The sequence below is a fragment of the Parambassis ranga genome, chromosome 3, assembly GCF_900634625.1.
Source record: "Parambassis ranga chromosome 3, fParRan2.1, whole genome shotgun sequence".
Classification (NCBI taxonomy): Eukaryota; Metazoa; Chordata; class Actinopteri; family Ambassidae; genus Parambassis; species Parambassis ranga.
This window is the reverse complement of record NC_041024.1, coordinates 9,108,494-9,245,107: the sequence shown is the minus strand read 5'-3', so window position 1 is coordinate 9,245,107 and position 136,614 is coordinate 9,108,494. Positions and strand designations below refer to the sequence as shown.

The 136,614-nt window shown below is 41.5% G+C and overlaps 15 protein-coding genes across 24 annotated transcripts in view; 9 read left to right on the top strand and 6 right to left on the bottom strand.

Annotated features, from left to right (window-relative positions):
• Positions 1 to 1,789, top strand: part of mettl21ca (methyltransferase 21C, AARS1 lysine a) — a 3,820-nt gene extending 2,031 nt beyond the window's left edge. For both annotated transcript variants that reach the window (XM_028402843.1, XM_028402844.1), the window contains exons 5-8: positions 1 to 426; positions 548 to 687; positions 766 to 883; positions 962 to 1,789. The exon at positions 1 to 426 is cut by the window's left edge and continues 252 nt beyond it. In XM_028402843.1, the coding sequence (XP_028258644.1) occupies positions 1 to 426; positions 548 to 687; positions 766 to 883; positions 962 to 1,347 (1,070 nt within the window). In that variant the 3' untranslated portion in view covers positions 1,348 to 1,789. The remainder of the gene's footprint in view (positions 427 to 547; positions 688 to 765; positions 884 to 961) is intronic.
• Positions 1,790 to 4,205: 2,416 nt separating this feature from the next.
• Positions 4,206 to 13,386, bottom strand: tpp2 (tripeptidyl peptidase 2). Of its 2 annotated transcripts, XM_028402839.1 has the most exons (29): positions 13,118 to 13,386; positions 12,164 to 12,292; positions 11,953 to 12,048; positions 11,731 to 11,835; positions 11,529 to 11,653; positions 11,268 to 11,431; positions 10,965 to 11,119; positions 10,792 to 10,868; positions 10,578 to 10,705; positions 10,247 to 10,495; positions 10,035 to 10,150; positions 9,719 to 9,890; positions 9,478 to 9,635; positions 9,309 to 9,385; positions 9,117 to 9,223; positions 8,777 to 8,931; positions 8,542 to 8,658; positions 8,338 to 8,438; positions 8,163 to 8,259; positions 7,942 to 8,079; positions 7,616 to 7,860; positions 7,338 to 7,416; positions 6,430 to 6,468; positions 5,856 to 6,007; positions 5,681 to 5,777; positions 5,459 to 5,589; positions 5,082 to 5,340; positions 4,827 to 4,946; positions 4,206 to 4,745 (listed from the first exon to the last, which is right to left on the bottom strand). In XM_028402839.1, exons 1-29 carry the CDS (start codon positions 13,280 to 13,282, stop codon positions 4,656 to 4,658), a joined length of 3,843 nt encoding a protein of 1,280 aa, XP_028258640.1. In that variant the 5' UTR covers positions 13,283 to 13,386; the 3' UTR covers positions 4,206 to 4,655. The 2 variants fall into 2 exon arrangements, with proteins under 2 accessions (XP_028258640.1, XP_028258642.1); XM_028402841.1 differs by lacking the exon at positions 6,430 to 6,468.
• Positions 13,387 to 19,912: 6,526 nt separating this feature from the next.
• rasa3 (RAS p21 protein activator 3) lies at positions 19,913 to 49,088 on the top strand. Of its 2 annotated transcripts, none has more exons than XM_028401845.1 (24): positions 19,913 to 20,188; positions 31,333 to 31,450; positions 32,768 to 32,871; positions 33,733 to 33,827; positions 35,820 to 35,896; positions 38,308 to 38,388; positions 38,471 to 38,543; positions 39,777 to 39,850; positions 39,934 to 40,038; positions 40,348 to 40,504; positions 40,613 to 40,761; positions 40,910 to 41,024; positions 41,163 to 41,237; positions 41,325 to 41,448; positions 41,859 to 41,965; positions 42,076 to 42,153; positions 42,268 to 42,345; positions 42,520 to 42,593; positions 44,634 to 44,740; positions 44,965 to 45,047; positions 45,152 to 45,360; positions 45,449 to 45,552; positions 45,632 to 45,815; positions 46,027 to 49,088. In XM_028401845.1, exons 1-24 carry the CDS (start codon positions 20,134 to 20,136, stop codon positions 46,100 to 46,102), a joined length of 2,502 nt encoding a protein of 833 aa, XP_028257646.1. In that variant the 5' UTR covers positions 19,913 to 20,133; the 3' UTR covers positions 46,103 to 49,088. The 2 variants fall into 2 exon arrangements, with proteins under 2 accessions (XP_028257646.1, XP_028257645.1); XM_028401844.1 differs by having other exon boundaries at positions 40,348 to 40,510.
• A 720-nt stretch (positions 49,089 to 49,808) lies between these two features.
• Positions 49,809 to 56,494, top strand: pros1 (protein S). Its single transcript, XM_028402639.1, has 14 exons — positions 49,809 to 50,032; positions 51,057 to 51,214; positions 51,548 to 51,572; positions 51,653 to 51,736; positions 51,834 to 51,956; positions 52,046 to 52,171; positions 52,874 to 53,002; positions 53,124 to 53,364; positions 53,606 to 53,792; positions 53,943 to 54,107; positions 54,189 to 54,357; positions 55,011 to 55,147; positions 55,244 to 55,472; positions 55,607 to 56,494. The coding sequence occupies exons 1-14, from the start codon at positions 49,954 to 49,956 to the stop codon at positions 55,792 to 55,794; spliced, it is 2,040 nt and encodes a 679-aa protein (XP_028258440.1). The 5' UTR covers positions 49,809 to 49,953; the 3' UTR covers positions 55,795 to 56,494.
• A 963-nt stretch (positions 56,495 to 57,457) lies between these two features.
• Positions 57,458 to 69,908, top strand: gas6 (growth arrest-specific 6). The gene is made up of 15 exons (XM_028401915.1): positions 57,458 to 57,908; positions 58,130 to 58,290; positions 60,326 to 60,350; positions 60,431 to 60,493; positions 63,038 to 63,160; positions 64,058 to 64,177; positions 64,877 to 64,999; positions 65,956 to 66,077; positions 66,305 to 66,423; positions 66,546 to 66,735; positions 66,822 to 66,986; positions 67,086 to 67,254; positions 67,432 to 67,583; positions 67,655 to 67,856; positions 67,986 to 69,908. The coding sequence occupies exons 1-15, from the start codon at positions 57,830 to 57,832 to the stop codon at positions 68,135 to 68,137; spliced, it is 1,965 nt and encodes a 654-aa protein (XP_028257716.1). The 5' UTR covers positions 57,458 to 57,829; the 3' UTR covers positions 68,138 to 69,908.
• Positions 69,909 to 71,251: 1,343 nt separating this feature from the next.
• On the bottom strand, positions 71,252 to 79,542 carry tmem255b (transmembrane protein 255B). The gene is made up of 9 exons (XM_028402419.1): positions 79,476 to 79,542; positions 79,177 to 79,319; positions 79,030 to 79,092; positions 74,084 to 74,173; positions 73,302 to 73,382; positions 72,900 to 72,985; positions 72,447 to 72,606; positions 71,829 to 71,975; positions 71,252 to 71,482 (listed from the first exon to the last, which is right to left on the bottom strand). The coding sequence occupies exons 1-9, from the start codon at positions 79,540 to 79,542 to the stop codon at positions 71,252 to 71,254; spliced, it is 1,068 nt and encodes a 355-aa protein (XP_028258220.1).
• A 1,140-nt stretch (positions 79,543 to 80,682) lies between these two features.
• Positions 80,683 to 84,050, bottom strand: grk1a (G protein-coupled receptor kinase 1 a). The gene is made up of 7 exons (XM_028401674.1): positions 83,349 to 84,050; positions 82,890 to 83,017; positions 82,598 to 82,755; positions 82,325 to 82,408; positions 82,023 to 82,147; positions 81,602 to 81,803; positions 80,683 to 81,215 (listed from the first exon to the last, which is right to left on the bottom strand). Exons 1-7 carry the CDS (start codon positions 84,048 to 84,050, stop codon positions 80,923 to 80,925), a joined length of 1,692 nt encoding a protein of 563 aa, XP_028257475.1. The 3' UTR covers positions 80,683 to 80,922.
• A 703-nt stretch (positions 84,051 to 84,753) lies between these two features.
• Positions 84,754 to 87,613, top strand: LOC114432958 (potassium-transporting ATPase subunit beta-like). The gene is made up of 7 exons (XM_028401098.1): positions 84,754 to 85,033; positions 85,827 to 85,955; positions 86,033 to 86,146; positions 86,222 to 86,427; positions 86,499 to 86,561; positions 86,678 to 86,770; positions 86,882 to 87,613. Exons 1-7 carry the CDS (start codon positions 84,922 to 84,924, stop codon positions 87,038 to 87,040), a joined length of 876 nt encoding a protein of 291 aa, XP_028256899.1. The 5' UTR covers positions 84,754 to 84,921; the 3' UTR covers positions 87,041 to 87,613.
• A 259-nt stretch (positions 87,614 to 87,872) lies between these two features.
• tmco3 (transmembrane and coiled-coil domains 3) lies at positions 87,873 to 93,668 on the bottom strand. Of its 2 annotated transcripts, none has more exons than XM_028401096.1 (15): positions 93,534 to 93,668; positions 92,886 to 93,053; positions 92,107 to 92,417; positions 91,798 to 91,965; positions 91,461 to 91,640; positions 91,188 to 91,388; positions 90,971 to 91,099; positions 90,794 to 90,886; positions 90,400 to 90,586; positions 90,207 to 90,324; positions 89,925 to 90,120; positions 89,697 to 89,847; positions 89,531 to 89,610; positions 89,299 to 89,448; positions 87,873 to 89,213 (listed from the first exon to the last, which is right to left on the bottom strand). In XM_028401096.1, the coding sequence occupies exons 3-15, from the start codon at positions 92,362 to 92,364 to the stop codon at positions 89,100 to 89,102; spliced, it is 2,025 nt and encodes a 674-aa protein (XP_028256897.1). In that variant the 5' UTR covers positions 92,365 to 92,417; positions 92,886 to 93,053; positions 93,534 to 93,668; the 3' UTR covers positions 87,873 to 89,099. The 2 variants fall into 2 exon arrangements, with proteins under 2 accessions (XP_028256897.1, XP_028256898.1); XM_028401097.1 differs by having other exon boundaries at positions 92,886 to 93,036; positions 93,534 to 93,611.
• Positions 93,658 to 98,366, top strand: dcun1d2b (DCN1, defective in cullin neddylation 1, domain containing 2b). Of its 2 annotated transcripts, none has more exons than XM_028401099.1 (7): positions 93,658 to 93,796; positions 95,371 to 95,587; positions 95,669 to 95,837; positions 95,916 to 96,046; positions 96,116 to 96,198; positions 96,417 to 96,513; positions 96,723 to 98,366. In XM_028401099.1, exons 2-7 carry the CDS (start codon positions 95,413 to 95,415, stop codon positions 96,800 to 96,802), a joined length of 735 nt encoding a protein of 244 aa, XP_028256900.1. In that variant the 5' UTR covers positions 93,658 to 93,796; positions 95,371 to 95,412; the 3' UTR covers positions 96,803 to 98,366. The 2 variants fall into 2 exon arrangements, with proteins under 2 accessions (XP_028256900.1, XP_028256901.1); XM_028401100.1 differs by lacking the exon at positions 93,658 to 93,796 and adding an exon at positions 93,999 to 94,087.
• Positions 98,367 to 99,738: 1,372 nt separating this feature from the next.
• On the top strand, positions 99,739 to 103,023 carry adprhl1 (ADP-ribosylhydrolase like 1). Its single transcript, XM_028402184.1, has 7 exons — positions 99,739 to 100,195; positions 101,216 to 101,380; positions 101,463 to 101,588; positions 101,752 to 101,892; positions 102,015 to 102,142; positions 102,217 to 102,349; positions 102,418 to 103,023. Exons 1-7 carry the CDS (start codon positions 99,982 to 99,984, stop codon positions 102,585 to 102,587), a joined length of 1,077 nt encoding a protein of 358 aa, XP_028257985.1. The 5' UTR covers positions 99,739 to 99,981; the 3' UTR covers positions 102,588 to 103,023.
• A 3,907-nt stretch (positions 103,024 to 106,930) lies between these two features.
• On the top strand, positions 106,931 to 112,188 carry grtp1a (growth hormone regulated TBC protein 1a). Its single transcript, XM_028401814.1, has 8 exons — positions 106,931 to 107,620; positions 108,869 to 109,020; positions 109,106 to 109,264; positions 109,516 to 109,640; positions 109,931 to 110,027; positions 110,202 to 110,374; positions 111,616 to 111,801; positions 111,936 to 112,188. The coding sequence occupies exons 1-8, from the start codon at positions 107,550 to 107,552 to the stop codon at positions 112,026 to 112,028; spliced, it is 1,056 nt and encodes a 351-aa protein (XP_028257615.1). The 5' UTR covers positions 106,931 to 107,549; the 3' UTR covers positions 112,029 to 112,188.
• A 364-nt stretch (positions 112,189 to 112,552) lies between these two features.
• lamp1a (lysosomal associated membrane protein 1a) lies at positions 112,553 to 118,334 on the bottom strand. Its single transcript, XM_028402556.1, has 9 exons — positions 117,897 to 118,334; positions 115,111 to 115,217; positions 114,810 to 115,029; positions 114,420 to 114,581; positions 114,123 to 114,334; positions 113,923 to 114,048; positions 113,782 to 113,848; positions 113,529 to 113,696; positions 112,553 to 113,424 (listed from the first exon to the last, which is right to left on the bottom strand). Exons 1-9 carry the CDS (start codon positions 117,949 to 117,951, stop codon positions 113,285 to 113,287), a joined length of 1,257 nt encoding a protein of 418 aa, XP_028258357.1. The 5' UTR covers positions 117,952 to 118,334; the 3' UTR covers positions 112,553 to 113,284.
• Positions 118,335 to 119,690: 1,356 nt separating this feature from the next.
• On the bottom strand, positions 119,691 to 126,587 carry cul4a (cullin 4A). 4 transcript variants are annotated; one of them, XM_028401635.1, is made up of 21 exons: positions 126,500 to 126,587; positions 125,894 to 126,190; positions 124,851 to 124,966; positions 124,631 to 124,734; positions 124,116 to 124,185; positions 123,955 to 124,028; positions 123,716 to 123,878; positions 123,541 to 123,630; positions 123,345 to 123,427; positions 123,076 to 123,143; positions 122,745 to 122,863; positions 122,460 to 122,652; positions 122,270 to 122,374; positions 122,071 to 122,181; positions 121,855 to 121,940; positions 121,632 to 121,739; positions 121,391 to 121,504; positions 121,190 to 121,295; positions 120,898 to 121,070; positions 120,658 to 120,810; positions 119,691 to 120,565 (listed from the first exon to the last, which is right to left on the bottom strand). In XM_028401635.1, exons 2-21 carry the CDS (start codon positions 126,033 to 126,035, stop codon positions 120,470 to 120,472), a joined length of 2,274 nt encoding a protein of 757 aa, XP_028257436.1. In that variant the 5' UTR covers positions 126,036 to 126,190; positions 126,500 to 126,587; the 3' UTR covers positions 119,691 to 120,469. The 4 variants fall into 4 exon arrangements, with proteins under 4 accessions (XP_028257436.1, XP_028257435.1, XP_028257433.1 ...); XM_028401634.1 differs by having other exon boundaries at positions 126,475 to 126,570; XM_028401632.1 differs by having other exon boundaries at positions 126,392 to 126,551.
• A 412-nt stretch (positions 126,588 to 126,999) lies between these two features.
• tgfbrap1 (transforming growth factor, beta receptor associated protein 1) lies at positions 127,000 to 134,653 on the top strand. Of its 2 annotated transcripts, none has more exons than XM_028401631.1 (13): positions 127,000 to 127,208; positions 128,265 to 128,975; positions 129,435 to 129,629; positions 129,806 to 129,960; positions 130,064 to 130,146; positions 130,276 to 130,456; positions 130,540 to 130,700; positions 131,056 to 131,113; positions 131,184 to 131,324; positions 131,481 to 131,624; positions 132,348 to 132,507; positions 132,698 to 133,155; positions 133,573 to 134,653. In XM_028401631.1, exons 2-13 carry the CDS (start codon positions 128,279 to 128,281, stop codon positions 133,759 to 133,761), a joined length of 2,622 nt encoding a protein of 873 aa, XP_028257432.1. In that variant the 5' UTR covers positions 127,000 to 127,208; positions 128,265 to 128,278; the 3' UTR covers positions 133,762 to 134,653. The 2 variants fall into 2 exon arrangements, with proteins under 2 accessions (XP_028257432.1, XP_028257431.1); XM_028401630.1 differs by having other exon boundaries at positions 128,260 to 128,975.
• The last annotated feature ends 1,961 nt before the right edge of the window (positions 134,654 to 136,614 follow it).

Genomic DNA, 136,614 nt, shown 5'->3' with positions numbered 1-136,614 from the left:
CTCTGATCTGGGCCAACAAGGTCAGGTTTTCGACTGATCTGACTTTTACTGAGAACTTTAAAAAGGCATTTCACACAAGTTTACTGGCTGAAGATGGAGAGCTGAAGATCTTCATGGCAACGAGTAGAGAGGAAGAGGGAACGGGTGAGGAGAAGCTGGAAATCCAAGATCTGCTGGAGGTGGGGAAGGAAGGACAGAGTGGGGAAGAGGAGGATGCGATGAGTGAAGAAGAGAACACGGAGCAAAAACACGACGAAAAGATTGAAGAAGAAGAGAATGATAATGACGAAGCATGGAAATCTGACATATTAGAGGATGAAACAGGAGAGGAGAAAAAGGAGGAGTCAGAGTGTGACACAGAGGAGAAGGTGGAAGATGATGACTATGAAGAAGAGGAAAAGGACACAAGTGATGAAGGCATTTCAGGCAACTTGCTTAATATAAACATCAAACATCAGAGTCTATTTTTGTGTTTGATCACCCAGCTGCAAAAAGCTGCTCTTAAAATTTCATTATTAATAAAGTTATTTTTTGTTTCCCTCCACAGGACAGAAGCAGACGGCTGTGCTGCAGCAGTGGGCGCCCTGCATCATTCAGCGCCTTGACAAAGACATCTACCACTATGCAGGACAGGACATCACCATTTATGCATCCATTGACTCTTTCGGAGCAGTGATGTGGCCAGCTGTGAGCATTTCTTTAAAATACTACAAATTTCACATATTTATTGTACAACTCACTGAATCCCATCTTCCTGTCCTGCAGGCGGTGGCTTTGTGCTCCTTCTTGGACAACAACAGGCACACGGTGAACCTGCAGGGGCAGAAGGTGCTGGAGCTCGGCGCAGGAACAGGACTGGTGGCCATTGTGGCCAGTCTGCTGGGTGAGCCATCACACAAGAGTGGCGGCTGTGTTACACACTGTGTTTATATTGACAGATGTTGTATCTCCGCATCTTTAGGGGCTTCAGTGAGAGCTACAGACTTACCTGATTTGCTGAGTAACCTCCGAGCCAACGTGATGAGGAACACCAGGGGCCGCTGCAGACACATACCTGAGGTGGCAACTCTGTCCTGGGGATATGACTTGGAGAGCACCTACCCTTCATCTGTTTACAGGTATGACTACGTGCTGGCAGCTGATGTGGTCTACCATCACGACTTCCTGGACGAGCTCCTGGCCACCATGAAACATTTCTGCAAACCAGGAACGACTCTGATCTGGGCCAACAAGGTCAGGTTTCCGACTGATCTGACTTTTACTGAGAACTTTAAAAAGGCATTTCACACAAGTTTACTGGCTGAAGATGGAGAGATGAAGATCTTCATGGGAAAGAGTAAAGAATGAGAAAAGACAGCATATTCTAACATATTCACACATGCTACAGTTTAAACAGAATCAACGATCTGACAGCACAGTGGTCTATATAGAGGACAATAATCTGTAAATGATCAGAGGTGCAAATATTTAGGTGCAGATTTCAGATTAAAGTTCCTAAACAACAATTAATCAGTAAACTTTTGCCAAAAATGCAATACATTCTGCTGCCAAGGATAAATGGTAGTAAGTATTTTTCCATTGTTCTGTAGTGTGACTTGATTCCGCCTTCTCTCCAGTGTGATGAAACTTGATGTGAATTTGTGGCATTCAAAGTGCTACAAATCACTGCCTCTACCCACAAACGAGGTCAATGCATTTACAAAACTTGTCTGGAAAAATCAAAATATTTGATTTAGGTGTTGTTTATCTGACCTCTGCAATATATTGGTTATGTAGAACTGCAGTTTCCAGTGAACCATAATGATAATGAACCAACTATGTTGACAACTTATGATCAGCTTCAGTTATTCAGTTCTTCTTTTTGTTATTGGACTATGAGAACATATGTTGTTTAACATATTTTGGCATGTGAATTGTATTTTTTATGTAAGTGATAAACAGTGCACACTTTGATTCTTCCAAATCATCTTTATTCAGTGTCATTTTTCTGGTTTGTGATTTAATTCCATGTGACCACAAAAAGAGTGCGACAGCGGCTCGGGTCGTTCCCATACATCGAGAAAGAATGGTTATAAAATAATACTAAGAGCATACAACCTTACTTCGTAACATTCTTTTAAAATATTGGCATTTACTAGATTTTTATGACTAAAAATATAAACACTCAACATCCATAAGAAGCATTTCTGAACTCTTTCCTGACACCCGACAGACTGAGAGCGACAGATACGAGACATCTGTTTGGTGCCGGAGTGGACGGTGAAGTCCTGTGGTGAAAAGTTAAGGCCATTTTCGGAGACTGTCATTGGCAACGTGTACTGTAGAGAGCTGAGCCCTAAATCGAACAACTGTCAGAACATAAACACACAAGAAAGAGGACAAAAAAGGGACAAAAACAGGAAAAAACTGCCCAAACCCTGCTAGAAGTGACTCCAGCAAACCACAGCGTGCTTGGAGAGGCCCTGTGCTGAGGCTGCTGCTGAAAGTGATACAAGTTACAGCTAAAAACAGAAACACAAGGAGCTCTTACTCCTGGGTAAACATGAGCTGTGACGACCAAATTTACTCTGAGAAAAGACTTTAACTCACATGATGACTAAGAGCCTTAAAAAGCAGCTGCTTTTACATTAAGTGAGGACTGTCCTCTTGTGAGAGGGCTGAAAACAACAATCAAGGACAGATGAAAACACAAGATAGAACCACCATACTTGTAGCAGACTTTATCACTTAAGTGTATGCAATGCTTTGATATGTCCTCTGACAAACCAGGAAAAATCCTCCTTCAGTTAAAGTGACACACAAATTCCCACTTCCTGTTTCATGGATTAAAAGATGAAAACAGTTGGGAAATCCTGAATATGAAAACATGGATTTCTGTTTCTCAAGTTCCCAAATGGTTTGTTACACAGAGCTGATGAGGGGGTCATCAAGTGAAACCGCTTCATGAAGCATCTGTCAGGTGTACTGTGGGCTGACGGAAACTATTGGTAGTTCCTCACCACATGCCAAGAGGTCCAACCTGCTGCTGTTCAGCACACCATGAAGCCCTGCACGCCTCTTCACAGAGTAAACATTAACTGCATTAACCAGCATTACACATCCTGATACCTAAACAGTCAGCAGCTGACTTTCATTGTGGTATCACAGTAAGTGCCATGTTGGCATCTTTACTGTATGCACCTCAAGGTCATGATATGGTAAAACATACACACCAATACTAATTTGTAGTAACAAATCCAATAATGTGACCCTTTAAAACAAACATGGTAGCTTAACAAACCTGATGCTTAAACATCTCTCTAAAGGTCTACTCTTTCAGTTGGGGAGAAAAAAAAGTTCATGTACACAAAATATGCTCACAAGTACACATGAAGTCACTCAAAACACACACACACACACACACACACACTCAAGAAAGTAACAACAGTGGATAATGTCAGCATCTTGCCTCAGATTAAAAATCTTTCCTTTGAAACGAACTAAAATTGGCTTCCACACAAAACTATTCTTCCTTACATCTTAGAAGACATGCATATATATGCAAAATACATCAATTAGAATAATATTTGTTATATATATACCTATTGCATCTTAATATTCTGTATGTTACGTGTGTATGTACATTATTTTATGACACTGTGTACAAGTGCAGCATTTTGAATGCTGCCATGAAATGTCCCTAATACTGTGAGAAGATATATCATAAACATGAATTCTGATCTGAACATCCTGCTGCTGCCCACAACTGCATCAATATGTTTAGTGAGGTTTGTTAAATGTGCTGCTCAGCTCACTGCAGCAATGCCAACAGGTAAGCGGAAGCCAGCTAGGTGTATGTATGTAGCTTCATGTTACCTGACGAGTCACTGATGGCCTGCATTCAGCGTGCACACGCTGCAGGCGTGAGCTTTAAAAAAACCACATTTGACACCAGAGGTTGACAGGTGAACTACAAGTGTGTTGACAGACACTAGTGATAGCTGTGGTCAAAAACCTCGCACTGTTTTACAGCCCATCAGAAAAAAAAAGCTAAGGTACATGTAGAAAGGCACCTCGACACTGTTTTGTGTTCCGAGACAGACAAGACCAATGTTAACCAACCCAGCCTGGCAGAAAACAATAAGAAAAGAAAGAAAAAGGAAGATTAAGTTCTGTCCACGACTCCCTTTTAAGTCAGGGATTAGGCAAATTCTCTGTGTGTTCTCAGGTCCGAACATTGTGCAGCAGCGAGTCCTCCTGTCGTCTCGCTGTAGCATCGTAATGATTCTTCTAAATGGGGTCACAGTTATTTATTTAAAGACTAGAGATTCATCCCTAGAGTCCACGCCGGCCCCTTTTTTTTTTTTTACAGTATTTACACAAGAGAATTTATATGTTATGGAGTCCTGTATTGAAGACGTGTGGTTGTGAAAGCCTCCAAATTTGTAGACGACAACAAAATAAAAGACAAGATCTGACTAAGATTTTCATTTGTTGTTTTGTGGTCAATAGCATTCAAATAACCACACTCGATATTGTCCTTTATTTTGGTAGTCACCTATAATAATATTAAAAAAAATGCCAGGAGGCAGCTGGTTGGTCAGATGCAATGCATAGACCATGTGACCCTGAGGGACACGATATTAAAGTTACTGAGTAACGATGTGTGTATGTGTCTAAAAGGGTGTGTAGTCTGCAGGGTACATGACTGGGAGCCAGTTCTCACTGAAGTTAGCACAGTGTGTCCATCCAAGATGACGCATTATCTGGAAAACAAGAAAAAGTTTTAACAAAAGAATTTTTCTTTTTTTTTGTGAGAGGAATATGAGCCGTTACTGCCGTCACACCTGGATGCAGTTCTTCATGTTCTCTTTGCTGGGCTTCTCTTCCACCATCTTTGAGGCGTATTTTAAGGCTCGGCCGTACATCTTGTTCACCAGAGCGTGCTTGTATGAAAACATTAATACCTAAAAACAGCAGATAAAAACCAAGGTCAAACCAAATACAATGAATCATTCCACCAAATTCACATGTCCATAAATAAAACGGGAGAACAGCACATTGGTTTTTGTGGAAGTTTAACTTAGAAACATTCTGTTCACCTTGGAGTCGGTTAGCTCTGCCCACTTCTGCACCTCCCAAAATGTATCCATCAGGGCTTTAGGCACGCTGTGCTGAGTGTCATCTGAACTGCTGGCCGCCTGCTCCTCAACCTCCTCTGCTGCTGCTGCTGTCGCTTGTCCCGTGACAACAGCAGCGGCGCCGTCCTGTGAGGCAGGGGGCAGCAGGAGCTGATCAGCCAGAGCGCAGCCCTTCCTGCACAGAGCATCCAGCAGAGACGACTTCTGCTTCTCCATGTCACTGAAACACAGAAGTGAGCAGGTGTAATATCCGGTTTATCAAGATCTTTATGGTTCATTCACATGATAAGATGCTTGAAATGATTCTACTATTAATGCTTTTCTTTTTTTTGACTTACGTCTTAATGGTTGCTGCATCCGGCCGAGGGTCTGTCTTCATGGTGAGGTAAACAGCCAAGGCTGTTTGGTCAACGTGGGAAATGATGATGTCCGCAGCTGACAACACCTCCTTCAGACGTTTTGCACGCTCCTTAACACAACCACAAATATGAGCAAAAATCCTACCACTACTGAAACACAACACACACTTCCTATGTCTCCTTCAATTCATGCTATTTTACCTTTTCTGAGTCCAGCTGATGCAGTCTCTGTACATGCAGTGGAAGATGATCCGAATAGTTTTCTATCAGTTCATCGTAGATGGAGCTGGAGTCCAATCTGAACAGATGAATTGAGTTTAGAGAAATGAAAGACTATGGGACTACATCGTGTGGCTTATTAGAAAGGGCTCCTTACTTTGTCATCCACTGAATCTTCAGATCTCTCATGGCTTCTGCGAACTCCTCCTTCACATCTTTCTCTTTGTCTGCTTCTTTGTCCTTCTCCTTCCCTCCATTCTTTGACTTGTTGGGAGCAGGAATTAAGTGGTAGATGACTGGAACAACATCCTGCATGAATACACACGCGGAGAAGTTGATTAAAACAATACCTTATACAATAAAATCCATCTATACCAGTATCCCAATTGCTCAGCCTCTTCTACTAATGTCATGTTCTGAGACACAACAATTGTCCTGGTTATCTTTCTTTAAAGAGTTAAAAAGTATTTGTAATACTGAAAATAGTGATCATTATTTAAATATATTAATAAATATGTATACATAAATAATTAATTGAACTGACCACCAGAAAACTAAAATAATTATTACAACTAGTCTATTGAAATTTTCAGTCCAGAAATGTTGACATGCTTCGAGATGATCAATGCAGATGTAAACAAATCCCATCATAGGGTAAGGAATATGCCATTTCCAGATGGTAGGAGAGCAGTGGACGCTCTGTTGTATGGTGTTTCTAGCTCATCCAGTACCTTTTTAAACTTTCCTTGTCGTTTTGCAGAGGCCTGCCCCTGGTGGTCAGAATAACACACAGTAAGGAAGAGACAATACAAACACACCAAAAAGGATTCTCTCTCTCTCTCTCTTCAGTCTATGTTTTATCCTCATTCAGAGATTCCAACCACCTACCTTTTGTTTCATTTATTGAGCAATTCTTGCTGATGATAAGCTCTGATTTCTACCTCGTGCAAACGAAATGTATAATCATTTAATATTTGACTCTGTATTATTATGTCTTGAGCAAAAGAAATTGCACTGGAGCCACAAAAACAAAATCAGCTCAAGAAAACACCAAAAAAAGGCTAAAAAAATTCAACATTTGCCATTGTAAAAGTATCCGAATTTAAATGTCTCATTTGTATTTTTGACTGATTTTTTATCTCTACAGACCAATGTAATAATGGAATAAACTGTGAAAGTTAAAATCTATTTTTGTTTTTCTTTTATGACTTTCCCAAAACACACGGTGAAAACATGGCTGAGAGATTTTTTAGGTTTTTTTTCTGCAGTGAAAAAGAAGCATGGACAAAGGCAAATGAGTGAAAAAGACAAAATTATCATGCATTAATGAAACTGACAGCACTCAATTTAAGAATCAGCAGACAAGACTCATTATATTACATTAAAAGTGATAAGAGTTCCCCGTCAGATAATTTGAAAACCGCTACTAACAGCCAAGCACTGGGCTGGTCTAATCATGAGGGCCATGAGTACTTAACTCACGTTCAATCTCTACACCATTAACCAGGACACAATAAAGGACTATGATGATAGTTGCCTGCCAAATCATCATGCTGTGTTTTGTCCTTATTTGCCTGATGAGCACGACTGACTGCTGCTCTGAAGTATTGAGATTAAAAAAGAACAGACAGCCACTCACAGCTTTCTTTCCATACTCGCTCTTGGGCACAACAAGAGAGCCTGAAAGATAACATCCTGGACTCGTACCCTTAGGGATTCTGAAAGAAAGAGATAAAAATATCACACTTATGATATCTTTAACATGGAGAAATATGGCCTCAAGAAGGATTTTTTATCATCTCTCATTTCAAAACTAAAAAGGTTTCAATTTACAGTAGATGCAATGTTTATCCCACAGCATGCTAAAAGCGTCTTGTGCAGATTATTAGAGTCTAAATGGATCATTTGCTAACTCACTTGTCGTCTGGCAGGGATGTGACATAGAAGGGCTGCATGGCACCAGGGCACAAGGTGACCGTGTTAGATTTCTTCTTAGACATGAGGGCGGCGCGGTGTGTCTCATAGACATCCAAACTGAGGGTGTTAGACAAACGGTGTGAAACCACAAACGGCAGGTCTTTAAGGCGCTCTAGTTCGCTGGACTGCTCATGGCGAACCTGCAGACGTAAAGTGTAGTCGCCCTTTTCCAGTTTCAGAGAATACTGGAGGAGAAAAGTGGAGATATGTTAGATCACTGCAGACAAGAAATGATTTCTCCATCTTTTGCATGTAGCTAAGTGTACCTGGTGTGGATAGGCGTCCCCTGAGCCCAGCAGTCTCTTGTTCTGGTCAAACAGCATCCAGAGTTGACTGTCAAACTCGGACTCATACAGCAGCTCACACAGCATTGGGCAGCTGGGTGTAACCTCTCCACTCTTAGGCTGAGGACAGTGCAAAAGAATATTACACACATATACTAACACTATATTCTTCTTGTGAAATATGCTGATGACTTTGCCAGTACCTGGTGAAAGCTGTAGGTGAGGACTATCTCATAGAGTTGTCTGTTATTAGGTAGAATATCCCTCGTTCCCAAGGCCTTTATCTTTGAACTTAAGGGCCTACAAGAACAACAAGAGAGCTCAAACACAATCTATCATCATCATCAAAGAATGCTGTGTGTGTGTGTATGTGTTTACCTCAGGGGCTGAACCCATGACTTGAGGGTGATAGTGGGGGACACCTCTTCATATCTTAGAGGTGAAGACACGTCAAAACTTGTCACTCCCTCTGAGGCATGCTGGGACATGACAAGTGAGAGTTATAAACAAAAAATAACAGATACTGCCTAAATCTAGGCTCCTTTTTGATGCTGTTGACTGGTGTATCGGTAGGGTTCTTACTATGTGCAGGGGTGAAGGAGAAGTGTTAAGTCCATGGAATGAGATGCTGTAGTCCACTGTGACGTCACCCAGGCTGGCCCACCAGCGTGCAATGCAAAACTCCACCACCTTGCCCGACTAAGGAAGACAAAAAAGGATCATTTGCGTAGCTGATTCAGGCATCTGTCAACTTAAGAGCTCAATAAGCATTAAATTCATTGGTATAATAATGTATATTGTAAATGCAATTATGTACCAGAACAGGGAAAGCTTCAGTTAGTGAGCCTCTTTCCAACAGCGAGGAGAACTTGTAGAACTCGTTAGCTCTGTAGGCTTTCTGTTTGACCAGGTGCACCGCATGAAGAACAAACTTTGATGACACATCTCCTGAATGAGAGGTCAATGTAATCTCTACAGGAGAGACACAAGTACCGTACAAGGAAAAGAGAGTAGAATTGTTAAAAAAAACAACCCAGAATAAGTAATACTTCTACACAACACAACTCCACCCATAAGTGAGAATCTTTTTTCTACAACCTGGCCTGAAAGTGGTCACCTACAAATGTAAATAAAGCACTTATCTCAGAGATACTGACCTGCCCAGGAGGCCCCATGAGGAACAGTGATGAAGTGCCGTCTGATCTGGCCTGGTCTGAAGTGTACATCTGTGAAACTCACCTCCTGATTGCGGCTATCTGTCACTCTATCAGAACAAACAGGACGCGGTCAGACAAAATAAAGAAATAAGATAGTTCTTGGGAAAAAAAAGCTTGTAAGATATCACTCACTTGGCAGGGATAATAACTGTGATTGGAACTCTAAACAGCGGGCCACAGCTAGGTGCTGCTGTATCGTACCCACACACCTGAAAAACGCAGTGATGCACAGTCACAGTGATGCACAAATACACACACAGAAACAAGATTTCCATGGCTCCCATCTTCGTCTTGTGCCCACCTCTGTGTAGTGCACTCCTTCTCTCAGTCCCACAGGATCGATGCGGACATTGACATGGCGACACTGATTCATCAGCTCTAGATGAGAGGGGCACTGGACCCAAGGGGCAGCACATGTGAGCGCCAAATGTAGCTGCAAGGAGATTCTTTCAGAGTTTCCTGTGATGGATGACAAAGAAATGAAAACAAAGCAAAATAAAATGCTGTCAAAGATGTCTGTGTTATGCTGCACTACTACATGCCTGTGTTCTCTGGGAAGATGGGTTCAATTCCTACTCCGTGATCCGAAGGCGCAAGAACTTGGCCTGGGTCTCTGAGGTAGATGCCTCTCTGTGATCCCACACTTACTGAGAAGCCCAGGTGGCTTGTGGGTAAGGAGGCGTGCTGGGTGAGGTAGTCTAACGCTTTGTCCACCTGAGATGAATCGAGAGAGCAGATTACTGAATGGCTCTCAAAAAACTGTAAAGAAATCCTAAAATACCCAAAGTGAAAATAAAACAACATGCCAAAAGAAAAAGAAAAGGGAACATGTTACAAACAGAAGCTAACTCAAGTTACCTGGATTATTCCGTGGCCCTGTGCAAACACCTCAATGTCATCAACCTTGAGAGCCGTGTTTTCCAGCGCTCTCCTCACAGCTGGAACAGAGGGGCTGATCCCATTCTGCTTCAGTCCTATATCACACAAAATAACACACAACTGTCACACACACACTGTTAGACATGCGACACATGCCCACACCTATTATCAGTCCAAGAGCATTGACACACCTGAGAGGACTAGTGCGATGCCGCCACAGGCATTAGGGGATGACATAGATGTGCCATTCATTAGCTGGGTACCACGAAGGGTCCAGTTGGGTACAGATGCAATAGCACCACCAGGGGCACTGATGCTGACCCCCAGCGCCCCGTCAGTGCTGGGGCCCCTGGAGGACCACGTGTACTGGTTAGGGGGCAGCTTCTCCCTCAGGGAATACTCTGCCACCATCATGTCTGGAGTCACATAGGCTCCAACTCCTACACAGATAAATGAGCGAGAAATGCAAAATGAAAAATATAAAGAAAACAACACTTCACTGAAAGTGTAATCAGAACGCACCTATGACGCTGCTGGTGGTTCCTCCAGGGCAGCCCACTGTGGAGAGGCAGGGGCCATTATTTCCTGCACTTGAAACAAAAATTACGTTGTGCTTCTGCACAGCCTCTGTGATCACCTCACAGATCCTCCTGCAAGACAATTTCCCAATCAGTTACACTGTGTCACAACAAATGACAGATCTAGCATACTGAAACAACACCCTCATAACACTTACCCTGAATTAGGCCAGTGGGTCGCCTCCCCATAGCTATAGTTAACCAGGTCACACTTGTAGTTGATAACTTCAATCATCTTTGAGGGACAGAGACATATACAGAACAAAGTGAGGTAAATATCTACTTATTAAACCAAAGGTAGACAGGTAGTATCGATATTTGAGGACTATACCGCGCGGATGAGTCCTGTGCCTGTTTCCATGGTGCTGAGGCGGGTGTCTCCAATCTTTAGAGACAGGATTTGGGCACCGGGGGCAACCCCATTACGCTCTGGTTCCTCTGGGAAGTAACCTGCTGCAATACTTGCCACGTGTGTTCCATGAGCCCCTTCAAAATAAACACAAGCAAGTTATACAAGCGAATACTTTATGGAGTCATAAAGGTTGAATCTGGAGTAACTTTCCATTATACTGGAAATGACTAAATCATTATTCTATTGAAAGAAGATGGGATTTCATGCTTCAGGATACCTCACCTCCACTAGTGACGATGCACAGAGTGTTTCCTTCATCATAAATATTAACAGAGTAGTTGAGCATCTCAGCATTTCCTAACGTGGCATACTCCTGTGTCTCTCTGTATGAGCTCAGCACAGTGCACTGAGAAAGCTCTCCACACTCTGAAAGGTCAACTACAGCCCTAAAGAGAACAGAAGCAACAGACAGCATGATCAATAAATACATTATTAGTATATAGTTGAAGGTAGTGAAGAGGAAAATAAAAAGCATGTTCTTACTTCCATGTGACACCGTCATGCCAAAGCACACAGTCATATACAGGACCAGGGTCACTGTACTTCTTTTCTAGTGATGCCAGCAATTCTGACTGACTCTGCAGCTCTTCTTTCTGCAGCTTCTCAGTCTGGAGAGAGGGGGCATGGTAAGGACAGGACAGAGCAAAACACTGACGAGCAGAGGCAAAGTGTTTTTGGGTCTGACCTGTGATGGTGTTGGATGAGCGAGATCAAACTCTTCGGTCTTGCGAGACACCTCAGCAAGTGCTGCTCTGTGCGCTGGGTCCCACATCTTCTCCTTTCGCTCTTTCTAATAGACAAGAGTAGCATAAATCATTGATCATTACCACATTCATTATGAATCACAAGCAACGCAAAATCAAAACTGTGATGGCCATAGCACAGTACTAACGCCAGGTCTCCCTACCTGTATTCTTTCTTTAAGAGCCTTGGGGAAGAACTCATAGCCATTTTTAACTCCAATGTGATACTTCCCTGATGGATTGACCCAGGCAGGAGGGATCTGGAAGACATAAAAAGACTCATCACCAAAAAATGACTTCAGATGTAGGGCAATACCTGTATTAGAATACTTCCTGCTGTTCATGTAACCTTAGTACAAAAAAGAGTCTGCCAACCTTAAGTGTTCTACCAGAGAGGCCAGTGATTGTCCCATCTTTGGGCTCCGCCACAGTCGTCATGTTGACATCACCGCTGCCTGTCGTATCAATGATGTCGACAATCTTTGGTTTCCCTTCAGTTGTGACCTAAGACAGAAAGCAAGCAGTAGTCAATCAACTTTAATTTAGACTGGAATGACTTCCAGTTCCAGAATGACTGCTAACAATAAAAACAAATCAGGCCCTGTCATTTTAAACCAGAGTGTAGAGTTGATAGATAACAGCAACATCTCCCTTCAAACAGATTTGTTTATCTGGTTATCAGGTTTACTTTTGGCCCTTTATAGCATGTCTGAAGCAGGGTGACATCATGAAAAAAACAGACTGACTAACCTTAAGCATGTATCTGTCAACTAACCTAGCAACAACAAATAGGATGGTTATTATTTATTTGCAACTGTGTAGCTGCCAGACTAACTTAACTGTGAATTAGCAGTTAACATGTTCAGTAATTACAGATTATCTAACAGTTACAACATTATACACGATTATAATGTGCAACTTCTAACCTTGTGGCAACATTTAACCCTTAAAAAACTGACAAGACGAACTGTAAGCGCTGCAGGAAAACTGAGGCGTACAAGTGTGGCTATTAGCTTTCAGGCTAGGATGGTATATGTACACCAGGATAGCTAGCTGAGCTGTTGACTGTCCTTCCGGCAAGCACCGAAACACTTTCTGACAGCAGGAGAGGACACCTGCTATTAACTGCTTTATATAAATTTGGTTGTCATATAAGACATAGAGCTATCTGTTATGGGCACTGTGTTTATATAACGATGCTAGCTTGCTAGTTAGCTGTGACCGTGGGGTGACTGTGTGCAAAATGCAGTGAATGAGACGGGCCTTTAGCTTTAGCTAGCTTCCGACAACTGGGTCGTAGCTAAACACGAGGCAGCCGGTCAGATTTACCTGCATGCCGGGGGCCCCGGGATCCACGCCGGTGTCAAGGATAGCGACGAGGACTCCTCGACCATCATACTCGGGGAACCTGGTGAGGTAAGAAGCGGCGCCGGTTTCTTTTTTGGGGAGCAGCCCGTGGAAGGGGAACGGTTCTTCGGTAGAATGAGCAGCCATGATCAACAGAGTGACAATGAAAACAAAGCAGCGAAATGGGGAAGAGAGCAGCGCATACGGCTGGAGAGACGGGGAGGAGAGCCGCTTAAAGGGGCAGTGCCTGCGGATCTGTGCCCTGACGCATCCCCCTGTAACCTTTAGGCCATCCAACAGGACCTTTGAAATCAGGTGTCACAATGTGTTGTTGATCCTACCTGTATTATTCTTAGGTAGTTCTGGATAACACAGCCACCTGATTTCAGCTATAGTTTACATTACATTATACTAATTTGGGAGAAGTTGATACGTAAACCTTTAATCACACATTTTCCTGCCATTTCTGCCTAAATCATCTTTTGTCTTTTAGTCCCTTTTTAGTAGGCTATTGCATGGCAACATTCTTATAACACCACCTCTTTGCACTGAAGCAGGGTGAACGTTCCATTATACAATAGACTCATTTACCAACTTGGCTCATGTGGAGTGGTTTATTCTGTGCTGGCCAGTAGTGCAATGTAACTAAGGCCCCGTTCACACTGGAGAAAGTCAATCCAGCTGGAGCGGGATTGAATCTGGATAGCTTTTAAACTGGATACATTCAGACCTATTTTCAAATCTGGCTATGACACACATGTGTCTGTGCTCAATCCAGTTTAAACCAGCTTCTTGGTTGTCCTCCAAACTGCTAGTGGAACATCGTAAAATTCAGACCGTTCAGGCCGCGTTCAGGAATGCGAGTGTGCATGCGTTTTTTTCTCTACACTGACAGTGCTTTGAAAAACACTTAAGGCACGAAACATGTAAGCGTGTGGGACAGCACATTTTATTTTTAGAATAGAATAGAATATACTTAGAATAGAATATACATTTCACTAAAGTGAGTTTTTATTTCTTTGTAGCCCTGTCGAAAATAAACTCCATTATTTTAACAGAGGGCATAGTGGCACATAGGCTACATGAATAAATTAACAAATAATATTTACTGTCACATGAAATGTGAGCTTCAAGAACTAAATTAAATTACTACATAATTACTAAATTATTACAAGATGCAGAGAGCAGTGTTTATCACATCTCTGGTGCTTTTTTTGTATTTTTAATATTGCCTTATTTTCAGCATAATACCACTTAAATTCAAGTTGTGTAAAGGTTTAAGTGACACCAACGGTCTCTTCTGTGCATCTACACTGGGTGGTGCTATAATACTGTTGTGTGGCTGCTGCAGTTGTGTGTCTTTGATACTGACAGGATTCATTCATAGAACAGTTTAGCAGTCCTGCAGCTGCAATTTAAAATAATAGACTGGAGTCTACAATGTTAAGTACTAATCCCCTTTAGGAGTTGCAGTTTGCATGCAAAACATCCGGTGAGTAGGTGCATGTACCGACCACAAGCAGAAAATGTACAGATTGTTTCAATGGATACATTCTGCCTAATGAAATCAAACTCTTTAAAACCATCTAAACTGTCTAAATTATGAGGCAAACACCAACAAGGATGTTTACTAAGTGTCAGGATGGTTCACATTTGTTTGATGCAGATTTATCACATGTGCATCTGCATCAAACATCTGTAATTTGCTGGTTTAGCCTACACTTCTGTCACAGGTCAACTTTGCTTAGTGAAACATACACTGATTGTGTTTCTATTGACATCAGATTATGACTCATACAGACAGAATATTGTTGTATTTTTTTCATATTTATAATCACAAATAAATCTGGTCCTGTGACGTAGATCTGCTGTGCTGAATTCAATACATTCTCATTTGATTCATGCTTTTCTCACAGAGCTTTTATTTGTCTTATCCATAATACCAGGATTAACTTCGCACATGTCAATCGCCATCTGTCCATCTCGGGATTGTATCTCTCTGTCTGTCTCTCACATATAAACCCAGACATATATATATATTCACTGTATGTAATGCTGCGTCCCTCTGCTATGAAAAACCCACGGTGGGGATGCACAGTTGTACCTTGTACACAGTTATTTTAGGTGTGACGATGACCTTAAACCGTGCTATGATGGTTGTGCGTAATAAGCCAACAGTGAGCATCCTTTCATTAATCTGCTTATAATCAGCATCTGCCTTCCCCTTCTCTTTCTGTCAATACCTCTGCAGTGCATCATAAACAAACATAATAATAATGCACCCTCTTGAATAAATGTTACTCACTGTGACACTTATATGACATATTTTAATATGTTTGTTTGATTTTTTTTTCCTCTCTGGTTTATACTATTAGCAGGAAAACACACATGCAGTTACACACACACTTGTGGTTTACCACAGGGCGTTGCCACTTTAGCTGAACTGAAATAAATGCACGTCATAAATATCTTTAAATCTCTATGTGTCCATGCTATGCCATGCATGCAGCTACAAAACTGTATTCTCCACTTTACAGTTTTGCATAGACATATCACACTGCTTTGGTTGGTATGTCCCGATAGTGGCAACCATTGACTCTTGCACTGTGGTCTTATATTATGGGGATTTGACTGGTCTATATACGCAACATAGTAAAAAGAGAGTTGTCAATGCTGCTTTAAATGAAAGAAGATCAGTAATTGCTAACCCTTTGTGCTACTAGCCACATTATCATGCAGCTGACAGGATGTGGCAAACATAAATGACCCACATTTTATTACCGTCTGCTAATATGTCAGCCAGTGTTTAACATAAACTTGTCGTGTGGGCGATGCCATGGATATTATCTATGAAAATAGCCACAGAAATGATAGTCAAATGCACGCAAACTGTGTTATTACTGCAACTGCGTCACTGATGTGCACCCTCAGGCACAATGTGCACATTAAGTCGGTGGTGGAAAAAGAGCTTCTGTAGTCCAATGCAAGTAAAAAATGTAATGCTTTTGAAGTTTCAGTTATACATTTCAGATTTTATTGTAATTCATTCATAACCCTGCAGCTGCAGCTGATGAAAGCGTGGATAACAGTAATATAGTTTATTCTATAATAATGCATCAAAGGGATAATCCTGCAATTCCCACATTCACACAGACACATGGAAATAAGGACACAGAGTAAAAATACTTAATGTGATGAAAAATAGCCCTTTGAATGTGATGCTTTTATAAATAATATGATTAGTTTGCTACGCTTCCATATTGTTGTGACAGCTGCATCTGGCTATTGTATACATTGTGTTTGAGGTAGAGGTACTTTAGTTCCTGGGCTAAGGGCAGAGCTCCTCCAAAAGGTCACAAGATAAGTGTAAATGATTTTGAGAGAATTATTAAAGTAATTTGAGAGAAGAAAAGGGAGAAAAGAAGTCAGTTTTTGGAATTCTTTGCTGTATTTTCTGAAACGGTATGAAAGGTTTAGACAGGAAAGGTCTCTTTAATGGAACAGCATCAACAATTCATTCATAACAAGAAACTCTCAAGTGGTCACAAGGCAAATAATTGAGGGAAAAACTAGATTAAATCACAATTTAAAACCTTAAGATTGTACTTTAATGGAACATTTCAGTAATGTAGTTACACCACTGATCAAATAATGTTACAGTCATCAGGATTCAGTTTGCTGAGGTGCATGTCAGGTTGTTTTTAGGTGAGTATGTGTATAAATTCTCCTTCTTTACAAGTGTCTAACACACTAACACTGGTGAGATGTGTAGCCTAATTAGATTTAGAGCTGTTCTAAAGGAGTCACAGCTAATCCAACACATTGGCTGGCAGCAGATGACCTCTGCAGGCTCGCTGTTCCTGGTAGAGAGGCTGCCCGATTGTTCTTTAGCTCCACTTCTCTCTGCTGGGTTTGGTTCTGTAGAGCGTTCCAGAGACCAGAGCTGGGCTATTTTGAGAAAGGTGGTTAGTGATCTCAGAGGCGTGGCCCAACAGGCTCAAGTGCAGGGCTGATGACGATTCTCCTCTTACCTGAATGGATCTTAAAATCCTTTCTAGATATCCCTCCCTCTGTGCAGACAGCACCTTTGTCCATTCTTCCATCTGTTAGATTTGGCAATGGGAAAACAGGGACCGCTGTGCTCTGTCCAGGCTGTCGCTGTCCCCAGAGCATTTATATCATATCTGTGGCACTCAGGTGCTAAAACATTTCACCATTCAAGAAATTCTAACCAACACAATGTGTGTGAGTAATGTAGTGTTAGTCTTTGCGGACTTATAAATAAATATCACCTGACTCAGGCCGAATTTGCATTTACAGTTATTGCATGATATAATATAATGGTGCATTCAGTTCATGCCCTGAAAGCCAAAAGCTGATGTGTATGGACTTGTCCCTGTGTAAATATGTTTATGTCACAGATTCAAAACATATTTGTGTCCTGAGTTTACCCTCCAGAACAAACAACATAAAGCCTTTTTGTTTTTTAATGTGGAAAACAATCATGTGAGAGATCCGGTAAAATCAATCAGAGAGAGAGAGAGAGAGAGAGGAGGGTGGGGTGGGTGGGGGGACAAATAAAATACTCATGAACAGAAGTAGCTTTGCCAGGATTTTATTGTTTTAAATCATTCAGTCTCATGAGCTGGATATTCAGAGAGCAACCATTCTAGTGTCTGTAACAAAAGTATGAGGGGGGATTAATGCCAACGAGGAGCAGAAAGAGGAGGGGCAGTGCCAGTGCTGCTTTTTGTTGTTGTTTCTGAGTTTCATTGGTGGTTCACCACTGATTCTGGCAGGAGATGGTACTTTTCTTGGCATGTGGAGTTTTTAGTGAGTGATTAGCTGCTCACGCATTATTAAATTGCTCTTACGCCTGTAGGTTTGACATCCTGATGACAACACAGTTTTTGCATTGGCTGTAATTATCAACAAAAAAGACATGTTTTATTTCTATAGTATAGTTTCCAGTTAGAAATGCCTGTCAGAGCTTTTCAGAAACCCAGATCATGACACCTGAGCAAGCAGTTGAGGTAACAGTGGCGAGAAAAAACCCCTTTTAAAGGTAGGGTAGGAGATTTCATTCTGATGCACTTTTTGTTAAATTAGTGTAACTTCTCTTTACAATCCGATAGCAACCAATTAGTTCGGCAGTTTCACTTTAAAACGAATATTAATCATCTGTGGAAGCTATAAAACCTTAAAAACATCAGCCAATCCTCCGGGTGGACCCTGTGAAGAGTATTGTCTGGTTGTCACTCTCTTCCTGCTCTGCGCGCACCAGAGAGGTACGTGCATGATGGCCAAAGTCACAGACCGCAGCTCGTCTTCAGGCAATGTGCGTCCATGTGATTGGGAGGCGTGGCTTCGAGGTGAGCTCCGACAGAAAGGGGCGTGTATTTACTTTCGAAATCTGGCTGACTCTCACTGTTTTCAAAATCTCCTACCCTACCTTTAACGGGAAAAAACCTTGAGCAGGACCTGGCTCATATCGGAGGACCCGCTTGCAGATGGGCGTCCTTATTACAGAAAACAAACAAACACTACTACTTACTCCTCGAGAGGTGATGTAGGTTATGTAAAACTTTATGTAAAAATCACATATTCTGGAAAGCTAGTTTCCACAATACGTAGAGAAGATTGAAGCAAGGCGTCTGGACTTGTAGAGTTTTCTTGAAGACTTTTCGCTGCTCATCCAAGCAGCTTCATCAGTTCTAACTGTTTGGTGGGGAAACATGGTTTATATGTGGTTACAGACCTCAGTGGGTGAGTCTGGGTAAAACTTAAATAAACAATAGCACTAAATGTTATGTTATGTGCAAACTTCCTGGGAATGGATGGAATCACTGCATTGTATGTGGTAGAAAGATGATGTCTGAGGCCACCACCTCTGTTAAGGGAAGGTTTTTCCAGCTTAACGTAGATGGCTTCCTTGACTCCTCTTTCATACCACCTTTCCTCCCTGTCTAAAATGTGAACATTGTTGTCCTCAAAGGAGTGTCCTTTGTCTTTGAGGTGGAGGTGAACAGCTGAGTCTTGTCCTGAGGAGGTGGCTCTCCTGTGCTGAGCCATTCTTCTGTGGAGTGGTTGTTTAGTTTCTCCAATGTACAGATCAGAGCATTCCTCACTGCACTGGACTGCATATATCACATTGCTGTGTTTCTCCCTGGGAATCTTGTCCTTCGGGTGAACCAGTCTCTGTCTCAGTGTTGTCATAGGTTTGAAATGGACCGGGATGTCATGGTTGTTGAAGATCCTGCGGAGTTTCTCCGATACTCCTGATACATATGGAATGGAGATGTTCTTTCTCCGCCGGTTGTTGTCCTTCTTCTTTTTGTTGGGGGGTCTTGTTTTTGTGGCTTTGATGAGTGCCAAACAGTTAGAACTGATGAAGCTGCTTGGATGAGCAGTGAAACGTCTTCAAGAAAACTCTACAAGTCCAGACGCCTTGCTTCAATCTTCTCTACGTATGATGACCTGGATGACTGAGAATCTGCATCAACAGTTTCCACAATACTGTACTGTTAAATAAACCATTTTCTTTGATGCCTAAATTGTGCCCATAAATATTTCTTCTTCCTCCTCTTTTTCTTCTTCTTCTTTTACTTGTTGTTGTTTGGTCTGAGCTACAGTCAATACATTCTGTTGTAGTTTCTCGACAGTGCAGTCCTCTGTGACACCACTTCCTCTGCGCTGGCACTCTTCATCCTCCGTACACATGTGTGGGCGGTGTCCTGATGAGCCACTCCTCCCGCTGTCCTCCTCCTCCTCCGCCGCCGCTGCTGCTGCTGCTGCTGCGGGACTGAAGCTGAATCCGCTCGCTTGATCTAAACCAGCCAGCAGCAGCAGTGGTCGGACCCGAGTAATGACCGCCGTCTGGAGAGCATAGATGTGCAAAACCCCGGGAATATCCGTGCGCTGGAGAGGCCAGAACCGACCAGCGGGGAGGACTGTTTTTAATTTAGTCGTGTAAAAGGGGAAAGAGCCACGGAGAGAGCATGGCGGTGGAAGAAGAAGGTCTCCGGGTTTTCCAGAGCGTTAAAATAAAAATAGGTAAGAAGAAAAATCCCTACCAGACTGAGCGCCTCAATGGATGGCTCCATGTTAACGGGCAGAGCGGTGAGGGACCCTGTGTTGTTCCGCCTGTTATTGTGATTCAAATCACACGCGTCCCCCTTTTAGCACACAAATTGTAAAACTTGTAATATTAAACCGAGGAGGGGGGAAAAAAATCCAGAGATTTAGAGCCTTGTTGGAGGATGTGGGAAATCTGGCAGCTGGCACAGATCATGTGTGCTCAGAGGGCTACATGAGCAGCAGACTGTGCAACATAAAGAGCTCCCACAGCTGCAAGTATCCAGATGTACATTTCACATTAAACAAACATGTATTACACCTGAACTGCAGCCAGCCATTCCTGTTACAGCACCCATCTTCTTCTTCTTCTCTGTTTGCACTCTCTCCCTTTATGCATGACTGTCTAGCTATTGATTGTTAGCCCAGATTTCTATATTTAGATGTGTAGCTGGTCTCCAGTGAGTACCCCTGGTTTGTAAGAGGCATGTGGTGCATGCATATCTTGTGAATGGAGCCTTGAGGATGAGGTGAGTTGCAGTGGAGGCTTCAGTGGAGAAGATGTTTTAGTTGAATTAATTATCTCAGTCATGCCATTAAAAGTTGATCATTAAAAAAATACTCACTTTACAGTTACACTGATTTTTTACAGTGTACATGGTTTTAATTATTAATCAAACTTTTTTTGATGAATGTTTATTGCCAGTGTGTAAAATGTCAGAATCTCTGATAGTCTGTGTTACCTATAAAGTCAGACGTTTTACATTTAAAGTCATAGTATACTAACTAAGCTGCCCTTTTTACTAATTGTCCTGAATGGCGAAAGGCGGCTGACACCTTTCGTGTCCGACCTGTTTGCTGTTGGTGTTTATATTTTCACCTTTTTATTATCCAACCATTCAGAGCAGACACTCATTTCCTCTGCATGCTCCAGCCTTTATCTCGGGTCAGCATGGGACATTCGGAATCGTCTCGTTTCCTTTTCACTGACATCTGGCACCCAGTTCTGTTTTGACTCCAAATATGAGGCAGACTGGATGAGAAGTACAAAAAAAATTGACAACAAACACACATACAAACAGTGAGGCTTGTTACTGTTGCTGCTGACACTAACACTCTTTGGTCTTCCTCTTTTCAGACAAAGTTAGGCTGCGTGTGTTTTTTTTACTGTAAGCTCTTTACCTGCTGTTAAAATTAGCTCTGGAAAACAAAGCAGGAGAGAAAGAACCATCGAATAGTGCAGCTCCAGTGAGATAACATGCATAGAGACTCTAGGGCGAGTCGTAATATTTAAGTCACAAAGGCCTCATTAGTTTGCTGCACTTTCTGAATGAATGTTCAGTCAGCCAGCAGTGTGAGTTCCTGTGAATGAAAACTGAGTGACCACAGGACCTCCGTCCGCTCCTAGAAATGAACCCACTGATGAATCATGGCAGCAAAACGCAGCAGTGGACAACTCAGATTCCTTATTTACAGTACAGACCAGCTTCAAAATGCACAGTATATATTTATTTACTGTTATATATTATTATCTTAATACTAAACCATTAACATGAAATTCTGTTTTGTATAGCAGTTAAGCAGCAATGCCAAGTAAACCATGTCTGTTTTTGCCTCTTAAGTATGAATATTTTTATTTACATTATCTTGTTTCATAGTATCTATATTATTATGTTTGTCAGGGTTTCCTAATATGTACGGTAAAAATAAATTAGAATACAGTTCCACGTTCAGTGATAATGCAGTTGTAGTTATTGATACAGTTCAATAAATGTAGTTAAATTAGAAGCAGAAGTCTTAAATAGGAAGTACTGAAAGGCCAAAAAACCCATTAACCTTTTCATTGGGAAAGGGTACATTCACTCCTCAGTCAAGTGACTTTGCAGAAGTTACGCCCTTATGTTGCTTTGTGCACACTGTGACCCTAGCTTGCATTTGTATATATTTCCTGGTGGAACGCTCATGACATCAGACAGTATGCATTATTTTCATTTCAAGTAACTTGTGCGGGTAAACGTCATTGTGTTACCTAGAACAACTTAAAATAACCACTCATCAATATGTCAACGCTGCTAAAGTTCATGAAGAACTGTTCATGTTGTCGTCACTTCCAAGCCCAGACTTTTGATCTTCCTCAGACCTTCCGTAATGATGACGGTGGAGTTTACACAGTGTTGTTACCTAGCAGCAGAAGTCATACTCGCTGTCAGTCTGATCCCCACGGTGTTCTGCTCCCAGTACGCTTGCATCACATTGTTTTCATCAAAGTCTTGTCCTTTGGCATGAAACTGCGGTTGGCTGATGACTCAGAGCTGAAAATCTGCCACATATTCAAGACAGAGAAAAAAAAAGAGAAAGACTTTTTAATGTAGTGCTCCGCCAGGTGATGACTCCTCTCAGTTTCCTGGAGGAACATGTGAATGTCGGAAACTAAACGGGGCTACTGGGCCTGAGTCCGCACTGTCTGGGGAACACAGGAAACAGGAAACTACCCCCCAATTCACTTCCTGATTGGCTGGAATAGACTACAAAAGAATTGTGTTTTTTCCTGCATGGCAACAAGCTAATACAAAGCAGATGTAGTGCGATGCAGAGCGAGGGACAGAGGTGGTGTCTCACATTCAGGAGCAGGCTGTGCTTCATCTGTCAGTGACTGTGTCTCTGTCAGCGCTCAGCGAGACGGGAATTCACAGTGGCACAGCTGGAGCTGAGACTTTGCACTAATTAACAACAACATATGTGCGTTCGGCTGCTCTGTTGCTGCTAAAAACATCATTTGACAAACTTACAAAATGTACAGAATTATTACCCTGCAAATTACCTTGCATGCCATACATAAAGTACATCTTAAACCACAATGATCGCCTGTCAATCATTACAAAAATATGACCAATAAACACAATGAAAAAAAGGAAATTATTCTAGCAACAAGGTAATCAACTAGGGCTGTGTATTGGCAAGAATCTGGCAATACGATACATATCACGATACACATGTCACGATACAATACGATATATCCCGGTATATATTGCGATATTATGTATATATATATATATTTTTAAGAGTATGGAAAGCTTGTTTGGAAAGCCTCATCTGAATACTAGTAATGCAGCTTTCACAAGAACAAAATGTTTAATTACAATTATTTTAATTATATATTATATATATATAATTATATATTTAATTATATTTTATATTGCAGGCAACTGGATCTCACATTCAAGTTGTTTTTATGCTGAAAGACACAGTGTGCACCACAAAAGTAAGATGTTGAAATTAATGTTTGCTCATAAAGAATTAATAAAAAATCGATTTGGTCACAACTTAAATCGATACCAGTATCTCCAAATAAAATATCGCGACATATCACAGAATTGATTTTTTTCTTACACCCCTATAATAAACTATGTCTATTAGATGAAATCATGGTTTTTTGAGCAGTGTTGCTGACATCACTGGGTCTATTTGATGAAATTACGGTACATTATTTTGATAATGATATTAGATTAGACTCTTATGATATGCCTTTATAGAAATAAACAAATCATTTAAAACAAATACTGACCAATAAGAAATGATACCCTAACATGGAGGCTCAAGTTTAACTGTGTTTAGACTGTGTGTTGGGAAAAAGTGTATTAAATGTAAACATCATAAGAAGAAACCAGGACAGAGTGCATACATTGACGCATCATGACGCAGACATGCCCCTATGTACACTGTAACTCACCTGCATGTCGGTACATTGCTGCATGCATTGTGGTGGGTGGAGGATAATGCTGATGTGAGCAGTGAGACTGAACCCAAACAGAAAATCTGAGGGCTGTGAAACCAGCTGTGGGGTAACTGCAGAGTTATTTCTGGAAGTGTCCCTAAGCGTGTTATCTCTTTCACTTTAAGTATTCGATGCAATTTTAGTAATGGATGCTTATAGTTATACTTGTAGATAAATGAAAGAGGAAACTGCATGTTTATGGGTTATGAGGTGTAATTTCTGGTTGAGATTACATCTCAGATATCTGCAAAACTGTGAAAATTAGTTGAGTGTTTGAATACTTTCGAAGTTTCAGTCTGTGCCTCATGCTGGGTGTTGTGGCCAAGGATACGTCTATCAGGCTGGCATCACTTCTCCTCTTGAGCTGTTCGACATAGAACAGCGTTTACGGGCTGTATAGTGTTGGCGCAGCACCATGTTGTTACTCTTTAATGGCGTTGTAACAATAGTGAGTGGATGTAGTGAAAGTAGTGGAAGAAACATTAGATTGCATCTTTTGTAGTGGAGCTTAAACTGTTGGAGGTCCAGGAAACAGGAGGGGGCGGCTGATTTCAGGCAAGTCAGGCTATATGACTCAAGCCTGGAAGGGAAATGTGGTTTTAGAGTGACAGGGGGCCCTGCTGTCCTTCCCTTACAGCTGACTAACAATGATTCCCAAACTTCCTCCTGTCCAGACTGAAGTGGATTGACAGGGCGTGGAGTGATGCGTCATCCGTGTGGAGGACTTGTCCTAGAAGAAGGCGAGCTCTCTGAGAAGCAGTTTGCAGTAAACATGCATGTTGACTGTTTAGACGCAGACCGGGTCATGTTAGGCTGGTGGTGGTGGTGGTGCAGGAGCTCCTCCTGGTCTAAGTAACATGTCCTCCATGAGAACACAGTACCAGGAACAGTTGGGGGAAGTATTGCCGTAGGCCCAGCATGCAGGGTCGGCAAGGATAAATAAAGGGTTAGAGAGCTCACCTAGAGTGCCGCTCCTTCAGCGTGTCCTTCAGATGCCCCAACTGGAACGACCTCCACCTGCTAACAAAAAAGCTTGAACACATTCACCACACTGTAAAACAGTGAGAGAGGGAGAGAGGGTGTTGAGTGTTGAGTGTTGAAGGCAGTAACCACATTGTTTAGTACAGCAAGTGGCTACACTCCCACACACACACACACACACACACACACACACACACACATATTAAATCAGGTTTTGCAACAGTGTTTCCCTCTTCTGGCAACAGCAGCAATGTCAACTTGCCACATGCAGGGACTCACTCTCCTTTTCCTGTTGCCAGGCCTGTGTCTGAGTGCATGTAGCAGGGCACAACACCTTTAATGGTTTTTTTCTAGAAGTCGAAAAACAAACACAGTGTATTCTGAGAATCATGTCAATGGATAAAAAAGCCTGGAGGCTTGTGTGTGAAAGTTAAACTGTGTCCTGACCGGCATGTACAGGGCGTCTGAAGCTGTGAAACCCGCTCTCTCCACCATGACACCACACCACCAGTTTGAAAGATCGCAATCACATCCTGAATGAACCAATCTGATGGGCACTTGTTTCAAAGCTCAATATATACAGTATAACTGCGTGTTTATGGTGTTTGTGCTTTACTCAAGTTTTCCATTGAGACTAACAGATCTGTGTGAACATTAGCTCTGAGCTTCAATGGACACAGAGTAAGTTTGATCAGTAACTGAATGCTTGGTTATCAAACAGACGTTGCTGTGCAGCATGGCAAGTCTTTAACCACAGACTGCTTGTTTTTTCCACGCTGCTCCTCCACATGCTGCTCCAACAACTGTTTTAGACATGTGGAAACTTCAGGTCAGAAGTTTCAGCTGGGTTCATTTATCTTAGTGGAGTATTGGGCACATTTAAATATGTTAAATATGTCAGGATGTAAGGTTAATGAAACATAAAAACAAGCTGACTGTTATAATTATATAAATCATGATGGTATCTTTATGCAACATAACATTGCTACATTGAGTGTGTCTTAAACCACATTAAAGGCACATCTCTGCACAGAGTGGATCATGCTGCACCAGTGAAAAGTACTCACTATTGGGTGGGGTGGAAGTTAAGCATAGGGTCTGGGTTTTTAGCGGTTAACACGTTTTCAGTGATTGTGGTTTTGCATGAGCTAGAGCTATGTGGTGGTGCTGCTTATTTTTGACGTCAGCCATGTCATGTTTGTTCTCTGGGCTGCTTTCTTTTTATGCACCAATGCAAACGTTACTCTGATATAAACATTGTTATCTGTTTGCATATTTTCTTTTGTAAGGAGCGTCCTTATTCTCACAGTTTTGCACCAGCTTACTCATAATCAACAATGTGGTTGTATAAATGTTAATAAGTGTCAATAGAACCCTTTTAGTAACTTTAGGCCTTTTATTTGAATGAGGGTTTGATGGGTGTTAAGCAGGATTTATGTGTGAGTACATGAGGGTTAACTTACATGTGATGTACATTTGGTCATGAGAGGATGTACACCACTCTCTCTGTGACGGCCCACAAACCCACAAAGACTGATCCACATGTATTGAACACCTCTTCCAAACTGACTAGACTGTATAATAAAAACTACTATGCATCCATGGTTTCCACAGCTGTCCACATCTGCAAGGGAATATAATCCTTAAGACTGAAAGACGTGGGTGTCTGCAGGCGGGCTGGGTCAAATGTAATGCTGTTGCATTATGGGAAGTGTTGGTTCTACTTTGGACTGTATATAGCAGGCACAGTTTGTATGTGTCATTGTCTGGAGCACTGATTTTATCTATTGTTTTAGTCTGTCTCACACATGAGTGTCACTATGAGTCCTGACTGTGTTGTTATCCATATGTTGTTAAAGCCACTGCTTCACAGAGACACACATTTGTGTGTGTGTGTGTGTGGGGGGGGGGGGCATAATGTTCTGTATGTTTAGTCATTTTCAGAAAGACAGTAATGCCTTACATTTCAGTTTCAGTTCTTGTTTTGCATCTCAAAACATCAAAGGAACCTATCAGTGGGATCATAAGTTTCGCTCCTTCTTTTCTTTCTCACGGGGTGTCTCTCTTTCTCCGTCTTTTACACTCACACATTCTCAGAGGTAGCTGTTCGCTGCTTTTAAACTTCGTCTTGGATCCAGTTGAAATTCCTTTCTCCTCATCTCATTTCCTGTTGTAGCTTTCTCCAAAGCTAACCGCTCTCCAGTTTTCTATCTGGCTAACTTCTCTCTCTCTCTCTCTCTCTGTCTCTGTCGCTCTGTGTGTGTCTCTGTCTCTCTCTCTCTGCTGTCTTCCTCCTCCTCCTCCTCTCTCGCCCTTAGTTGAGCACAGTGCTTGTATTTTTCTCAGTCACAAACCCACCCACCCCCTTTCTTTTCTTGAAGCCTGTGTTTCCCAGGCCTGCCAGTTGAGTGCATGGCGGCTGAAAGCATTCACGCCTGTGTATCCTTGAATGTGTTCATGTCAGAGAAGATTAGAATAATGGGTCTGTAACTGTACACACAAGCATGGCTGACTTTAACTAGTCAACAGAGGGGGAAGAGGAACAAATCTACACATTCACTGTGTCCATTACGTAGCTTCAATCACTTGTATTTCCTCATTTTTTCTGTTCTCGCTTTCCTTTCTTCATTCTCCTCTGCGGGGATGGGAGTCTTCGCGCTCCTCTTTGCCCTCATTGGGGTGTTCTCGTCATCGTTATTTCTCTGCAGCTCTTCTAAAATCCCCCATGTTTTGCATGCACACACCGACACACGTGCCAAGTGTGTGCCTTTTACTCTTTTGGCTGAGATACTAGGGCAAGCTATTCTCCGAGGGCAGCTGCAGCGATGCTTGATGAAAAAAAATCTGCTGTAGTTGTTGTTATTTTGTTTTGAATCAGGAAGAAAGTAAACACATCCCTCTGGAGAACGTGTAAGAAAAAAAAGCAGCAAGAGGAAATCAGGTTGCATTTATTTTGAAAATGAAAGCAGCAGCTATGTAATGCAAATCAGAGGCTGCTGACCAAAAATAAAAGCATACTGGAAGGATTGTCTTAAATAGCAGGTTACTGGAGGGGTTTATTGTTTCTTTGGTAACCACCCAACTCCTCAAACACTGAAACTGATGCAGACCATCCTCAAACTGTTCAGAAATGCAGTCTATGTGTTGCATTCAGGTTCTCAAATGCAATGTTTACCCATTACACCAGCAGTGCTGCTTCTCATTGACACTTTAATGACTTACTCAGATGCTTTTAACAGACAAACAGGTCTGGAGGTTACGAGGAAAGAAACACAACTCCCAGTCTGTTCAAACTGATGTGCATTTTTTGGCTTGCTAGCGTTAGCCACGGGTTTATTCAGGTGTCAGCTTACACATTTGGACAGTGTATGTGACTCACACACACAGCTGTGTGTGTGTGTGTCTGTGTGTGTGTGTCATCGTGTCGAAGCTTATTGAGCGAGTTTTCCCCCAAAACTTTTGGGCTGCCTTCTAAAGCGTAGCCTTGTAGTCTGTTTCCATGTTTGTCCAAAGGCATGTTTGACTCAACTGTGTGAAGCATCTAAAAACATACAAAACTGAGAGTGGAATATGCAGCTTTGCAGATAAAAAGCTACATAATGTGACAGCTTATGTTGAGGCTTCTCCTTCTGCAAATGATCGCACATCAATTGAAAAATGTGTATCAGAAGCAAGTTTCCAGTTGATTTTCATGCTGTATTAAGATCAGCTGAAACCTGGAAAGTGCAGAAAAATGCACTCATCTGTCTTAGAGGGTTCATACAGAAGTTGAAAAAACATACTGTTTAGAATAAAACCTCTTGAACTGTCTCAGGAATGTGTATGGAACGTATGTAGATGCCTTTAGTATGAGCGTCATATATATAAACTGTCCTTTTTTGTAGATGCTGTCTGCTCTCCGGTAGCTCCGGTTGTGTTTTCGCATTGTAAGTTGAGTCATTAAACACACACAGAGCTGAGAAAGCTGTAGTAATCCCATGATGTTTTGGTTACCAGTATGAGCTGGATGGTGCGATCCAATCAGGAGACCTCACAGTTCATGAACAAGTGCGGGAGTTAAAACAGAGATTGGAGGGAATTCAGGATGAAGTGGAGATTACAGAGATGAAGATAAAATAAATTTTGGAGAATAAATGAGAGAGAAGCGGTGGAGAAGAGGAGGCAGGAGGGGAGATCTAATAACAGTAGGAAGTAAATGGGATAAAGACAGACATAAGACAGGGTTACGTCATTTTGCACGTAGACACAGGCAGAGCTGCAATCTGCAACAACAAGCCGAAGCGGTGGAGTGTGGATCAGGTGTCTTTTAAATTTGTGAATGAATGTTGTTATTGTGAAGTGTTGTGTAATGATTCATGCAGTGGATGAATCAGCCTCCAGAGAAGCAGTCATAACACTGTGTTGTATTACAGACCCCACAGAGAGCCATTCAGCCTTTACATTTGTCCTCTGTGCAGCATCACATACTTCCTGTTAGCGTTTTTCTCTCTGAATGCAGACTGAAATGCATTTTATCAAAGCTCTACAACGACAGCACAGTGTAAACAGGCTCAAACTTGATTTTCTGACGTGATTATTTTATCAACAAATCATGTTAAATAACCAAAATACAGTTTAAATATTGACATTTCAATGCAGTCTGGGTGCAAAGAACCAATGTGTAAATAAATTACAGGTTCATTTCATGGTGAGCTTCATGACTCACCTCTCAGTAATACAATACATTGTCATGTGTGCAACACATTGGCTCATGCTACTAGCAAACAGCTCTTTAGAAATCTTTATGTAACACAGTGCGGTGTGATATGATATGAGGTGATACAAGGCTACACAAATCAATCATACACGACAAGGCCATGCCAATGAAATGATACAATGCGGTATGATACAATACCAGAGGATGTGATTAAATAAAAGAAGGAACAAAAGTACACAATATGAGACAGTATGATGCCATTTGTCAACACAATGCAATCTGATTTGATGCAATATAATGTAATGCAACATAATAAAACTTGTTTGGAACTGTGATGCAACATGATGCAATATATTGTTGGCAAAAATGAGAAAATTGTATAAAATTGAACATATACTGTAACTGTCACAAGAAAAATAAAGTTTTTTCATCTTTATTTTGAGGTGAGAGAAAGTTGTCATGCTGCCTTAAGGTGCAGATGTACTGACAGGGGGAAAAATGACTTCCTTAATGTGTAGGTAGTTTTCTGTTTTGCTGTTTTACAGCCGGTTATCCAGTGTCAAATGTCAGCTCCCTTCCCTTCCCCCTCCTTCAGGGTCAGCTGCAGGATCACAAACACAGAAGATTTTTGTTGCTTAGCATATGTGAACTGTTTCCTGGTGATGCAACAGAAACACAGTGTCATGCGATCATTTTTCAATACCTCTAAAAAAATCTCTAAAATAGAATAACTCATTTTTTAGGGTACAAAAAATCTAGGAAAATTTCCCTTTGTAAACAGTGGGGGGCAACAGTGGCGCAAGACTTGGGCAAGACACTTCACCCTAGCCTGTGGCGCGCCTTGCTAGTCATTGTATGACACTGCTTGTGCAGCAGCCGTAACGAATTTCCCTCTGGGATTAATACAGTATCTAAAATAAAAAAAAATAAAAAAAAATAAAAATCTATCAACGTTATGTATGTAAGTCACTCATTTAATTCCAGAAATAACAGTGTGAGTGTGCAGACGTGCTAGCAGTGTCAGATTCCCTTGCAGATAATGGATTGTTATTGGAACAAACGCTGACAATGTTGGTTACACATGTGTAACTGTAGACCACGCAGTCCTGCAGGTCCCCAGGGTGAAGAGAAACACAATGATGAACAGAGAACTTGCCTGCATGGCTTTATAAAGGAGAATATATTGGTCTTGTGGGACCTTTGCAGTGTTTGTGTGTCTCAGTGGGTGGTTGGACCACATTCTTGTGAAAGGGAGTGCTATCTATTTTCGATGAACAGATTCAGCCTCAGCGGAGTTCAGGAAGTGTTCCACGCAAATTCTTTCATTCATACATCTGACAGCAGTCATGTTGTGATGTGTGTGTGTGTCTATCCACGGAGACAACAGTTTGTCCAGTGTAAAAGTAGCCACCCCTGTCAGAGTAATCTCATTATATGAGCTGTTGGATTTGGTGATGTAATGACGACAGTGTGTGTTATAGCCCTGCTCCCCCCTAAACACTGAAGATAAACCAGGTGTAGCGTTACATAATGCTTATTTTTTTCCACTGTGTGTGCTTTCTGCGTTCTTAAATAAGTATTCATATACAGCTGGTGTAAAGATTTTTTTTGCTACAGCAGCATTCCTGAATAAAATCCACTCACCCTCTCTCCCTTTTCTTTCTCCTGCAGGAGAAGCAAAAAACATCCCTCCGTACCCAGGGCCAAACAAGATGAGGGACTGTTACTGCACTGTCAACCTGGACCAAGAAGAGGTCTTCAGGACTAAGATTGTGGAGAAGTCACTTTGGTATGTTTAGGATTGTTGTCACTTTTACACTGGACAATAAAAATGTAATGAAATCCTCAAAAATGTATGCAAAGACTGAAATGAAATCCATGTATAGGAGGAAAAGGATTCATAATGGATTTGGACACAACCTCAATCCAACAACAAGCTGTGTGTCTCCGGCTGTGTTGCGCAGATGAAGTTTGCGTTCTCACCTTCAGCTTTACCGGAAAATTTCAGGGCTAATAAAGAAAACAACTTCAGTCACTCAGAACTATGTACCATCGCCCACCACCTTGTTTTAATCTCGTGGTGTGACCCTCGCCTGTCTTCACATGCGATTCGTCACACATGGAGTGCTCCGTGGCTGAAAGAGTGCATTAAAGTGAGGAAAGCTGTGCAGGAAAGTGCAGCTAATTGCTGAAAAAGTGCTGAATGATGATTGTTTCACCATAGAAAAATCACAGCATTACCGAAATATGGCTTAATACAAGGTTATGTTTATTTATGTGATATTCGTAAGCCTCTGCCGAACCATAAATCCGCCTGTGTGTCTTTATGTCTGCTAAAGTCATAATTAGTAGCAGCAGCCCTGAGGGCCCAGCTCACGAGTTTCTAATTCCTGCAATTTCTATGGTTGTCATTTAGGTGAGGCAGCATGTGAGAGTGGACGTACCTTCTAGTTGCCAGTGGTCACAATCGGTCCTCTTGTTGTTAACAGGCTGTAGAGTTATGGTCCACATGATTCATATAGATGCCTGAAGAGATAATCTGAAGTTATTAATTGACAAAAAAATGTAAAAAAAATTGTAGAATTAGGAAGAGGAAAGACTTGTAGTTGTGATGTTTACATGAAGGTGAAGGTAGCCTGACATGCCCTGTCAGAGAGCGCAGGAATGGGTTACAGATTAACCAATAAATCCATCCATCAGTCATGTGGTTATCTCACTGTAACATTGTTAAGTCTGTAGTCGATATTTTAGACACATCATTTCACCATTGTAGTTTGACATAAGAATACAGATGTTGATTTACATGTAGCTTGTCAACAGCTAATGTCATAGCCCATTGGTTTTATTGCTGCCTGCTTTTAATAGCAGCACTCATTAAGTAATACAGAAGAACTCTTAACAGCCTGTTTTGCAATAGAAATATAGAAATGCACAGGAAGGCCATGGGTGCTTTATGTCATAATTACGACATCTGTAAGTCACCATAATAAGAATGTAATTATAGAATTTGCTATTTAAATTGCGATGTTTTGTTTTTGTGTTTTGTATTTAGATAATAAATGTGTCCACACTGTAGCTTAATTGTATTTGTTTGATTCCTCTTCAGTCCGTTCTATGGGGAGGACTTCTACTGCGAGATCCCACGTAGCTTCAGACACCTCTCCTTCTACATCTTTGACAGGGACGTCTTCAGGAGGGACTCCAGCATCGGTGAGTGAAGTTGTTATTAGATCTCATGAAAATGTGATTTCTTACGTTTCAAATATGTATATGGTCACAGATGTACATTTGTCAAATATTATATTAATTGATCAAACCTGAGGATCATAATGGCACACACACACACACACATTCAGCATTCACCCTCTGATTTGGCTAAAACTAGTGATCGGCTCTAGATATTTACCTTTTGACCAGCTCTGATTGGCTGCTAGTTTCTTTCTCCATGGCAACATGTGGAGTCAGTGATGTTACATAGTGGAATAAAATCTCCAGCCAGCTAGCCTTCAGAGGTTTAGCTGTCCCATCTTTCAGAGGCCACTGCCGGTAACTCAACATCTTTGTTGCTCTGGATCACCAAATTAGTAACCGTTTAATAACTGTTCAAGATGTGAACAGTTGGAAATGAACAATGGTTGAAGTGTTTCTAGTAAAATCCGTGTGAAGGGTGTGTGTCTGTTTGCACAGGCAGATGTTTCTGTTGCTGTTTTTGGGTGTGCCTAATGGTGGGGGTCGAACGTGTTTTATCACCAACCACAAACTGAAAATGTTTTGCATCTCTGCGCTTCCCCTGGTTTGTTTATGTGAGTGTTTGTAGGTGTGGTGAGCAAAAACGACTGGTTTCAGGTTTGAATTGGCAAAGGTTGTTTCCAGGCCACTGAAATAAGCACCAGGTGCCTATATGTGCATCAGAACGTGTGGATTCACAGTACATGTGAGCGTGTGTGTGTGTGTGTGTGGGTGCCTGTCCGGTGTTTGCAGTTCCTCACATCTGAACTTGTAGGCTTTTTAGGAAGTATAAAGTGAGTTGTGTTTTTGTGCTTATTCGTCTTTGTGTTAATGTGTGCGTAGGCAAGGTGGCAGTGAAGAAAGAGGACCTGCAGAAATATCACGGGAAAGACACCTGGTTCCAGCTACAACCTGTCAGCGCTGACTCAGAGGTGCAGGTCAGTACAGAGAGAACATACAAACACACACTGTCTGAGGACAAAGCACTCTCCTCACCTTTTCTTTATCTAGAATCCTGACTTGTTTAGTTTCATACAAGGCTGAATACAGTTTGGTATTGACTGAAAACGTGTCCGGCATTTAAATCTTCACATTGTCTTCAAACTGAGACTCTTTGTACAGTGTGTTTTGTTGAGCTAATGACTGAACAAAGATGCTTCAACAGAAAGGATGACACATTTCCTTCCTCCATAAGTGGGTGGGTGGGTGGGGGGGTGGTGTTTTGATATTGGGAGGGTAAATTCCAATAAATAAAAAATTAAATTAAACCGTTTATTGTGCATTCATATCAAAACAATTGTTAACAAGCTGTCTACACTCACCTTTGGCATTGAAGTGTGATGTGTGTGTGCGTCTGTATGTTAACGTTGGAATCAGGGCAGAACCCAAACAAACACAGCGTGTGTGCACCTGAAACATCCGAGCCTGCAGGGTCAAAGTCATCTGAATCTCTTTGTCTGCGTTACTATCATTACAGTTTAGTGTGCGATCATCTGATCAAAGAGCGATCACACAGCCAATATTTAACATTTGTCACGAAGGGATGAGTGATTGACATGTTTTGGCTGCAGGCTGTAGGTTTGATTTGTGGTCGCTGGATCATTTCCACCTTAATATTGAAAGAATTTTTAGATGGCACCCGGTTTACAGTAGCTTTGTAAGCACTGACGCTGGAAAATAAATTTAGTTGGATCATGGATCTGACACGTGTTTGTGCAGGTTTAAAGTGGATAAAAATCTGCACAATTCATGGAAACATTTGACAGTAATTCTGTTTTCCCTTTCTGACAGCTGTTTCATCCGCCGTGCAGCTCGCGGACAATCTAAGCAACTGCCGACAAAAATGATAATTTGTTAGGTTTTTGATCCAGTGAGTTCCGTTTTTAATCTCTGAAATCTTCTAGTAATCGATGTGGAGTGAATTTTTGGCGCTTATCCCATAAGGTCATTTTACATACATGTGCAGTGCTTTTTACCATTTGCTATTCAGCAGTCTGGCTCACCCACCCACACACAGAATGAGAGACACAGTGAACAGTAACATCTGCAGACAGATGGGTGTGTGTAGCCCTGAAGCAGGGATCTGAAACAGAGACACATTTATCCAAGGAGCCGGGGAGAGGAAGGATGTGTGAGAGTAAGAGAGCAGTGAGAGAGAGAAAGGCGAAGAAGATGGATCAAATGAAGTAGGAAGATAGAGTGTCTCTCTTGTCTTTTCAATAGAGGACACATTGTTTGGCCTGTGTGCACATGTGTGTGTGTGTGTTTTGTTGCCTTGGCTTGAATTGGCCAGAGAGAGCAATGCCTGTGAGTTTGCATACTGATGCTGTTAATTAATGGAGCTTTTCTAGACAGCTGCACCACTACACTGTCATTATGTCATTAATCCAGTCACTTCAGAGGAAAAATAACTTCAGCAGGACACTTTATACTGTTGGTGCAGGAATGCCACTTGTTTAGGTTTGTGTATATTTTGTTTTGTACACAGATTAGTCAAAGAATTATTACATTTGCTGTCGGCGGATCAGTCTGATTTCTCATCACCAGGAATCATTGTTTTAGTTTTCGTTTGTCTCTTCATGTGATAAAATGTAATAATCTGCCCATTTACTAGAAATGGTATCACTTCAGATGATGCATTTATTCCATTCCATCCATCCACTCACTGCACATTGATGCTTTAGAAGTGGATACACGTGGGCAGTTCCTTTCCAGGAACACATAAAAAAGTTTTAGACTTGTGTAGTTGTCCACCAATGATGATAGAACAGAGAAGCAGAGTTGCCTCTTCACTGGTGTGGATTAAAGATACAGCAGTTACAGCAGAAATGGTCTTGATCACATGTCAGCTCCTCTTCAAATAGGAGAAAATAGTACGAACTGTACTTTGTTATGTAAATGTGTGTGTCTGTGTTTGTATGCATCTGTAGGGAAAAGTTCATCTGGAACTGCGTCTGAGTGAAGTTATCACTGACAGCGGAGTCATCAACCACAAACTGGCTACACGGTGAGGCTACAAACACACACATTGTCTGCTTGGCACACACTCTGACACAAAGGTAAAATGGAGATGACTGCCAAAACAATGGATTCAGCACAGCAACCTGTCAGCTCTGCATAATGCATTAACAAACATGTAGATGGAGAAGCAGATAAAGACATTTCACTTTACATTCATCGCTGCTTGTGTGCCTTTCTTCTTTCTACCTTCATAGTCACGTCTTTACATTCTTGGCACATAACTGCAGCTAATTGTAGGTCAGCTGGAAACAATTAGTCATCGTGCATGTGCACAAAACAAACAAAAAACTTGAGGATGGAAGATTAGATCAACATCTAGGCACTAGATGGTAGTGTGAGGTCGTGTCACCTGATTCCTGTACTGTACGTCATGCTTAGAAGGTACCCTTGGTATCATAAGCCTCACGCTTGCTTCTGTTGAGAATGCTTTATTCCATTTCCATAGTGCATAGCTTGTTGCCCAGCAACAGCATTTGACTGGCAGCAACAAGCTGGAGGTGTGTGCGTTCTGTTTACAATCATCTCCTTTTTAATGTGTGAACCAAAACATTGTGGGTGTCATGAATTCATAACCCAATGGGTGATGCTGGGGATCAATGATACGCTCATGGATGGATTATTTTATGAATAAGTGTGTTTGTGTGTAGCTTTCCAGCTTCTCTAACATGCAGCAGTGAAGTCTGCTGATGAGCCAGCATGGCTTCGTTCCCAGAGCACATTGTGGGTAAGGAGATTAGAGCGGAGAGCAGGAGGTCATCTAGTCAGATTTCTCTAGAAAGACACGTGCGTGAGAGTCCATTCAGCTTTACGGACCATACAGGCCCATCATTCAAAAGTTTTCTGCAGACTCGGCCTCAAGCTATTTCTACACTGGATAGCAAACATCCATTAACATCCGGCTTTATCTGCATTTATTCCCAGCACAGATGACTCTGCAGCAGCCACGCGTGTTTATCAGCTCTCTAGCAGTGATGTAAACATGGCACCGGGACAGAAAATCATAGCTACATGTAATGAGGGTTTGTTTGCTGTTGGCCAAAAAACTCAGCACACATCCAGTTTTTTTTTGCATAAAGGGCATTTCACAGCCTCGGAGCCTTTATTTTTAATTATAAGGAGCCAGTGCTGAGTATTTCTGTTTGATGCTGCCTTCAGCATATCTTGAAGTTCACAGACTCACACAAATCCATCCTGCCAGGCATCAAGCTTCATGCTGGCGGCCATTAATGTGTTTTGGGTGTGTTGAGAGGTTGTTTGCCGTGTATCTTCTGTCTCATGGGTTGATGTTAACTTGTGATAGGCGATGTTAGACAGAAGATTCTTGAATTGACAGAATTTAAAGTATACGGGAAAGCTCTGTCTAGTTCACTGCAAATTCCTATTGAGAATGTCTAAACTACGGAAGTTTTCAGTACCAAGTAAAATATTGAACCTTCTACTGAAAAATGCTGACTAACAAAAGTTGCAGCTTATTGTGCAAAACCACAAATAACAAGAAGCATCCTCAGATGTACAGTAAGTCTGTTTTTCCATTTAACATTAATGTCACTGACTCATAATCACTTCCACTTTGTATTAGAGGCTCTTTTGGGGAGGTGGTACAAAGACTATGATGTAATTCATTTCCTTTTGATTTGAATGGAATTGTTTTCGACACCAGACGTGGGCGCAGAATAGAAGCACATTAACCTAATATGAGTACTGTCGACTAAAACAAATACGCCTCACCACCACTGACTGGCATGTCAGAGCTCACAACACTGATGAGAGAGAGTGAGAGAGAGAGAGAGGGAGAGAGAGAGGGCTGGATTGTAGGCCAAGCAGGGGTTATATAAACAAGCTTACTGGACAGGAAGTGCTCTGGCATTAGTGATGCTTAACTCAGCCTACTCCTTATTCCTTATTAGGGATGTGTGTGTGTGTGTGTGTGTCCGTCCATTCAGTTGTGGGCAGCGTTGTAATTTGCTGTGTAATTCTTCATGTGGTGCATCACTGTGACACACAGGAAGTGAGTCGTCCCACTGGCTGTCCTGTTTTGGTGCTAATCCCCTTACAGCATGATGTCATAGGGCCACAGGACAGCGATGTAGGGATTGGATGTCAATTCTCAGTGGACACTCTTTCACAATAGCCATTTGATTAAGTGATAATAGAGTGTAAAGGGCCTGTAAGAGTCCCCCTGGGAGTACTTTCAAATGGTTGTTGTGATTTTTAACCTGTGTTTATGAAATGTTAATCTATCTCCATCCAGTTTACGTAAGATAATAAAGATATTGTTAAATAACAACAATATAATTTACTGATTTGGATGAATTCACACGGGTCAAACCGTATTGTTTTACAGGTGTTCAAGCTTGCTTTTATGTATTAACCTGATTTTTATGTGCGTCCTTACAGAGTGCTGGAGTGCCAAGGCCTCCCAATTGTAAACGGGCAGTGCGATCCATACGCTGCTGTCTCCTTACTAGGTCCTTCAAGGTGAGATTCCTACATGTTGAATGTGTTTTTTTTCCAGTCGCTGTTCAAGGCTGATGACACGTGTCTGCTCTCCATCCCTCAGGTCAGAAGCAAAGAAGACGAAAGTGAGGAGGAAAACCAACAACCCTCAGTTTGAAGAGGTTTTCTATTTTGAGGTATTTTAACATCAACTTAAATAGTATAGATGTTTTATTACTACTTATTATTATTACCTCAATTTGCCTTTATTTAATGAATGTTAAGATTTAAAGATTTCCATTGAAGCCCTATTATTCCATAAATAGAATGTTGAAACACACAAAGATCACACAAAAAATCTAAATAAATTATTTATATCATTCATTAATTATCCATAAATCCGCCTATATTAATTATTCATCCCCTTCATCCTATTGTTTTGTGTGAACCATTGATTTTCCAAAATTATATATTAAAAATATTTTTAAGGTTTCAAAATTAGGTTTGTAATCTTTTTTTAATAACAATAATAAAGATACACAAATTATCTATAATCCATTAATGTGCGTGTTATCTATATAAAATATAGATTTTCCTATTTTTATCTCCAGATTGTTTCCTTTTCAACACTTTTTTTCTGGACAGTTCTGGAGTTTAATCATTGTCCTACTGTAGGCTCCAGTACACACGCTGTGGTATCACACCAGTTTAGCAGCACAGTGGAGTTATCCATTAATCACAAAGATTTCCCCCTGCTAGCTCACTAGGTTGAACTCTGAACAGGTTTATATTAGAAATTAGGTTTTTATTTTCTTTAAAATAGTCATAATAAAATGGAAAAAAGCATGTGGATATAATCACGTTTAATCAAGTTTTATTCATGTTCACAGTTAAACACAAAATGTATCCATGTGATGAAAGCTGAATACCTCATCATAAATGTGTGCTTTTCTCTGTGTCTTTAAAAAGGAATCATTATTTACACTGATTTATATTCATGAAATTATATTTAGCTATTTTTCACACTCCGCTTTCACACCCTCCCTTTCTCACTGCCCTTGTTAACCCTCGCTGGCAGCAGCCTCCATAGTCTCCACCCTGTGGCCTCCTCGCTGCAGCACCAGCAGACAACAGGACAAGACTTTGATTGATTCAGACAAACTAAACAATCTGGCCCATTGATTTCTAACTGACAAGACCATCTCATTTTTTCCGAACATCCATACGAACACAACTGTGCATGCATGCTCTGTCAGTGCTCTCCGCCTGCAGGGGATCTCACATAATAAGCAGCACGTCATGTCATATTTCATGTGATTAGTTGTTCTTGGTGTTATAAATTATATTTTGGTGACTATTCTCAAAGATCCTGTTTTAACCCCCTCCAAAACTAAAATACTCAGTAACGCTGCAACTGTCTCCAATTCTAGGTGACACGGCCTCTGAGCTACACAAAGCGGCAGTTTGATGTTGAAGAAGAGGATGTTGACAAACTGGCACTGAGGTGAGTCCGTTGCTGCCGGGCCCGAACAGAAGGTGATTTTGCTTGTGTCGTGTTTGAAAGGCACCATTATGCTCTGTGTTTAGGGTGGATCTGTGGAACGCCAGCAACCTCAAGTTTGGGGATGAGTTTCTGGGAGGTGTGCGTGTTCCTCTGCGGGTTCTGGGTCAGGCTGGAGTCCACGACGCATGGTGAGAAGAACATTACTAATGCATCTGGTTCGTTTTTATGGGTTTTTCCACTCTGTTCTGTATCTGTGCTGCAGCTGGAGCTGTTTGGTTTTTGGCTGGTGACATTTTCAATATATATGTTGTCATCCAGGTCTTAGCAAAGCAAGTACCAACATTTAGAATTTAAATAAATTGTCAGTGTAAAACAAAACAATAAGTGAAAAGATGACAAACAGAACTGCAGAAATGGCACTTTTTAGGCTGCTGGGTCTATTCCTGGATACGTTGTCAGTGTTGTGCAACATTTAACACTATGATATTTTTCTTCAGGTACTTTCTGCTGCCCAGGGAAAATGGAGGGAAGTCGGTGAAGGTAGAAGAGCTCGGCTCTCTGCGTCTGAACATCGTTTACACCGAGGACCATGTTTTCCCCTCTGAACACTACACCCCCCTCAGAGACCTGCTGCTGCACTCTGCTAATGTAGAGGTAAATGTAGGTGAACATGTTTCTGTTCTCCCGAAATATTTTTTTTTTTTTACCATCCAGCAGCATCCTCTGATCCTCTGAGCTTTTTTTCCTGTTCTTTCCATGCAGCCTGTGTCAGCGTCCACAGCTCATATCCTCGGGGAGGTGTGTCGAGAGAAGCAGGAAGCCGCCATTCCCCTTGTGCGACTTTTTCTTCATTACGGCAAAATAGTGCCTTTCATCAGCGCTATTGCTCATGCTGAAGTCAACCGCACACAGTGAGTGTTTAACAGACAATTGGTTTATATGCTGCATGCCACTGTGGTGTCATTTACTCTGAATGTGGTCGATTTATATTGGCAGACATTTTTAGAAACAAGCTGTAGTTTGAAATTGTGTTCCTAAACCAACTCTGCCTGCTTTCAGGGATCCAAACACCATTTTCCGGGGGAACTCTTTGACTTCTAAGTGCATTGATGAGACCATGAAGCTGGCAGGAATGCACTATCTGCAAGTCACGCTTAAACCAATCATAGATGAGGTATGGCATTCCTATTCTCACATTGTTTGTCTTTCTCAGAAATTCCAGACGCATTTATCTCTGGATTTAATTCAGTTAATACATTATTCTCCAAGGATATTTTGGAAAATGAATTGTAATACTTCTAAATCTTCATAGATCTGCACAGAACACAAACCCTGTGAAATCGACCCAGTCAAGCTCAAAGAGTCTGAGAACCTGGAGACAAACAGGGTAAGAGAAGACATTATGTGTGTGTGTGTTTACATGTAGTGGCAGCCTGTGTATGTGTGACACCTCTGACCTTCCTCCTCTTCTCAGGAGAACCTTCGTCACTATGTAGACCGTATCTTCAATGTTATCACAACCTCTGGCGTTCGCTGTCCCACCGTCATGTGTGATATCTTCTTCTCTCTGAGAGAGTCCGCTGCCACTCGTTTCCAAGGTAACTCACCTTCTGAGTGACTCACAGTACAAGAGATGGAAGAACGGGGAGAATAAGGAACAGGAAATAAAGGACAATAAAGAACAGGATGTGAAAGATGTCCAAGGGCGCTTTCTTCTGTTTGCTCAGGATAACAGAAAGGCTTTCTGTGCTCTGCTATTTGTGTCAGCCCTGAAAACAATTAAGCCTCCTACACACTGTAAGGTGAAATATTGAGTGTCTCAGACTGTGCTGCCTCCTGTTGGCCAACACCGGGAACTGCAGGCACAGAAGGCAAAGCTGTTTTAAACACAGTTACACACCTTCTGGCAGTAAAGAACACATAATGACTGTTTATCTGTTGTATTACATGTAATTTGAGCAGGTATGGTGGGTCATTTTTCTCTGGATTTGTTTGTCTTTCTCTTAAGTTGACCAAGATGTCCGATACACAGCAGTTAGCAGTTTCATCTTCCTGCGTTTCTTCGCACCAGCCATCCTCTCCCCCAACTTGTTCCATTTACGGCCGCACCATCCTGTGAGACTGACTTTTTTTTTCTTCTTGTTGACTTAAATACTGAACTGTTTTTCTTATCTCCCTTAAAACAACATTTTGTTTTATCTTGTCTTTTCTTTTTGTGTACGTAGGATCCCGCCACCTCACGGACCCTCACACTCATCTCCAAGACGATCCAGACTCTGGGAAGTCTTGCCAAGTCTAAATCTGTGAGAGCATTTCTTTCTTTCTTTCTTTCTTTCTTTCTTTCTTTCTTGTCAATCATTTGAGTATTGAAGTTGACCTCTTTTTTTCCCCGATGCTTTCCCTGGTTTCCTTTCAAGGCCAATTTCAAAGAGTCTTACATGGCTGCATTTTACGACTACTTCAATGAGCAGAAATATGCGGACGCTGTGAAGAACGTGAGTGTCGGGTTTCTTCTTATATGCAGTAATCATTCTGGTCATGAAGAGTGTTTTTTTAAACAAGAGAGGATGAAAAGAAGTGAAGGTTGAGTTACTTGGATGGCAAATGAGACAGAGAAAAAGTTGTAAATAAATGTATTCATTAATGACAGCCTCCACTTACCTCCACAGTTCTTGGACTTAATCTCCACTTCTGGAAAATGGGATCAGAAGAGCATTGAAACTCCCATCATGCTCAAAGAGGGGTGAGGAGCCAGTTTACTGTTTCATGGAGACATCACAAATGATCAGAAAAAACTGCCTCATGCACTGTGGCGACTCTTTATTCACTGCTAACTACACAGCTTTAATGTTTGTCTGTTTTCCACCTTATGTTTGTTTTCGCTTCTTCTTCTTCTTCTCGTATCTTAAAACAGGGGACAGAGAGTTAAAATGAAAAGACTGATTTATGCCACATTTACGTCACATAATACAGGAAGCTAAGCTAACTAGAGTCTCCTGATACAGCCCCTAGTCTCCTAGCTATTAGGACATTGTCAGAGTAGTTCTTTATATAAAGCTGCACTGACCTGTCACGGTCTGATTCATGTCTCAAGTGTCACAGTAAGGATACACCTCTGAGACTGTAAACAGAACTCTTTCTAGCAACACGTGGGCTGTTGTTTTGATGATATTTCTAATGAGCCTGTGAAGGGAGGAGAGTTTCCTGTTGACAGTAGTTGTGATAGCGCTTCACTCATCAGCATCCCCACTCTCTTGTTTCTGCTACCGGGCGTAGGAGTGTAAAAGTCACTATAAAGAGGGTTGATGGGAAGGGGTCAAAAGGCACGAAGGGCAGGTAAGAGCTTCTCTATATAAAGGCTTCGCCCTTGTGACCTCCCCCCCCACTCCGTTCTTCTGTGTGCACTGTGACCCTCGCACCCCCCACCCTTCAAAACCAAGCCGGCCATTTTCTCTCCCGCCAACATCATGTGCTGCCGTAGATGCTGCTGCACTTTACTTTATATCTAGCTGGTATATGAGTAAACCAAGTGACACTGTCGGACACTGTGACAGTGGACTAATGCAGTAATGGTATAAAGTAAAGTGTTAACCTTTAAACATGCTTACCTAGGAGGTGTCACTAGTGCCAAATGCTGTTCTCCTTTTTTTGCCATGCCAGACATGCTTGGTGTGACAGTGACAGCAGGGGTTGGTTACTGTACAAACATTTCTGGGATCTCGTATCTGCCCACATCCTGACTCTTTAAACTACCTTTTTCCAGACCATGACCACATTGCTATCATACACAGCAGAGTTTCCCCATGCAGCTCCAGGAGCAGCATGGAAGGAGTAAAACTGGCTACATGCTGCTGTTTACTGTCTCTGAAAGGACTGTGCTGGTGGTTTTACATGTTTTAGAAACCAGTAGCGTTCACTCCCACAGCACTGTTAAAGGACATTTCACAAAGCATGCCAACTGTTTCTGTTTATTTCAATTAGCTTACAGAGATTGGAAACATTCTTGAGGGTATCAAATCCATTATATTAGACTTATGAATCTATGTATTCATCTGTAAACAAGATGCAAGCGCTGCATTCATCGGACAGTCAAACCCACAAGTTAAGCAAAGAGCCAAGTCTAATGATTGTTTTCTTTTGGCAGTATAACTGCTGACAATTTGTCAATTAATCATCTGAGTTACAGGAGGAGGCATGCTAATTTCCATAAGGTTTTACTTTTCAATTCACAATGAATCCTCACAATAACACAATAGTTGTTGATTGTTAATCTGTGAATCCATCAGCTTCTTCAGGTTTTTATTTCTTGTGCTGTTAAGCAAATTAACACAGATCATTCGGTGTGATTGATCAGCTTTGTGAGGTCTCTGCAAGTTGATTCTCATAATGACCTGAAATAAACAGAAACCAGTGGCTGTCCGGAAGACTGGAAATGAATCAATATTGAATCAGTGATTTAGATTTATATCACATTTATAGACTGTGGGGTGAAATGTGCAAAAATGCTGGTATGTTTTATCAGCTGGCTTTTTCCATGTATGCACATCTGCAGCTAATTCTTATGCCAGCATGTAAACGGAATGATAAACTGTCCATTAACCAAAATAAAATGATAGTGATTGTTTAAAGATTTACATATTTAAATGTAAAATTTATAATTCATATTCTTATATGAATAAGAATATACATAAAGGAATAATATGTCAGTGAATTAAAATATAGATAAACAGCATTTCCATAGAACATCTTTAAAACCATATTTCTCTTTGCCGTTTGTCCTCAGATTCATGATCAAGAGAGCACAGGGGAGAAACCGGTTTGGATTGAAGAACTTTAAGAAGAGATGGTTTCGGCTCACCAACCACGAGTTTACCTATCACAGAACAAAAGGTAAGATTCACCTCTCATTTACTTATCAGGACATGAAGCATTTAGTCCGCTGCTCAGTATAACCTGCTCTCCATCATCGGACTAAATGCTCCATGTCCTGATAAGTAAATGAGCTAATACATACATACCATATATACGGTATGTATGTATTAGCTCAGTTTGTTATCATTACACTGGTTCTTAGCCATTTTCATTGTTTATAATGAACTTCCTGTTCCAACCAGGTGAGGGAGCTCTGTGCAGCATTCCCATAGAGAACATTCTTGCTGTAGAGAGGCTGGAGGAGGAGTCTTTCAAGATGAAAAATGTAAGGATTATACACACACACACACACACACACACACACACACTTCTAAAACTATGATCATTTGTATTTCGATTTTCCCCTCACTTGCTGTCCCTCTCTTCCAGATGTTCCAGGTTATACAGCCAGAGCGGGCCCTCTACATCCAGGCCAACAACTGTGTTGAGGCTCGTGATTGGATTGACATCCTGACCAAAGTCAGCCAATGCAACCGCAAACGCCTGAGCACCTACCATCCTTCAGCCTACCTCAACGGCCACTGGCTCTGCTGCAAGCTCTCAGCAGACACAGCCCCAGGGTGCACACCCTGCACCGGGTACATAAACTTGTCAAACTCTATACAGCATCAAATTCCTTTTCCTTTGTTTCCTCTCTCTAAATTTCTTGTATTAATCTATTTTCAGCGGTCTCCCAGCAAACATCCAGCTGGACGTAGATGGAGACAGAGAGACTGAGAGGATTTATTCCCTGTTCAGCACATACATGACCAAACTGATTAAGATGCAAGGTCAGACTCAGACCTCCACATTCCACATGTCTGTCTCCATTTGCACATTGCTCCATCTCACTTAATGTTTGCATTGCAGAGGCCTGTGGCAGTAAATCTGTGTATGATGGACCGGAACAGGAGGAGTACTCGAGTTTTGTCATCGATGACCCCCAGGAGACCTACAAAACCCTGAAGCAGATCATTTCAGCTGTGCAGACCTTGGAGCAGCAGCACACCAAGTACAAACGGGACAAGTTCAAGAAGACGAAGATAGGCAGCCAGTACGTCATTTGTAGTTTGTTTATTTGTTTGATTATTTTAGAGAAAATCCATTGATTGTCTTTTATAAAGATCTTCTTTTAGGCCAGCAGAGGGTGCAGTGATCCTCAGCTCTGTGATATTAATTTAACATTGCCAAAGTATGCTGGACAGACTTTTGAGGAGATTTTGTACTCCCACTCCTGCTAATCCTTTTCCTCTTTGTTTCCTCAGGGAGCATCCAATTGGAGACAAGAGTTTTCAGTGCTACATCCGGCAGCAGTCTGAGAGCTCTACCTACTCTATCTAGCCATGGGCCTGTAAAGTACTGTTTCACAATGCCCAGAACCAGCATATTTGTCTTTACTGCAGAAAAGTCCATCCTAACAGAGCTCCGAGTCTGTCTGCAAAAAAACATCTGGAAGAGTCTCTTTTAGCATCAACGAGACCGAAAAGAGCTGTGTGGATGGACTTTTGTTTTTTTTTTTTTTTGGAGTGCTCCAAAGTTGGAGGAACAGACCTCAAATCAGCAAGAAAAAAATAGTGGTGAAGGAAAGGAGGCGTATGAATGAAGACATAATTACACCATATATACATGGTTGATGTTGATGGGAGAACAAACGTTTTTCACTGGACAGCTATGACAGTGACCAACACGCACTTTAATCACCTCCAAATCTGTGGATGAGCAAGCCTCGCAGCACACCTTTCAAAAAAAGCTTTTCATTTGATTTGTATTTTGGTTGTTGTGACATGTTCCCTTTTATTTCACGTCTAACAGACCAAACTCTGTACGGAAGGAAAGACTGCAGTTTTCTTTGTTTTGTGAGGGGGTTGTTCCTGCATCCTTTTTTCTTTCTCTTCTTTGGCCCTGTTCTCCTCGGGAAGGATGAGAAAGGAGAGTAAACATGAGAAGTGATTGTCGGGACCAAGCAAAGCCGAGGGCAACTTGATGTTGGCAAAAAAATCACTTCACTTTTTATTAATAGTCTGCTAATTGAAGCTTTGTGTTTCATTTGGAGCCTGTTGTGGTTGGATATTCTGCCTCTGTGTGACTTGGTTCACAGTATGGTGTCTTGTTTGTATTATTTTCAAGCTGCTTACACTCTCTGCATGCTGTTTGAAGGTATGTAGCTTAGCATGGAGGAGTTCATGGAAGTCAAGATGCAACTTTGCTTTAAAGTAAGGCAAAATGGCTCAGGGATCATCTTCTGTGAACATTAACCTGTGAAAATGAACGGAAACAGTACAACATACACACAGTGACCACTTTATCAGGCCCACCTCACATTCATTTCAGCCAAAAATTCTGTTTTAGCATAATCAATCTGTGTCGGTATCATCAGAAATGAATTCAATTATGTTTGTTAGTTACTGTGATTTTTATATTTAATAGGCCAAAGATTATGTCTTGGCCATTCGTGCTTGTTTTTTATTTCTCATTTAATACTTGTCATGTCATTGCATTTAAACAATACCACAACAAGCACCGAATTGCGTTGCCAAAAGAAAGAAGTTTCTCAAAAAAAAAAAGAAAGTTACTGAATGTATTGTCATTTTAATAATTATAGGTGCTTTTTGGGCAAGAATATTTAGGAATATGTGGGTGGAGTCGAGTCATGTTGTATGTTCCAGAGAAGTTCTCCTTGCTAAGATCTACATACACTCAGAGGCATAAGCTAGTTTCACTTTGTGTAAGAAGAACAAGCCAGGCTTCCCCTTCAGCTATCACAAAACAGCTCATTAACCGGGATGTTTTTTTGTTTTTTTTTAGCTTCACATCTAATTACTCCATATGCTAACACTTTAACCTGATTTGTCTCAAGTAATACTTGTGAAGTGAGTAGTGTGTGACTGATTGTGTTGCCCTGTTGGCTGCCTAATCATGTGGTTTTCTTTGTTTAGTGATATTCTTACATTAGGAAAGCTGCCTCCTCCCCCCCTGTAGTTTATAAACCCATGTGTATGCATTCCTCTGAGAAGCTGTCTGCTGTGAATCTTCCCGGGCAGCACATCAGAATCTATTGAAGGTACAGGATTTATTGTCAGTGACCAGCTGTGTTGTGTTTGCTCCATGCTCTCCAAAAAAGCGACCACTCTCATTGACTTTTAGCACTCACTCTGGCCAAACCAGTGCATGTGAAGAGTACAGCTGCGGTCTCAGTGATGGTAGCCCTCCACCACAGGCCACCACAGATGAATTTTGTATTTTTCCAAACTTAAAGTATAGGTGTTTTATGTAGCCTCATGGGTGTTCCCGTGATCACAGGATCCCAAACAGTGCCAGTCATCACTTTTCTAAAATTTCACTCTTTGAAAAACAAACAAAAAAATGATTATTGTTTAGATATGTTTTTATATATCTTAAAACTGTTTTAAAAACAGACAAGCAATTATTCCAATGACATCTTTTTTCTTTGTCAAATATGTTGAACTACAAACTGTAAGGAAGCTATTTGACTTTTTTTCTATCTGTGTCTTCTCATACAGAAATATTGCTGTGTATGTGAACTGAGTGACTGAGGTGTGTGTGGGTATTGCGCATGTGTGTGCGTCAGTATGAACACGAGTGACTGACATGATGGGTTGTATTGCCAATTGATTTAACCCAGTGTTACAGGCAGAGTGTCAATTGTTAAAACAATCACTGCCTGGACTTATACTAAAGAAACTGTTTCTCTGCTCTGACCTGATGTGGTGTATCCCCTCTTTCCTCTTGTATAGAACCACTGCTTATATTCAAGAAACATTTGCCAATATATTCTCCCAATCATTTTATGTAAAGTAACAAGAGATGATTAAGAGATGAGCGTCGCTTTAACCTTGAACTTTGGTGAGTGTTTGTCTCATTGCCAATTACTAACTCTCCTCAGGTTTATGAATACACTCATATTTATTATCATTTTCAGTAATAAAACAAAACAACCTTTCCCAGAAGTGTCAGCTGAGTTGGTGCAGTGATGGCAGTTACAGTAACAGCTACTCCTCCATCCCCAAGCCCACAAAGGAATGACTTTATGCAATAATGGTGTTTCAGCATGCAATAATATTAATGTGCCCTCGATAAGCCTGTCAAATGATCACAAATTTAAAAATGCACATCTGCTGACATTGTTTTTTTTGCAGTGAAATGCCTCCTCAGATAAACACATATTATAAAGGGAGAACAGTGTATTTTGTACAAATATTTTAAAGTATTAAAATAAGCCTGATATATGTGTACATAAAACAGTTGAATGAATGGTGAAAATGTGATGTGTTTTTTTCCCTGAATAACTAAATGAAACCAATATTAATGCACATGTGTCTGTGTCATCATTATTCAGATCACTTTGTTTTTCACTTTTAATGTTACAATAGTCTGTTGACATAACCTTTTGATATAGCTGTAAAAACATCAATTTATGTTTGACTATTTGTTTTAACTGATGTACTGTGGTTTTCAGGTCCATCTAAAATCTTACACTATATCATATTTACATGACAAATAACATTTTATATACTGTTTTGTATTGCTTCCATCATTTTCAGCAATAATATCAAAAATAAAAGCTAACGCTGCTATGTCACATTAGCTAGCTGTCACGGCTAAAGGTATTTTTATTAATATAATACACTATTAGAGTATAGTGTTTTTAGAGGCACTATATATTTAAATAAAACAACTACATAATTGCCAACAAGTGGCGGCCATTTTTTTCTTGACAGTTGCCTGGCAACAGCAGGAATTTTTACACTTTACTTTCGTGTTTAGGTAAGGCTAACTTTCCTGACTTTTTTATCGTTTTTGTGGAAGGGGTCAACAAAATAGTGGCTCTGCTAGAGTGTGTGTGTGTGTGTAGAAGCCTGTGTTCTGCAGGCCTTCTGTGGGTTATTATGCTGTGTAAACCTATTTTCTGCATGAGTTCAGAAGATTCAAACCATCAGCATGCACGTTAACAAAACAATGGCGGAGTGGGTGAGTGTGTTCGCAGCGCTCCCTAGCTGCGTCCCCGCACACACCCCTCCGTGTTCGCTCCCCTGGCAGCAGCTCCCTCTGCTCCCCCCGCTCTCTCTCTCGCTCTACGAAAAACACTTTCGGGAAGAATAAAGTTTTTTTCTGCGCTCAGCCAGTCCGTACTCAGAGCCAAACCGTGGCCTAGCAGGAAGAACGGCTTGACTATGTGGAGAAAGAAGCGGGCTCTTGGGGAACCCTTGGCTTGTCTCGTATTACTTGTGACTCTCGTCGATGCTTATCGATGTAAGTATGTTTGCGGTTTACATGTTGAACTGTTGGAGTAAGTCACGGAGCAGCTTGTGGAGTCTCAGTGGCCCAGTTTGAAACGGAACGGAACGGCTTCCAGCCTGGATGTGACCAGCTGGCAACAGTTTCAGCACTTTTATCACTTTTTAACATATGTGAGCAGAAAAAAAAAATGGGTTTCTGGGGTTATGACTCCTTTCTGCACCGCGGAACAATGCTTGGACAACATGAGCTCCTGGTTAAAACTACTAGGGGTCATTTCTGGGAAATAACGGTTTCGCAATGACCTCTTTTTAAGGCCAATTCATAGTAATTACTTTGTCCAGTTGGTCCATGAGCCATCTGTCATGAGGAGGGAGAGGAGTTAAATTCTTGCAGGGATCAGTCATGTTTTATTATAATGTAGCTGCATGTGCCTGAGTGTATTAACCAGCCATGATGGATGGTCACCTGCACAGTCATTTGAGATGGTTTTAATCCTTTATTAGTCCCTCAAAGGAGAAATTCACAGTGTTACAGCAGCCAGGAAAGATAGAAACAAAGATTGTAAGAAGAAAAGTAGCAAAAATAACAGAATAAAGTGACTTCATTACTGAATTTTTATTGCACATTACAATCAGGCATGACAGTTATATTATACTATATACATTAGAGCAGAAAGAGTTATTGCACTGCATAAAAGAGACAAGTTATTGCACAGGAGGTAGTGTAGTTGTTAACAGTGAGTATATGTGTTTGTGTGGTCTGTTGTGAGCAGGCCTGATTGTACAGTCTAACAGCAAGAGCACTCCTTCACACAGCGCCTGTTAGTAACAGGCTGTTACTAAAGGAGCTGTGCATGGGCTGAGAGGTGTTCTCCAGCAGGGAGGATATAGCTTTGCCAGCATCCTCTGATCTCCCACCTCCTCCACAGGATCAAGTGGGCTCCCCAGGACACAGCTGGTTTTCCTAACAACCTTAAAAGCAAACAGGCAGGTTTGATGGTGGAATTATATTTGAATGATGACATTCTGTCTTCCAGTCCTGAGCCAGAGCACAGCCTCCCAGTTCCTGAGCAGGCACAGGAGAGCCAACTCTCTGTTTGAGGAGAGCAAGAAAGGCAACCTGGAGAGGGAGTGCATCGAGGAGCTGTGCAACAAGGAGGAGGCCAGGGAGATCTTTGAAAACCAGCCAGAGACGGTGAGACAAGTGGTTAAGATGGCGGGGGAGGCAGGCAGCCCAAAACACAGAAGGTTTAAACAGGTGTCCTAACAGCAGGTGGTAGCATGGGTGAAAAAGCAAAACAAAGATTTTGATATTTGGTTTACATCTGTAAGTGCCAAATGATTTACTGGAGTAGAGTTGGCACACTTTGTCTACACTTGATGTAGATCATGATCAGATTTATTGCCACATACAGTTTGTTAGGTCTTAGTACTGCATAACTAAATAGAACATAATAAGAGAGATATTCATGGTATGAAGGAAATTTATGTTAATCTAATGGATCAACATTTGTTGTGGTTTTTCCAGGAATACTTCTACCCAAAATATGTTGGTAAGTTTGGTTAGTTAATTGCATGTTTTTTTTAATATAATTTTCAATGCTTTGTGCTCATATAAATCCTCCCTTTGCAGTGTGTCTCGGTTCATACCGTGTTGGCATTAGCAACCAGAACTCAGATCTGGCCATCCCATCAGATCTGCGCACCTGTGTAAATGGTAAGAGACTTCACTGTATCTACATACTTTTCTGTCCCAGAATAATGCAAAAAAAAACTTTAAATGTCATCCTGCATCTGTGCATGTTTAAACCCAGAAATCAGTAATCAGTGCAAGCCGTATCCGTGCTACAAGGAGGGCTCAGAGCGCTGCATCGATGGCCAGGCCTCCTTCACATGTGTATGTAAGCCTGGCTGGAAGGGGCTGCGCTGCGAGGATGGTGAGTTCTCCATAGGATGCTAAACATTATAGATCCATGGCAGTTTGTACCTGATGTGTAACATCTGGTGATTTTTTTTGTCTGGGCAGACATTGATGAGTGCTCAGATCCTGAATTTCCAGCAGGATGTAACCAAAAATGTAAAAACATTCCTGGTAGTTTCCACTGCATGTGTGAAGATGGATACTTCATCAATGACAACATCAACTGCGTGGGTAAGACTTGATATTTGATATTTATGTGAGCATGTATGTGAGTGGCTTACGTCCCATATATGAAGTCACAGCTGTGTGACCCTGCCTATAGATACAGCTCAGACAGAGTTTTGAACAGCAGCTGAGCAAACAAGGATATTATTCTCTGTGATAACTTCCTTTTTATTTATTCATATGGAAAGTGGAACCCTACGCACTTCCTTCCTCCCAGCTGTTGCACTCAAGGCCCACGCCATTTGTTATTTCTAAAGCTGACCTGAGGTGATTCCTTATGTAACTTAATATGGAAGCGTTGAGGTGATGGCTCTTCCTTTTTTCTGCAAGCACAGCACAGCATTCCCATAACCCCTCATTAGAACCTGCTTACAGTTCCTAAAGGCTTCTTGTCTCATTGCAGCATGTTTCTGTGTTCTTTATTTTGTTTTACGTGAGCAGTTCAGTCTCTGTTTATCTTTGAGTGTGTTCAGTGCTTGTTGAGTACAAAGTCTTTACAAACATGGACTTGGTCAGTTTGATGAATTTGCTGTCTTCAGTTATTGATGAGCGCAGGTGGAGATTTGTACAGCACATGACATATAGCGCATATACGTCATATAGAGAAGTAGGAATGGGACCAAAGGGTTGCAGTTCAAATCCCCAGATATGAAAATAACTCTCTTGGAATGACTTTTCTTATGCATCTTTTGACTGCTTGTTTTACAGATATCAATGAATGCCTATTGTACCCCAGCATCTGTGAAGAGCCAGCAAAATGTGTCAACACACCAGGCATGTTTGAGTGCACATGTCCCCGGGGTTTTAAATATAACTTCACTTCCAAGACCTGCAATGGTAAGACTTCAAATTTTTCTTCCTGTATTTAGTCATAGAGTCTGATAGGTGAAGTCGGAATGTTGACTGTTAAAATCAAACACCTCACTGTTGGTGAATTCCTTCTTTCTTGTTGTTTCAGATGTGAATGAGTGTGAGCTGAGTGTGTGCGATGGGACTTGTATAAACACAGTGGGCAGCTATTCTTGCTACTGTGATGGGCGTCAGGGTTTTCGGCTTGCAGCGGATGAGCGATACTGTGAAAGGATTCCCGTCTGCGTTGACCTGCATGACTTTAAACACCCCGAGATGCTTTACCTGGGGGAGCAGTTCGCAGGACTTCCTGTCATTTATCTACGCTTCCGTCTACCAGAGAACACAAAGTATGTGTTTAGCACACACTTGCATATTCTGACAGCATCTGAACATATCATCATGGTTATAACAGCAATCTTATATAGTCAATATGATTATTTCAGACATCAGGTATGACTGCAAATGGGGATTGTGGATAATAATCCACAAGAAAATACTTTAAAAAGCACCAGCAGTTGACAATAGTGCGTTAGGACATGTCTTGACTAAAAATGGCTGTGTAAAACTCATATGTCTGTGTATTCATAGGTTTGCAGCTGAGTTTGACCTCCGTACGTTTGATCCAGAGGGAGTTGTGCTATATGCAGAGTCCTCCCAGGACTCGTGGTTTATGTTGGGGCTCAGGGGAGGTCGCATTGAAGTCCAGTTCAAAAACCAACACACATTTAAAGTTACCAGTGGAGGAAAAGCCATCAATGATGGACAGTGGCATGTGGTAAGGAAGTGCTGTAGTCCAGTAATCCCAGCTTGTTCTCCTATGCCTGGCACAGAGGTCACTAAAGTGCTGATCGATAAATGGAAAGTGCATTGCATTGGTATAACATGTGCTGTGGTGTTGAAAGTGTTGTTGATGTGCATCATACAGATCTCTGTGGACGAGCTGGAGAGCAGCATCAGTGTGAAGATCAGTAAGGAAGCTGTGATGAGCATCAACAGCCCGGAGAGTCTCTTTACGTCAGTTAATGGTAAACTGGAGACCAAAGTCTACATCGCCGGTCTGCCTAACCGCACAGACAACGTAATCAAACCTGTAAGCTGCACATGTCCCACACAAACAAGTCATTTGGCAGACCGTGTTTAAAACAAGTGTGGCTCTCTGTCTAACTGTCAGATTAACCCTCGACTTGATGGATGCATTCGGGGATGGAACCTGATGAACCAGGGGGCTTCTGGTGTAAAGGAGGTCATCCAGGAAAAGAAGAGTAAACACTGCTTTGTATATGTGGAACAGGGCTCGTTCTTCACTGGGGCAGGCCTGGCACACTTCAATATAAACTACAGTGAGTAAGTTAAGTTATAATTTATTACCTGCTAAAGGAATCAGCATCTGCATTCGCTTTTTGTTCTGAGGGCATTGAACCACTGCAGTGCAGTGAAGTGCAGCAGGAATAAATGTACTTTCAAGCATATTTTCCTCATTTAAAAGACATGAGACTAGTGAGTAGTGTTACCAAAAACGAATGTTATGGGGACCACCTTGACAAAACACATGCGGCAACATAGAATTTGACATTTGAACTTTGCTTGGCTTTGATAGGTTTGGAATAAATACAAGCACAGGTCCAAAGTGGACATACGTGGTGGGTTCACTTGATGAGGAGCACAATACAAAGTCTTGGAAAGACCTCTGGTTGCTCTCAAACAGTTTTTTGTGGCCATACATTAAGACACATTACCAGTAACAATTCTTAAAGGCTTGGGTATTCTATTAATGCATTGCACTGCTGCAACGTGATCTTTGGAGTGTTAGGGCTGCCTTAATTATGTGATTTTGATAATACAGATGTTTACACGGTACCCTTGAATTGAGGTAAAAATGTCCAAACTGTGTGTATTTTCAACTCAACTCAAAAACAAATAAAAGAATTTTAAAATCAGTGTAAAAATGCACCAGGAAAATCTCAATGTCTACTATGTATGTGTGTGTAATTAGGTGACTCTGGGAGCTGGAATGTCGATATAAAAATGAACATACGTCCATCCAGCAGCACAGGGGTCCTCTTTGCTCTTGTCTACAACAACTTAGTTCCCCTGTCTGTTGCCGTGGTGACAAAGGAAGAGGAAGATGCTGTGAGTTCATTCATATGTTTTTTTTTAGAATCAAACACATGTATTTTTGTGTGTTAACACTCATGACTAAACTTGTTATTGGTCTTCACTCTCCAGAACTTGCAAGTGTTCTTGGATGGCGTCTCCGTGGCAACACTGGACTCGCTGATGTTGTGTTATCCTGACCGGCTGACTGTACATCTGACCGTGACACCTACAGATATCCAGATCACAGCAAACTCGTCCACTGTCAGCTACATGACATCAGATGCCCTGCAGGAGGCACTGGAGCGCCTCAATGCCACCATGCAGAATCCCATCAGTACTTACATTGGTGGGATACCAGGTCAGTGGAAACAGAAAGCAGCTAGTAACTGTCATTTATCAGCTGAATAGATCCACCAAGAAAATTCCAATATGATCAAAATGTGGTTTTTATTACTGCCATTCTTACCTAGTCTCCTACTCTGTGTTGAACAGACGACGTCCCACTGACTGCCACCCCTGTGACAGCCTATTACCACGGCTGCATGGAAATTACTATCAACGGCATGCAACTAGACTTTGACGCGGCTCTCAGCAAACACAACAGCATTAAGTCCCATTCCTGTCCTCCTGTCTCTGCTCCTGAGAGCCACCCTGAAACGTCATACCTGCACAGAAAGTGACCTTAATTAACAATCATTAAAAAGCCCTCAAATTAAGCAGCATCCCGCAGGAGCTACTTCTGGGATATTTCAGAAAGTGAAGAAGAGGTGACGAGGAGATAAAGGTAGACAGTGTCTTAAGCTTTGTCCTGAGCCTTTGATGCATAAAGTTTTTTGTGAATAACAACAAAAGCTGGCTTGCCAGCAAGCTAGTCAGAAGCTGGGTGACGTAGTTGTAGCAGATTGTTGTGATAAGTTAAATGTTTTCCGAGAAACTTGGAAAAAAAGAGCTGAGCTCTGTAGCACGCATACCATGTGTTGAGCAACAGATGGTTGTGTTTGTGTCAAAAAATAAACAAGTGGTCACTGTCGACCAGGCTGTGAGACCACCTGCATCTTTGTCCTTGCTGCTAAATCATGGTGTTATCTCTACATTCTGGGCAGAAGTACAAATTGATGTGGCAGTAAAAAACACAGAGGAGGTGAATCATCATTCCTAACAGGAGCTCTGCCCTCCTGAGATAATGCATTGATTTAATATTGTTATCAACATCTTACCATTCTCCACCAGGGTTCTCCTAGTTGTCTTGTGTCCAGAGTTCACCTTGTATATAAAACAAGACATCATTAATATATAACTTAAATTTAGTTGTTCAGTGTTGTGTTTGTTTAATGTTTGTGGTAATAAAACTGTATCAAAGCAACTTTAATTTAACAAAAATCAATTTGAATTTTGTGCTGCCTTCCTGAAACACCAGAAACAATGCCACACAGAGAAAGGTCTTCAAAGAGACTCAGAGAAGTGTTCAGAATTACTTTCATGGTTTGTCTGTCACCATCTCTCCAATGCTGCTTAGGCCTAAATCTTTGCTGACACAACAAACTCACACATCCACCTTTTACAAAACTGTCTGACTCAACATCAAGGAATTCTCCTATGTTTAGAGATTATTTTCACATTATTCAAAGCTTGGATTTATTTACATTCTCTCTCTCTATTCAATATTAAAACATTAAAATATAGAACATTATATATAGAATTTAAAAAAGAATATACTATCCTGAAAGGTCGTTGAAGGTTTAAGTTGTGTATAAGTTGATACATCACCCAATAATTGTAAGCAAAAATAAACATTTCTATATACTAAACTATAATACATTGTAAGTGATACTATAAAGTAATTATTTTTATTTCTGCACTACCCACACAATTAGTATATATGTGCACAGAAATAAAGAACAAACAAAAATATGCAGACATAAAAACTTGAATAAATGTGAAAATGCTAATAAATATATAATTACATACATACACAACGCATTATGTATGTAAATATATACGATACGTATGTATTATTCATTTAATTTTTTAATAAAATTAAGAATACTATATTTAATCATAAGTCCATCTATGCTATTGTCTTCTACTAAGGTTTTAAAAGCATGACGTTTGCTGTAATTAGTTTGGTTTATATTGTTTAAATAACACAAATACTTTAGTAAAACACCGTTACTTGAGTTATTACAAAGTATTTAGAGTACTTGCCCTTACGCACCCCTGCACCACCCAAAGCATGGTTACAGAATTGTGCACGCGCACACGCACGCACAGGAGGAGGAGGGAGGGATGAAGAGGTGTCTGCATCACTACAAACTCCTGCCTGCACTTCTCGGAGCTACTCCCCCTCCTCCTGAAGCAGGGTTGGCTTGCAGTCCGTCCCTCTCCGCAGACTGCCCGGTCCACGGAAGACTCCACACGACAAATTAAAGTACACACACACACATACAGAGAGAGAGAGAGTCAGGGACTGCAATGGGGACGAGCTGAGCCGCAGAGAGGAGAGAGAGAGAGAGAGAGGTCTGCCGCGCAATTTGACGTGTTGGTGAACGGTGAGCACGCGGCTGTTCAGCTCGCGACGTGACTTCTACCTCCGAGCCGTTAACGAGGGGGGAGCTACCTGAATACCTGCAGTGTTTCACACGGAGGGACGGGACACTACCACACGGGGCAGGAGAAAGTTTCTCAAGCTTGGCGCAAACACGCAGCGGCTCAACAATGCGGCTGACCCCGAACAAGTCCCTCTCATCGGCGGCAGCCCTGCTAATCCTGCTGGCTGTCCGCTGGTCCGACAGCAGTAAGTAAACAATCACATGCTAGCTGGCTAGCTTGCCTGCTAAGTCCCCTTTGACATTTGCCTAATGATGATAAACGTCTGTTATGCTTTTGACGCGGAGATATTTCGCAACCTTTCTCCGTAAGCCTGGATATTTCCAAACGTCAGAGTTTGTTTGACCTTCTCTCGTGCTCTTGTTGTAGGTGAATTCACTTTGCGTGTTTTTTACCCCCTCCCTGTAGTTTCATTGTCCCCCCAAGAGGCGAACCAGTTTCTGAGCAGACACAGGAGAGCAAATCAAGTTTTCGAGGAGACGAAGCAAGGGCACTTGGAGAGGGAGTGTGTGGAGGAAAAGTGTACCAAAGAAGAGGCCAGAGAAGTGTTTGAAAACGACCCGGAGACGGTGAGCATGTTGAAGGGCTCAAAAACAACACTCAAAAAGTTGTTGTTTTTTTTAGTCAAGGTTGTATGCAGCAAAGACACTGCAGTGCCACAAACTAAACTAAAACACTTACACAGTTAGACTTTAATATGTTTATGTGCTCTATTACTTATGGTTGTTTACATCATGTTCATATTGCCTGCAGATTGATTACTGTAAAATGACACCAGACTAATGAGTCATTGTCTGGGCTGCTGGTGTTCATGCTTCAATAAGCCCAGCCTACTGATAGCTGTCAGCACACATAATATTCCCATGTCAAGGACTTGGCCTTTTTGTTTGTTTCTGTGACAGATGTTGAGTCAGCATGACTAAGCTTTTGTTTATGAAATCCAGCGTGAAGACACCACTGTCCTTATTCTCCTTTCATACCTACATTCACAAATACACATGGATGTTTTGCATTTGTTAAAATTTGTTGCCAACACTGGGAGCATCTTCTCTCCTATCCTCATGATGGGTTGCCCATGCTTACTCTTACAAACAAATGCACACGAGTGACGTAAACAAAACCCCCGCTGAGTCTGATTGGTCTCTGTGGGAACTGATGTTGTTTGTCACTCGGAGACTGAACATAGGGTGAGAAATGTTTTATTAAATACAGCCATGAACATTGCTTCACTAATCTGTATACATGCACCCACCCACTTTTTTTTCCTATTGGACATTTAGCAATGAACAAATCCATCACACCGCGTGCGCTCAGGGACCTTTACTGCAGATTAGTTTCCATTCTGCGTTTCCAATGCACAGATCAGCCTTTCCATCCATGTGAATACATAAGCCTATTGAATATGTACTTTGTGTGCTAAATATTCTGACAAGCTTCAGAGCTATAAATAATCCAATGTGTCAGAAAACGTGGAACTGACAATGCAGACTTTTTAACTGACATCTGTGTGCTGTGTATGGCATATCTTTGTGAATCAACAGGTGTTTTCTGGCATTTCTGTGAGTCAGACAAGAGCTGTCTGAGCTGTTTTTCTTAGCATGATGTTGTGTTCTTTAATCAAGGCTCTTATTCTTAAAGAGGGAGTGAATGAAGCAATCAATGAGTCAGAAATTACTTGTAAGATTAGCCAAGTGGATAGAGACATGGAAGCTGATGGAGGACTGAGGCAGGATTAGATCAAAGTTGAGCTGGGTTCAGAGGAAAAGGTGATGTCAGGTGATGTTTGAATCAGCTAGATGTGAATTCCGGCCACTCAACAGCATGTGTGTGCTGGCAGTTTTCTAACCATGTCGTGCCACAAAGCTGCAGCCTCATTCATAGCTGCATTATTCATTCACATCTCTGACACTGCATTTTCTTCTGCTGCAGCTTTTTTGGTGCTGCAGGGGGAGAGAGAGAGAGAGACAAGACTGAAACTGGGTTTCTCCTGGGTTGTCATGATCCTTCTTGGCATCACACATGATTACACTAAGTTACTCTGATGTTGTCAGGTAACCTTTTAAGAGGGACTGATGCTGCTATGTTAGGGTCAATTTTCGCCTTATAACAAGACAGGTTTTTCTCTTTTATACTGCTGCATCTGGTAACCACTGCAGCATGTGTCTGTGCCTCCAGAGGCAGCCTTTTCATTGGCACAACTCCTTAAATTTTGACCTACATGTGTGGGAGTGTTGCAGCCAAAAGTTAGAACGGCTGATGCTACTGCTATCAGGAATGCAGAGAATTCTCAGGAAGCCCCTGGCAAAGGGCTGCACCCATAAGGCAGAGGAGAGAATACTGAGTAATCATATTACAGTCTGTGTCTACATATGACACACACACATACACAGACAACTGTACAAAGAAATGATTGCTTAAGCTTTACTTTTCTTTCACATTAGTGTAGAATTTAGCTTGAAAATGAAACCAAATCCTAGATTATGTGAAGTATCAACAGAAAGCCTTCTTATTATTTGTGAGTCTTTTATTTAGATTATCTTGTCCTGTTTAGATTTTTTGCATTTACTGCTACATAACCTTTCTGTTTTTTTTCCATCTCTGCAGGATTACTTCTATCCCAAGTATTTAGGTAAGTAATCATTCTCTCTAAAACCCTTCATCTCCTCCCACAAGAGTTGCCTTGATTATCTCTTCTTTTTAAATGTGCAGCCTGTATGGATAAGTTTGGAGATTCTGAAAAGAAGAAACAGGATCTGGTCACCTGTGTTCACAGTAAGTTTTATCTCTACACTGTCTTTGTTCTTCTTCTTTTAACCTTGTAATTATTGCTTCTTACATTCAGTTACAGGCACCTAGTTGGATTGCAGGGTTGTGCTGCATTGCAGTATTACTGCTCTGCCTCACACACAGTATTCTCTCTAAGGGAAAGAGAAAGAAAAGATGTGTTTAATTTCTTTAGCTCGAGTTTTTGCATCATGACACACCTACTTTAAGTAGTTTGCGTGAGCTATATCAGCGTGAGCCCAGGTATCTATGAGTAACATTGCAGCACTACAGTGATGCTGCACATTGGTGAATGAATGACACACCTTTTCAGTCGTCATATGCTCTCCCACTCGCTATCTGCATCAGCTTCATCGTGAGTTGGCTCAGTGGAGGTGTGACGTGAGGAAAAAAACGTCTGACGTTAGTGGAGCAAAAGGATTTCTGCTGCATCAGGATACAGGAGACCTACCCGGCTTTACTGCCATTGGCTGAAGAAACTCTGAGGGAGGTTTCCATGACTCAGCTGCAGCATCATGACATTTAAAGATACGGCAGTGCTTTTTCTCCAGCTGTCAGCATACCATCTCTTTCTCACGCTTCTCTCTTTATATCCGTCTCGCCTATCTGTCTCCTGCCGTAGTGCAGCAGTGGGTAGCAATGGTGTTTTAAAAGCAGATCCTAGCTTCCCACTAATCCCATTTAGAAAAATAAAACCTGTTACAAACATATAATGGAAAGATTTACCATAACCCAGTTTCATTCTAAGCAGAGCAGTCAGAGTTGTGTCTCCCATTCCTCCCTGCTTCCGTTCCTTTGGTCTGCAGTGCTTTGTGGATTGTGCAGCAAGGTGGATAAAAATAGATCACTGAAAACCTGTTCTCTAGCTGAATGTCGCATGAATTGTTGTTGCTGGATCCCACATAAACAGTTCAGCAATTTATTGCCTAAAATTAAATTTTCACTTGGTGCTGAGGTTCCACTGAAATCTTAAGCAGACAAAACAAATGAGGCAAATCATCACTCACTAGAGGCCTGACTAGGATTGGATTTATTTTATATCCACACCTTTTGCATAGTAAATGCTCTAATGCGCTCTAACACTAAGGGACATTTGAAGTTTTTTTAAGAAGGACATACTGTTGTCACATGCTTGTGCAGTTTAATTCATGGAGTCAGCACAAGTCTACACTGTAAGAGAAAGAGGGCAGTGATGACCTTTTGTTGTCACCCTACTGGGTGGGTAGGGTCTGGTGATGGAACAAATCTAGTGGCAATCAGCATCTGATTTTTCTAGGATTTTTATTTTTACCTTTTTTGAAAGTGGTAGGGGTGCTTATTTATTTTCTCCCTGCAGCTAATTAATGACAGTTAAGCCAGTTCCAGTGGCTGCTGTGCGATTTGTTCTGAATGGATTTGTTGATTCATAAAACTGAATAACTCCATCATTATTAATATTTAACCAACTGTTAAATCCTTTAGAGGCCAGATACAAAGAGTGGCCTTCATCCCATCAGTCTTTTCAGATTGTGTGAATTACCCACTGCATAAGGACTCTTTGCTCAGTGCCTATGTGGCCTGCAAATGTAGGTAGAATGACAGTAGCTGAATGGAAAGTTTTAACAGATAGTATCACCTAACCTACTTGGTGCTGACACTGCTTGGGCCTGATTAGCAGCAGATTTGGGACCTGTCAAGGGACAAACTGCCATTTCTTAGGATCCCAAGATATTTCTCCAGCACTCTGTAGACCTGGATGAGACTTTAAGCCACTACTTCCAACCAGAGATGAAAGCACAGTTTGTCACGAGTTGGAAAGATGAGGCAAGCCACAGAAAAAGAAGGCATCCGCTATGCTCCCTAACAGCTGGACATATTGTTCCTAAACTTTTTAATCACTCCTTGTACATGACACCCAGTAATACAGTTTACATCTAGTTCCCATGTACAGTTGGTTTTCATTGTCACAATGAAATACACAGTTCAGTTTCATAATTATGATTTTGTATCAGTATGTGAGTTGAAAGTTGTGCTTTGTGTTTTTTTGTGAACATATCTTTCTCAGGCTTCTCTCACTTTCTCAAGGCACTGTCCTTTTCTCTGTCTGTCTGAACTCCACCTAACATGCCCGGACTTGTCGAGAACTCCTGCTAGGAAAAGGAAACTGTATGAGGAGAGAAAAGATTTACACATTCTTACACAAGCTTGGCGTGAGAGAGAAAGAGAGAGAGACTGCTCAAGTGAAAATATTTGACAGAAAAATAAACAAAAGTAAAAGGACAGTTGAAGGTACATTCCCTCTTGCATCTTGAGAGCCAGGGGACAGGTATGGCAGGAAAGGCTGAATTAGGGAGGGCATCTCTGGAAGAGGAGCTTAGGCAGCATTAGGCTATTTATACTGAACTCCTGATATGCAGAACATAAGAGATGTCCTTCCTCTGTCTGGTTTACAGTTACACTCACTAAATGCATGTGATCTGTACAGATAGAGATTTAAAGAAAGAATAACACTTATTTCTTTGTCTCCCTTTTTGTTGTCTCTCACGCTTTAAGATATTCCAGACCAGTGCTCTCCTTCTCCCTGTAATCCCAGAGGTATGGTGCGCTGTGAAGACAAAAAGGGCGACTTCCTCTGTCACTGTTTTACAGGCTGGACAGGAGCCAGATGTGAAAAAGGTACCGTCATCATCACTATGGAAAGAGGGAGAAGTTATAGTTGGACACTGTGTGCTAGAACTCAACAGAGGTCGGATTTGTGCACTGTCATTCAGTGTCGCACGCAGCATCTATCAAAGATGTCATCTCTGTGACCTTGGCCAACTCAGGCCCTGTCCACTGACAGAAAGGCTAGCTTTGCATAAATTCCATTAGAAGTGTATGTCTTTAAATAATACTAAAGTTATGTCAGTGGTCAGTTTGAAGTAATTTGAAATTCTGCTATTATTACCATATGTCATCCATCTGCTGCTGGTTTTATTAATGATGTGTGAACAGTGTGTCAGGTCAGTATGAACTGCATATACGGGAACTGCAGTCACAGAGGCTACAACAGGATACCATGTCTCTTTAGAGGTCAAGGTTAATACTGTGTATAGACATGAGGAAATGTTCCTCTGGCTTCTGTACACCAGAAGAGAAATGAAAAAAATACAAAGGATGCATACATTACACTGTAAGGGAGAGAGGAACATGTTTCTCTGACTTATGGCACAGCCACCATTCCACACATTTCCACTGTGACTCATCCTGCTGCCACCTTGCTGTGAGAGGAAACCAAAACAGATTCAGTTTGTGTCGGACTGAGGCTTTTCCACTTGACAACCGCACTCCTCCTAAACACTCAGCTGCAACACTCAGCCGCAGTCACAGAGTGTATTACTTATTTGTAAGGCATTTAACAAAGTACAAATTCAAAAAGTGGGGACATCCCTAGTATCAGATTTTCAGGATTAAACTTTAAACAGCATTCAGCCTGATCTTGAATTATTGCAGGAAATATTAACACAACCTAACAGGACCTATGAGTGTTTTTATTCTGCATTTGTGTTAATGGTGTCTCTGTTGTATTTGCAGATGTCGATGAGTGCAGCAATAGAAATGGAGGGTGCGACCACGAGTGCAACAACACTATGGGTAGTTACCGCTGCTCCTGTCACCAAGGCTACATGTTGGTTAGTCGCCACACATGTAATGGTAAGCCACAAACCACAGACACACTTCATCCAGCAGCTGAAATCATGGCAGGACTATAACAGTATAGAACACTTTGTTTCAGTGTGTGCTTTAAACCTGTAGAAATTGATATTATCTGTGCACATAATGTTTTGTAACAGTCTGCAGATTCATGAGATTTGAGGTTGACAGGCAAAACCACCCCAAATTAAAACTATGATAACTGACAGAAGCTTATTTATACTGGCATGTGTTTAGATACTAGAGGGAGCTGTCTTGAAATTCGCCTGTGATTAATGTCTCCACAAAGAGTCTTTGGTGAAAATATTTTAAGTGTAAGAATGACGCAGTTTCAGTGAAGAGCTGTAACAAACAAGATGCTGTGTTAGTTATTTTGTCATACACTGTGATACAATAAGATTGTTAATGGAATTTAATGCTGCTTTTGGAAAATATGTAATATTATGTTTTTGACTTGATTTAGCAGCAGAATTGACTAGTGTCTCTGCTGTGGCTGGTTTTACTCCCTGCTAACTTAAATTAATTCAGTTTAGCTGTCTGATATTTCTTTCTGTCACATTTTTCACACACTAATGAGCAGAGGAACACATATTTTCAGATGTTTTGTCGTTCAGGATAAAGAGGTGATACCTGATGCTGCTTTATTTCATCCAACCTTGGACCTGTCCAGCTGAGCACATTTATTCTGTTTTCTTTCAGATGTGGATGAGTGTGAGGACCCCAGTGTATGTGGAACAGCACAATGTGAGAATGTTGAAGGCAGCTACAATTGCCTGTGTGATGTTGGCTACGTCTACGACAACGAAACCAAGAGCTGTGTCGGTAAGTACATATTGCTGCACATAATGATAGAAAGGAGCACACATAGTTTCATGAGATCTGACTGAGGAGCAGCTTCAGCCTCAGCAGGATTTGATGCAGCTGCGTTTTGGGGTCAAGAAAGGAATGCAAAGACATTTGGTGAAAATCTGTATAAGTAGGTAACAGGTCACTGTTGTCCAGTCTGTCTCCAAGCTTTAAGAAGTGGCAAAATAGAGAAAACACATAATACATAATGCTGGTGGCCTTGTGAATCCATATTTTTTCACAATGGAGGAGGTTGAGCTAAAATGCAGTAGTTGGATTTTACAAAAAGGTATAACCTAATGCATCAGGGGAGTATGTGTTTCAACCAGCTTAAGCACACCAAATCAGTATTTACACAGTGAATGATAAGTAACATTGCAGCTCATTGCCTGGATCAACAGCTCAGATAATCTGACTTTATTTACTGTGTATCAAACATGTTTTGTGTGAAGAATTTTATACTAAAATAAGCATCAAGTGGTCTGGTGTTTCATATGACAAAAATAACCACAACACAGATCTGTTGGAAACCACATGGAAAATATTTCTCAGACTTCAACTTTGCTTTACAGTGGAAACCAGACTTTTCATAACCTCAGTGCACCTCCTCAGAGATTTAACATTTATTATAGCCAGTCTCCTCATGGCCATGTAAGGTTATATATGGAGAAGGAAGATACCACCCAGTCAACGCCAAAGACCACTTGACTCAAGTGTTGTTTGCATTCCCTGATATCTTGATGGGGGAAAGGTATCTGATAGGTTTCATGCATGCTTGGGGAACTTTTATCCTTGAGAGTTCATGTTATGACTGTAATTCTACCGCTGATGTGACTTTGATAATTTTGCTGTCTGGCTCTCTGTAATCCTTCGTTCCCTAATCATCATGTTGTGCTTTTTAATTTCTTCCAACCTGATCTGGCACTTGTCAGATGTTGATGAGTGTGAGGCGGATGTTTGTGCAGAGGAGTGTCTGAACACTCCAGGGAGTTTCCGTTGCTTCTGTGATGGTCGTCAGGGCACGAAGCTTGCGCAAGACCTCAAGAGCTGTAAGGTGAAAGACAATAACTTTTGCATACCAACAACAACAACGCATTTCAAGTTTTCACTTTTTGTTGTTCAGTTTTTCCAAGCCGTGGTATTGTATTGAAAGTTTTCCTCTCATTATAAAGCTGAAAATACTGATTTAATACTGTTTTTCTTTCTATACTTTAACATTTTTATCTTTCCATACTTAATAATGGGGCGACTTGATTTACACCCATGTGTTTTCTTTGTCAGCCTATAACTCCCTGCCTGTCACCTTCCCTAAAGAGGAACTCTCGCTCTCTTTACCTGGGGCGAATGTTTAGTGGTGTTCCAGTGGTGAGGCTGCGTTTCCGCCGCAGGGTTCAAACTGGGTGAGGCCAAAAAAAAAAGTACTCTTTATAAGTAGTAAGCTTTTATTCATTCTGAAGGGATGTTCAAACTTACATTTATTTTTAAACTAAACTTCCATCTCCTTCACTATCGGTCTTTGCAGCTTTTCAGCAGAGTTTGACTTCCGAACTTATGATCAAGAGGGGGTCATCTTCTTTGCTGGAGGACACCTAAACAGCTCCTGGATTGTGCTGGCAATGCACCATGGGAAGCTAGAGCTGCAGCTGAAATATGGCGCAGTCAGCAGGGTGACCAGCAGTGGGCCTATTGTCAACGACGGCCAGTGGAGAAAGGTTGGTGGTTTCTGTGAGCTGTAATACATTGTCTGCGTTAGCTTTATTAGATCAAACACTTCTGAAATGTCCCCCTTTTGTCTCAGATCTCAGTGGAGGAGCAGGGGCGAAGTCTCGTGATCAAGATCGACAGGGAAGCTGTCATGAAAATTGCAGTAAACGGTGATCTGTTCACTCTAAAGAAGGGCATGCATGAACTCAACCTCACTGTAGGAGGAGTCCCTTTCAAAGAGGACGGCCTCATCAATCAGGTGTTTGTTTGTATGTGCTTGTGTGTTTTCTTGAATGTACACTAAAAGTAGACGATCTTTACACATTTCTCAACTATAAATGCTTTTTTTAATATGCAGGTAAACCCGCGTTTGGACGGCTGCATGAAGGACTGGCGCTGGCTGACGGGTGAGGACACCTCCATACAGGAAACCATTCGGTCCAACGACAACATGCAGTGCTTCAGCACCGAGGATCCGGGGGCGTTTTACCCTGGCACAGGCTTCGCTCTCTTCAACATCAGCTATGGTACATTGTGTTTGTGTGTGTGGTGGTCTTGCATAACAGCCTAATTGCTCCTTCTTAAAGCACTTAGTCAAAGGTAAATTTGTTTGGATGACTGAGAGACTGTTTTCATCATTGTACACATAGTTTGTTATCACCTTGTTTGTTGATTAAGTTCATGAACTGCTGTTCTCCCTGTAGCCCCCGCTTCAGAATCACAGAATCTGACCGTCAAGTTGACTTTGCGTCCACTTTCTGCCATCGGAGTGCTGTTTGCACTTGTTCACCAAGAAACAGTCCCTCTCTCCATCGCTCTGGCTGACTATCATCCCACAACTGAGGAGTGGCGAGACGTGAGTAACTGACAGCTCTAACTGTGCTTGTTTTAAAAAGATTGGAGCGCTGACCCTCTTTGTGTCTTCAGTTTGTTCTGGTAACTGTAGGGGATGTCATCATTGCTAGCTCTCCTGCACCCTTGTGTGATGGTGAGGGTCATGAAATCCACGTGACAATCTCAGGGAACCAGACCCTCCTGCTGATCGACGGCCAGTCAGGACGAAGTGAAGATGCAGAAATTCCCACTGACCTACTGTCGCAGTCCAGCACCTTTATAGGAGGCCTGCCTGGTGAGTACACACATTTGTATCTTATTCTGTGAACTAATGGTTCACTAATTATCATTGTACATGCATACTAGGTGATAACGTACTGTTCCTCTTACCTTCTGACTCAAATGTTGTCATCTCTGCCCTCAGATGTTTCTCTTGCGTCCACTCTGGTGTCAGCACCCTACAGTGGCTGCATGGAGGTCAGTGTAAATGGACAGTCTCTAGACCTGGACCAGGCCATCCACAAACACAACGACATTCGGTCACACTCCTGCCCCCTGCTGGATTCCCATCAGTGACCATCACTTTAGTCTGCCAAAACCTTAATAAAAATTCATAAGCAGTTCACTGAGGCAATGGGGGGGATGGTGTCCAATAAATTTAGAAACGCTAATATTGGGAAGACATTTTTAAATTGGAACATGGAACACTGGACCAGGATCCAACCTTTGTACTTAACACTGTGACGACACTGCTGCCTAAAGGTATTTGCAGGGAATTTCACAGTGGTTTCAGTATTATATTATTCAGCCCACATCCCCTGTTCTAAGATATGGGAATACATGCAACATTGCCTCAAGAACTGCCCATATTTCACAGCCTTGTAAGCCCACAAGAACACACAGGGCCTTATCCGGATCAATTCTAAATGGTTGGTCTTGGGTCAGCCTGCTTTGTCTGGCATCCCATGCTTAAATGGACTGGAAGTTTGTAGGCAGAGTGACTACCCTGTGGTCATATTGCTTGCATCCATTTCAGCTAAATGTCCACATTCACAAAGCTTGAAAATAATCAAGTGCTAATGTAGACTCCAAAATGGGGACCAGATAAATAGTCTTACATCAGCTGCCCTACTCAGAGAAAATGTGTCAACAGGTGCTCAGACCTTCATGACTGTTTGGTGCATAATAACTTGGGGATTTGCCTCTATAACACTGAATCCCTGGCATCACCACATCATGGAGGTATTAGGCACAACTTTGTGTTCTGTAGAAAATCTTGCACATGGTTGCAGGTATAAATGGACTGCAGTGTACAAAGCCATTTTAATGATTTCCTCTCGACCAGAGGAGCACTCCATATCTGCCTGCAACCTTTAAAAAATCAACCATGTGCCTACAAAAGAACAACCAACCCAAACTTGTCGACAGCTTCTTCTCTAAACAGGTGAATCATTTCACAAAGTACTGTAACAACTCAACAAAACAACACTTACCCCAATCAGTGCAGTTAATGCATTCCCACCCGTGCATTTTGGAATGTTACAAACCCAAAACTTCATCACAAATAGCCCCTTCTTTTCCTCAGAATCACTATCACAGTTATACCTGTTATACCTGCCATTTACCAACCTGAGGTCAATAGATTAGCCACAGAAGCACAGAGAGAACAGGAAGGGGCCCCTCTCCACGGAGGAGAGAGAGCACTGCATCGATCGCACCACAAAAGCTACTGAGAATAAAGAGTGCGCTGTAATATAATGAGTATGTAAATAATGTGACTGTATAATGCTTTATAAAAGACAGAGAGCAAACACTACCTACAGTACGTTCCGTGGGGTTTTCTGCACACTTATGTTGATCCCAAAGTTACACAGTTTGATCTAAAGTATGAAAAATTGGAGTCTTTTATTGGAAAGGTATGACTGTGAGCGCAATAGCCTGGGAACAAAGTAGCATCACTCTTTTAGGGACTGATTTTATTTTCTAGGTGCTAAGCAAATCAAAACACCACAAAAACAAAGAATGTCAGAGGAGCATTGTGATTGAGAATGCCAAAAGGGCTCCAATGTTATTTTACTTTCCTTTGTATCATTTTAGTTTTCTGATGAATGAATGCCAGAATATAGAGCTTGACCTGTTATTGTTTTTTTTATCATAAGTGTTGTATCTTGAACTTCTCTTTTTAGTTTTTATTTTTCACTTTGACTGCCAGTATGTGTACAATGCTGAGAGGAGTCTGCCTTTTAAGTTTTAACTTCCCTCAACAGTGAAAATCCTATTTAAAAAAAAAATAAAAAATAAAAGCAGCTGTATGAACATCATAGAGTAAAACTGTATTTTCAAAACAGTTCATGCTTATTGTGTGGTTCTGTCAACATTTAGCTTTTTGTGATCCACATCAAGCTCAAACAGCTTGTTCAGGTGTGATCAGTTAGTGCTGAGGTGACTCTGCTGTGCTGCACCTTCCCGACCCGAGGATCTCAGTGTTGTGTGTACAGTGTATGTAACTGTGGGCAGAGTGGCCTCAAGTGGCAGCGAGGGGATAAACATGGTTTAACAGCAGCATGGTGTAATGTCAGCTGGTGATCCCAGACAAAACAAAGCAGGGACAGAGTGTGAATTAAGTTTATTGCTTGGGATTAAACAAGATTATTTTAATTCTTCTTTCAAAAGTCATTGTATCTCACTTTAAGTTGACACATTACCATGAAAACACTTGGTAATAGAAGTAACAGTAGTACTGGTTGTACTTGCGATGATTTTTAAAGGAAAGGTTCAACAATTTCTTTGGAAAGTGTGCTCATTTGTTTGTGTGTTATCTGTGTAGAGACTGCCATAAAAAAGGGAAACCTTTAACTCTGTCTAAGGCTGCTGGTAGGCAGTTTCCTTCATCGTCAGCAATCGCACATTTTCCAAAATGTTGAACTCCTCCTTTAAACGTGAGATTGTTGGTAAAGCCCTTGCTCCACCTGTTTGAACATAATTATACTTCCAGGTTCCAGTTTAACACGTGAAGTACTTCATAGCAGCAGCTACTGAATCCTGTGTCACAGCAAGTAACTTCATCATTATACAGACAGTGTATTGACAGTAAAGTGCACATTATATGATTCACACAAAGCAACATGAGCATCTTTTAGTCTCTTAATTTTACATCACAAAAAAGCCCTTTTAATTGCATGTACAGTAGTGAGACAAAACACAGGAAGACCTCCAGTTTACACAGAAATAACTACCAGATCACAATCAGGTGGACAACAATGCACTTCTTGTATGGATTATGTTGACAACTGAAGTTCAGCTTCAGGCTTAAAGGAAGAGTTCCAGCCTATTCACTTCATTGTTCTTGACTTTAATTAGTTTTAGATGTGCTGGTAGGTTGACAGGGGGAGCCATGCTAGCTGTTTACCCCTGTTTAGGCTATGCTAAGCTAACCAACTACTGCTTCATCTGGTTTCTCGCTACAATAAAGTGAAGCATGTTTCCTCCAATAATATACAAGAAATAAAGTGTCTATATGATCACACTACATAACTATGAATCTGTTTACAGGTTAAAACCCTTGAAAACATTTAAATCTGTAGATGTGAATCTCACATGTTTTCTTTCTATGAAATGTTTTGTGCTATGATCAGTCTGACCAGGCAAAGACATTATTCTCCAACACTCCCTGCACTTCTGTGTGAGGGCTCAGCAGGCGTAAGGTGGAGGTTTCTCAAAAGCGCTGTAGGAGGATCCATAGAGGACAGGAGCGTTGGGGGTCAGCATGTAGCCTCCTGGGTCTTGGGTGGCTCCCTCGGGCTGTGGCTGGCTGGGAAGCTGAGATGGCTGCTGGCACTCATCGGACAGGCAGGAGGTGGAAGCAGGGCCTCCTTCTGATATATTCTGGGGAGGAGCAGGTGCCTGGAAGTTGTTGTTGTGCTGTGGGAGAAGAGGAGAAGAGACGGGGAGTGGTAGGTTGCTGTGGTATGTAGGCACCCTGCCAAAGATTCCTGTAATACTTCCTGATATTTTTATGTGACATGTGTTTTTCATTTTTCTCCCTCTCACTGTAGTAGCAGGTATAATGATTAATGTTAGCATGTTAACAGTTACTCATAAATCTTTCTGAAGTATAAAAAACATCTCAGTATTGTGGATACCTTCTTCCATTTAGTTATAATCAACACCAGAGCCCTGACACCGAAGCATCTGTTTTACATATGTTTTCACAGTTTGCACCTGCTCTCTTGAATTCTTAGTTTCATTTTGTTCTTGGCTGCTGTACCTGCATGGGCATGGGGTAGTTGGGGTAGGCGGGGAGAGCCTGTCCCAAAGGACAGAAGCCGGTGTAGGTGAGCAAATGCTGGGTTGGATTGTACAGGATGTGAGGAGGTGGCGCTGGGCTAGCGGCTATCTGAGGGGACGGCTTCTGCTGCAGGAAACAGTAGGAATGCTTGAAACATAATGTAATTATCAAGACGAGAGTTGAATTTAAAAAAAAAAATAAAGTCAGAATATTAACTCTAAAGTTGGAATTTTACAAAAGTTTACAGAACAATGTCATAATATTTTACGAGAATAAAGTCGGAATTTTACAAGACTAAAGTTTAAGCATGGCGACATCACAATTTTATGAGAATAGAAAAAAATAACAACATCTGTGTTCTGTTAAAGTTACAGTTTGGTCAATAGAGCCTTTGAAAATTAAGTCATAATTTTATTACAAATAAACTTGTAATATTTTAAAGAATAAGGTTGTGTTTTTTTAGGGATAATGTCCTGATGTTCTGAGGAAATTAGAATTCTGTGAGATGTTTTAATTTTTCTAAACAAAAGCTCAGGAACTTCAGGGCTAAAACTGATGTTCAAAGTTGTTCAAAGCTGTAGGCACCTTTAAACTTACCATGTCCTTGTAGGCTCCCAGGATGGCTGCATTGAGGATGCCAAGGAACATGGCGATAACATTGAGCACAACCGAGGCCCAGAGCATACGGTACAGATGGGTAACATCCCAGCAGCTGCTGACCCCGGTGAACTCGTAGTACTCTGTGTGGTAATCTAGGCTGGAAGAGGAGGAGCAGCACAGCACAGGCGTGAGCTGGTATGGACTTGTGGTTTATGATTTTAACTGCTAGAAATTAAAAATCATGCAACAACATGTTTGACTTGGCAGGTGGAATAATAACCGCTACCTGTCACAAAAAATAGAAACATTTTGGAAAGCTCTTCATCTGTGGTGGATAACCTCCCCCCCTTCCCACACACAATGATCACAAAATGATGCTCTAAATCCAGCTTATTGTTCACATATTCACATGTGCAGCTCGATGTTGCTCAGGTCCACGCAGCGTCTCACCTCTCACAGTTGTACAGATGGCAGCAGTAGCAGGTGTTGCTCCTCAGTTTCAGTTTGCATGTCTTCTCGAATGAACGACATGCCACCTGCAGAGGTTTAAAAGCATCATTTAAAATAAAACAACAGCCAGTAACACATGAAACTGGATTATTATATTGTTCACAGGAAATCTATGCAATTTAACTAACTTTGACCACTAGAGGGCACTAAACACTTTCAAGAAAGAACTGTTGCAACGTGGTCTCCTTATGTGCTCATAGAGACAGATATATTAAAGGGACAGTTCACCCTAAAATCAAATATAGAATTTTCTGCCTTCTCCTCGATACAATGACATTAGCTAGCACATGGAGAAGATGAAAGTTTAAAAAAAAATCAGATTTTTGGTGTATATTTTATCACCTCAGTGTAGTAGCTGTCGTAAGCATAGCCCAATCCACTGGTGTAAAATGCACACATGTCCTCCTGCAAGGGCCGTATATCCTGAAACAGAAACAATTTATATAGTATGTCTGTGATAGAGTAAATTACATATGTGTGGATGTGAAGTCTGGCATCAGTCCACCCTCCTCCACCTTCTTTGAGTCACTGCAGCAGTGAAGGTTTACAACGTGTATCTGCTCAGAACTGTCCGCAGCCCCGGACCACAAAGCCCACCTCATTAAACCTCCCTGAACTTTATGCAATATGTGCAATAAATATGACTTTTATTGTCCTGGGGGTGCAAAATAAATATGATCTGCACAAGTTTAATAGCACTGTGGATCGATATCCAGGACTTGGTAGAGGTTTTTAAAGTCTTACAGGGACATTTAGGCATTTCATATCTCTGCAAAAAAAGCATCAATGGCCTTGTTTGACCCTTGCTATTTTTCATTTATTCACACATAAATTAAGTAAGTGTAAAGTACAGTAAATTTGTTTATTTTCTCTTTCTGAGACACATCCAATCAGCCGTGCTGAGCTGAAAGATCCCTCATGTGACCCAGTGGCTATCTGCAGGTCGAACACTGAGATTAGTTCTGATCAGCCTGCATCTGCACAACATCTGATCTAACCAGCAATCCTGACCTGTGTTTCTGCAGTGACACCTTCTGTCAACCTCAACATGTTTGATTAGATGTGTTCTGTGAATGGATGACAGTGTACGACATGTTTCTGTGTGTTCAGCCTTGGATACTTACAATATACTCTGAAGCGATGATGCCATCCACAATGGCACAGAAAAAGGACGTGATGACTCCAAAGCTGATGAAGACTATCGACGCCACAAGCTTAAAGAGAAGAAGAGAGAAAAGAGAAGGTAAAAAAAGTTTATATTTCAAGGGTCCTGAAGCTGTACGTTTTTTCATTAAGCAGGACTTTGCTCTATATAACATTAAAATCAGGATTTGATGATAAACTTCACACACAGTGTATCTCTGCTCTTGTTTGTCCTGATTGGTCATCTGCAGCGTCCGGCTGCAGGACGATAAAGGAAATGTACGACTTCAAGCGGTGCCAACACTAAAGAGGTTTGTGTCTGATTTACAGGCAAAGAAGCGACATACAGAACAGAAGGACGGCCTGCTGTAGCAGTAAGGTCAATCTAATTTCCTCTACTCTTTCTCTCTCTCTCTCTCTCTCTCTCACACACACACACACACACACACACTGTTATCTGCTCTGATCAATGATCAATAACCTCACGTTTGTACTGCATGAGTTGGCACGCTCCTGCCTCTTCTTTACAGTTTCTACTGTCAGGCATTTTGTGACATCACACAGCCCAGCAGACCCAGCTGGCCGATCACAGATGTCTGATCATAAACTTTATCACTGAGCATCTGCTGGTTCCATCGCTCCTCTAAGACTAAAAAATAAAATGAAACATGAACTTTTCTTTTTATATAGCAGTCTGTATGTACACCTCTTCCACTCAAAAAGACCTTTAATCAATAAGAAATCCTAAATTATTTTTTCCCTTATTCATAGTGTTTAAGTGAAAACATCTGTAGGTTTTCTGTATCCTAAAACAAGAAGGGAAGGAACATCCCTTAAATCGATACCTCGTTTTTATGCCAACATTTCTGTCCATACAAAGCCTAAAGGATAGGTCCACTGTCTAATTTAACTAAACACAAGTCTACACCAAGTGAGTCCACAATATATAAACTTTATACGAGCTGTGAAGATGTTGAAAATGAACTTTCAGAGCCAGGCTGAGGAGATGGGCTTTTTTTTTCTGGGTGGGTTTTATCTGCCACTCGTCCAGACTCTCCACTTCATTAGCGGTCTAAATGACTCTGCTTTTATGGGCTGCAAGTGGGAGATGAGGCCAGTAGCCGAGACAATAGAGCCTGACAAGTGCACTACTTCACATTACCATAGCACCAGCTGCTGGCACATAAAGCATCCACAGCACCCAAACCTGTCCTTATCCTTGGGAATCTAGTACTGTACACACACACACACACACACACACACACACAAACAAAATATACATTCTTTACATATATACGTAGTAAAACCTTTTAACAGAATTTCAAATGAGCAAATTAGCACATTTACTTTGTAACTGCCTAATATTTTTGTCAGTCAGTGTCTCTGTTCAAATGGTGAATTTTAATGTAATGTTTGTTTTACCTCTCTTCGGTCCCCACCATCCCAATATCTTCACTATGTTCTGCTGAGACAGTTGTGTGTATTTGGTTTTTGTAGAGCTTAGTCAGCTGTGACATGAGGTCATCCTGTTTGAGTTTATTATTATATTTAATAATATCTGACTTTTAAGTTTGAACTATATTTGATATATATGTACATATAGATGGATGTTTCTGTTTTTGAGTGGTGCAGTTTCCCTCCTTGTTGATGCCTGGTTGTCTTCACCTGCGTCTCGTTAACCCTTGGGTTCCTTTTGTCAGTTTGTCTTTGTTCCTGTTGCCACTCTGCATTGGTCCCATGTGTGTTGTTTTAGCGTTTGCTTTTTTTCTCAGCTTTATTCATTCAAGCTCACGTTTTTGTTTAATTTATCTTTTCTTTTAGAATTGATCATTATTTATCTTCTTGTTTCGTCTGTGTTTGGCTCCACCTTTACATTGAATTTTAACAATCTTACAGTTTAGGTGGAGGTCCTGAATTCTTACTCTGAATACTACAAAGACAAAGAAACGCGTGACACAAGTTTAGGAGAACTAAAGACGGTAGTGTGAAGTGATAAAGACGCCAGGAGGAGTTTTATAGCTTCAGTAAAGATACCTATCAAGTTATGTAACTAAAGTCGCTGACCACTGCAAGGTCCATTTGCTCAGCGGTCGACTGTCCAATCATGACCACACCTGGACACACTGCTAATAAGAAGTGATCGCCCCAGGGCCTGCTGGGTAAAATACAGCCCTTTAAAGGTTCACTGTTCTGCTCTGTGAAGCTGCAAGGTGACCATGAGATAAAGACAGTAACTACAGCAGAGGCTACATGAAGCAGTTAGAAACCTGACAGGATATGAGAGCAGTGAAGCTTGTTATCAGAGCAGCACCCTGAGAGCAGATACAACGGGAGCTTTTTCCTTTTTTCCACCTTTTACAGGCAGAATTTTATGCTCCACGATCCTTTTAACAGATGAAATGAAACCTGTCATTAAGATTTGTAACGCTTTACTCAACAACTACCAGTGAAACGTGTGACATTAAACACTGGAATCTAGAGAAACTCTGTGATGTGAGTCCAGTCTAATGAACCGGGATCGCATCCTGTTTCATGCCAGCAGGTTTTCTACGATGGTTTTTACATTATAGGGATTTCATTACACTGTTGAGTGAGATATTGATTCAGCTGGGAAAAAATGAAAAAAAAATTATTATAGGCTTTTTCAGGACAATATTTATTTGAGATAAACCGCAATCAACCTCCAAGTGGTGCATCAAAGAATAAAAACATTAAAGTTAAAATGTGAATAATAATTCATCTTTTTGTTTCCTATTGCCTCTGTTATTATCTTTATAATTAAGATTACTTTAAAAAACATTTTAATTGCTTCATTTTCTTGAGCTTTGGCAGCAGCAGATGAACTTGTCACTTCTCTTGACTGTTTACAGTTCAAACCACATCAAACCATCCATCTGCTGCTTTATAAGGTCACAGGACCAAATGGGTTGAGCGATCCAGGAAGCGACAGAAGCTCTGGAGCTCTCAGGTGTCCGGGCCATTGTGTGGTACGGCTAGTTGTTCTTTAATGAGCGGCTTTGCTCTGCCAGTCAGCTCTCGTGTTACAGTGCGAGCCTCAGACGCAGGAGGGAAGAGGACACCTGTGTCAGAGCGCCCAACGTGCCTTATGGAAGACACTGTAGACCGGTGGCAGCAATCAGAACGTTAAAGTTTAATGATGCCAGGAAGTTTACTGTGTCTGTTCACACATATAAGGACACACACGAACGAAAAACTAATAAAACCAACAAAAAGCATAGCAAACATTCAACTTAATGAAATAAACCTGTTGTCATCTTTGGAGGGCGCAGCCTTGTAGAGCAGATCAGACACTGTACACTGCAGCAGTGTGATCTGAACAGGCACATAACACCTCGGACACCCCATGAAAAATTCACAACACACACTCACTGTCACGCTGACAGGTAGAGAGGACACACATCCATCCATCTTTCAGCTTTTGTTAATACACTATAAGGAATGATTTTCAGTAACACTGCAGCCTTCTTAGTGGATGAGACTTGTAGCCAATTTATATTTAATTTAAACTATAAAAGGGCAGACATTTTTTTAGGTGTAATGTAAAAAGCTTGTAAGGAGACGATAAATTAATGTTTGGAAGGAGAAGAACCTCAGCTCTTTATGTAATTAAATTACAGTAATAATACTTTCTGGTGATTTTCCTTTACATTGAGATAAAATAAAATCTTGTGACAAGGGATTCCGTGCCTTCAAAGAAGAAGAAAAATTGCACTGTTGTGTATTCTCTATTGGTCAAATTGTGTTGGACACAATAAGGACGAAGTCAGAGGTGATAAACAAGGATTTCCAGTCCGCTGAGGTTTCTGTGTCAGCGGTGTACTGTTCAGAATAAGGAGAAGTCTCACACTGGGTTTCGTGTAGTGAGAATGTGATCCTTACTACTTAAATGACACAGAAGCTTCTCAATGCCGCTTGTCTTCACTGCATTTGTTGCCCACTTGACTATAGTCACAAGCTTCAGACTGATTGGAGGTCAGCTCTGTCTGCAGTGCAGACGTGCAGTCCTCTAGAAGCGTGGATTTTACGTACATATTCAGTCCACCTGTAGGTGCCTCTCCTACGAATTGGTAATAACACAGAGCACAGAGATGTATGGTACTTTGATGACATTATACCTGTGATCCTGACTGGAATAAAGCCCTGTCAGCACCTGACCGATGCTAATGCAATTCCCCCCTCTTGTCATTGAAGTCCTGTGACAAATGCATTCACTTCCCGTGACCGCAGATCCAGTCACGTACACTGACCCGGGCACAGGGGTCAAAAACACATTACATCACCATAAAGTAATCAGATTTGCTTTCTATCTCATAAAAGAGCGATTTCCTGTAAAACAGTTTGGTAAATTTGCAAAGTCGATAACATAACCCTCTGTTTTATAGTGTGTATATAGATTGATATGTCCCATTTTCCAGGAACAATGACTCAAAAAGCTGACTGAAGTCACCTTGAAAAAGAACAGGAGGCTGCAGTGTCAATGCAACATGGCTCAGTTTGAGTCCATGTTGTAGACATAAGGATAAAAACGTACGGTTCCACAGTGAATTATTAAACACAGACAGCTGAATAAATCATGTGGCGTTGAGGGCATGTGACTCACAATGAAGACAAGAAATGTTATTAACATGAGCAATATCAATCAATAAATCTAAATTAACACATTCAAAGTTATTGTCTTGTAGTTATCCATTCTCTGTTATTGTGCCTCCATGTTTCCATGGTAACCAAAGACTGGACAATTTACAAGCTCACCACTAGATGTCACTAAATGTTATGCATTGGTTCTTTAAGTCATAGCTGTCGTCTCTCTTTTAATTACTGTCTTTGAAAGTCCTAATGTGTAAATATATGAATGTGTGTGTGTGTGGGGGGGTCCATGTGTAGTCATGTTGAAGCACAGACTCACCATTGATTTACGGTTTTCCACCAAGTGGATGCCGACAATACCCAGAAATGCTCCAAAACTGAGCTGGAAGACAAAAAGAACATTTTTTTTTTAGCTGAGGAGTCCATTTTTAAAAAAATATTTTAGGACTGTGCATGCGTCACTCACGGTGATGCCAGCATAATGTCCAGCAACAGGCACATTGTCAGTACGAGTGGCTGCAGTCAGACCCACAACCAGCACCACCACAGCCAGAGCCAGCAGAGAGACAGTCAGCCACAGAGCCGTCCTCCTCCGACGCAGATACTCAACTGAATGTGAGGAAGAAACAGCCTCTTTACATTCAGGATGATCCTGGAGTATGTTATGGCCATAAGCTCCACTCACAAAACACAAAGACTGTGAAATCATTCAGAGAAATAATCTAGTCTAGCTTCTACTTTAAAAGACTGCTTTAAGAGTTGTACCTGTTGGATCCAGTATTTCTGTGGCTGTGGTTGGTTGAGCTGTCTGAGGAGTTTCAGGCTGCTGCATGTTGACTCCGTCAGGAAGAATTTAATCTCAGAAACAAGAACGTAGACCCGGTGGATGAACAGTGGCAGTTTCTGTCCCAGTAGATTTAAAACACAGTCTTCATCCTCTAAGGGGCGATCCAGTGATGAGTTGAGAGTGGCCTTCTTTTTATGATCCACACATTGGGCTCATAAACAGGAGAATTATCCCACATACATCTGTACCAGAGCTGATACTCTCTGAGCTCAGCAGGGTTTAAGTTACCTGAAGCCTAAAAGAGAGAGAGAGAGGAAGAGAGAGAGAGAGAGAGAGAGAGAGACCAATCAGCTCTCTGTATTCACCTCAGAAAAAATATTATCTAACACAACTGCAGAAGTTTACAACTTCATTTAACAACACAGAGTATGTGTAAACACTGTGTTTTATACAGAAAATAGTGGGCACAATGAATTTCTGTTGACTTTTAATAAGTGCAGGCTGTTGGGTGCTTGAGTGGTGATGATGCTGCAGAGGTTATCTGGAAGAAAAAATGTGATTATAGTGCCCCCTACAGGCTATTAGTGGAAATACGTTTCCTTTTTTCATGTTGCTCCTTCAGTTTTTACGTGTTCTATTCCTCTCTCTATTGCTCTCTCTGTCTCCAGATCTGCATACTGACCTGCAGTCCGGCCCTCTGACTGACTACACTACAGGTGCTCTCCAGAGCCTGCATCGGTGCAGTTTGTAGCTGCATTGTTGCTTGCTTGAAAACGTGACTTACAGTTGATGATGAATGGCATGCTAAAGCTAGCCCCAAGATGCTACTTAATTCAAGTCAAGTCAGGCCAATGAGCCTGAAGGCAGACAGAGAAGCTCATTGGATCAGAGCAGTGATGACACACTGAGGTGACTTTGATAGCAGAGAGCTTCCTATTGTCCACAGTGAACCAACACAACCGTGCAAATACGCAAAATGCAAGAACAGTATTTCCTCCTAGTTTTATTGTCAAAATATTTATTGTATTTCATAGACATCTCTGCAGCATTTGCTGCTTATTTACACTTCTGAAGCTGTGAAACTATTGTAACAACAAAAAAAAAGTTAACACTGACATTTGTATATATTTGTCAGTCCATACACATTTAACAGATGGACAAAAATAACATTTCCATCATTTACTGTAATACTCTAACACAGGTCACAATGTTACAAACAGCATCAGTGCATCAGTGCACATACACTGAACTGTAAAAGGCTTTCAAAGCATTTGTCACATTACCTGTGAACCTTTTGGCTAGCATTGTGTTGTTCAATCCCTTTCATATCCACCACTGACCTGTGCTGACCTTTGGTATAAAAAGTGCTTAACAGTGCCTAACAAAATCAGCATTAAACAGGAGGTATTTGGTCGTCGCAGCCTCTTACGACACTGTGCAGGTGGAGGATTTCGGTGGCTGCTCCAGGATGGATTCACGTCGCAAGTCGTTGGGCAAAGTGTCACCTGGGCCCCAGACTGTGAGCTCTCCATAGATCCCGGTTTCAATCATCTCCTCTTGCCAGGGGATGGAGATGTTTCCTGTGGCGAACTCGTTGAAGAAATCATCATCCTTGTCTACCAGCTGCACACCTTTAACTGTGGAGAAGGCCCCGACATCATCAATGTCCTTGGCATAAACGGTCTTGGAGTCTGGCACGAAAGGGGGCGTCAGGATCCCTGAGGAGACACAGAAAGATGCACAGGACAACTTCAGCGTTAGGGGCTTTCATGTTTTCCTTATCCTGATTTAGAGGTTTGCAGGAAGGGTCAAAGATAGCATGGTAACCAAGAAAAGAAAGAACCAGACAGAGTCTGAACAGCGACCCCATGTGGACATTTTGTTTTGCAAGTGTACCTTTGATTTGTTTAAAGGCAAACTGTTAAGTTTGCAAGTTAACTTTTCTCTGAAGAAAGCCCCAAAATTCTTATATTAACAACCACAAATTGATAATACAGACAAGAATATATCAATGAACTTCAAAAAAGTATGTGGAGGTGGTGCAAACTGAGTGTACAAACATTAAATGAAACAGTTGGGACATTTGTTTGTGTTTGACACTGACCTGCATTTAGTTTCCTCCAGTTAATGTCACTGAAAAATGGGTGCGCCCTCAGCTCGTCACATGACCCGCTCCTGAAGCCGAGTCTCTTGTCGACCTCTTTGTGCAGCAGGCCTTCGCAGATGGACCGAGCGCTCTCACTGAACTTCTCAGGGTAAGTTACTAGATCATTCAGGATGCGCTTTTTCAACTCCTTGTTCTCTACCTTGAACAAAACAAAGCAAAGAAAAACATATAAAAAGCTCTTTCTCCTGCACAGCTGCAGAAAGAACACTCTACAGTACTACTGACAAAAACATCAGTGTGCTTCATATTTCAGCATCAGGCCACATGTTGGCAAAGTTGAGCTTTTGAAAACTGTTGCTAAAAGCAAATAAACATCTAACAACATGTGAAAAGTAAAATGAAGAAACAACGTGCCTACCTTCTCTCCTCGGGTCCTAAAGGGCCCCTTGGCGGCCAGAAACTCATACAGAGTGACACCCAGAGTGAAATAATCCACAGAGTAGTCGTACTCTTCTCCTTTTAGCAGCTCCGGGGCCATAAAGCCTGCAGGTGACACAAAACAGGCCCTTTTATCAACACTGGTTGTAGAGGTAAATGCACCATGTGGTATCACCTGCCACAGGATAAATGTCACTCGTTGGTAGATAAACAGTGAAGCTGTGGGCTTGTGTTTACAGATCCTACTGTATGATGAGGTGGATGGTTTAGTTCTGACTGTACCTGGAGTCCCAGCGTAGCCCTTGATCTTGAACTGATCGTCAGCCAACTCCACAGCCAGTCCAAGGTCAGAGATACGGACGTTACCTGTGAGGACAAACAGCAGAGTAATGTCAACAGCAGCTGAGCACGTCACAGATATGAAAAGCTGTTTAACCTGCAGGAGTATGATAACTCCAAGATGCCCTTGTGTTAAGGGTAAGGAGGAGTGTGTGTTTTGACCTCAGTAGGCCATGAATGGGACCGAAAGAGAGAAGATCTTTAAAGCGGCTCGACCTTGATTATCCAGTAGCACATTCTCTGGTTTGAGGTCTCTGTAAATGATCCTCTTCTGGTGGAGGTGCTCCATGCCCTGGATGATCTGAGCAGCATAGTAGCAGGCCCGTGGCTCATCAAAACCAGGGTTGTTTTCATCCACATTATAGATGTGATACCTATAGAGACAGCCAAGCAAATACTCATCATGAACTCCACAGAGACTGGAGGGGGCGGGTTATGTGGTACCATGTGACACATGACCTCAAATAAATTTTTAAATGATGTCCATTTCAATGCTTTATGATCTAACCTCAGGTCTCCTCCGTTCATGATAGTCATAACCAGACACAACTCTGTTTTTGTCTGGAAGGCGTACGCCAAAGTGACGATGAACCTGCTGTGAACTCGAGCCAGGATCCTTTTCTCCACCATCGCCCCCTACAGGCAGAAGAGAACAGCAGCATCCTGTCTACTCCAAGTAAAATATTCATTTTGTGTTTGGAAAACTTTTCATTTGTGTTGTTGTTGTTGTTGTTGTTTTGTGGATTAAATGTAAGAAATCCTCTTCAGACCTGCTCCATTTATAAACATGGCAGGATTGGCACTTTATAAGGAGATCAAAATGTACTAACGCTGAGGGGGACTAATCATATAAGCCAAAGGTGCCTAATGTTGTCGGCAAGGCTCCAGGATTACACAGAATCTGTAAGGACCTGCAGAAGATGAGGTGCAAACTCCACATCTTGTGTCTGCCTTAATTGTCACTTACGTCATAGCCTTTTCTCTTCTTCAGTCTCTTCTTGTTGAGCTTCTTGCAGGCGTACAGTTTCCCTGTGGCCTTCATCTGACATGCAGACACCTCTCCAAAACCCCCTTTACCCAAAATACGAAAATCCAGGAACCAATCCTCTGCCATTGGCTGCATCTCCAGCCACTTCCACTGCAGGAACCTCTTCAGATACATGCTCTCCAGGAAGAAAGTGTAGGGCACTTCTTTGAGAAAGTCCATCACGTTGTCCATAGTCTCATTGAGGAGATCATCACCAGCATCCTTGTGTTTCTCTTTCACCTTTGTGATGCCATTTTCTGGCAGAAAGGGGCAGTAGTATTTGGCACCAGGCTCCATGTACCTTGACAGGATCTTGCTCGCTTTCTGGACTCTGTCTTCATCTTCAGCCATGTTGTATTCCTCGATATCCTTCCACAGGCGGCAGGGGCCTTTATACTCATTGTTGGACTCCAGGAACTCCCGGAAAAGACGTTTGCCGATGGGCTGCTCCACACACACCGTCTGGAAACCCAGGTCCAAAGTCTCCCGCAGATCTTCACACACTGTGATATGAGGGAGCTTCAAGCGGGAGTGGTACTTCTTGTCTCGGCTGGCAGCAGGGTTGGCAGTGCCATCAAGGCTCCCACGGGCTGAGATGTAGGCAGAGTTGGCCACTACTGTTGTCAGGCCACCGATATCCATGGTGTCACAGAAGAAGAAAGAGGTCACCCTCTGGAGGTGAGAGCAGCTGAGGGTAATGTACACAGGTGTGATGTCGATTCCTCTAGTGAATCAGAGTGTGTTGTACATCTGCTGGCAGCAGACAGCCGCAGAGAACTCCTCCTGTAATGCACACACATGCTAACACACATGCGGATCTGCCTGACTCATCACCTTTCCCCAAATGGATTTATCACGGCTGTAACTCTGTAATGCTTTATCCTCTGCTAACCCATGTGCTGGAGAGGAGGAGGGAACATGATGGAGGAAAATGGCCGAAACTGAAAGAGAGAAAGAGGGAAGAATATGGCATGTATGCTCGGTGTTTCAGCAGAATCTCTGCTCATACATATAGTGCTTTTTAACCGTGACTTTCAGGCGTGGACCTTTGACTGCAACTCACTCTTTGTGTTTAAGCATTTTTACATCCATAGATTCTATGTAAAGTGACAAAAAATAAGCAGCAAAGGGCTCGTAGTTGAACCAACTTGAAGCAAGCTTTGGTTATTTTCATATATTTCATTGCGTCAATCATTCAAACCCAACCACAGTCGTTCACCTTGAATGTTCTCTGCCAGCCGTCCATAATGACTTTTCTCTAAGGTTTAGAGGACGACAGGAAGTTTACCAGTTTCTACGTGCTGAATGCCCACCTTATCTCGACCTAATAAATACTGAATGACAGATAACACATGCATCCGTCTGTACTCCAGGCAGTGAGTCTGAACTGTAAGAGACCAGAAGAGAATGAGATCTGGGAGAGAGAGGAGTGAGCAGAAACACATATTACTGCTTGAGTCCTGATTGTGGAAAACAAAGTAGAGCTGAGTGAGGTGTGCTGTGGAGAGTCGTCATGGCCACGCTGAAGGAGAAGAGGACCTGTGGGCAGCGATGTGAAGACTTTGGCCATTTTGTGTGGAACTCAGACAATGGAACGCTCATGGGGAGAACACCAGAGAAATGGGGTAATATACAGCATACATGCAATGTTTGCTGCAGGAATATCCAGATAAGTGGCACTTATCTGACACTGCAGTGCCTCTTATGACATGTTATAATGATTTTTTAACATGGACTTTTACTTTTGTCCATGTTGCTTACTTTTATTTCAGCAATGACTTTGTTTCCTATAAACACATGAAAATCCTTCCAAACTAATCAAAACATTGAAACAACAATCAAGAAATGAAAAGGTCCAAATATTAGTTTGTTCACAATGATGCTGACCTTTATACATAATATTGGCTAGAAGGTGTTATTTCACTAACACTAAATACTAAAATAAAAATAAAATCAATCTGAACAAGTACAATTTGATTAGACCCTAATATAATTATAAAATGTAAGTATCTGAGTTTTCAAGGAGTTTGTCCCATATATATTATAGGGTTTGTATTTTCTTACAAAAACAGAACATCATGATGTAAATGTCTGTTTTACTCATCAGTGCAGTCAACAGGGCGGACTTTCAGCCTCTGTCGTTTAAGGAGAATGTTGAACATACAGACATGTATTCAAGCACACGTCGTGTGATCATAATGTTCCAGGACTTTTTCCGCCCTTTTCAAATGACTACAGCTGGGAGAGATAAGCTTTGTCCTTTTCCTTCTTGTTTGATCTTATTATCTAATATACATCAGCTCAGAGGACATCTTGGCCTTTGCGTTGACTCCAATATGGATTATATGAATTATGAATTATTACACTTTGTAGGTTAGTAGCGTGTGTTAACCTGAACTGATTTTCTCTCCTTCACAGTGTACATCAGCTTGTATTATGTGGCCTTCTATGTGGTCATGACTGGCCTGTTTTCTTTGGCCATCTGGGTCCTCATGTACACGTTGTGTCCGTACGCCCCTGACTACCAAGATCGGCTAAAATCTCCTGGTAAAACAACAACAACAGATAAGACAATAAAAAATGAAGCCTCGGTGCCTCTTAACATGCTCCGTTTGCCCTTTTAGGAGTGATGGTGTGGCCGGACACCTATGGAGAGGAAGACGTTGAAATCACCTACAACACATCAGACAAAGCCAGCTGGATGAAGATGGCCAACATCCTTCACAGCTTCCTGAAGCGTGAGTATTATTAAACAGAGAAATATCTCATCTTATAAGTGCAGATTTAAGATGTTTTTCCTGACGATCCTGCAGCCTACAATGACACAATGCAGACGGAGTGCAACAGATATAACTGCACTCAGGGGAAGTACTTCATCCAGAACACCTTCTCTGCCCCTCACCACACCAAGTGGGCGTGCCCCTTTAAGCAAAGCATGCTGGGCCAATGTTCAGGACTTGAGGACCCAACCTTTGGCTACAACTCCACCATGCCTTGTGTCATCATTAAAATGAACAGGGTATGTGCACAAATAAAAATAAATACATTGCAGTAAATAGCCACATTATTAAAGCTGTGTTTTATCTACAGATCATTAACTTTTTGCCTTCTAATCACACCAATCATCCCCCATATGTCAACTGCACTATACTGGTAAGTGTACAGTTGCTTTGACATTTAGTCCCCAGTCCAAAAATACTGTTTTTATCAATGTATAAATTGTGTCTGTGCTAACCTTTGATATGAAGAACCTTTGCTTTGACTTACAGGAAGGGCAGAACAATGTGGACAAAATTGAGTATTTCCCTGAAAGGGGAATTATGGATCTGTCTTACTTCCCTTACTATGGAAAACTGGCACAGGTAAACAAGAGAAGCACATTTTACCTCACATCACACTGTACTAGAAATACAGAATTCAGGTCAAACACATGATCATAACCACAGTCTGTTTCCACTTTCTGTGTTTTTCAGCCAACTTATGCCAACCCACTGGTTGCTGTTCGGTTCAACCTGGTCAGAGAGAAGCAAGCTAAGATCCAGTGCAGAGCGGTGTCAGACAAGATCAGCTATGAAAACATCCACGACCCCTACGAGGGGAAGGTCGTATTCTACCTCAAAGCAGTGAAATAACACCAAACTGGAGCTTTTCAGATAATCACATAAGTGACAGTTATTTCACTTTAAACACGATTTGCAGAGTGATTCTTCAACTTCATGTGAGCCTCTGAAGGCACGCTCATTTAGATCCTTCAGGTGAATTCATGGCATGTCAAATAAAATGAACGAAGACATGAATTTCCTCAATAATTATAAATTCCAGCTTCTGGTGCTTTGGTGTTTATCTGACAATCAGAATGAAAATGATTCCTCTGTAACCGGCCCCTATCTACTCCCACTAATAGGATGATGATGGTTTTTCAGAAATGTGCTGACTGCAGAGTTTGTAGGTTATCAGCTTAGATGTGTGCTCACACGCTTACACACACACACACACACACTTTAACACATGTAGGTCTGTCTCATTCAGTGTGTACATATTACACTGGGTTTTTTGAATCTGTCATTTCCATAATATAGCTTATACTGATGAATGTTTTTACGTGAACCTGTCTCTTCATCTGCCTTAATTAACTTGTCAGTGTGTGTGTGTGTGTGAGAGAGACTTTTTATTGTCCATGCAATGAAAGATGCATATGATCAACATGGAAATTCACATCATTTTGTCATTTTTCCTGCTTACAGCATTTACATATTGTATGCATGAATTGTGTGCACACAAAATTTATATGCCACAATGAAGACTCTTAAGGGTGACAGGCTTGATTGGAAGGGACATTTATATCTTAAAATGTCCTCTATTTTTTTAAGTTTATTGATGACTCTTAACTCCCCAGCACAGAAACTAAATTTCATGTTTCCCCCCAAAAAACAATGCAAAAACAAAGTAACAACAACAACAATATTTCTTAGATGTTTTATTTTTAATAAATAAAAGAATTTGACATTTAAAAAATACATTAACGTTTGGATGGAAACTGCACTTCGCGGCGTCTCGGAATGTCAGTCAATCACGCACACGTAAACCAAAATCGCCTCTCTGTTATCATACTGTGCGAAAATGTTTAAAAACAATATCAGGATATTGAGAAACTTCTGTTTTACACACATTTACTTCGCACATGATGCATTACGAGACATGGATGTTCACAACGTGAGATGTGCTCTCTCACAGCGAGATTATACTCCTCGAAGTCTTCCTAGTGCAGAGGAGCGTCGAGCAGGCACATTATGTTCATCCAGTGATAACTAGTGCGGGATTTTTTTCTTTAAATGTAACTGCTCCCTAATGTTGTATGTTTTTATCTACATTCTTAGTGTTTTAGTGCAGTGTAATGTACCATGTGAGATGAGATGAGAAGAGAGGTATGGAGAATAACTAGAACTTTCCATTAAGTGTGTTCTTTTGCATAAATTCACAGTAGTGCTACAATCAGAAATCAACTAAATGTACCATCAATTAAATACAGCAGACAGAAGGAGTTCACATTAACAGAAGCAGAATGTGAAAACTCTGGTCATAAATACCATCATTAATAGGGAAGGCAATGAAGGTCATTTTAATGTAATACAAAAATAATTCCCTTTTACATAAAATGAAAGAAAAGATCAGGTTTCTGAACTACAGGACTTGGTCCATGTGATTTGAAGAGGCAAACATGAGGTTCAAATAGCAGAATAGTGTGTCTCTCTTTAACACTTAAAGATCCTCCAAAGGTCTGAAAGGATCTCAAGTCCTTTGTGCTTCTTCTCTGTAACTGTAAAGCTGATGTGCTTTTAAGCAGATGCTGTCAAGCCTTCGACGGTTTAACCCAAACAGGATTGAGTACCCATAGATGTTCTAAAACTATTTTAAGATAGGATATGAAACGCTATAGGGGATCTATTGCTTGTATGTAACACTGCTCAGAATATAGACGGCCCATGTCCGTGGCTGATTAGGGGAAAATGTAATGGACGTCTTTTATAACAGTCCGAACGAGGCATTTTAGAAGAAGAGTCCTCTTCTCTTCTCTAAAGCAGAGCAGCAGGTTTACATTAACAAGAAGAGCAAGCTTTAATCCACCTGGAATGACATGAGCCTGCTCTGTAAAACATACATACAAACTTTTGGGCCCTGAAGACTGACTGGTCATGTGACTGTCTTGCGTTCCGTGCGGGAAACCCATTTGTGTGTGGTAACTCTCCACAGCAGAGGCGCCAGCAGCAAACTGAGAGTGGTGACGCTGAGGACCAGCAGGTACACCTGAGCAGAGGCACACCAAATCAAATCACAGTCACTAATGAGTGGTCAACAACTTACAAATCAATAGCCGTGAATAATCACTGACCTCTCTGGAGATTATACCAGCTCGACGTGCACGACTCCCTAAGACGAAGGAGAACTCGCTGACCTGAGCCAGACCAGCTGAGACGATCCACCGTATGTGTCGAGAGCTTGGAGGCAAGATGGCCGACAGCACCAGCACAGCCATCATAAACTGGAAGGAAATGAAAAGTCATAAAACAAAACATGGGGAAGAAACAACACAAACGACTAACTAAAACTAGAGAAAAACATACCTTCATAATGACGAGTGTGAGTGTTAGTGCCACCAGGATGGTGAGTTCATAAAGCACAAACGTAGGGAACACGTGGAGACCTGCAGCATCACAGGATGATTCAGTCAGGTCTCAATGTCAACATATAATACACAATACACAACCATAAATCTGGGTTCAGCCTGACCAATAGAAGCAAAGAAGATGATGGCAAGGAAATCTCTGATTGGCTCGATGCATCCCATGACCTCTGCAGTGACCATGTGACCCTGTGAGGACAGCAAAGCCCCAGCCAGGAAGCACCCCAGCTCCATCGAAACATCCAGAAACTCTGTTACCTGCAAGTCAGCAAGAGAAACATCAACACAAGCAGACACCACGTCAAAAAATACATACAGAATTTCAATGAGCATACAGTCAGCATGAAAAAGACAAAGGCTGCCATCCCCAGCACCAGGATCTCCTTGTTGCCTTTGCTCTCAGCGTGCAGCTTCTTGTAATAAGGACCAATCAGGAAGGATCTGAGTAACAAACACAGCAGCAGCACAACAGCCAGAGACGCCAGGACCTGGGCCAGGAGGTACAGCACGTGAAGACTTCCAAACAGAAAACTGTGTGCATAAAAAGAACAAGAGACTTACAATGTGTGTTATCATGAGAGAAGACACATGCACAAACAACTGAAAAACGACCTGACCTGCCCAAATCTCCACTCTGCGCCTGAATCAGAGTCGGCATGACAGCAATGAAGAGGCCCAGCTGAACATCTTGCATCACTAACATACCGAGGAGAACACTGCTGTAGTCCAGTTCCCCTGTTCCACACGTGGTCAGGTTACTGTGTATTCAGACCATATAAAAACTACATGTTCCAACACTCCCACACATACCTTCCTTGTCCCCCCTGCTTCCTCCAGCCAGGAAGCGGGACACTAGTGGAGTGCTGGACAGAGACAGGCAGGTGGAAATGAAGACTGTCTGAGTGGGTCGAATACGCAGGACTTGTCCCCACAGCAAACCGGCCCCCACCATCAGCAGACTCAGGTAGCATGAACCCTGAACAGAAGTCTTCCATACCTGCATGTATAGGCATATTTCCATCACAATCAGAGCTCCAACTGGGACCATATGCAGTACTGACACTTCTGTGTGTCCAGGACTGACAGAATGCATGCATGTATGGACATTTATAATATATATGTCCTCACATCATTAGCATTGCACTTTGCTTTTGCATGTTGTGACACTTAAGATGGCCAGTGTCTTTCAAAGGACTGCATTTACCTTTCGAAGGCGCTCAGGTGAGAACTCAAGTCCCACCACAAAGAGAGTGAAGAAGACACCCAACTCCCCCAGAGTCTCCACTTGAACCATAGACTGTAAGACACAAACATAAGAACAAACAGACATAAGACATGAGCTCAGTGTTAGTACATCTGATCAGACACTGCAGTCTCATACCTTGATGCTGTTGAGGCCAGAAGGACCCAGCAGGACTCCACAGATGATATATCCAAACATGGGAGGAAGACCCATCAGAGTGCAAATCCAGCCACAGGGGAGGGAGAGCATCACCACTGACACCAGGTCCTGCACAAACAAGCAATAAAAAAAAATCACAGTATTATAATACAAAGTTTTATTGGGAAAACCTGCATAAAAACAGGATGTAACTGACCTTAATGAAGTGATGGTCGGCTCTTGGCATTGTTGAGTCTCGTGGCTTAGTGAGAACATACTGGTTATTCTGTGAGTCAATGAGCATGCTCAGCCCCAAGTCATCCTCCACTTCCTTCTGCCTGGATTTGTTCTTCCTCTTCCCCCCATTCTCCTCATCTTCCTCCACTCTCAGCACCGCTTCTACATTCACTCCTTTCATCTACACAGTGACACAATATGGTTTGTTGTTGAACATAACTATTCAATCTGAAAACATCAGAACTCTATTCACCTGTTTGTTGTTATCAAAGGCATGCTCCTCAATCTCCTCTTCTAGTCGGTCTGCTGCCTTCCTGACATCCTCCAGGATCTCATCCAGCATGGACAGAGTCTTGTTCTGGGCCAAGGCACTCTTAACAGCTTCCTGCTGGTGCTTCTCAGCAGCCACCAGCTCCACATACTCCTGTTCTTCCTGAAAAGGTTGCAACAAAGTTTTCAGCATAGGACAACACTGGTTTTCACAGTATGGAGCATGCAGTTTCTAACAGTGTTGGGGTGAGTCTTCTCTGGTTGCTCCCTGAATCCAGACGTGCATGTTAGACTAATATGGGATTTTAAATTGACCTCACCTTTATGGCTGCCTCCCTGAGGGCCTCCAGCCTCTGTCTGCTGCTCTCCTTCATGTTGACCACATCTCTGTAGTCTCCCTGCAGCGCCCTCTGCAGGCCTTGCACTGCCTGGAAAACCAGGTTCTCACTCTCATTTAGCTCCTTTTGGAAAACCTCCAGCGTATGCACCTTAATACAGACAGAGACCAATCAGTCTGTAACTTATGTGAGTAAGAGGCACTGATTAATGCAGCAGGATCTAATCTTCTCTGTATATGTAAAAATTAAGCTTAGACATTGCTTTGTCGATAAGCATCTATTCTCTGGTACCTGGAAGTGCTTCTCAGCCTCTGAGAGACCTCTGTCTTTCCCGACAGCCACTGCAGCAGCAGCCAGCTTCTTGACCACCACATTCTTCTGACGCAGGAGACCCACCAGCTTCTTGCAGTTTCCGGCCACCCAGCTGTGGCTCTGTGTAGCCCCCTTGCTCCGATAGAGTTTGATGGCATGCTGGGCCACCTGGTCTCTCTGCAGCACGGCAAGTGCCTCCACCAGGCCAAGGCACATCAGCAAACATACGACCTGCATCTAAACCTCTACTTAGGGCTTCACCAGGGTGTGAGGTTTGAGTACAAGGTGTACTGGAAGTGGAAAACAGCATGATAATCTGCAACTGTAAAGACTTCCTATTGTATATATCTTTACTCCTGATTTAGTCACAAACAGTTTAGAAAGACAAAAAGGGTTTTTACTGAGCTGCAGATGGGCCTTGAAAGAACTGCAAGACAAACAAACTAACATTTGTTTTGTTATGTCTCCCTCCACATCATCTGATACACTTGCTTCTTGTCAGCTACTCTATTTTCTGTTTAGCCTCTGACTATTGTCACCTCAACAGACGGCTCATTAGGCAGGGTGTGCTCACAGCTGAACAGCTGGTTTTGCTCACCTGTGTCCTGGCTGCTCCTACTGTTTAATAACACCTCACTTGACTAAACAGGTCACACTTACACATTCCACCTACGCCTACAACTGACTTTAGCAATGCTGGATTACTTGATTTAAATCTCTCATTACACAAACAGACTGAGTGAATGCATTAAACTCACAGCCAAGCTGGTCCACAGCTTTGTCAGCATGAGTCAGGCTGGGTGATCTTTACTTTCCAAACTCTTCCTTTGCCCGTTCCTCCTTTGACTGGCCTGCAGCCACTGCAGCTACTGATGCTGGAAATCAGTGGCACCACTGTTCTGACCTCGGCTGCTGACAAAAACAAGCTAGCACACACACACACACACACACACACACACTTTAAGAACCCTGAATTTGATATTTAGATTAGAGAACAGCCACAACTGAAAACATCTTGACATAGCTACAGTCACAACAGTTTTTTTCTTTGTGGTCAAAGTGGTATTTGGATTATTCACAAAAAAGTACAAAACAGTATAAAAGTAGTCAATTGATATTACAGATTTTGCTTGGTGATGAAGCACATAAATAAACAATATATGGACACATATATAGCTGATTATAATACTAATAATATGGATGGCAACATGAGTAAAGTGCAGGAAGTATTTTGAGTACTTAAACTTTGCACTAATGGGTGCATGAATTATAAGTCCACACAGGGTAATACAAAACGTTTCTTCCGGATCATAGTACATCATCGTACACTTGTTCAATGTCTCAAACACAGATTACTTAACTACAACGTATTAATCAACAGATGAGTAAAGAAAGGATGCAACTACCTGAGTAAATCGTGCGCTCTTTCCTGGATCTCAACTCCACGACTGAGGAAACAGCAGCAGAAGAAGACGAGAACAATTATGCTGTTGTGCCGCACCGCCGCCGCCGCCGACACCCCTCCTCCCCCTGCCACATAGCTGAAGCCAGCGTCGATGCAGGCGTTCACCGTTTTACTTGGCCAACAACTTCATGTTTACTCCGACCTCCTGCCGTCGGTAACACTGTAGGTGCTAGCAAAAAAGGAGGCTAACGACACTTTCTTAAGGTAGGTACAGCACGACTGCTGTCTATGAAACCACTTCTAAAGCTACATTTCGAGTCGGATAAGGTTAAACCAGATTTCTGCCCTGGATTTTTTTTCAAGTAGATCCAAGTTGATCTCCCAGTACCTCGAAGCTGTCAGACTAGCCCCAGCCAGCTGAGTCCACTCACACTCCCATGACACAACGCTAACACAACTTTGCTAACATTAGCAAGGAAGCAGCTGTCGCGTACGCTGACAGCAGCAACAGCTCCTCAAACACGTCATGAAGAAGCATAAACCGCAGCTAAAACTGTACGAATGTTGTATTGTTTTCTAAATATAATCGTCTCGATATAATTTAGATCCATCTTCAGATTACTTCCGAAACATCGTTATCAGATTTGATATGGGAGTTGTAGTTTTCAGATGTTGATGATCTTTACGCTTGACTGTCAAGTGTGTTAAGTTGCAACTCTTCGTGAGTAAAGTTTATTTTTCGACACATTGGCACAGGTGTTTAGCATGTTGTGATGTCTTTTTAAAAATATAACACAATTTAAACTTATGTAAGGCTGAGTTTACTTCGCCAGGTCGTGATAAAAACTGTGTGATGACACGTTATATTAAATGTACATTAATTCTTTGATACTTCCCTTGAATAGGGAGTCGTATTAATTAATAAGAGGGTGAGTATTTTTGCCCGAATATGTCAGCTAATACACACAGCGGTTAAGCTAGGTGTTACCAGGGCCTGTTGAATGGCACTTTAACAGAACTACAATTCCCATGATTCCACTGACATAACAGTAGCTCCGTTCTTTTCGCACATGCGCATCGGGGAATTGGATATCAAGTTGGCTAAAACAGCGGGTGATAAAATGGTAGGTAAGATCAAAACCAGATACAAGGAGAGTTGTTTTGCCCCGTTAAACATGTCCCTTAGACCGATGAGGGCCGTTAATACCGGTAAGGGGGCACCGCAGTATGGGGGACCGGTTGTCCTCAGCCAAGTGTCGCGTTATCAGGGTGATGTATGTCGGGAATATGAGGGGAAATGGAAGGTCAGTGGTTGGTATTTTGAGATCGGACATCCGTACTCCTGGCTCCACGTACCTTTCCCTTTTTGGTAGCTGGGCTGTGCTGCTGCTGCTGTTGCTGCCGCCGCCGCCGCTGCTGCTGCTCCGGGTCAGGAGAGGCTGCAGGATCAAACGTCCCCCCCTCCTCCCCTTTGCCCAGGAAATCTGGGGCGCCCAGTACTGGCCTGTCACGGTGAATCTGTTGTTTGATGATCGGGTGGGTCAAGTCTGCAGTTCTGCACAGACTCCCCATGACCGACTAGATTATTTGACAAGACGAGGTGTTTTGTAAACTACGGAAACAACTTGAATTTTGCATGCATCCCAAAGTTGGATTAAAAGTCCAGCAAAGCAGGTACCTGTCTGAAAGACCTAGAAACTTGGGGTGCATTGATTTGATTAATCGCTATATATCAGGTGTCTGACAACTTAAACAGAGAGAAAATGTGTGTGTGTGTGTGTCTGATTCTGTTTAAATTCTGGTCCTGCACTCATCTGTGTGTCTGCTTGCTTTTGCAGCACAAGTTGAAATCATCGCAGAAGGACAAGGTTCGGCAGTTTATGTCCTTCACTCAGGCTGGGGAGAGGACAGCTGTGTACTGCCTGACTCAGAATGACTGGAAACTAGAAGTTGCCACAGACAACTACTTCCAGAACCCAGACGTCTACTACAAAGAATCCATGAAAACCTCGGTGGACCGCAAGAAGCTGGAACAGCTCTACAACAGATACAAAGGCAAGTGTTTGCAGGTGATGTCTCCTCCTCCTTTGATCAAAACAAATCAGCACTTTCTCACTTTTCTTGTCATCTTTGCAGACCCCCAGGATGAGAATAAGATAGGCATCGATGGGATCCAGCAGTTCTGTGACGACCTCACTCTGGACCCAGCCAGCATGAGCATACTCGTGGTGGCATGGAAGTTCAGAGCGGCCACACAATGTGAGTTCAGCAGGAAAGAGTTCCTGGATGGCATGGTGGACCTGGGGTGAGTATTTGATGGTGGATTCTGCTGCATGTCTGACTCATCAGTCATACTTTATTGTATCTTTGTTGTCGTCTCTAGTTGTGACAGTCCAGAAAAACTCAAGGCCATCCTTCCCAGATTAGAGCAGGAGCTGAAAGACACAGGAAAGTTCAAGGACTTCTACCAGTTCACTTTTAATTTTGCTAAGAATCCTGGTCAGAAAGGTTTAGGTAAGCTACAGATTTACACAGGACTGTTTTTAAATGGAGCTGTGACAACTTGTCTGTTTTTCTTCAAAGACCTGGAGATGGCTGTGGCTTACTGGAATCTAGTTCTCACAGGTCGCTTTAAGTTCCTGGATCTCTGGAACCGCTTTTTGTTAGTGAGTGAAGCAGTCTTGTTTTCTCCTTGTTTGTCTTTGTGTAGTTGTTCTTCTAATGTGTTGGCTGGATAAAGTGACTTTCAATATATTTTAAGCATGTTCCAATATGTAAGAAGCAGGAGTTTGATGCAATCTCCAAATCATGAGCAGAGTTCAGGTTGAACTTTTCAGACGTTGAAACTACAGAACTTATAATAATATTTCTGTTCTGCATTCAGGAGCACCACAAACGGTCGATCCCCAAAGACACATGGAATCTCCTACTGGACTTTGGCAATATGATTGCAGATGACATGTCAAACTATGATGAGGAAGGTGAGAGCATGTACACAGTCATATTCAAACCAAATACCTCCTGATTGACTGCACATTAATGATTATTTAATGAATTAATTTTTTGTATAGATTATCCCTCACCTGAGAATAATTACTACGTTTACAAACCATTGAGTCTGACATGTTTTATTATCTCATGCTCACTAAACATCACATATAGATGTGACAAACACCCTGTCTCTCCTCAGGGGCCTGGCCTGTCCTCATTGATGACTTTGTGGAGTTTGCTCGGCCTATTGTGACAGGGAGTAAACGCAACATGACATAATGTTCACCCCGGCTTCATGCAGGCAGATGGAGTTTGCGTTTCTTCCGATTTTTCGTTTTTCTGAATGAGGTTTTGATGTAAAATGAGCCAAAAAGAGACTACTTCTCAGTAAGCCTATCTGCAGCTTGTCATTAAGATTGTTCTTCCAACTGCAAAAGATGCCTTGGATGGGGAATGACCTGGAAAACCAGTTCAGAATGGAAAGCAGGAAGTGGAATCAACAGAAGAGGAAACTGTCTTTTTAGTTTGTTGTTATCGTCTGCCGGCGTAGACAGACTTTTGGAGTTACAATGTGGAAATGATGGGTACGCTGATCCTGCGCACTCAAATTACCAGTGGGTGTAGCTTTGAACTTCTACTGCGGACTCACTAACACACACTCTGGGCACAGTGAGAGTCGGTGAGCTTTCGAGCACATGCAGAGGATTAGGTTATAGATGCAGTAGTATGTGGCCTCTTACATTTTTGAATGGAACCATGTGTTTAAAACCTGCATGTTAAGTCTGTTAGCGTGAGGAAAGTGAAAAATGATCTTTATTATTTTCACTGAGATTGTGAATGCGTGGCTCTCTAACAATCACACTGGGAGCAGAGTGATGGTGCTTGTGTGTGTGTGTGTGTGTTTGGTGCGGGTTAAACAAATGGCCTATTTTAGAATACAGTGCTAAATGTTTTCATTTGGTTTTATTAATGTACAAGTTAGGACAGTGTGATTCACCTTCACTGAGTGAGTGAGTGAAAACATCCACATTTTGTACTCGTACTGAAGATTGGATAGAGCAGCATGCTTTTTGAGCTCAGCACCAGCAGAATCATATTGTTACAATTGTAAAACTCTTCTCATAGAGCGAAGAAGAAAACCTTTAACAAGAGAGCAAAATGTATACCTGAGAAAACTCATGTGTATTTATAATCCTTTAAAAGTCTGCATTTAATTAGTTTCCTTACTTTTTGCTGTGTCTGTACACAAAGAGAACCTGATGGGCACATTGCAAACTGCACTGATTTCCACTTTTTTCTGTTGTAGGATTTAAAAAAACAAAGAGGCAGCACTGTAAAGAGCTACAGGGCTATTCAGTTTACATGACAGTAGGTTTCACTCACATGTTAGACTTTTTTCAAATGAACATCTAGATCATAGCCAAGAGTATTTTAACTGTGTTTACATTGTTGGAGGTTTTCGTCTGCTGCTTTTCATGGATTAGCACCTGCAGATCTACAGAGGCAAACAAAGGAAAGCGCTGCTTGCGCTGCCATCTAGAGGCAGCTGTGGATTATTGCATTTGTAAATGTACTTAGAGGTCAGTGCAGCAATGCTTTTTTTTACAAGACTTGGTGTAAAACACTAAACAAACCTTGAAGGTAGAGCTCAGGTACCAGTCGTCCTCTCCTCTACTTACATCAGTGTTAGCCATGCTTTCTGTACTGAACAGCAAAACTTCGCCATATGTTGGAATAAGTAATCCCCCGTTTTCCATCAACAGCCACCTACACGGGGAATAAATGCCTTTTATTATCAGGCTGACAAACTTGTGTTGAAATGCTCATATTTATGTAGGCGGTGTGTGTGTGTGTGTGTGTGTGTGTGTGTGTGAATACATACAAGATAATGCCGGATTGAAAAGCATCATGAATTCAGTTGCAATCAAAACAATGTAGGAGATGACTGAGGTGTCACATTGTTTATCATAGGTAACAAACGTGAAATAATTGCTAAAGTGTTTTCGACTTATGAAAGCCACCTATTTAGTATTCATCATACGTTCGGTACGTTTTTTTGTTGTCAGTCATTCAGATCGCTCACTGATAAAAACAGTATTATTTTTGCCAACAAGAAAAACAGGTATTACCAGAAATATTATTTTACAGAAGCATACCACACATTGTTTTCTGGGAAGAAGAAATAAGTGTTGTCAATAAAGCATGTTGTTTTTAACAGACTTGTATAACATGTATTTATTTATGTCTGTCGCAGCAGATATTTACATGGATAAAGCTGATTTGTTTTCAGCCTCATTTGTTCACTGATAGAAGCTGTAAAAAGACAGACCGTCCTCATTAAACTTATGCAAAAGTTTCATTTGGTTTTATTTAGATTGGGGTAACAGTATTTTATATATTATGTCAAAGTTGGACCCAGTAGCTGTTTTTTTCCAAGTCAAATCATAGACTGTTCTGTAATATGTAAGTCCAAGCCTCCTTGCAGTTCATTTTATTTAGTGATTATGCATAAAGTTTTAAGTCAGGACAGGAAGTCCGGACTGTCAATACACACTGACTGATAATAAATGCACTATATTGTACTAGTGTACAGAAAAAAAACAATATCAGAGTTCACGGTTAGAGTCAGTTGCCCCACAGTGTGCGTAAAATGTTGGAAACAGTTGTCCCTTATCAGGTTGCATTCCTTCTGTATATCATCATCATCATCATCACAGGCTCCTCTGGTAATTCTTTGTCTACCGTTACTCTGAGAATGTTTAGGAATGTATTCACCAGCAAATAAATGAGAAATTAAGGGTTTATAAAGCATTAGAAAAAGCAGATTTGTACATTGTAGATTTAAAAATAGGAAATTGAAGCGAAGATGAGGAGTGCACATAACGGGACAGTAGATGAGCTGATGTCAACACAGTAGATGATGAATAAATATGTTTAAAATAGAAGACACTTTGATAAAGGAGGAGGTGGAAATTGTGGGGTGGCATGATGCTTCATTCTTACTCTTCTCCCATGGGGCAGGTGGGATGGTCTAGCTCAGCAGCGCATTACCATCACCACTCTACACCCAGCCGTCCAGCTTTTAAGCCACTGGGACCATGGAGATTGCCTTTTTAGGAGACACCTGATCACAGCTGAACACAGAGACACTGTGGCTGATAACATGATGCTTTTGTGCGCATGCTTAGCCCACCATTGGTACTGTGTGAGAAACCAATGAGAAAGTAGAAGGGAGGAAATGGAACTCTAACTGAAGGCGTGAGAGATGGAGCGTGTTGTTTGAAGCTCTTGAGGATGTTTCAGAACCAGAAAGTTTGTTCTGTGCCTATTGTTCTGTGAATCTGACAGTAAAGAGGCAGGAAAGGCCTAAGAAGACTCTAGAGTGTGTCAGGCGCAATCGAAACTTTGTTCAGAGGAGCGTCTTTTGTATCTCGCATAGAGCGCTAAAACCCTACCCCATGGAGAAATTCAAGGCAGCCATGGTTCTAGGTGCTGTTGGTGATGCCTTGGGCTACAGAAAGGGACAGTGGGAAAGCTGCACCTCAGGCAAGAAAATCCAGGAGGAGCTGGCCTCTCTTGGAGGACTAGGGGTCTTAAAACTGGACCCTGATAACTGGCCCCTGAGTGATGCAGTGCTGATGCACATGACCACAGCAGAAGCACTTATTACAGGTATGTTTTGGATCAAATAGCAATGACATCTTTGTTATAATTTTACATTTAATTTCAAATAAAAAGTTTCATACTTGACAAAACATTAAGCGTCCCTAACACACTGACCTGTCATCAGACCTGTTCAATCTGACTTTAAATGTTTTTTTTTTCATTCAAATCTGCTAATCATGTTCTGGCAAAACAAAACTGAATGACTAAACCTGCTGACATACTGTAATCCATCTTCAATCAAGCACCAAAGACAACATCTAGGTAGAACCTATACTATGACATGTCCTCACCCAGATGCCATCCCAAGCCCCCAGAGTGTGGGGACTCAGAGTTGCCAGGAGAGAAAAGTCCAAAATAACTTTGGAAAAGCTGATCCTTTACTGAACAATAGCAGGTCAGACTCCTATGTAATCTGCCGGTATCATGTTTGGCTGCAGCTGTGGCTCGAAGCCAACGACGGTGGGCCTGATGAAAAATGGTGATGACATATTTTAAGATTAGGTTGCTCTATTTAGCCACAAGTAGGCAGACAACAATGTATAGGGCGTAATGTATGTGGTAGTGTTTGTCTTGCAAAAGTGCATGTGGCTTTCACAATAAAAGTCTCAGATAAAAGACATTCCTAAGTGTTAGTCACAAAAGTATTATTGAATGTCTTGTATATTCTGTACAGACAGATTTCAGTTTGATCCTCCTTCATCCTGTGTGTAACAAAATCTGAAATGAAAGTCCTTGTATTTCATCACACTCTTGACTTGAAGGTAATGCTTCTATGTCAATACAGACTTTCTCTCTTTCACACATAAACAAACTCAAGCATAACGGTTGTGGGCTCTGCTTGCAGATCCCAGCTGACCTCATAGTGTGGGGAAGTGACTCCACTTAGGCTTCAGGCATGCCAGGCCTAATCTGTGGTGTGGCAGGCTGAGGCTAAACTTAGCCCATCGCAGTACCACCACTCATCTCGCCTTGCATGCCAGTCATGAATGACTCTCTACCACTATGTTTGTGTGTGTGTGTGTCTAGATTACTGGTGTCTGGAGGACCTGTACCGGGAGCTGGTGCGTCTTTATGTTGAAGCCATGGTGTCTCTCCAGGGCAAAGCTCCTGACCCTGCCACTGTAGAAGGCTGTGTTCACCTCAAACCTCACAACTTCCTGCTCGCCTGGCATACACCCTTCAATGAAAAAGGTTAAAAGTTGGAGATTTAGATTCAATTTTTTTCCCATGTGTTCAACATGACTGCAGTAAATATGTGTGTATATGTGTCCAGGTTCTGGGTTCGGGGCAGCGGCCAAGGCCATGTGTGTAGGTATGAGATACTGGCAACCCGAGAGACTAGAGACACTGGTGGAGGTCAGCATTGAGATTGGCAGGATGACCCACAACCATCCGACAGGTGATGGAGTTTCTAATCATAAACTATCCCACAACAACAGACAGCTGATTGTTCAGTATGTTTACCTGCAAAAGCACTGATTAATATACAGACCTGGCGTTGAGTCTGAGCTGGCAGTACACAGAATTACTGGAGTGACTTGGGGTTCAACTCTTGGCTTCAGGCTTCCTAGGCTCCATGACAACAGCCCTGTTTGCATCCTACGCGATCCAGGGGAAGCCTCTGGTGTCTTGGGGCCGCGAGCTCATGAAGGTCATCACACGTGCCGAGGAGTACTGCAGGAAGACCATACGACACATGGCGGGTAAGACTGTGTGTGTGATTCTGTTAAAAGAACAACATTTTACAGCAATGGTTTGTTTCGACAAACATGTCTGAGAGAGCATAGCTTGGTTGATGCCTTAGATGTGTGTGATTCCTGTGCAGAGTATCAGGAAAACTGGTTCTATTTTGAAGCCAAGTGGCAGTTTTACCTGGAAGAGCGAGAGATAGACAAGGAGGATCAGAACAGGCCTTCATTTCCTGATCGCTATGATGCTGAGGAGACAGACAAAGTAAGTGTTAGACTCTTCTTTAGATTTTCAGCAGATTGTACTTCCTGAAAGTCACATTTGTTTTTCTGTTTCAGATGTACAAGCGTTGGAGCTCTGAGGGTCGAGCAGGGCGGCGAGGTCATGATGCTCCCATGATAGCATATGACGCCCTTCTGGCTGCAGGAAGTGACTGGACTGAGCTGTGTAGAAGAGCCATGTTCCATGGAGGTGAGAAACACAGCATTTTGGAGTCAAACTGAACAAAAACTGTACTTATTGTGAACATTCTGTTTCAGGTGAGAGTGAAGCCACAGGCCTTATTGCAGCTTGTCTCTATGGTCTCATGCATGGCCTGAACCAGGTTCCCCTGGGCCTGTACCAGGATTTGGACAAAAGAGAACGCCTAGAGGAGCTGGGAGAGGCCCTGTACAAGGCAGCATCTGCTGAAAAATGCATAGACAAGTAATCCTGATCTTCACTGGGCTGACCTCTACTGGCGGTCAGCGGAACTGCACATGACTCTCTAAACCTGCTTCTCTGTCCCTTCCTTAGTAGTCTTAAGGGGCATCCCGTTCTCTCCTCACCTCTCTGCCCTGCTATCCCTAATTTTGCTGCCACTCATTTACAGATCTGACATGAACTGCAACAAATGACCAGCTGACAGCTTCAAAGACATTTATATCTTTGTCCCTTATACAATGAAAGCTAACTTGTACTAACATTAAACACGCAGTTATGCTGTCCTATAGACTACAGTTAATCAAAAAAGTAAAATTAGACAGTTTGTGCAAGCACTCCTTGGATTTAGTCTAATTGATTTGAAGGTCTTTACAACAGACATCTGATTTCTACTTGCTTTTATCTGAAATCATTAACTGAACCTAAAAATTTAATTCATTCTATCTATCCTTGCATGTGAGATATGTAAGTCTGGCATTGTAAGATAATAACTATACTTTCTTATACTGTGATGAATTAGCATTTGCACTGTGATGCTTTTATATAGATATATAGTGTACTATACCTGGTAAATATTAAAATGACATGACCATTAAAATGGAGTCAGCATGGATTTATTCTGTTGGATGGCTTCCTAATTTTCCTACCAGATTTTTTTCCAATTCTACAATCCCCAGAACTAATCACCTGTAACAAGTTCACACCGCTTCCCTTCAAGTCTGAACATCTTCTCTTGTGGTAAAGTTTATATGGTCACTGTCAAGGTCCCAGTTCTTGTTGGAGCACCTGAGCTGCAGCAATTAAGTTTTGCATGTCCTCTATTCTCTGTAGACCAGATTCTCGGAAAACCAGCATTAACCCTGATGCCAGTATGTTGAGGAAGTTGGTTAGAGACCCCAAATGCCGTCCAGTGCTCCGAGGGATCCTTGAGAGTCTCCTGCACTACATAACACAGGATCTGCCAAGGTGGACAACCAGAAACAAAAACCTGGAAAAGCCGGACTGTGGAGCTGTCGCGCCGACAAACACAGGTTGTCCTCAACTTCAAACCAACTGCCAAATAGTGAAGAAATTGCCCCAGGTGAAGAGTGATGAGGTCAGTCAAAACACCTCTCAAAAGAACAAGCTGGATCCACAAAAACACAGATTACCAAGCGGAGGGGATGAAAGAGCAGGAAACCAGACACCACGACGCCTCACTAGTTTCCAGCTCCTCCAATCCAAATTCACAAGGTGCACACCTAAACCACCTGTCACTCACCAGAGGGAGGTGGGAACTCTGTCCTCCAACGGAGGAGTGCGAGGCAATGTGAACGACAACCACGATGATGAACGCAACAGGCGCAGGAGGGGCTGTGCAAAAAGAGAACAAGGTCTGAAGAGACAGAACAGTGTGAAGGATATGGTGGCCAAGTTTGCCATGGCTGAGCAGAGAGAACAGGGACTGAAGAAACAGCCGATTAAACTGAGATTCATCGGAAAAGGGATCCTGTTATCTTCCTTGACAGAGAAGTTTGAGGCCATGGCTACAGTGTGTAAAGCAAGTGACTTAAAATGTCCACATGAAAGGCCTTCTAGAGAGGTCAAGGTGATGAAAGGGAAGGTAACTTGTCTTGAAAAATGGCAACAGCAGGTGGAAAACCAAACTGTACACATACAAAATACACAGAGGAGGATTCAAAGTAAATGCACTTCACAGAAACTGAAAGGAAATCAAATTACAAAGGGACAAGAACAAAGAGCGAAGGGGGAGGAGGACATTTTATCAAAGGTAGACCCAAACCCAGAAGAAGAAAAGAATCACATCAAAGAAAAGCAAATGAGGGATCTGCCCTCAGATAAAAAATCTTCATTTACACATGCTCGTGATATTGTTGAGGGCTGTGCGACAGAGGGAAAAGGCAAAATTCAGGGTGCAGCTGATGAAAATCAGTCTATCGGGTTAAAATGTGGATGTGTAGAGCTGCTCCGTTTCATGTCAGTAACAGAGTGGTTATCCCCACAACCATACAGGCTGCTGCCACAGGTGGAGGAGCCACTAAAGAGGCATATGGTGACCATCACAACCTGCTACCCAGTGTGCTCCACGTGTGTAGACTACCCTCCTGAACAATATTTGCAGGAAACCAAACCTAAAGCTTCACTATGTCAAAACATGGACACGAGACCAAGTGAGGAGGAGAGGCCTTGTGGAGACTCAACTTACTCTCAAAGTGGGCCAGTTGCACGTGATATCTTCATTCAGGACAATGCAACATCAGAAATCAAGGATATTTCCAACATAGAAAATGAAGACCCAAATCAAAAAAGATCGCCCCACTACATCATCCCACGTGTTTACAGATGTGATTCTGTACAAGGTGCTGATCAGATCAATGATTCCTCTCAACCAGAGACTCCTCTGGATGCAACGCCACCATCACAACCTGATACTGCTCTCAGCACTGTGTTAGAGAGAACGAAGGTAGCAATAAAGAAACAGGGAGAAGAAAAAAAGGAGGCCGTGCAGGCAGAAGAGAAAGAAGTGGATGTTACACAGCAAAGTAAAAGACCTTCTAATGATACTAACAACAAGGCTGAAGACAGTGAGAGAACACTACATGAAAGAGATGCCAAAGAACAGAAACCAAAGTACACAACAATCAACTATGGAGATCCTTCAGTCAAGCAAACATATAAACCCAAGATTATACGATTTACTGACACATTTACTTTCTAGGTTTGGGAAAGAATGCATACAATTAAGACAAGCCAAAGGTCTCTCAGTGTACTTTCACTGAGGTCCAGAAAAGGCTTCTACAGCGTACAAATAGGAGAATTTATAGTCTGCTTGGACTGATATCCTCCGAATAATCTACAACATGTAGACTGACCGGCTGCCAGGAGTGTGTCAAGGTTGAATTCCTGCAGCTACTGCACACTAAGCTGAATGAAAAATCCTGGGCACAAACATAGTTTCAATGGAAGGTATTCAATTGAATTGAGTGTGCATGTTTATAATGTAAACTATGTTATTTGAACCTGTATGTATGGACCTTCAATACTTCAACCTGTATATTTTAAACACAAGGCTCCTCTACTACTTTTTTAAATAAATGTATCAAAACTATAACAGGCCACTCTTGATGCTGCCTAATGTATTTTTATTGGCAAGGTTTTATTTCATGATCTTCTTGTGTCTTTCATAGAAAGTTTTCTGAGTCTATGAATGCAAACAGCATTATAAAGTACCTATGAAGATGAATGGTCACACAGTGGCCAAACATGATGTCAGTACTTGGAAGTCCATCCAAGTCACTCTACAGCCCCTCCCACTGGAAGGATTACACCACTACAGAAACATGAGTCTGCATTTTGATGTACGTACTCTGGTATTTGCACAAGAGGATAAGCGGCAGAGACCTACATGATCCATCATCCGTCCATCCTAAGGATTATCCTGACAGGCACTGGTGATGATGAAGAGTAGGTAGGTGTGTCTCTGAGAGCGTGTGTATGTAGGGCAGCCATATTGAAATCAAATTTAAATGTAATTTAATTTAGGTGGGGTTAAACGTGACTCACTGCAAATTGCTTTTTTTTTCTTCCTGCAGAAGTGTAACAACAAACCATGAGAAGAATCACACAGAGTATCTGTGCTCCAGATTCTCTCATCAGCACTAATCAAATTGACATCTGCTGACTGGAAGTTTGTGCTGTTTTGATACTTCCACTGAGGGAAATACTCTCTGATTTTACTTTTATTTTAGTACATATATCTGAGTACATATATATATATGTGGATGCATATGGATATGGATGCATGCTGACCCTATATTTACAGACGGCTGCATTTACCTGTGCTACGTGGCTGCGCAGGAGAGGGCGCGCCTATTTAACCACTCTTGTTGCATTTACGTGTTGTAGGACACAACATTACTATTGTGTAAAGTGTTGGAACGTAATGATAAATTAGTTGTTAGGTTAAACAGCATCACTATTATAATATTGTAGATTAAATATACCCAACTGTTATTGTTATGCAGTTTTTTGCAATTGTTATTTGCAATACGCTCTAAGACTTGCCATATCTTTCATATGTGAGAAATAAACAACTAGTAAATAAACACTTGAATTATTGGTGGTGCGTTTAAAGATTTTCTGAAGTATTACGGTCTTAAAAACATGTTGTGTTTTCATATTAAGGCGGTTGCTATTTACTTAAAGCCAAGCCGATTTATTATATTTAAAATGCGTTTAAAATTATAACATGCCTATCTCTAACCTCCTGCTTCAGCTTCACTTCTTTCCCCTCCACAAAGCGTCCTGAATGCAGCACAGCCAGCTTTTACTGTTCCCATGATTCCGTGAAGTGGGATCTTACGGGAATCCCTCGAAAGCAGCATTAGGTCTGATTGAGGCGTGTGTGTCCCGGGGCAAACGTCACGCGTCTGAAACCTTCCAGGGAGTACTCTGGCCAAGAAGAGTGGAAGTAACCGACCAAACGCGTGGGAAACACCGGGTAGCCTCGACCCGATCGATATGTGTGGATGTTGTATTTAACATACGGGCGGATTAGTCGCACTCCGAGGAGCCGAGGAACCAGCAGCAGGTGCATGTGGATGGTGATAAATCTAAGGGCAACTTTCTCCACACGGCTTTTTCATCGGCGGATCGATGATATATTTTAACAATCACTAACTAAAACGATTTCTTAGTTTGAATGAAAAGTGTAAGACTTCTTTTTACGTCTTCCCCCTCTTCGTGAGTAACAAGTTAATCCCGGGAAAAAGCAGCGGTCCTGTCCCGTCTGCCTCCGCACGCAAACATGGAGAAAGTGAGCTGTACGGCTAACTCACCTCAACTTTGCCTCGCACGTTTGTTGTGAACTGTTGCCATTTTTTTTGGATATAAGTACAACGGACACATGTTGGGCCTGTAGCAAAGATTTTTATTTGGAGGAAGAGATACAAGCGAAGCAGTGGATGCAATGGAGAAGAAAAAGGAGGCGATCAACCGGACCCGCATCGCAGTCGGTCCAGCTAAAGACAGAGTGGACAGGTAACGTTAGCAAACCTACCGGGTACTCGGCTAGCTACAAAACGATGTCTTAGTTACAAAACTCGTCAGTAGTCGAGAGACTTATTTGTCAATAAAAACAAGAAATTAATTTTTAAGTTTATGTTCGTTTTTGTGGAAAATTGAAGCAGCATTAACTATTTGTTATTGGAAACGTTAGCATAGAGCTAACACTAAGTTACTCTTCGTGCAAAACACGCACGGTTAATAACGAGTAAAAGTATTGATTAGCAATTTTTTGTCAGATTTATATTGCACAGCATACAAATAGACATGTTTAATTAACCATTGGACTAAAACTAAAATGTGTCAAAAACTACTTAGTTTGGTTTCAGCTATAAAGATTATTATTCAGACTTAGTTTGAGATTAAAATGCTGTTTTGTTAAACAGTTCAGTTACAAACAGGCGAATATATATTTTCCTTGCACCATATGTTATTGACTCTATTACAGATGGAGATGTATTGATAACGGTAACATATTTGATTTAGAAGACTGATTCACATTCAAATTGACTTTTAATTAGTTAATATGTGTTATTTAACTTGATGGCCTGTTATAATAATAATAATTTATTACTCTGTCAAGTTTTCAAGTTGTTTCAAATCATTTTGTCCAGCTCATCAGACTAAGAACCATGTTGTTTTCTCTGTATGTTAAGCCTACCCAATAACATGGAAGTTAAAGTTAAATTCATGTCCTTTTTTTAAACCAGTAAATAGTATACACCCCCCCCCCCCACACACACACACACACAGTGATAACACAAACCTACACCTTAAATCACGTACCATACTGATATTTCTATTGTGTACTTTTGTTTTTGTTCAGGCAGCAAGGACACTGAGACACACAGCCTTTTCCTTTAATGATAACTTTCCGTACACCCAGTGTTTACAGTGTGTGTGTGTGTACACAGCATAATAAAACAGATGGTAGTCGACTGCTACATTTCTGGTGTGTTGCTGTTGTGAAAGGGTTAAGCTCCAGAGAGATTATCTTGTTACCTAAGGCATTAGGATGAGCTGCCAACAACTTTTTCATGTAGGGCCATGTTGTAGTTGCTGGTAATGTACATACATATGCTCTACGTAAAAATTACAATAACAAAATTGAGCTTTTATTCTTGTCTGCAGTACATTTGCAGTACACAAATAAAGCACATAAACACTGGGGATTTTTATCATGATCTGATGTTTTTTAAAGAAGTTTGTAACTTTTTGGTCCAGTGTGGATCCATACGGCTTTCAGCGTTCAGAGGACTTTGACTATGAGTCATATGAGGAGCTAATGTCAGAGTATCTGGTGGTGCTAACCCGACGGTCCATCAAGTGGTCCAAACTCCTGAAGGGCAAAAGCAAAGTGAAGAAGAATGTGAAATGTGAGTGTGAAAACTGAACACGCTAGTGTCCTTACAGTGTACACGTGCCAACTAAACTAAACTGAAAGGGTTCTCTCTTCTTCAGTAAAGCGTTATGTACGTAAGGGGATTCCCAATGAGCACCGGGCTCTGATCTGGATGGCAGCCAGCGGGGCTCAAGACCAGCTAGAGAAGAACCCAGGATACTACCAGTCCCTACTGGGAGCTCAGCCAGACTCCAAACTTATGGAGACCATCAGCACAGGTTAGCCTGTTTCTCGTTTATCCATGTGATGGCTCAGTCCTCACCATCACAGTCCTGGCCTGTCTGTCCCTGCATATCATGCTTTACTTTAAGGGTACTATGATAAGGGCAAGGACAATAACTCAATTTTTAGCTCAGCAGTTTTTATTGTGAAGTTTAGTTTTAAACAGAATTTGAACCTAAGTTCTATACATTTTTGTTGTAAACACAAAGTTAAATTAGTGTCTCCATTTCCATTTTCCCCTTTTTAGACCTAAACAGAACTTTTCCAGACAACATCCAGTTCCGCAAGACATCCAGCCCATGTCTGCAGAAAGCTCTGTACAATGTGCTGCTGGCCTATGGTTACCACAATCCAGCTGTCGGCTACTGTCAGGTAAAATTAAAAGATCTAACCTTTGACATTTAAACTTGTTAATGTGACTTCTCGGTTAATTGATTTTCAGTTATTTTTGGGTCCATATATTTGATTTAATTCTGGTCATTTTGACAGTGACGGTATTTTTTGTATTGATTTATAAATATATAGTGTGAGGCATCCATTTGTTCTTTGTTGTCTTCTTATGTGTACACCTAATGCCCCCCTTGGTGGATGCTTGATTCTTCCGTCTTATAAAACCTGCTGAGACTTGAGTGTAACTTGAGTGTTTGTGTTTTTGTCTTCAGGGGATGAACTTTATAGCTGGGTATTTACTTATCGTCACAAAAGATGAAGAGAAATCTTTCTGGTTAATGGATGCACTACTCGGAAGAATTTTGCCAGGTGTGTAATATAACTTTTTGGGTAGTGGTGTGGTCTAAGTTAGACACCACATAAATAATCTAATTTAACTTAGTTTAAAGTGCCATTTTTCCATTTTAAGCCTAGTTGTATTACAAAACTGTATCTGTTTTCAGAAGCACTGTACAACCTAAAATAATTGTTGTGTGGTTGTAGACTATTATAGTCCAGCCATGCTCGGGCTGAAGACGGACCAGGAGGTGCTAGGAGAGCTGGTCAAAGTAAAAGTCCCCAGAGTCTGGCAGGTCATGGTGGATCATAATGTCATGTGGACCCTAGTGGTCTCCCGATGGTTCATCTGTCTCTACATAGACGTCTTGCCAGTTGAGGTGAGTGTATCTGTGATCAGTCAGTCTTTATGTTTTGTCAAAGCACACCACTCACCATACAACCCTAAAATGTGAACAGTAAAGGTTTTCTCATTTCTTTTATCTAACCCACCTCACACTGGCCTTTTTGTTGCTATCTTCCCCTTTCGGCCTGTGAAGGGTGTGGAGTGTGTTTGTTCACCAAACACACATGGAAATAATGTGGGAGGCTTATATGAGAGGCTCCTTCTCTAATCTGAATATACAAACTTCATGGCTTACAGGGTAGAGTTGCCACTGTGACTGTAACTATGTGACATATTTAAAATAGCTGTTAGCAGGAAGTTAAAACTACAGGAAAGAAGAATATCTGGATAAATCTCATTTCCAGAATTTACAATGTTAAAAAAGTACGACAGCGTGACATTTAGGTTTCGAAGTGGTTTGTACCAAATCTGTTCATCTGTGGAAAAATTACAAACAAATTTGCTATGTAGTGGAGTGCAGACGACGTAAACATACAATCTTTCCTGTGCAAGGAAACCACACCTGGATGTGTTCATTGTTGGTTTTATGGACAATGAGGACAAACCACGTCACATGCAAATTTAATAATTTACATTTACCCATGTTTTTCAGAGTTATAAAAGTAAATGACTCATGTAAATAATAACACCAGTCCCGTTTGGCCAAAGGTCACTGATTTAGCTCCTAAATAAACGGCTGTGTATTAAAGTTCTGGGTATGGTGTCAATGTATCGGTCTAAATATGGCCTAAACCAGGGGTGCCCCATACGTCGACCGTGTACGAAAAATCTTTTATAACACCGATGTCCCACTCTCTCCTGATCGCTTGCGCCATTGCATCGTTGTGTGTATGTAGTACCGTGAACTCTTACCTTTATTACAAGATCTTTACGTGCATATTTTTTTGATCAACCAGATAGACAGCTAAATGCTGCAGTGCAGTCTCTCTCTTCTTTTGATGCCCTGAAGTGGTTATGGGTATATTTGAACGATGTTTGTATTGAAAATGTAATTTAACCACACATTGTCATTTAAATTTTAAGATGTTTTCTTTCTTGATTATTTTAACCTGTTCATATATCTTATAATGGAACTCTTTATTAGAGTGGGTAGATCATTTTGACTTGGTCAGTGTGATACGTAGCTTGTGAGCCTTGTTGCCTAAACAGTCCAGTGTTTTAAAGTGTGAAATGTCAAAAGAAAAAAAATATTTCTTGATTTCTGTTGTTCTTTAGACAGTCCTTCGGATTTGGGATTGTCTGTTCTACGAAGGCTCAAAAATCCTGTTCCGCGTAGCCCTGACTCTGATCCACTACCACCAGGATCTGATTCAACAGGCCCAGTCCCTTCCAGACATCTGTGAAGCCTTCAAGCAGATCACCCACGGACCATTTGTCGAAGAGTGCCACACTTTTATGCAGGTAAACCCCCTGCTCATTCTCAGAAGAGTTATATCACTGCAGTAAAGGTCAGTCAGTATAGATATATATAAAAAGCTACCTGTGTAATTTCCCTTCTTTAATCCTATAATCCCAGTGTTTCATTCCATTCTTAGAAAATCTTCACTGAACCAGGAAGTCTCTCCATGGCAACCTTGACTAAGCTGCGAGCCGCATGCCGCTCTCAAATCATTGCAGAGGAGTCCTGACCTGGACTTCACTACCTGTATCTCAAGTCAATACACATTCCAGTGAGGATGAGCACCTGCAGCTTTGTTTGCACTTTAAAAAAAAAACAACAACCAGTGACTACTACAAACTACATACTCTTTGTCTTAAATCATGAGACAGTCATAAAACCTGCAATATGCAGGCCTGCATATATGATGATATGCAAATAATTGTAGCAATGCTGTATTATTGATAATTCTATTCAAAATGACCATGTAGTTTGTCTTAATTGAGTATCTTTTGTAAAATGTGGAATTGCTCACTTTAGTCCAGCTCAGATATATCAAGTTAACACTATAAACACAGCCACAAGGAGCCGGTCTACTGTATTTCACAGTCATGATTATGACTATTAATAGTCCAGTTAGGGTAATCATGGATAGTCAACTGACAATATTGAGTGCTGGTCATTTTCTGCTTCCCCGTATTATATTTTGTATTTTGTAGTATTTGTATTTAAACCAAACAAAAAAGAATGAAGTTGAATTAAATACTTACAAAATGAAAGCAGGACTTAAAGGTTTTTATTAACTTTTCATTAAATACATAATAGAAAACGAGTTCAAACCATTTTCTATAAAAATAAAATACTAAATTCACTTCATTTTATTTTGGGGGGGAATTTGGTGGAAAGCAAAAAATGGAAGACTAATCCATACATATGTTCATTTGTCTTGTCCTCATAGAGCAGCATTTTTTATCATAGCAATTACTGGACTGGGTTAAACTGAGTTTTAATAATATCTACAGTGGAGGAACATGATTTGGAAAAGACACATTCAGAGCTTTCCCTTTTCTTAAGTCATAAGGATCACAATACACTGGTGAAATTAAAAAACAAAAGAGTGCCACTGAAAGTCTGTAGGCAAAAAAATTACAATTTTAAAATGACTCCTTCCACCTCTTAAATGTAATGATTCTTTATAAATAATTACTAAAAAGCAACGAAAAAAGTTCAAGCAAATCCAATTCCTAGAACATAAAGAAACAAAAGTCTTTGACAATGTGAAGTCTCAGCCCTCAGATGTTTCTGAAATTAGCACGTGTTTTGCTTCTCATTATTTCCAGAGGCCACATAGGATATAATGCAAAACATGTACCCCCCAAAGAGAAACACCTGCCTCCATTTTTCTCACACTTGTGTCCATTGTCTCATAAGTTTCTCATCCACACACGCTTGTGTTCACTTCGTCACTATTCAGTCTTTGGGGTTCGAGTTGGATAACAAGCCCGTTTAAATGGTCTGGTATCCAGCATGGCTCCTCTTCCTGCCTATTAGGTACGCAATAAGAATGATCAGCACCAGGCCAGCAAGAGCTGCTCCAACTATGATTGGAATTAGCATCTGGTCCTGGTCCATCTGACACTCCTCGGCTGAGGATGTAGAAAAAAGAAAGTCAAGTTACGCTTGCTGCAGATAATGTGTTTCATATTTCCAACAAACTCGAACCGTTAGATAAAAACGAAATCTGTGATACCTGTAGCAAACTGATCAGTCGTGACACCAAATGGCTGCACCTGCAGTCTGAATGTGTTGAGAGAAAAGACTGGAACCACAACCAGAGTTTGCTCTGCACTGCACATGTAAGAGCGGCCCAGTGTACTCTGCAGGTAGTCCAGGCTGGTGTTACTGGCTGAGAATGGAGCTGGAGAGAGACCGATACAAAACTGGAGCGTCTTAAACAGGTCTGAGTTAAGAATTAAGTGCATTGCTTGTGACGGTTAACATACCACTCATATCGGTCCTGTTAGCGAGCAGAGTTATCCCACTCAGGTGGTACTTGTTGGTTGTGGAGTTCTGTGGATGTAAAAAAGAGCTCAATAGTTGTATATTCACAAAACAAACAAGCAAAATAATGGATATGCATTTACCAGTGTGAAGGCGAAAGTAAGTGTTGTGATTTGCTCCTGAGTCACAATCAAGGTAGCACTGCTGGCTCCACATGATCCTGATACACTGGTCTGATTGGGATTGATGTTTGATAACTCCACAACCGTCTGGCAAAAATATAGTTGGTTAGTTCCAAGTTATTTTTAATTTACACACATTTACATGTGCAAGTCTGCTTTACCTTATTTTGAGCTTGAGAGAAGTAGGAGAAATTGAGCTGTAGTCCCATGTGGGCCAGGAGACACACCGTGCCGTTGATGGAGTTTAGAGTGTAGGTGCCACGTTCTGGTGTTCCTGGAGGAGTAGGGGCTGGAGGTGCTGGAGGCGCTGTTGTTGTTGTAGGAAGGGTAGTTGGAGCTGTTGTACTGGTCTGATCGGCAGTGCATACGCTTTCTGTGGTGAGAGAAATAATAACTTTGAAGAAGTGGGTCATAAACCCCTTAAAACACACCTGCTGAGAATCAAATCAGGGTTGTACCTGCTGGACTCAGGTCATTTCCTGGCATGTACGCCTGCAGCCTCATATCAGAGAACGTGACCGTTGCTTCGCCAACATTAACAGTGGTAGGACTCACACAGTGGTAGGTGGTGTTGATGGCTGCCCAGATTCCAACTGAAGCAGACACCACAGTGACCACATCTAGGACAAGTATGCATGTAATGGTTAGTTAAAATATGAAACATGTTGCATCTAACTGGATTTAACCACTAAACCCACAGACAGGCTTGAAACCTCCTTCTGTCCCTAAAACAAAGAGAATCCTTGGACTTTGACCCACCTGATGTCCCTTTAATGCATCAAGTGTGTAATCTTATCGCTTATCATAACCACCAGCAGTTAGCAGTTAGTTACTACATGTACTCTTACCAGAGCTGCTAGCATCAGGGAAGAGTGAAGTGTCACTCAGGTTGTACTGCAGTGTCAGATTAGCAACACTATACAGACTTCCATTGGTCGAAAAACCCAGGCCGAGTGCGTGGCCAGATCCAAACACTGCCACCAACCACGGGGTGCTGCCGTCTGTGCCACATTTGCTACTGTCTGTGTCGACTGTGGTGGACTCCGGCAGGGAGACCTGCACTGTTCTCTGAGGACACAAAGAGTGGTGGATTAAGATGTGTCAAAGCCTTAAAGAGGATAAAGCCAGAGTGTCTGTCTGTGAATGTACTCTGATGCTGGAGGTGTTGTATGTGATGGAGAATGATCCAGAAAGTTCAGTCTTGATGCAGGTAGAGTTCCCCTCCCTCACTTCAAGAGTGACCGCCTGAATGCAACCTGCAGATGAAAAACAGGGAGGTACAATACTCAAATAATATAGAAAAACACAAGATATATGCACTTGTTTGCTGTAATTCATGGCAAATAATTCATTATTAATGTTATCTCATGGTGGACTAGACTGCTTACACATGCCTATTATTGATGTAATGAGAATACACAACAATATTGAGCCAATATTATTTGGGGTTTTTCGATTTGATGGAAATGTATGTATTTTCCTGCAATTTCCAGACTGTTTGATAAACAAATAGTAAATGACAGTGAGAAAACCCATCAAAACATTTTGAGGAAATAGTGCTGCTGGAACGTTCCCTCAATTATTCTTTTTATCTGGCTCTGGATTCTTAGATAAAGGTTGCAAATGATTAACAGTTGTCGATTATTTTATTATTGCACATCCACTGATTTATAATGCCATGTCCTACATACACAATAAAGTAATTCACACAAGCCACCACCAGGGGTCTACAGACAGTTAAAAAGTCAGGCACCATGACTATCACTGGAGCTGCTGCTCCACTCCAGCCTTGCAGCAGGTGTACCTACACATGCCATCCAGTGAAAATGTAACATCTCGTCCAACTTGGCAACTTTTACACTTGCATTGTAGTCTATTAATACCCTTATTGTCTGGAAACTGTGAGCTCACTGTTGTATGTCTATGGCTGCAGTTCTCGAACATTTTGCAACAGCAGCTACCCTCAAACTCATACACTCATTAACCCTATAATTAACGTCCCTTTTAAAACAAACTATAACACAACATAGGAGTTTCACCACTTGCCTCACACTTCCTAGAATGTCCATAATGACGTTGGAGGAACAGTTACATGTGGCTGTGACTGTTCCTCTTTAGTCAAGACTATATGCCATTAAATTCGGGACTTTATTTAATTTGGTGCTCTGTTTAGTGACCTGAGTGGGAAAATATTGCTCCACAGTAGCCATCTGCCTGCTGATGCTGCCCCAAGGTGGTGTTATTATATTATTATTATTTTTTAAACTCACTTTTACACAGCCTGCACTCTGGCCTCCTTCATAACCATTTCCTTCCATCTTGTGTATGCTCCATTTCAACAACATATTTATCATGTCAGAATCAGCTCTGCACTTCAGTCCCTGACAGTCACTTGTTCTCATGCTGCCTGGCTGAAACCTGACCCTGATGCCACCTCTCTGTTCACCCTGTAAACACGGAGCAGACGTTTTGCACAACACTGCAACCTGGTCACATGGTTAAAAAAAAGTTCTGTGTGCAAAGTATGAAGGTAGCTCAAGGCAGCATGACAGAGTCAGTGTGGAGTCAGAAATGTGTCTTACATTACCCCTTGTGTTGTGAGGAAAATGCTGGTGTAGGCAGGTTTTATTGTCACCATGTTACAGAGTGGAAAACAAACAAAAAGCTCTGTTGGCCCTATAATGTAATTAAGAGGTTAAAAAAACAATCGTATCTGTTCTCCTGTGTCAGCAGCCTGTGTGTGTGTGTTCTGTGCAATTAAACTGGTCATAAACTAGCAGTGTCAGAGGGCCCCTCCAGGCCTGTGCACTACACAAAGCCAACATGGCAGTCACGTGCAGCTCTCAGATGACACAACAATGAGGCCAATCTGCTGCTCCACAACATTAACACCACCAGCATTACATTAGAACAGAATAAAGTCCAGAGACGTTTCCTCTGGTTACCAAAAGGCCCAATGATTTCCATTAACTTCTTTAAATAAGCTATGAAATAAATATTTGCTGGTTCCTTCCTGTTAAATAGAAAAAATAGATGGTATTATAATGGTATAACTTCATACACTTTGATTATTAAGACAGCTTCTGTTATCATTTTTCACCAGGGTTAAAAAAAGGGAAATAAATGCTATTTATTACCTACTGACCCATAGATTACACCACCCATAAAACTACTAGCACTATCATGCTATCAACAGTCATCTAAAGTCCCACTCCTGGTGGGTCACCATGGGAACCTTTGTAGTATAAATATTTAGCCTACAGTTGTCAACAGCAGACAATTCTTTTTAATCCCATCTTGATTGATTAGCTTACTTAAATTGGATTTGATCAGAACAATCATTAAATAAAGAATGATCATATTACTATTTATCCTTAGAGATACACTTTCTTGTCAACTTGCATCACCAACATGGCTGCCATCTTGAAACATTTCACCTCCTCAATAAGGAAGAAAAAATTAAGCATTTGACTTTCTTGACTTAAAATTACGAACTAATAGAAGCACCTACGTTATTTATAATACATTTAAAATAGAAAGATACTCAACTGACCTATGTTGTTTTTCTAAATAATGCCACATGCGGGGCTTCGGTCTCTCGAACTTTCCAATGAGATAACATTAAATTAAACACTACCTTATCTTTATAAAAGAAAAAAACAGCTTTGTTGTTTAAACTTAAATAGGTCATGTCTCAAATCAAGATGAGATGACCTCGACATGCTGCTTATTTTCTTCTTCGGTGGTGCCAAAGTTAAACGTGTGAATCCAGGAGATACATAAAACTACAGTGGCAATCCCGAAGCTTTTAGGAGCCGATAGATAACACGTTTTGTTTTCAGCACACAGTAAAAGGACCGAATGTTTCAGTTAAAGGTGGCAGCAGCTACCTGGCTAACTGCCCCGCGGCAGGTTTTCTGACGCAAAACACTCACCTAAAAACGCAAACCAGGCGACGACGAGCACGACCAGATCGTGGCAGACTTTCATCCTGACGTGTAATCAAAACGTAGATTTTTTTTTATTTTTCTCAAATAAAGTCCAAAGACGAGAAGGGAGGAAGAGGTGGTGGTGGAGGAGGACGAGGAGGTGTTGTCGTCGTGTCGTTGTTGTTGTTGTGTCGCAGCAGCGGGCGCAGGTGTGGGTCTCACACTGCACTTGACTTGACGGACCTCCGGCTGCTGTTGTTTACACTGCTGTGCGGCCTCGAAAGGTGGAGGCTGGAGTCGGTAGGTAACCCTGAGACACCGTCCTGTCCTGCAGGTGGAAACGCGGTTCGATGTCCCTCACAGACACACAGTCTGCCGTGAATAAGCCATGTCCCGTCATGTGAACTGGGAGCGTTTAGAGCACCCCAGTCACGTGAGACCGCCCCTCCTCCTCCTCCTCCTCCTCCTTCCTCTTTTCGGTCAACTCTACTATAGCTCTGTTTCTCATGTGGAGGTGCATAATGAAGTCAAACTTATATAATAATAAATAATATAGAAACTGTGAGCTGTAAAAAGATACTTAATGAGAAAAACTATGCACTTCCAGGAATAATATTACTTCTCACAGCAGTGTCATGTTCAGGTCTGAATAATTAAGATGTAGTTATCTGAGAAGACTATGACTATTCTCATCCCAGCATTCCTAAAATGGCATGTCAAAGATTTAAAGAAATGATCTGGTATAATAAGTGTAACATCTCTAGCCAACATATAGCTGCAAGGGCCAGGAAGCATGTGAGGGTCCACACACACACACACACACACACACACACACACACACACACACACACACACACACACACACACTGGGAAGTGCTGTGGGTAGTCAGCTGACACCTTCATCAATTCACGAGGGTGTGCAAAACCCCTGCAGGAATGCAGAGGCTGCTTTAATACTGCTATCAGGACCCTGCTACATTCTCACTTTATATATAACCATGCCAACAGACATGCATGTTTTTTGTAACTCTATTAGCTGTTTTGTTTTTTAATCTTGTGGGATTGGTGAAACTATACACTGCTTCATTTTCAGTTTCACTTCTGCTTTGTTAAAATAGCAGCATGGTTTAAGTGATATAAACTGAAAGGACACTGCTTACTTAGACCTTCTCGTTTCCATATTACAGGTTTTATTTTGTTATTACTGATGATAGACTGCAGGATGATGGTGGTGTATTCATGGCATTGGGCAGAAGATTAAGGCAGCCACTGGGCTCCTTTTCCAACTTGGTCAAGAGGTAGTGGTCGGAATGTTCCTGAAATCTGGTGAAGGAGGGGTAGGTGTTCCTGGATGGCAGCCATCACCACCACTGGCTGTAGTGTTGTCCTGTAGATTCAGTTTTACAGAAGTCCACCAACAGCACTCAAGTTTGACTTTCTTAGGAGCTGGAGACTCTGTGATTTCTGTCCTTGTTCAAAGTGATCTAAGTCTTAAGTTGTTGGGGATCTTGGTATCCACCTCAAAAATTGTCTCCTGACATGTTATACCTGCATGTATGTTGTGATCAGTGCTACGAGGCGTGGCTATGAACTAGTATGCTGTGATCATTTCATGCATCTGCCATGGTCTAATTTGTGGCAGGGCTTATCTTTCAGTTTCTTTCTGATGAAGTTGACTTCAAACTTTCTGCATCAAGAGTTCAAGATGTGTATGAAATAAGATCTGTATCCTGACACCACACATCTGTCACTCACATGCACACAATGAAAAAACTATTACTGGCTTTTCTCTACAAATCATTAACAGAATCATTAAATATCCATTTATTCAGGTTCACTTTTCGCACTCTTACATAGAATACAATCTGATCTACAAAAACATCAGCACATGACATTGGACGTTTTGGTCAAAACATACAAGTTAACAAAAGTAATACCCAACTGGCTTTTGCCTGCATGTCATTTAGCATCAAACCCTCTGTTCCACTTCATCCTTCTCAAGCCTCTCCTCTCTTCTTGTCCTCAACAGCTACGTCTCTGCCAAATCAAGCAACCACCAAATCAGGTTTACACTCAGCAGTTTATGCAGCCATTCATAAAGAGAACGCCTCAACTGAGAAAATAAAATGACACAAGAAAAAAAATCTTAAAACTCAAGACAAACCAACTAGAGTAGAAAATAAGTGATTTTTAGAATGACATGACAGAGGAAAACCCAATCTGAAGAAGGAAAAACGAAAACAAAAACAGAGGAAAGTGCTCGTTATTTTTTTCAGTTGTGTTTTGCATTAGCAGATTTGTAAGTCACATAAACCAACCATCAACAATCCAGGCCACACCTCCAGCCCAGTCTTAGAGTCCCACTACAGATGTCACAGAATGGGAACAGCACAGCCAAGTCTCTCTTGTCTCTCTGGAGCTCTTTTTGTCGTCTGGACGCCGCGTCCAGGATTGTGGATGGAGGGAAAGATGGGCACCAGAGGAGAGTCGGGTGGCTGAGGGGCTGTAGCCCTGTTTTTTTGGGGGGCCAGCTGTCTGCTTGCTGTGAGAAAATGCACGGCGGTGACAGCGCTGTCCCCTCAGGCAACGTAGTGGTACTGATTAGGAGTCTCCTTGTCACGTTCCATGTAGTCTCTGTCTATGAGTGACTCAATACGCTTCTTCAGGTCACCTGGCTGTAGAGAGCAAAGAATCAGATGATGCTGATGAGCGCCGAGTGTGTGTTTTGGAAGAAAAACTTTAAATAAGGAGATATTAGAAACGCTACCTTGACGGGGAACTTCAGCTGGTTGTAGAGCTCCGATACCAGTAGGTTGTGGCTGAGGGTTTTCCTCATCTTCATGATCCGCACAACTGCTGCATCAATCTGATACTGCCTGTCCTGGAACACACGCTCTGTAGTGCTAACCTGTTCCTCTACCTGCATGGATTATAAAAAGATGAGTCCCAAACAAAGGGGAGGACGGTATAAAGAAACAAAGATGGAAATGTGCCGTATTGTTTGTACCGTTTCCTTCATCTGGATCTGGTTGATCTTGATTCGGAACAGCTTGTGTTTAAAATCATTGTTGAAGTTGAACCGATCTCCATCCTCCACATCTTTCCCTCGAGGGTTCTTGTTGAGGACTCGGGCTTTTCCACAGGCCAGGGACTGAAGCGTACGCCTCAGCTCTCCTTCCTCTGTGCACCACAGAAGACAATGACGATGATGAATGAATGATGATGATAGTGTAATAAAGCAGGGGTCTCCACCAAAATAGAATGTTTGTACCACATGCTGTATTTAAAACATGTCTAACCTATGCCAGTGGCAGCTCGGATCTCCTCCATGCTGAACTCCTCTCCCTCATTGAACATAAGCAGCACCAGTGTCTGGAACAGGGACACCTGTAGCTCCTTCTTCCCCTGCACATTAAAGTAGTCACTGTGCACTTCAAATGTTTTCTCAAGCAAGTTTGTCCACCTGATCAGTGCCATGTTAGGATATGCTAAGCTCTTACCTCTTTAAACTCTGCCTTTAGAACAGCGTGGCCTAGTGTGGGCTGCCACTGTAGCTTCCTCCCGCTGTGTTTACCCAGGTAGAACAGCTTAAACACCTCCTGGAGTTTTACCATCTAGCAAAACATAAAAATACATCATCAATATCTTCCTTATCGGTCTTCTAAAATTTAGCATTAAACTTTTAGGAGAATGATCTGCTTTAATGGCTCCCGATCATAAGCATTTATGTTATGTGCGTACCTCTGGGGGCAGGTGGACCTCCATTGGTGGGTAGGAAGGCCAGTAGCCCATAGTGAGGATGTTGACAGTAAGTTCAATGTTGCTTGGGTCACTCTGGTTCTGCATATACTGAGTAGAAATATCACAGTCATCTTACAATTACGTATGAAAGCTGTATGTTTTGAGAGAGCAGTGGTTTACATTCACATACTGCTTATATGCATTGAAACTTTAAGTACGGTACCTGTTTGAACTGGATCATGATGTCTTTGGAGAGCTCCATGTCCTTAAACATCCCCTCCAGCTTACTGGTAAATGCTGCACCACATTCTGCAGTAAGGCAAAAGCACAAAAGTTACACATATGATCCTGATGTGTTATTTCCAGCATACATCCATATGTCTGTGTGTGAGAGACAAGATTTTGATAACTAATTCAAGACACCAGAGTAGAGATTCACCGTGTTTGAGCTTGGAGAGCATGGACTTTTCAGCATCAACAGAAGCACTTTTCCCGACAAGCAGTCGCTTGGCCAAGTCCTTCTTATAAAAAGCTTCAAACACATCTTTTCCTGGAAAGAGAAAACGGAGATAAGCTTGCTGGTCAATAATAATAATGCAAATTTTAGTGAGAGGCAAAGAATAACTAAAGCAGCTGACCATGTATGAAACGGAAGATTATCATTATTTTGTCCAGGATTCTCTCCAGCTCCTCCTCTGTGGCCTCCTTGTTCCCAGCTCGTAACTTAGAATCCACATACTTTGCTGGATGGGAAGAGGAAGATGGTCATCACATGCTGGGACTAACAAAACCAAGATGATGCTGTTGTGAATTGTGTTTTGTATTTACCAATAAGCTCAGCAGGCTTGTTGGGCCTCTTGTTGATAAAGGTTTCAAAGGCTTCCTTCATGGCGTTGATGAAAGCCTCATTTCGTGCAAAGCAACTTTGTGCCACGTTGTCCATCTTGTCTTTGAAGTCCAACAGCTCTTGTACCATGTCCTTGTCTTTCTCTGGAGTGCAGACAATCTCCCCACCAAAGGACTAAGACCAGAGAGAGACATGAACAAGTGAGGATAGATTTTGTGAAATAAAAAACACCTTCTGTCTAAATCCATTTTAGATGGTGTGTCTACCTTGATATAATCCCTCCAGAACTGAAGCAGCGTGGGTAGTCCTCCCTTCACCTTACTAAAGAGCTGGTAGAGGAGGGCTAGCTCAGTCACACGATTCTCATCCAGCAGAGTGCCCAGACCTGGCAAAAAAAAAAAAATATGTTAATATGTGTACTTTTGTATTTTGATTTTTATACCCTTCAAATCAGCTGCAATTTTATTAAGTCAGACTCACAAATGTTTAATTTTGGATTTGTTTTTATCATTAAAGCATACAAGTAAACAGCACAATACAACTATTTAACATTAAAAAAAGGGTTAAAACTACTGCAGCAAAACTCAACAGACTTACCCTTTTGTAGCATTGCTGTCATATGCTCTCCTAAAAGTTGTTTCTCAACACAGCTAATGAGTGGTTTCCTGTGAAAAGGACAGAAGAAATCAAAAGGTTGAGAAAGTGTAATGGATGAACAAATGTCTTAATCTCCTAATCTTAGCTTCTTCCAAATTAAATGCAATTTTCCAGTTTAAGTCACATTATACATGAATTATTTAGCCTGATAAGGTTCGGTCTGTCAGGAATAATTGGGTCTAGTTAATTGATGTTGTTGTGATCCTTACTGAGTGCTCTGGTCAAGGTAGCTCACGATCCGATCATTCTCTTCCTCTAACCTACGAGCCACATGGTGCAGGTACTCGGGTACCTGGACACATACAACCACACACACTTGGTGAGACACACATCCTTGGCATTACATGTGCAACAGGACACTGATGAATAACTGTGACCACATGATCAGAAGATCGTCTCGCTTACGTCTCTCTCCTGCATCAGTCGCTGTCCCTCTGCTGCATACAGGCGATTGGTCTCAGTCAAAAATTTCTCCTCAAAGGAGTCTTTGTAAACCTGAACAAAAAGACAATCAGGAGGTAGAAACTTAAAGGACTCCATCCACTGTATGCACTGCTGTGGTAAACAGGTGATTATGTACCTGCAGGTCTGACAGCATGCCCAGTAAGCTCCGGAGCAGACTGCGGTCTACAGTCTCCCCATTCCGCTCCAGCTCGATCTGCTCCAAAATGCCTTCAACTGTTCGCTTCTGTACGGCACTGTCACTCACAATGTGGGTGCGAAACAGCTCCAACCCAGTATCCCTGCAGTACAACGACAAAGTCAGCTAGAACAGAACGTCTAAACAAACACAACAACTTGAATGGAGAGGGGTTTTACCAGATGGAGGGGAGGAGGGAATTCTGAAGGACATAGGTACGATCCAGGAAGAGGAAGATACTTCGGATCATTATCTATGAAGAGAGTTTTACACATTAAGTTACACAACTAAATCACCGTTTCCTGAACAGTTTGAAAACACATAGTAGCATTTTACTTACAGTTTGTCTACAATGGTCCTGCCAGCAGCGATTCATTCGCTTCAGGAAGGAAAGGTTGTCCAAAGACTCTGTGAGCTCCAGGTTAAGGACAAAATCTAAAGGCTAATATTTATGTCCATACTGTGTCTAACAGCTAAAAACATATCATGTCATATTAACTATAAATAACCAGAGAAATTGAAATGTTTTTCAAAAATGTAAGATAAGGCCACTGATTTTCACACTGTATGTCAAACATGTCTTCATTGTGTGCCACTCATTAGACCCTTTGTGAAGCAAATATTAAAAGTAACTTGTTAGACATTGACCCCTTGTGAAAAAAGACTGTAACAGCACATCATGTTAAATGAGCTATGAGACAAACAAGCATTACATTCAACTGCTATATGAGAAGAAGTAATAAATACTAACATACTAAAGTACTGCTGCAATCAAGCATCCCAATTAGTCCAAACTCAATAAATGTTCCACAGGGTTTAACCTACCTGGTTTGACTGTGCACAAAAAAAGGATATTCTCTAAACTGGTGTATCTGCGCTTGCACGTGATCTTCACACACTTGTCTTAACTGCTTATACAGTGTGGGGGAAACTTTATACGAACACAGATTCTCCACCGCCTTAGGAAAAAGTTTAAAAAAAGAATGTGCATCAGAAGCACGGGCAAGAGACAGAATACTGGACACAGAGAAACACTTTTAACCTCGTTTAAAAAACAGTCATTCAAAAAGCAAACCTGATAGAGCTCTTCCAGATTGTACTTGATCGAGGTGCTGTTCTGGATGGCACCCACAGCATCTCGCAGCTTCAGCCACGTGTCCTCAGTATAGTTCTCTGCTAGTTTTGGCCTGTCTGTAACAAACACATAACAAGAATGTACATTTCTAGGACCAACACTTTACCAATACAGCTTTTGAAAAGATCAAACCTTGACACACTTTACCCAAACACAATGACATTTTACTAGTAATCTCTGCAGCCTTCTGCAGTATTGTATCTGTTAATTTTCAAGTTAGAAATGTATGACTTTATGACTTGTGTGTCCTGTAATTATGGGGATATGAAACAATGAACTAAGAAGTTATCTCCTACACCACACCGAGTCGGAAATAAACTTTTATTATGGCTGTTCTGGTAACAGAACAGTATTTTGAGACTTCATTTTTTGTCTTAAAATAGTTAAAATAGTTCTAAAGAAAGTTTATATTTGACTTTTTTAAAAGTACCTTATCCGTTTCAATTATATTGAAATACTACTTTCCAAAATACCTGGTTGTCTCTATAACATGGTAAACAACTTTATGATTTTTAAAATAATTTATATATAGATTTGTTGTGGTATTCATTAGTGCTGCCAGCAGAATAATCTCATCAATTGAGTGGTTATTTTAGAACAGATGCACGGCCTGAAACCTTAAGTAAGTTAACACCTAATACAGCAATAGTGAGGGGCATCCAGAATTAAACATCATAAACATCAGTCCTGTCCATAACAATAAATAAATAAATAAATCATCTGTGGATCAAGCAAAACAAATGACTTGCATTAATGGCTGATAGGGAAAGCATGCGTTTATGTAAGCCCAAAACAATTTTGGCATGTGAAGCCTTGAGCAGCAAACTGATCAGAGCAGTTTGGTCAGCAACTTTATATCTGCTGTCACAACTCATACACATCGCCAGGCAGACAACTTCTCCCAGTAAACTATAAAGGTCATATCATTTGTAATGTAACTGATGCTATTAGGAAGCATAAGAGAAAACAATCAGCGAAAGTACCTTTAAAATTTTTGATCACTAATTTCTTTGAAGCACCACTTTTTCCTGAGGCCACAGCAGAGGTCCTGGCCATCCCGTTGGTGCTGTGCTCCCGTATCGCAGAGAAGCTGGCCCTCTTGTCCTGTCGGGTGTCCTCTGCCATTATCAGATTAGCGCTTTGGCTTAACGCTGTATGGTTCAAGTGTTTTGCTAAATTACTGTGGGATTGTTGAGTCGCTCGTTTTTTGTTTCAGTCTCAGCAACACAGCCTCTCTGATGAGCCAGTGGTCTTTGGTTGACAGCGCAGGCACTCGCAGCCTATTTGAAACACATGTAAAAGCAAACAGTGACTAACGTGAGACCAGTTAATCACAAAACATAACTACCGCCAGCTAAGTAAACAGATCGCTAGCTAACAGTGTGTTATCTGAAACTGCTGCACACTTTAGCGACCTGTTTTCGTCTTCCACATAGCACTTTAGCTTTATAGGCTAATCCATGTCCGTGATGATTACTTACTGATTTTAACGAGTTCAATTATTGTATTTTGCAACCGCAAACTAAAACATAAAAGCGACATAGTTAGCGTGGATATGACAGACCCATATTGTTGGTAGCTGTCTTTACCATGTAGCTAGCTAGCTAGCACAACAAAATGGCTTTTCTCAGGCAGTTTAGTTGGACAGGTGCATCTTGGGTGAAAAGCGAACGAGCTGCGTTCAAGATCAGATCGAGATCACAATGCTCACAACATTGCACAGCAGCACGACAAGTCTCCAAGGCAAGCGCTGACAATAAAATGGTCCTTACTGGTATTAAGATATTAAACAATTATGTTTGGATACATTATTATTTATCATTGATGGATGTATTTAAGAATTGTACAGTGACAGTTCACCGTTTTTAACCATACGTATTAGGAATATAAATAAATGGAGCCATGAAATGAATGCATCACTATAAATGACACATTTATTTCACGGCCTTATTTAATTGCTTATTGACACAGTTTTGTATAACTTTAAGTCTGTTTTAAATACGTTGACACATAGTAACATCTTCTTTCCCTTTGATTGATAGTCTTGAACGCACCCTTGTATCACCTGCAACCAGTAGGGGTTCGTTGCTAATGGGCGGCGTTTCACCCTGGATAAGGAAGACCTGTCGCCACCACATAAAACACATTTTCTGCCTGTCTGTGCGGTGCCAGCCCGAGCACTGTGGCCATAATAATGTATACATGTAAAAATATGTGATGGCTGCTCTTGTCTCCGGAGTAAAAAGGCTCGCCTGTTTGTGGTGATCCGGTCTGCCGTCCCGAGCGCTGTTTGTAGCGGTAGGTATGCTGGCTAAAGCCAACAGCTCCAGAAGAAACCGAGCAGGGAGTTGGTGCGCAGAGCATCTTCTCTGGGGAGGAGAGGCCGATTGAGAAGTAGTTGTTTTCTTTGGACATACCCCATGTAGTAAAATAACCATACGGTTATTGTAAGATACTCTGAACAAGCTCTCGTAGCTTGCCATTGACTAGCTTTCTAGCTTTAGCTTCCATGGAGAACAGCCCTTTTAGGCTAATGTTAGCTTAGCTTGCTAACTAGAACATACTCAATAATTAAAAAACTAAGGACTAATTCTTCATATTCCTACGTCTTGGGAACAGAATAGGTCTCTCCTAGAGTGTGATTGTTAACCATGGTACTTTTGGTTTTTTACTTCTGCTGCTGTTAGCCTCTGTCTGGATATTAGAAGCTATTATATAGCGTCATTAGCTATTACTGCTTGAGCAAGAGACACTATGCTTGCTAATGTTTTGAGGAATATAGTTGAATATTTGCATAAATTAGCTCACCATTAGTGTATAACAGGATTAACATCCTTTAAATGCAATAATACGAAAGTTTTGGTTATTTAATTATTGTATCATAGAATTAAAGCTGTGTTCATGTCGAGAATGTGTTTGTCTGCTCATCTATATACACCCATATGCCAGCATATGACACAAGTTCTGAACAAGTCCTTAGTCGCGTAAACATGTGTTATAGTTATTTTACTGGTACACAATTTTAGGAGATGTTGATGTAAAGATAAAATGCCCAAAGAACAGTGTGTTTCATTCACTTTCAATGATATGTTTCCAAAGTGTCAGGGATCTAAACTGAGTATGAAAAATGTGTGTTGCATTATGAATAGCTGCTGGTCCCCCGAAGCCTACAACTAACAACAGCATAGATTTGTGCTCTTGGTAAGAGACACGCCCAGTATATCATGAGATATTGCCAGTGAGTTGAAAATGTGTCCCAGGAAACCGTTGTGCAGAATTATTGTTTTATATTGATTAGTTTAATTGTCTTCACAATGTTGTTGATGCCTCTTTGTTTTGTATCATCTAGTGTAGATGCCTTGGCTGAAATGAGTGTGAAGGCTTTTGAGCTAGTCCCCGCTGTGGAGCGAGACCTCCTCATGGGCGACAAAGCTCGCATCAACATTGAGTGCATCGAATGCTGTGGAAAACACCTTTACGTGGGCACCAATGACTGCTTCATCCACCACTTTCTGCTGGACGAGGTCACTTCCTCTAAAGGCAAACTGAGTTACTCGGCTCAGAAGCTGCTGCACAAATACCTCGGTCTCAAGAAACCAGTGGCGGAGTTGCGAGCTGCCTCTGCTTTGGAGCGTCTGATAGTGCTTTGCGATGGGATAGTGTTCCTTGTTGATATGGTGACATTGGAAACTGTACCATCAGCGGCAGGAGGCGGAGCCAAAATCAGAGGAGTAACAGCATTCTGCATCAATGAGAATCCAGTAAACGGTGATCCCTTCTGTGTGGAAATGGGTGTGCTCTCCTCCAAACGGCGGACAGTACAGATTTACATGGTGTACGAGGACAGAGTGCAGTTGGTAAAAGATGTAACCACTCCTGAGCAGCCCTGTGCCATCAGCCTTGATGGTTACTTCTTGTGCCTGGCCCTTACAACACAGTACATGATTCTGAACTACAACACAGGAGCCTCCCAAGACCTCTTCCCTTACAACAGTGAGGAGAGGAGACCCATTGTGAAGAGGATTAGCAGAGAGGAATTTCTTTTAGCAGCACCTGGTGGCTTAGGTGAGTCAGTACAAAAACAGCTGAGTAACAAGAACAGTATTGATGATGCTTATGAAACCACAGATGATGACTTCAAAATATATGAAACTAATTTTAACCCATTTGAAATTGAGAATATTCTCATAAAATAATGACAGTCATTCAAGGATGGAAAGCTTGTTGTTTTGCATCTTGTGTCTCTGTCATTAGAGTAATTGCTGAATTTATCGTTAATTAATGGACAATTTTATTGCATTTTTTCCTTTCTTAATTAATTAGGGAGTGTAAAATTTAATGATGTCCAGTGGGGAGGTTTAATTGGCTGCAGATGCAACAAAATACATAAATTGCCCTTCACAAACAGACAAACAGTAGTCTTTCGAATACTGCAGTTTGTAGACTATAAATGATGAGACTGCTTTGTTTGAATAAAGGAAGGCTTATTTGACATGCACCTTTATAACTTCTTCCAACCTCTAGGAATGTTTGCCAATGCAGAAGGGGTGTCTCAGCGGGCTCCAGTCAACTGGTCAGAAAGCGTGATTGGTGCCGCTGTGTGTTTTCCTTATGTGGTGGCTTTGGATGAAAGCTTCATCACCATCCACAGCATGTTGGACCAGCAGCTGAAACAGACACTTTCATTCAGGGATGGACACATTCTGCAAGATTTTGAAGGTACATTTGCACCTTGCTGTAATCAATAATAAATAGCCAAAATGCTGGTTAAGAACTCTGTCAGAGAATTTTATCAGGCTGTATGTTACTCATGTGTGGCTTGTTTCAGATAATAGATTAATGTGTTATAATTCAGCTGCTTGTCAAATAACTGTGTGTGATCATATGTTTTTTAGGAAAGGTCATTCTGGCTTCCACTAAGTCTGTGTATGTCCTGGTACCTCTGCCGCTGGAGAGACAGATTCAAGACTTACTGGCCAGTCACAGAGTGGAGGAGGCGCTGATCCTCACAGAGGGAGCACAGAGAAATATTCCCAAAGACAAGTTCCAGGTATTCAGTTATATGCTATTTTGATTTGTAAGGCTGAAATATGAATTATATTGTTTGTATTGCAAAAACTTGTCTCTAATATTGTCACATCATGTTTATTTAGATTTTGCGCAAAAGAATCCTCCAGCAGGCAGGTTTCATACACTTTGGCCAACTTCAATTTCTGGAAGCAAAGGAGCATTTCAGGTAAAAGTTGATGTGTCAAAGCTGAAGTGATGTTGAAGAGTTTTTTTTTTCCGAATAAAAAAAGAAACGACCGGTGTAAATTCTTGATTGCACCCCTTCTTTTTTGTGACCTTACCTTTTTATTATCAGGAAGGGTCAGCTGGATGTCCGAGAGCTGATCTCTCTCTACCCTTTACTGCTACCAGCCTCCTCTTCATTCACACGCTGCCACCCTCCTCTCCACGAGTTTGCAGATCTCAACCATCTGGCACAGGGGGACCAGGAAAAAGTGCTTCGATGCAAAAAATTCCTTATTACTTATTTAGGAGAGGTAACTGGAATAAAGCTAAATTCGGCAATGACACCACATATGCTTTTTTTTTTTGTAACGTTTTTCTTCACCTGTAAACACAGGTACGAAGTACAGAGGTGGTGAATGGCTGCAGAGAAGACGTGGATACGGCCCTGTTGAAGCTGTATGCTGAACAAGATCATGACAGCCTTCTAGATCTCCTGGCTTCAGACAATGCTTGCGTGCTAGCAGACAGCATCCCATGGCTGGAGAAATATCACAAGTGTGTATAATGGAGTGATTTTTGCTGCTATGTAAAAATTCATCAGGCTAAAATCTAGCTCTGGTCATAACAGTTCAGACTGGTAATTAGCAGAAAATTAACACACAATGATAACTGTGAGAATCAGCTTATTCTTAATTAATTACTGCAGCTATTAAATTCATAAATGCCTTGTGGGACAGACTGAGATTGGGCTTTGTTGGGTAAATATCTTTCCTTGCCCTTTGCAATTAATTACTGCCCTGGTAAAGCTATGGTACTGTGTCCAGTTTAGTCAAGCTGATTTAATTACTTTGTACAAAAAATGTAATCTTGTGGGAGAAGCCTTGATTAATTCAGTCTTTCTCTGTCATAGATATTTTGCACTTGGACTGCTTTATCATTATAATGGTCAGGACGCAGCAGCACTTCAGGTATGTATGTCTAAGTTGTTACCTATTTTTGGTTCTCACAGGAGTACTAACCTCTGAATTTGTCTGACAGTTGTGGATCCGTGTGGTAGATGGGGATCTACAGGACACCACTAGATCCGACCTGTATGAGTATATTGTGGACTTTCTCTGCTCCTCCAGTTTGGACCTTATATGGAAGTATGCAGACTGGGCCTTGCGGAAGGATCCCACCGTAGGTGTAACTGCTTTATGGGTGTATTTTCAGTACAATGTCAGCATCTTCTCCTTAATGCTCTTGCAAAGTTTCTCTTTGATTCCACATTGCCTGCATCACATTTTATCACGTGTGTGTGGTAGCAACGACCCTGTCTTACTTTTTGTTTCATAGATAGGTGTCCACGTCTTTACTAAGAGGCCTGTCAGTAAAGATCAGCCAGAACTGAACCCTGATGATGTCATCTCTTACCTGGGAAAGCACAGCAAGGCCCTGCTGCTCTACATGGAGCACTTGGTGCTGGAGAGAAGAATACAGGTAACAACAAACGGATTGAATATAGCAGCAGCATTATTAGCATAGGTGCTGTGTGTCTACACACATGAATGTCGTTGGCTTTTTAGCAATGCTTATTTATTATTAGTTATTTTGAGTTGCTTTAAGAGCTTTTAAAACATGTTATGCCACTATGTAGACTGCCTGATTGAATGATAAAGAAGTTTACCTTTGCCCTTTGCATCACACAACTGAAAAAAGGAAGTGCAAATTCTGTCTGCGGGGCCACACTTTAAGTGTTGACATGTTTCGTTCTCCGTTGTCTTGGTGTCCTTAAGTAAAACACAATCTGTTCTACCTTCTGTGCTTGATGCTGTGATGTAGTTGATCCATATGATACATTTTCCTGCAGGCTAACAGGTGTTCTTAAAGGAGTTGTCTTAAGTGTTGAACTGCATTGTTGTCATTAATTTGAACATTGGTGTGTTCTCACTACTTACCACATTGTCATAATGAAAGTATTTTGATGAAGTAGGTCACATGAGACACTGTGGCTCAGTGGTTAGCTTGGTTCCTCACTTGCTCCTACAGACACTATTTAGATGGTTCTTAAAGGTAGCTGGGAAACAAACCACTTTATATGCCTTGTAAAGGTAGATATTTCTTTCACAACTCTTTGGTTTAATTTTTAGTTTATCATCTTCTCCATCTAAAATGTATTCACTACGAATCCCTTTTGTTTTCCTTCTTTTTTTGTGAAACCAGAAGGAGAAGTTCCACACGCACCTGGCTGTGCTCTACCTGGAGAAAGTCTTGTCATTGTTGTCTCAGACACCAATAGACAAAGAGCAACTGACCAAAGCTAGAGAGAGGCTCCAAGCCCTGCTCAGGGAATCCAACTTATACCGTGTGCAATTTCTTTTAGGTGAGACAAATATCTTCAAACATAATTCATATATATATGAAATATATTTATAAATAATTCATATATATATATATATATATTATGATCTTTCAGTTTTTATGTTCCAGATTGTCATTGTGCTTTTGCAAAAACAAATGCATGTGTTGAAAGTTTCTACCTAAATATTTTCTTTCTTCTGCTCTCTCTCCAGGTAAAATGGAGAACTGTGAAGAACTGCTGCTAGAGCGTGCAACACTATATGGAAAACTAGAGGAGCATGACAAAGCACTACACATATTAGTACACAAGCTCAGAGACTTCCCGTCCGCTGAGGCATTCTGTTTATGGGCCTCTTCATGCCGAGATTCTGCTTATCAACAGCAGCTGTTTCACCTGCTCCTGGGTGTGTATCTAGATGGAAACCTTCCTGGAACAGCAGCTGGAAGTGGAGATGGAGACCTGGAGATGGCAGCAGTGGACCTCCTAAATCGCCATGGCGAAGTTTTTGATGCAGTTCGTGTCCTGCGAATGCTCCCTGAAGGCTGGTCACTGCAGCTCCTGCGGCCCTTTCTGAATCGAGCTGTCAGGGCGAGCATGCATGCCTGTCGCACCTCCCAGATCGCTCTGGGGCTGGCCCACTCTGAAAACCTTCAACTGCTGCATGACAGGGTGAGAAACACTTGACAAACAAACGTTAAATAAAAAATAACAGGCGGTTGTTACTGGAACTGCTGTGCTTGTTTAATTGTTTTCATTTTTTAATTTATAGGCTTGTATTATGACCTTATGGTTTGCTATTTAAAGCACAGCATACCAATGTATATTCAGGAACCCTAACAGATTTAAACTTTTGGAAAACAAAGAAATGAGTTGAATGAAGAATGACCTAGATGTTTAAACTAGACGTTTGTAGCCTTATTAATATACGAGTATGAACCAACCAGATATGTTGTGTTTAATTAGGATGAGCATAATCAATTAATGTAATTTCTTGTGATGTTATTTAGGTTAATGGTTGAACTTTGGTTTAAGAACTGATTGAATTCATGTTTTTTTTATAATTATTCTTTATGTTTTTTCCTCCAGCTGAAAGAGCGTAAGAAGCCCATATTTGTGTCCGAAAAGAAGGGATGCCACCTCTGCCATAACACCTTCAGTGAGCCAGGTGTGGTGTGTCTGCCAGGCGGAGTGCCTGTCCATACTCACTGTGTCGCACAGAGAGTTAGAGACTCTCCCACAAAGAGACAGTTGACTAATAGCAGTAATCACACGTGAGACTTTTTCCTTCAAACTACCATGTGACCTGGGACTGGAGGCACTGAGCTACAGCAAGATGCGCTGAGGTTTTGGACGGATGATGATGGTAGAGGTGTTAACAACAAAAAAGAAAAAAAAAAAAAAAGCACAGAACTACGATTTCTATAGTGGATCCTGCTATGGAGTTAACAAGACACACAAAGACGGCTGGAACGGCGTGTTATGCGTTTGAGGAAGGAGCTAATGGTTACAGCTATCTATTCATGTGCTGCAATTGTACCACACTTTCAGGCTCAGCTGTGTGCTTGTTCTGTCTTCACTCACACCGTTTTCAACCTGAATTTGAACACGCAACATTTCAGTCCTTTTGCAAATGAGCATGAATAGTATTACGGCTCTTACGGTTCTGGTCTAATTAGCTCGTATATTGTCCTAACTTGCACATTGCAGTGTTGGGTTTTAATGTAAAATATTATCAAGCTCCATTTGTATTAAAGGAAACACAGTCTTTTATGTTAATCTTTTACTCTTAATAATCCAGTTTTACAGCTGCTGCTTTCCCCCCCTCAGCCATAACAGCAGTTGCTGTTGTCACTGTATTCTAGTAGCAGCAACAATTTGATCCAAACCCACTAGGTGTTGAATGTCCTGTTATTAAGGTGAAAAACCTTGTCACATGTGTAAGTGTTGTTGCAGCAACAGCGTAAAACACTACATGAAAGCTGGCATAGCTCCTCTAATCATCTGTAAGGTGGAGGTTCAGTACTCACATTAAACAAAGGACCAATCAGATTTCTTCTTGCAGAAATGAAATGATTTTTGACACATTGTGACAAATCCTGTGAAATCAAGCTTCAATAATTTTTGTCTGGCTTTCGGTAAAATAAATTGAGAGGCGTCTTTGCTGACAGCTTGCTGTCACGAATCCATTGTGTTTGTCAGCCACCCCTTGTGCGATGTCACAAGAAATCTAATATGATTTTTCACATAACTCAAAGCTGTTACGATTGACTACACTGAAATTAAAATACAACCATAATGCAACATAGGTCAGTTCACGTGAGAACGCACCAGTGGTTGGATTTAAAACAAAAAGATTAAAGTTGTAAAAGGACCAGCGAACACCACAAATTTGTTGTCTCTACCAGGGATTGGCTATTTAGTATAAATGTGTAAACATGACGGGCTTCATAAGGTGAGGGGAGGATATGGGAGTATTACTGATGTAAGTCAGGGTTGGGAATCACTAAAATGGTACAAACAAAACAGATACAAGTTTTTTACAAGACATTGAAAGAAACCTGATAATATTGGCAGTTTAGCTAATAGATTTGGGTCAGATTGGGCATGTTTGGCAAATATTTCAATTGTACTGTGCTGTATTAAAGGCTAAATGAAAGTAGAGTTCCCTAATACTATCATACTTTTTAAGATCAAATGCCTTATTACACTTTAACTTAAATTGTGTTTGTACTCAGGCAATGAAAGGCTCAAATCTTCTGGAGGTAATCAGAAATCAGAAATACTTTATTAATCCCAGGGGGAAAAAAATCTTAAACATTTCTGCATGTTTAAGAATATGACAATGCAGTGAGATAATCGTAATACATTTCACTCATTGTTATTTGTATGTAAATCATACAGATAAAGATCAATTTGTGTAAGCAAAAAAACATTTGACCACAAGATGGCACTAATGTGTTACATGTGTAAATAAGCTGACATACACAGGCTTATGGGACGTTTCTTTATCCCAATGATGCTTTAAAAAAATCAAGAAAAATACATTTGGAACAAATTGCACATACTGATACATCCTGTTCAGACATACCCTGGTTTTTAGGTTGGCTCCAGCAGTTCTTGGTGATGTGTGATTAAACTTTGGATACACAAACACAAAATTAACATACAGCACTGTGGCAGTGTGGTTCCCCCTGTATCATTACCAAAGTAAAAAATGACTAATGCCTGACACTGCACTGCATGTTTTTTTAAATCTTTGAAAACTGTGAGAAAACAAAACCTTCCATCTTTCACACCTCATACTGTGCGGCTTAATACATCCATGCTTTCATAACTGCTTCCTCCAGAGTACTGGAGTTATGGCTTTAACCTTTTAATCATGACAGCTCTCTCAAAAATGGGAAAAGAAATGGAACCAAGATGTTTTCTATCATAACGGAGGCCAGAAATTCTTTACAGTCTTGTCACCACAGAACAATACCTTGTCCTTTAGTGCTTTCCAAATGCTGTGCACATGTCAGATAACAATAAAGAGCATCTTAGTGATCAGAAACTTTTCTCCTCAGAAGGGGGGTGAGTGTGTTTGTGTAGCTAACCAGGCAGAATTATGGACATATTACTGAATGATCTCTGCTGGAGTTGATGCTTTGATCCATCCAACACTTTTGAAGACTGTTGTACACAAAATACTTTCACAGTTTGAAGTCCTTGTATGTAACTGCATTAATTATTTGTTACATTTGTCACACAGTTGAAACTTCTTTGTCAGTCTGTAAGCCTGAATGAGTAACGAAGCAGAAACAAACATTGTCCGGCTCATTAAAACTCATCGGCGCTTGTTTCTCTGGTGCATGTGCTGTCAACTTTGTGCAAACATCCTTATTCTAACATGGCAGTCTGGATTAACAGATTATCCTTCAGTCAAATCTTCTTTGAAAGTCCTCCTTACCATGACTTCAAATGAATAATAATAATCATAATAATAAAAAGAACAGGGCAGTTGTATGAAAAAACACTTCTGTATTTTAATAATATATATGCATACTTGTATGTACATACTGTATTTGTACCTGCATTTGTTGCTTTCTAAATCAATGCCAATGTGGATGGAGTGTAAAGACGGTAAAT

Excerpts from the sequence above, each read along its gene's own strand:
- tpp2 (XM_028402839.1), bottom strand. The coding sequence starts at position 13,282 with ATGGCTGCTCATTCTACCGAAGAACCGTTCCCCTTCCACGGGCTGCTC. Across the intron at positions 8,659-8,776 it reads CTGAAGCTTTCCCTGTTCTG|TCGGGCAAGGTGGTGGAGTT; the intron begins GTACATAATTGC and ends TGTCTTCCTTAG. Across the intron at positions 7,417-7,615 it reads ACATCCCTGCCAGACGACAA|AATCCCTAAGGGTACGAGTC; the intron begins GTGAGTTAGCAA and ends TCTTTCTTTCAG.
- rasa3 (XM_028401844.1), top strand. The coding sequence starts at position 20,134 with ATGGCGGTGGAAGAAGAAGGTCTCCGGGTTTTCCAGAGCGTTAAAATA. Across the intron at positions 38,389-38,470 it reads TCCTTACTAGGTCCTTCAAG|GTCAGAAGCAAAGAAGACGA; the intron begins GTGAGATTCCTA and ends TCCATCCCTCAG. Across the intron at positions 42,594-44,633 it reads CCCATCATGCTCAAAGAGGG|ATTCATGATCAAGAGAGCAC; the intron begins GTGAGGAGCCAG and ends GTTTGTCCTCAG.
- pros1 (XM_028402639.1), top strand. The coding sequence starts at position 49,954 with ATGTGGAGAAAGAAGCGGGCTCTTGGGGAACCCTTGGCTTGTCTCGTA. Across the intron at positions 55,148-55,243 it reads CAAAGGAAGAGGAAGATGCT|AACTTGCAAGTGTTCTTGGA; the intron begins GTGAGTTCATTC and ends TTCACTCTCCAG. Across the intron at positions 55,473-55,606 it reads TTACATTGGTGGGATACCAG|ACGACGTCCCACTGACTGCC; the intron begins GTCAGTGGAAAC and ends TGTGTTGAACAG.
- gas6 (XM_028401915.1), top strand. The coding sequence starts at position 57,830 with ATGCGGCTGACCCCGAACAAGTCCCTCTCATCGGCGGCAGCCCTGCTA. Across the intron at positions 63,161-64,057 it reads AGGAGCCAGATGTGAAAAAG|ATGTCGATGAGTGCAGCAAT; the intron begins GTACCGTCATCA and ends TTGTATTTGCAG. Across the intron at positions 67,255-67,431 it reads TCTCTTCAACATCAGCTATG|CCCCCGCTTCAGAATCACAG; the intron begins GTACATTGTGTT and ends TTCTCCCTGTAG.
- tmem255b (XM_028402419.1), bottom strand. The coding sequence starts at position 79,542 with ATGCAGCAGCCTGAAACTCCTCAGACAGCTCAACCAACCACAGCCACA. Across the intron at positions 79,093-79,176 it reads GACATTATGCTGGCATCACC|CTCAGTTTTGGAGCATTTCT; the intron begins GTGAGTGACGCA and ends TTTGTCTTCCAG. Across the intron at positions 72,986-73,301 it reads ACGACAGCTACTACACTGAG|GTGGCATGTCGTTCATTCGA; the intron begins GTGATAAAATAT and ends AAACCTCTGCAG.
- grk1a (XM_028401674.1), bottom strand. The coding sequence starts at position 84,050 with ATGGATATCGGTGGCCTGACAACAGTAGTGGCCAACTCTGCCTACATC. Across the intron at positions 83,018-83,348 it reads AGAAGAGAAAAGGCTATGAC|GGGGCGATGGTGGAGAAAAG; the intron begins GTAAGTGACAAT and ends TTCTGCCTGTAG. Across the intron at positions 81,804-82,022 it reads TTAGGACCCGAGGAGAGAAG|GTAGAGAACAAGGAGTTGAA; the intron begins GTAGGCACGTTG and ends GTTTTGTTCAAG.
- LOC114432958 (XM_028401098.1), top strand. The coding sequence starts at position 84,922 with ATGGCCACGCTGAAGGAGAAGAGGACCTGTGGGCAGCGATGTGAAGAC. Across the intron at positions 86,428-86,498 it reads TCATCATTAAAATGAACAGG|ATCATTAACTTTTTGCCTTC; the intron begins GTATGTGCACAA and ends TTTTATCTACAG. Across the intron at positions 86,562-86,677 it reads ATGTCAACTGCACTATACTG|GAAGGGCAGAACAATGTGGA; the intron begins GTAAGTGTACAG and ends TTTGACTTACAG.
- tmco3 (XM_028401096.1), bottom strand. The coding sequence starts at position 92,364 with ATGCAGGTCGTATGTTTGCTGATGTGCCTTGGCCTGGTGGAGGCACTT. Across the intron at positions 91,100-91,187 it reads CCGACCATCACTTCATTAAG|GACCTGGTGTCAGTGGTGAT; the intron begins GTCAGTTACATC and ends TTGTTTGTGCAG. Across the intron at positions 90,587-90,793 it reads CACCTGAGCGCCTTCGAAAG|GTATGGAAGACTTCTGTTCA; the intron begins GTAAATGCAGTC and ends CTATACATGCAG.
- dcun1d2b (XM_028401099.1), top strand. The coding sequence starts at position 95,413 with ATGTCCTTCACTCAGGCTGGGGAGAGGACAGCTGTGTACTGCCTGACT. Across the intron at positions 95,838-95,915 it reads GATGGCATGGTGGACCTGGG|TTGTGACAGTCCAGAAAAAC; the intron begins GTGAGTATTTGA and ends TGTCGTCTCTAG. Across the intron at positions 96,514-96,722 it reads GTCAAACTATGATGAGGAAG|GGGCCTGGCCTGTCCTCATT; the intron begins GTGAGAGCATGT and ends GTCTCTCCTCAG.
- adprhl1 (XM_028402184.1), top strand. The coding sequence starts at position 99,982 with ATGGAGAAATTCAAGGCAGCCATGGTTCTAGGTGCTGTTGGTGATGCC. Across the intron at positions 101,381-101,462 it reads TACACCCTTCAATGAAAAAG|GTTCTGGGTTCGGGGCAGCG; the intron begins GTTAAAAGTTGG and ends ATATGTGTCCAG. Across the intron at positions 102,350-102,417 it reads AAGAGCCATGTTCCATGGAG|GTGAGAGTGAAGCCACAGGC; the intron begins GTGAGAAACACA and ends ATTCTGTTTCAG.
- grtp1a (XM_028401814.1), top strand. The coding sequence starts at position 107,550 with ATGGAGAAGAAAAAGGAGGCGATCAACCGGACCCGCATCGCAGTCGGT. Across the intron at positions 109,021-109,105 it reads AGTGAAGAAGAATGTGAAAT|TAAAGCGTTATGTACGTAAG; the intron begins GTGAGTGTGAAA and ends TCTCTTCTTCAG. Across the intron at positions 111,802-111,935 it reads AGTGCCACACTTTTATGCAG|AAAATCTTCACTGAACCAGG; the intron begins GTAAACCCCCTG and ends TTCCATTCTTAG.
- lamp1a (XM_028402556.1), bottom strand. The coding sequence starts at position 117,951 with ATGAAAGTCTGCCACGATCTGGTCGTGCTCGTCGTCGCCTGGTTTGCG. Across the intron at positions 115,030-115,110 it reads ACAACACCTCCAGCATCAGA|AGAACAGTGCAGGTCTCCCT; the intron begins GTACATTCACAG and ends TTGTGTCCTCAG. Across the intron at positions 114,582-114,809 it reads CCCTGATGCTAGCAGCTCTG|ATGTGGTCACTGTGGTGTCT; the intron begins GTAAGAGTACAT and ends TACTTGTCCTAG.
- cul4a (XM_028401635.1), bottom strand. The coding sequence starts at position 126,035 with ATGGCAGAGGACACCCGACAGGACAAGAGGGCCAGCTTCTCTGCGATA. Across the intron at positions 124,735-124,850 it reads ATCTGGAAGAGCTCTATCAG|GCGGTGGAGAATCTGTGTTC; the intron begins GTTTGCTTTTTG and ends CTTTTTCCTAAG. Across the intron at positions 123,428-123,540 it reads GACTGATGCAGGAGAGAGAC|GTACCCGAGTACCTGCACCA; the intron begins GTAAGCGAGACG and ends GTATGTGTCCAG.
- tgfbrap1 (XM_028401631.1), top strand. The coding sequence starts at position 128,279 with ATGAGTGTGAAGGCTTTTGAGCTAGTCCCCGCTGTGGAGCGAGACCTC. Across the intron at positions 128,976-129,434 it reads AGCAGCACCTGGTGGCTTAG|GAATGTTTGCCAATGCAGAA; the intron begins GTGAGTCAGTAC and ends TCCAACCTCTAG. Across the intron at positions 130,147-130,275 it reads GAAGCAAAGGAGCATTTCAG|GAAGGGTCAGCTGGATGTCC; the intron begins GTAAAAGTTGAT and ends TTTTATTATCAG.